Source organism: Coregonus lavaretus (assembly GCF_964263955.1).
Source record: "Coregonus lavaretus genome assembly, chromosome: 7".
Classification (NCBI taxonomy): Eukaryota; Metazoa; Chordata; class Actinopteri; order Salmoniformes; family Salmonidae; genus Coregonus; species Coregonus lavaretus.
Window position 1 is genome coordinate 45,677,663 of NC_139994.1, and position 144,179 is coordinate 45,821,841.

The window sequence follows — 144,179 nt, forward strand, 5'->3', positions numbered from 1 at the left end:
TACAAGCATACCCATAACATGATGCTGCCACCACCATGCTTAAAAATATGAAGAGTGGTACTCACTGATGTGTTGTGTTGGATTTTCCCCAATCATAACACTTTGTATTCAGGACATAAAGTTAATTTCTTTGCCACATTTTTTGCAGTTTTACTATAGTGCCTTATTGCAAACAGGATGCAGGTTATTCTGTACAGGCTTCCTTCTTTTCACTCTGTCATTTAGGTTAGTATTGTGGAGTAACTACAATGTTGTTGATCCACCCTCAGTTTTCTCCTATCACAGCCATTAAAACTCTGTAACTGTTTTCTAGTGACCATTGGCCTCATGATGAAATCCCTGAGCAGTTTCCTTCCTCTCTGGCAACTGAGTTAGGAAGGAGGCCTGTATCTTTGTAGTGACTGAGTCATTCAAAAATCATGTTAAATACTATTATTGCACACAGAGTGAGTCCATGCAATTTATGATAGAATACGAGTATATGTGTCAATCTAAGGGATGGATACAAATTTACAGAATGGTTACCTGGAGGAAAATGGGGGAGGGTCATGCTGTTTACATTTCAGTCAAGGGGAGGGTTTAGTATTTTTGTAATCTAGTCCAGGGGAGGGTCATATAATTTGTAATTGATGAAATTTCTATATTTCTCAGTGTTTTAAAATTACTTAGTAGGCTATACTTTATATATCTCTCACGTCACCCCGCTCCTCCGCACACTCCACTGGCTTCCAGTTGAAGCTCGCATTTGCTACAAGACCATGGTTCTTGCCTACGGAGCTGTGAGGGGAACGGCACCTCCTTACCTTCAGGCTCTGATCAGTCCCTACACCCAAACGAGGGCATTGCGTTCTTCCACCTCTGGCCTGCTGGTCCCCCTACCTCTGAAGAAGCACAGTTCCCGCTCAGCCCAGTCAAAACTGTTCGCTGCTCTGGCACCCCAATGGTGGAACAAGCTCCCTCACGACGCCAGGACAGCGGAGTCACTGACCACCTTCCAGAGACACTTGAAACCCTACCTCTTTAAGGAATACCTGGGATAGTATAAAAGTAATCCTTCTACCCCCCCGCCCCTACCCCACCCCCACAAAAAATAATTACAAAAAAATATTTACAAAAACTTTCTAAAACAATTTAAAAAATAAAATATAAAAAATAAGATTAAATAAATAGAGATTTTTTTTATATAATAAAAGATAGAAAAGGGGAAATAAAAATTACAAAAGCAAAAGGTAAAAAGAAAAATATTTTTTATGAAAAATTATTTAAAACATAGTAAAATTATAGATACAAAACAAATGAAAATTAGAAATATACTCTAAAAATTAAGAATTAAAAAATTAGTAAAATATAAAAAAATAAATTGTAAAGTGGTTGTCCCACTGGTTATCATAAGGTGAATGCACCAATTTGTAAGTCGCTCTGGATAAGAGCGTCTGCTAAATGACGTAAATGTAAAACGTAAATACATATCGATGTGTGCCCGATGCCGCCCCTCATCTATGATTCTCCGCTGGGAGTTCAATATCAAGTGCGCCTATAGGCTATTTAGTGTGGCCTCAATCAAATGGTCCATAGCGTATAGGCTCGTATAGGCTATAGGTCCATAGCGTATGCTCTGAGAAACACAGAGCAAAGTTATATTTCTAAGATAGCTGCTGGGATGGTGTAAATACAACTAGGCTGCAGTACACAATGCAATGGATATTCCAACCCTGAGCCCCTGTCTTCTTCCGATTTTGTTGTTGTTGATTAGGCCTAGTAAAAAAATCACTATCTTGCTCGCAGACTAGCCTATAGCCTATGTTCTGTTCAGTTTGAGAAGGAGAGCGCAAAGATGAGAAGGAGGACTGGAGGTCAACTTTGAAAGCTTGCTACTACTATAACTGATTTGATTAAAAACAATATTTTATTGCCCATTATGTATTTACAGTGGCTTCGGAAAGTATTCAGACCCCTTTACTTTTTCCACATTTTGTTAGGTTACAGCCTTATTCTAAAATTTATCAAATTGTTTTTTTTACCCTCATCAATCTACACACAATACCCCCATAATGACAAAGCAAAAACAGTTTTTTTGACATTTCTGCTAATTTATGAAAAATAAACAACTGAATAGTTCCCTGGTCCTTTGACATCACCACACGTGACCCCCTCCAGTTGGTCTCTCCCTATTCTCAGGTCAACAATGTTTTCTTGGGAAAGAACCACGATGCTAAAACACCTACAATGGCTCCTGGATTGTGTATTATGGGCTGGCATACTAGTGCTCTTGTGTTGTGCTTGTGGCTTTTGGTACTTCCAAAGATCAAGGGATCAAGGTTAAGCAGCTGCGGTCACATTATACTGTATGGTGTTATAAAGTAAGATCTTATAAACCATATATTTATGGGATATTTCCATAAGTACTGTTGAGAATGTTGTCATCATACATGCACAAAGGATGATCAATCTCAAATATGCTGCACTGTACTTTCAATGTTGTCTGAATGTAAGTAGCTCTGGATAAGAGCCTGCTAAATGACTAAAATGTTAGATGTACTTTTCAGTAAGGACAAAACAATACCACAATGGTAGTTACAGTGTATTAAGTTATTGGCAGTATTACATCCTTTTAGCTCATCCATTGGACTGTGTAAATATGTATGCATTCATGATGTAGTTCAACCTCTCTCACACATTTGCAGATGGAAAGGCCCCTCCACTGACAAAGATGACTCCACTGCCAGGTGCCGCTCAACCATGGTTGAGACGCCTGTTGACACTCCTCAACAGTCCCCACAGCTCATGGCCCATTGCTCCCTGAGACAGAGACGCATCAACGAACAGAGATCAAGTCCCCTGATCAGACAGCGATCCAGTCCCCTCGACACACAGACCCAGTCTCCTCCACAGCTAGAGAGTCTCGTCAGCCTCATACTCCTCAACAACACTACACCACCACATAACCTCTATCACTCCACTATCACTGCACATTGTAAATATGGTATTGGAACTGACCCTGTATACAGCTTACTTATTTCTCGTGTTCTTCTTATTTTTATTTATTGTGTGTTTTTGTTCTACCTTATGTTATTTTTAGGACTACATTGATATTGATTACTGCATTGTTGAGATTAGAGCTAGCAAGAAAGGCATTTCACTGTACGTGTGCACGTGACATTAAAACTTGAAATCTGTACAGTCCACACAACAGCCATTGGCCCCTGAGACAGAGATGGTTCAACAGCCAGACCCAGTCTCCTTTACAGCCAATGAGCCCTTGACAACCAGATACTCCTCATCAACACTACACCACCACACAGTTGTATGTATAAATACATTTTCCAAATACATTTTCTATAAATGTGAGGTCGCCTGTTCACCTGCCTTTACACCAGGAAGAATTAGCCTATAGAAAATCTCACTGCAGGATTCTAGGAGTAAGGATATGTGTTGGGCCGGGAGTCTCAGGTGCCAAAGGGGGGGGGGGGGGGGTGCACGGAGGGGTCTGCAGAAGAAGGATCCATGCAGTAAGTCCATCTCTATTAAAAGGGTTTAGATTATTCAATTATTCAAGATACTTCACAATTCTACCGTCTGCTAATCAGAATTATACACTATATGACCAGAAGTATGTGGACACCTGCTCGTCGAACATCTCATTCCAAAATCATGGGCATTAATATGAAGTTGGTCCCCCTTTGCTGCTATAACAGCATCCACTCTTCTGGGAAGGCTTTCCACTAGATGTAGGAACATTGCTGCGGGGACTTGCTTCCATTCAGCCACAAGAGCATTAGTGAGGTCGGGTACTGATGTTGGGCAATTAGGCCTGGCTCGCAGTCTGCGTTCCAATTCACCCTAAAGGTGTTCGATGGGGTTGAGGTCAGGGCTCTGTGCAGGCCAGCCAAGTTCTTCCACACTGATCTAAACAAACCATTTCTGTATGGATCTCGCTTTGTGCACTGGGGCATTGTCATGCTTAAACAGGAAAGGGCCTTCCCCAAACTGTTGCCACAAAGTTGTCATTGTATGCTGTAGCGTTAAGAATTCCCTTCACTGGAACTAAGGGGCCTAGCCCAAACCATGAAAAACAGCCCCAGACCATTATTCCTCCTCCACGAAACTTTACAGTTGGCACTATGCATTCGGGCAGATAGCGTTCTCCTGGCATCCGCCAAACCCAGATTTGTCTGTCGGACTGCCAGATGGTGAAGCGTGATTCATCACTCCAGAGAACGTGTTTCCACTGCTCCAGAGTCCAATGGCGGCGAGCTTTACACCACTCCACCCGACGCTTGGAATTGCGCATGGTGATCTTAGGCTTGTGTACGGCTGCTCGGCCATGGAAACCCATTTCATGAAGATCCTGACGAACAGTTCTTGTGCTGACGTTGCTTCCAGAGGCAGTTTGGAATTCGGTAGTGAGTGTTGCTACCGAGGACAGCACTTCAGCACTCAGCGTTGCCGTTCTGTGAGCTTGTGTGGCTTACCACTTCGTGGCTGAGCCGTTGATGCTCCTAGACATTTCCACTTCACAATAACAGCACTTACAGTTGACCGGGGCAGCTTTGATGCACATGTACTGTCTCTGCCTTCTAGACGGTAGTGGGGTGAGCAGGCTGTTGGTTGGGTGGCTAAGGTCCTCTTCTTGGCTTTCCTGTGACACTGGGTGCTGTAGACGTCCTGGAGGGCAGGCAGTGTGTCCCCAATGGTGCGTTGGGCTGACCGCACCACCCTCTGGAGAACCTTGCGGTTGCGGACGGTGCAATTGCCATACCAGGCGGGGATACAGCCTGACAAGATGCTCTCAATGGTGCATTTGTAGAAGTTCGTGAAGGTCTTAGGGGCCAAGCCACATTTGTTCAGCCTCCTGAGGTTGAAGAGGCGCTGTTGCGCCTTCTTCACCACACTGTCGGTGTGAAGGGACCATTTCAGGTCCTCAGTGATGTGGATGCCGAGGAACTTAAAGGATTTGACCCTCTCCACTGCGACGCCGTCGATGTGGATGGGGGTGTGCTCTCTCTGCTGTCTCCTGTAGTTCACGATCAGCTCCTTCGCTGTGTTGACATTGAGGGAGAGGTTATTTTCCTGACACCACCAAGACATTCACCTCCTCCCTGTAGGCTGTTTCGTTGTTGTTGGTAGTCAGGCCAACTACTGTTGTGTTGTCAGCAAACTTGATGATTGAGTTAGAGTGGCCACACAGTCATTGGTGAACAGGGAGTACAGGAGGAGGCTGAGCACGCACCCATGTAGGGCGTCTGTGTTGAGGACCAGGGTGGCGGAGGTGTTGTTGCCTACCTTCACCACCTGGGGTCGGCCCGTCAGGAAGTCCAGGACCCAGTTGCACAGGGAGGGGTTCAGACCCAGGGCCCTGCGCTTAGTGATGAGCTTGGACGGCACTATGGTGTTGAAGGCTGAGCTGTAGTCAGCCTTCTTACATTTACATTTACATTTTAGTAATTTAGCAGATGCTCTTATCCAGAGCGACTTACAGTTAGTGAGTGCATACATTATTTTTGTAAAAAAAAAAATATATATATACATTTTTTACATAGGTATTCCAGTTGTACATGTGAAAATGCAGATCAGGAGACAGTCCTCTGGTAATAATTATATTTCTGATAGTATCATATTAAGAATGATGCTATCAGGTTTATTACAGTGTAATTATCAGGTTTAAGTTCCCTACCTTATTCTTATTTACCATTGCAGCTGTTGATGCATCTGTGTAGACCACAATAAGTCAGTCAACAGGTAATAATTATTATATTCTGAGTCTGCTAATATGATAATGGGAAGACATGTTAGTTACTGTGTATTCCGTTATTAGCTTTAAGTCCCACAACTTTTTCTTATTCACAATTGCAATTGTCTACCTTTTCTAGTCATTATTTATTTATTTATCCTTTATTTAACCAGGGAAGTCACATTGAGACTGACATCTCTTTTTCAAGTGAGCCCTGCTTAGCTATGAGTATAATAATGTATTCTGATTGAAAATCCCATATTGTTTCCATAGTCAACTTACACACAGCTCTGACACACACACTTACCCCACCATACATGCCACCAGGGGTCTTTTCACAGTCCCCAAATCCAGAACAAATTCAAGAAAGCGTACAGTATTATATAGAGCAATTATTGCATGGAACTCTGCCCCATCTCATATTGCTCAAATGAATAGCAAACCTGGTTTCAAAAAACAGATAAAGGAAAACCTCATGGCACAACGCCTCTCCCCTATTTGACCTAGATAGTTTGAGTGTACATTTACATGTTTTACATTTACGTCATTTAGCAGACGCTCTTATCCAGAGCGACTTACAAATTGGTGCATTCACCTTAGCCAGTAGGATAACCACTTTACAATATGTTTTATTAAATTTTTTCTCTTTGGGGTGGGGTAAGGGGGGGTAGAAGGATTACTTTATCCTATCCCAGGTATTCCTTAAAGAGGTGGGGTTTCAAGTGTCTCCGGAAGGTGGTGAGTGACTCCGCTGTCCTGGTGTCGTGAGGGAGCTTGTTCCACCATTGGGGTGCCTGGATTAGGACCTGTGCCACTTCCTGTGTAAGGCATGGTCGTACTCTCAGAATGCTGTAGAGCATGAACCTACAGGATCGGGTCAACGCCTTGATGTTAGCGGAGAACGACAGGGTGTTGTCCAGGGTCACGCCAAGGCTCTTCGCACTCTGGGAGGAGGACACAACAGAGTTGTCAACCGTGATGGCGAGATCATGGAACGGGCAGTCCTTCCCCGGGAGGAAGAGCAGCTCCGTCTTGCCGAGGTTCAGCTTGAGGTGGTGATCCATCATCCACACTGATATGTCTGCCAGACATGCAGAGATGCGATTCACCACCTGGTTATCAAAAGGGGGAAAGGAGAAGATTAGTTGTGTGTCGTCTGCGTAGCAATGATAGGAGAGGCCATGTGAGGATATGACAGAGCCAAGTGACTTGGTGTATAGCGAGAATAGGAGAGGGCATAGTACAGTCTTGAAACCTGACTGGTTTGGATCAAGAAGGTCATTCTGAGAGAGATAGCAAGAGAGTTGGCTAAAGACGGCACGCTCAAGAGTTTTGGAGAGAAAAGAAAGAAGGGATACTGGTCTGTAGTTGTTGACATCAGAGGGATCGAGTGTTGGTTTTTTGAGAAGGGGTGCAACTCTCGCTCTCTTGAAGACGGAAGGGACATAGCCAGCAGTCAAGGATGAGTTGATGAGCGAGGTGAGGTAAGGGAGAAGGTCACCGGAGATGGTCTGGAGAAGAGAGGAGGGGATAGGGTCAAGTGGGCAGGTTGTTGGGCGGCCGGCCGTCACAAGTCGCAAGATTTCATCTGGAGAGAGAGGGGAGAAAGAAGTCAAAGCATAGGGTAGGGCAGTGTGAGCAGGACCAGCAGTGTCATTTGACTTAACAAACGAGGATCGGATGTTGTCAACCTTCTTTTCAAAATGGTTGACGAAGTCATCCACAGAAAGGGAGGAGGGGGGGAGGGGGAGGAGGATTCAGCAGGGAGGAGAAGGTGGCAAATAGCTTCCTAGGGTTAGAGGCAGATGCTTGGAATTTAGAGTGGTAGAAAGTGGCTTTAGCAGCAGAAACAGATGAAGAAAATGTAGAGAGGAGGGAGTGAAATGATGCCAGGTCCGCAGGGAGTCTAGTTTTCCTCCATTTCCGCTCGGCTGCCCAGAGCCCTGTTCTGTGAGCTAGCAATGAGTCGTCAAGCCACGGAGCAGGAGGGGAGGACCGAGCCGGCCGGGAGGATAGGGGACTTAGAGAGTCAAAGGATGCAGAAAGGGAGGAGAGGAGGGTTGAGGATGCAGAATCAGGAGATTGGAGGGAGAAGGATTGAGCAGAGGGAAGAGATGATAGGATGGAAGAGGAGAGAGTAGCGGGAGATTAGTAGAAGAACAGCATCTAGTAAAGATGAGGTCAAGCGTATTGCCTGCCTTGTGAGTAGGGGGGGACGGTGAGAGGGTGAGGTCAAAACAGGAGAGGAGTGGAAAGAAGGAGGCAGAGAGAAATGAGTCAAAGTTAGACGTAGGGAGGTTGAAGTCACCCAGAACTGTGAGGGGTGAGCCATCCTCAGGCAAGGAACTTATCAAGGCGTCAAGCTCGTTGATGAACTCTCCAAGGGAACCTGGAGGGCGATAAATGACAAGGATGTTAAGCTTGAAAGGGCTAGTGACTGTGACAGCATGGAATTCAAATGAGGAGATAGACAGATGGGTCAGGGGAAAAAGAGAGAATGTCCACTTGGGAGAGATGAGGATTCCTGTGCCACCACCCCGCTGACCAGATGCTCTCAGGGTATGCGAGAACACATGGTCAGACGAGGAGAGAGCAGTAGGAGTAGCAGTGTTTTCAGTGGTAATCCATGTTTCCGTCAGCGCCAAGAAGTCGAGGGACTGGAGGGTAGCATAGGCTGAGATGAACTCTGCCTTGTTGGCCGCAGAACGGCAGTTCCAGAGGCTGCCGGAGACCTGGAACTCCACGTGGGTCGTGCGTGCAGGGACCACCAGGTTAGAGAGGCAGCAACCACGCCGTGTGAGGCGTTTGTATAGCCTGTGCGGAGAGGAGAGAACAGGGATAGACAGAGGCATAGTTGACAGGCTACAGAAAATGGCTACAATAATGCAAAGGAGATCGGAATGAAATGAACTAAACATCTGGGAAAGCGAGAGAGCGGGGCCTCCCTCACTTACTTTTCACTGAAACACCCAAATATAACTCTCCCAACTTCCACCTCAGAAACTATAATTGTTGTAAACTACAGCGGTTCAATGTTTTCTAGGAATAGACTAACTTAGTTTATTCAGCTAGCAAACTTGGTACAGTATTCTTCCGTGCAAACCGTCCAGGGCACCTGGTCATATGACACCACAGCCAACTAGCATGCCGGACTGTGTATGTATTGATATGTAGGCTACGTGTGCCTTTTTAAAATTTATGTAGTTCTGTCCTTGAGCTGTTCTTGTCTATTAAAGTTCTGTATTATGTCATGTTTCATGTTTTGTGTGGACACCAGGAAGAGTAGCTATTGCTTTTGCAACAGCTAATGGGGATCCTAATAAAATACCTTTTGAAGTTGATGCATAAGTTGATACATGGAACAATCAACCGGTAGCTAATTATTACATTTATATAGTCTACTAATCAGAACGGTAATACAATTAAAATGTTTGACTTTGTATAACTCTTTCAATGTGTTCCTAATTGCAATATAATTTTACAGATATAAACCTGAAACGCTCACCTGAAGGTAATATACTAATGTATCTAATCAGCATCTGATGTTGTCTTTACAGATCATATTTAGCTAACCTTATTCTGATTTACCATTGCAGTAATATATGCAACAGTGCAGTCCAGCAGACAGTCATCTGGACATGATTCTATTTTCAATAGAACAAAATAATACTGAATTCAATATTTACATTTATATTTTAGTCATTTAGCAGACGCTCTTATCCAGAGCGACTTACAGTAAGTGAGTGCATACATTTTTCATACTATGACACTTTGTACTACTTTTCTCTTTGTTCACTTGTCTAATTTCATTCTGATAGTAGTAAGCTATCGCTTTTAGTAAATTCTTAACATATTATGCCTACATGTCTTCAGCAAAATGTCATTTCTTCAAAAATAATGACTATTGACTAAATTATTGTTGTTGTCACATCTCCTCCCGTTGCTACCCTCCGGCGCTCTGATTCGCTGGTCTACTGAGCCACCGGTCTGAGCGCACCACCTCTGCAACACCGTAATGGAAACCCAACGTACCCTAATCACATCCAGCGCACCTGCACCTCATCATCTCATCACCACCCCTATTTAGCCCTGGACTATTCTGGAATGTTGTGTGTGATTGTTTAGCTTCGTGTCATTTACTCTATCTTTGTTATGTCTCTTTGTCATTGTTAAGTAAACCTTGACCTTGTTAATTCCTGCGTCTGCTTCCTGCCTCTTCGTGTACTCAGTACGCGTTACAGTTGTGTAATGACCATTTTACCAAGTAATTTCTAAATACATGTCTGGCCATTTCTGTAAACTGAATTGCTATGGAAAAAAAAGTATTATTCAACTGTGTGTAACTTTTGTTATCCTCAGTGGATTTTACTCTGGATTTATAGACATCTGATCATAACCTGCAGATATCAGAGGATGGGAAAGTGCTGGATAAAGGAAATACCACAAAGACTGATTGACTGTGGGAAACAAGATGATGAAGACCCCTACTGTATGTGTTGGGCATTATGGGCAGTGCTTGGAGGACCTACTGGGAGGTTCATGTGGAGAATAAGGATGACTGAGTAACTTGGTGTTACCAGGGCAACTGCTAACAGGAAGGGACAATTGGTTCTCAGCTCTGCCAATGGTTAACCGGGCTGTCCAATGGACAATAATCTTGACAAAGATATTCCAGACAAAGTTGGCATATACAGTGGGGTGAAAAAATATTTGCCAGATCTTTAACCAAAACCTAATATTAGGTAAAGGGAACCTTTATACTTATTTTATTTATTTAATTAACAAAGTTATGCAACACCCAATTCCCCTCTGTGAAAAAGTAATTGCCCCCTTACTCTCAATAACTGGTTGTGCCACCTTTAGCTGCAATGACTGCAACCAAATGCTTCCTGTGGTTGTTGATCGGTCTCTCACATCGCTGTGGAGGAATTTTGGTCCACTCTTGCATGCAGAACTGCTTTTACTCAGCTACATTTGTGGGTTTTCAAGCATGAACTGCTCACTTCAAGTCCTGCGACAACATCTCAATTGGGATTAGGTCTGGACTTTGACTAGGCCATTCCAAAACTTCAAATGTGTTGCTTTTTAGCCATTTTCATGTAGACTTGATTGTGTGTTTTGGATCATTGTATTGATGCATGACCCAGCTGCGCTTCAGTTTCAGCTCACAGACAGATGGTCTGACATTCTCCTGTAGAATTCTCTGATACAGAGCAGAATTCATGATTCCTTCTATTAAGGCATGTCGTCCAGGTCCTGAGGCAGCAAAGCATCCCCAAACCATCACAGTACCACCACCATGCTTGACCGTTGGTATGAGGTTCTTACTGTGGAATGCAGAGTTTGGTTTTTGCCAGGCATAATGGTACCCATGTCGTCCAAAAAGTTGACTCAAGTTTGACAAAAAGCACCCGGAAGCACCTGGATGATCATCAAGACTTGGAAGAATATTCCATGAACAGATTATTCAAAAGTATAACTTTTTGGACGACACACATTCATGCTACACACACATCACAACTGCTGCTACCAGACTCTTATTATGATTGCTAAATACTGCACAATTTAAACACTTGCCCCCCAATCCCCCCTTCCCCGAAACACGTGTAAATATTGGACTATAAATTGTGCCTTCCTGTATTATACTGATGCTAACATATTTATTCTATTCTACTGAGCCATTTACTTTATGTTCGTATTCTAATATTGTATTATTTGTTATTGTTACTGTCACGGTTTCGGCCGAGGCGGCTCCTCCTCCTTGTTCGGGCAGGTTTCGCCGGTCGTCGTCTCCGGAGTTCTAGCTGCCACCGCTCGATGTTTCTTGTTTGTTTGGTTTTGTCTGTTAGTCACACCTGTTTTGTGTTAGGTCTCAATTAGCACCCTATTTAGTTTCCGTGTTGTTAGGTTTGTGTTGTGTGTGATTGTTCGTGTCGTGGTTGCGCTACCCGTTTCGGTACGCTTATTTTCATGAGCTTCCTCCTTGTTGTGTGAGGAGAATTTACGCACCTGTGTGTGCGCTTGTTTATACGCCTGTGTGCGTCTTTTGCCTCCGGGCTGTTTTGGATTACTTTTTGTGCTCAGTAAAGTCTTGTTGGATTTACCCTCTGCTGCCTGCGCCTGATTCCACACCACACCCATTCACAGCACCGTGACAGAATCACACACCACTAGATGGAATCAGCAGGAGCACCCGTCGACCCCATGGAGGAGCGTCTCCTTGGACACGAGCACCGGATCAACCGTATCGGCCACGCCTTGGAGGGCGTCATGGACACCCTTCGTCGATGGGAGACCAGCGGGGTTCCCATAGCCCCACCTATCGCACCATCACCTTCACCACCGGATTACCAGCCCGTCCATCGACCGGAACCCAGTGGGATTCGGCTCTCGCTCCCGAGGGCGTACGACGGCACCGCTGCCGGGTGTCAGGGTTTCCTCCTACAAGTGGAGCTCTACATTGCCACCATACACCCGGCGCCCTCGGGATACGAGAGCGTTTCCGCCCTCGTCTCCTGTCTCACCGGCAAGGCGTTGGAGTGGGCCAACGCCGAGTGGAGGGGAATAGACGCCGCCACCGTCACCTATGCGGAGTTCTCCCGTCGCTTCCGTGCGGTCTTCGACCATCCACCAGAGGGGAGAGCGGCGGGGGAACGTCTATTCCACCTCCGACAGGAGATGAGGAGCGCTCAGGCATTCGCGCTGGAGTTCCGGACTCTAGCGGCTGATGCGGGGTGGAATGAGAGGGCCCTCATAGACCACTTTCGATGTAGCCTTCGGGAGGACGTCCGCAGGGAGTTGGCCTGCAGGGACAGTACACTAACATTTGACCAGCTGGTGGACATGGCCATTCGACTGGACAACCTGCTGGCGACCCGCGGACGTCCCAGGTGGGGGCCTCCCATTCCACCCTCCAGCGCCTCCGAGCAGTGTCCGATGGAGCTTGGAGGTGCTGGCGCTAGAGGGAGAAGAGGTAGGAGCCCGAGGGGGGCAGTCTCCTGCACCAAGTGTGGGCGCGGAGGGCACACCGCGGCTAGGTGCTGGGGAGGGTCCCCTGGTGAGGGAGAGAGCAGGTCATACAGTGGGGAGCCCACCCAGGTGAGTAGGCGCCCTACTTACCCAGAGCTTTCTGTCGTTCACATTACCTTACCTGTTTGTTTCCCACAGGTTGCACCTCGGTCCCAGCATAAGGCGCTAGTCGATTCAGGCGCAGCTGGGAATTTTGTAGACCGGAGATTCTGTGTTAAGTTAGGGATTCCCCTTCTTCCAGTCGAAAAACCCTTTCCTGTACATGCCCTAGATAGTCGTCCGTTAGGATCTGGGTTGATTGGGGAGGTCACAGCGCCACTTAGGATGATGACGCAGGGGGGTCATGAGGAGACGATACAACTCTATCTTATCGACTCTCCTGCGTATCCGGTGGTACTGGGGCTTCCCTGGTTGATGACCCATGATCCTACTATTCCGTGGCGAGAGAAAGCTCTTAAAGGGTGGTCTGCTCAGTGTGAGGGGTTATGTCTGGGTGTTTCCGTAGGGGCGACCTCGGTGGAGAGTCCGAACCAGATGCCAGCACTGCACATTCCTCCTGAGTATGAGGATTTGGCGCTCGTGTTCAGTAAGACCAGAGCGGCACAGTTGCCACCTCATAGACAGGGGGATTGTGCGATAGACCTCCAGACAGGAGCAGCGCTTCCGCGGAGCCATGTGTATCCTTTGTCACAGGAGGAGAAAAGGGCAATGGAGACTTACATTGCCGAGTCTCTGGGACAGGGATACATACGGGCCTCCACTTCTCCCGCGTCCTCGAGCTTCTTTTTTGTGAAGAAAAAGGATGGAGGGTTGCGTCCGTGTATTGATTACCGCGGTCTCAATCAGGTGACGGTGAAGTACAGCTATCCACTTCCTCTGATTGGGACCATGACGGAGTCCTTACACGGGGCAAGGTTCTTCACAAAATTGGATCTCAGGAGCGCATATAACTTGGTGCGCATTAGGGAGGGCGATGAGTGGAAGACAGCATTTAGTACTACATCCGGCCATTACGAGTATCTCGTCATGCCATATGGGTTAATGAATGCTCCATCAGTCTTCCAATCGTTTGTAGACAAACTTTTCCGGGACATGCAGGCGCAGGGAGTAGTGGTGTACATAGATGATATTCTTGTGTACAGTGCTACTCGGGCCGAGCATGTAGCCCTGGTGCGCAGGGTATTGAGGAGACTGTTGGAGCATGACCTGTATGTCAAAGCTGAGAAATGTCTGTTCTTCCAGGAGTCAGTTTCCTTTTTGGGTTACCAGTTGTCTGCGTCAGGGGTGAGAATGGAGGTGGACCGAGTGTCCGCCGTGCGTAATTGGCAAACCCCAACTACGGTTAAAGAGGTGCAGCGGTTCTTGGGTTTTGCGAATTACTACCGGAGATTTATCCGGGGTTTTGGACAGGTGGCAGCTCCCATAACGTCTCTTCTGAAGGGGGGTCCGGTGCGCTTGCAGTGGTCAGCTGAGGCGGACAGGGCCTTTGGGAGACTGAAGGACCTGTTTACCTCGGCCCCGGTGTTGGCGCACCCGGATCCCACTTTAGCCTTCCAAGTTGAGGTGGACGCGTCTGAGGCCGGTATCGGGGCAGTTCTTTCTCAACGATCCGGTACACCATCTAAGCTCCGCCCCTGTGCTTTTCATTCTAAGAAGCTCAGTCCGGCGGAGCGGAATTATGACGTAGGGGACAGGGAGCTGTTAGCCGTAGTACAGGCCCTAAAGGTGTGGAGGCATTGGCTTGAGGGGGCTCAGCACCCTTTCCTCATTCTGACCGACCATCGTAACCTGGAGTACATTCGGGCAGCTAGGAGACTGAATCCTCGCCAGGCTCGATGGACTATGTTTCTCGCCCGGTTTGTGTTCAAGATCACGTACATCCCTGGGTCCCAGAACGGGAAGGCAGATGCTCTGTCCCGTCGGTATGACACGGAGGAGAGGTGCGTGGAGTCCATTCCCATACTACCGGAGTCTTGTCTGGTGGCACCGGTGGTGTGGGAGGTCGATGCGGAGATCGAGCGGGCGTTACGCACCGAGCCTAGTCCTCCACAGTGTCCGGTGGGTCGGGTGTACGTCCCGCTCGAGGTCCGGGATCGGCTGATTTATTGGGCTCACACGTCCCCCTCCTCTGGACATCCGGGTATTGGCCGGACGGTGCACTGCCTTAGTACGAAGTACTGGTGGCCAACGTTAGCCAGGGATGTGAGGGTTTATGTCTCCTCCTGCTCAGTATGTGCCCAGTGTAAGGCGCCCAGACACTTGCCCAGGGGTAAATTACAGCCCCTGCCCGTTCCACAACGACCCTGGTCTCACCTCTCGGTGGATTTTGTTACCGATCTTCCCTCCTCCCAGGGGAATACCACCATCCTGGTCGTTGTGGATCGGTTCTCGAAGGCCTGTCGTCTCCTTCCCATGCCGGGTCTTCCTACGGCCCTACAGACCGCTGAGGCTCTATTTACTCACGTCTTCCGGCATTACGGGGTGCCCGAGGATATAGTGTCCGATCGAGGCCCCCAGTTTACCTCTAGAGTCTGGAGAGCATTTATGGAACGTTTGGGGGTCTCGGTGAGCCTTACCTCGGGTTACCACCCGGAGAGTAATGGGCAGGTTGAACGAGTCAACCAGGATGTGGGTAGGTTTCTGAGGTCATATTGTCAGGGCCGGCCGGAGGAGTGGGCGAGATATGTGCCCTGGGCCGAGATGGCACAGAACTCTCTCCGCCACTCCTCCACCCAACTAACCCCTTTTCAGTGTGTATTAGGGTACCAGCCGGTTCTGGCACCATGGCATGAGAGCCAGATCGAGGCCCCCGCTGTGGATGAGTGGGTGCGGCGCTCGGAGGAGACGTGGGACGCTGCACACGTCCATCTGCAGCATGCCATACGTCGACAGAAGACGAGCGCCGACCTACATCGCAGTGAGGGGCCAGTGTACGCACCTGGAGATCGAGTCTGGCTCTCAACCAGAAACCTGCCCCTCCGCCTGCCCTGCCGGAAGCTGGGTCGGCGGTTTGTGGGGCCTTTTAAAGTCCTGAGGAGATTGAACGAGGTGAGTTACAGGTTAGAACTACCTATTGATTACAAGAAGATTAACCCCTCGTTCCATGTGTCTCTCCTCAGGCCGGTGGTAGCTGGTCCACTCCAGGACTTTGAGATTGAGGAGACTCCTCCGCCCCCGTTGGACATCGAGGGGGCTCCGGCGTACACGGTTCGGACCATCCTGGATTCGAGACGCCGGATGGGGGGTCTCCAATATCTCGTGGAGTGGGAGGGGTACGGTCCGGAGGAGCGGTGCTGGGTGCCAAGGAGGGACATTCTGGATCCGTCCCTGATGACCGAATTCCATCGTGGTCATCCTGCACGCCCTGCGCCGCGTCCCCCTGGTCGTCCCCGAGGCCGGAGGCGGCGCGCGGCTGGATCCGCGCGTCAAGGGGGGGGTACTGTCACGGTTTCGGCCGAGGCGGCTCCTCCTCCTTGTTCGGGCAGGTTTCGCCGGTCGTCGTCTCCGGAGTTCTAGCTGCCACCGCTCGATGTTTCTTGTTTGTTTGGTTTTGTCTGTTAGTCACACCTGTTTTGTGTTAGGTCTCAATTAGCACCCTATTTAGTTTCCGTGTTGTTAGGTTTGTGTTGTGTGTGATTGTTCGTGTCGTGGTTGCGCTACCCGTTTCGGTACGCTTATTTTCATGAGCTTCCTCCTTGTTGTGTGAGGAGAATTTACGCACCTGTGTGTGCGCTTGTTTATACGCCTGTGTGCGTCTTTTGCCTCCGGGCTGTTTTGGATTACTTTTCGTGCTCAGTAAAGTCTTGTTGGATTTACCCTCTGCTGCCTGCGCCTGATTCCACACCACACCCATTCACAGCACCGTGACAGTTGTTGCATTGTTGAGAAGAAACCTGCAAGCAGGGACGGCTTGTTCAATAGGGCGATATGGGCGACGCACTGCCAAACGGGAAAAGGAAGGGATTTTTTTTCTAATCAATTATATCACGGCAACAGCAGTTATCAGTGTTCACGTCTGATCTGCCAGCCACTAAATGTCAAATCAGGCTAAAGTCGTGCTTCAAATGGCCCCGCCCGTTTTTTGGGCGATTTCAGTCAGGTTGAAAATCGCCCAGAAGTCTCTCATAGCCTGTCATGTAAAATCAATTTTTTTCACATTTCAAAGCTTTCAATACATTCTCTATGGGTGTCTGTGGGCTTGCACTTACGCGCTTTCGTCATACGTGACGTAACGTTGAACGTAACTAAGACAATGGCGGCTAGCAGCGTCTCTATTGCGACCTGCAGTGTGGCGTTATTTTATGTTTTTAATTTGTAGACTTAATTTACAAACATTCTGCAAACATTCTGCTTTGGACTGATCTTCGGTTTTGGACTGATCTTGTTGATCGTGTACATACCCGCTACGAACGGACTAAATAATGAAAACGCTGCTGGCAGCTGAATCCCAATACAGCTGGGAGACTTGGCTGGATGACAGAGTCCCGGACAGAGAAGTGGAGCCGGCCACCTTCACCCTGGTCAGAGCGGACCGCGATCCTGGTAAGAGAGCGACTCTGTACCCCGACATTGAACTGCTTTCTGTGTCATTGAACCTTACTATTGTTGATAAAACAAGTTTACTGGAGAACGGAGACCAAGTAGAGACTTTTGGACAAGGTGGATAATTGTATAATATAAGGCAGTTTATTCAGAGGTAAAGATATCTGGAATCGCGTGCACGGACCCGTTCGTCAAACTCGTAGGGAGTTTATCAGAAGAGCCCCTAAACATTGTGTGCTGACATTTTATACAATAAAATGAAGTAGGTTGAATCTAGTAGTTCTGATCTTCTGATTGGTCCTGATGAGTTGGGCGAGGTCACCTCCAGGCTAGTGTCACTGTTGCATTGGCTCTGAGTCGGGTTCTCTGTCTTCAGATGTTCAGCCTAAGAGAAGAGGATTTGTGTGTGTGTGTGTGTGTTTGTTATCAGTGTGTGTGTGTGTGTGTGTGTGTGTGTGTGTGTGTTTGTTATCAGTGATGATGTGTGTGTGTGTGTGTGTGTGTTTATCAGTGATGATGTGTGTGTGTGTGTGTGTGTGTGTGTGTGTGTGTGGGTGTGTGTGTGTGTGTCCTCAGGGCAAGAACTCGTGAGTTGGAAGAACTGAGAGACCTATGGCGTGGGTGTTATCCTTAGCCACCTGCTGACAAGGCTGACAAGATAGGACTCTTGTTCATTGTATTGAATACAAAGGCCCAACACAAAATGGGTCATGCACAAGATTTTAGTCAGACCAAGCTATAACATTATATATTTACTACGACAGTACATTCAACCAAAAGCTAATATAACAAAGGCATCAGAGATTATTTATAATCTGTCACAGAAACTGGAATCCATCTCCCCAGATGAGTCAATAAATGCTTCTGGTATTGACTTATATGCTGCCCCTGTCTTCATGTTGTTGCTGGACATATCTTTTTAAAAATGTGTGTAGGTCACCTAAATCATCAGAAAAATTGCCCCTCCTGAGAATTTTTTCAGGAGCCGCCACTGCCTGCAAGTAAGCGTTTTGTTGGACGGTTTGTACCATGTGTATCCTGTACATACGACTAATAAAACTTGAAACTTGATAGTATGTGACTTGAAATATAAAGGAATTGAATCTACTGAACGGTACACATGATGTAATAGATAATAAAATGTTTATGATCAATTACTGATATTTACAGAATATTTCTCAAGTATTTATATTAAATATTAATTTACATAAACTAGTATCCTTGTCATTGTCTAAGTCAACTAATTCACACATACTGGAGATACAGCTGTCATATTACGATGAACAGTTGGTATTTTATTGAACAAAAATATAATTTGTGTTAAAAACAGTCAAATGTATCATTGTTACAATTATAGTGTTGTTCAAGATTAAATTAGCATTAGCTAGCTGATATAGCATTAGCATCTACCTTGGAACACATAGAAACGTGAACCATAATATCCACTGAGTCTAGTCTCCAGATCTTTCACAGTCAACGTTTGCACTTTGCCATTGTTATCAGGACCAACATACCCTGCAGACACTGTAGTGTAACTCCCCCTAACACAACAGTATGCGCTCCAGTAGTACTTAGCCACTTTCACACCATCACCTATCTGGGTGTCACCAGGCACTACACCCGTGACCACATAGGCTTTGGAGCAGGCGTTATTCAGTAATTTAACCAGGTCCTCTTCATGTAGCCTCCACTGGCCCCGGTTGAAGCCTGGGTCTTGGGGAGCGGCGTTGGTCAGTGTGGATGTGGCTTGCATGGAGGAATGGGTGGAGGTGTGGTGGACGGGGTAGAGATGGCCCTTGTCGTAGCCAGACCTCTCGTAGTCTCGGTTCAAGGCCTGGTGGTCACCCCTATTGTTGGATGGGATTTGGTTCAGTCCGCTCATGCAGAGGTGACTACCACCATCGAGCTGTGAGAGTCAAGGAAAGTCATTGATTACAGGCAACACATTTTCTTATCAGTCTTATCAGTCTGTGGAAATTCATGAAGCAATTTGCGTGACATGCACGTAAAACTTAAAATACTAAATGTATACCATTGTTCTGTCTGTGTAGCTTGTTGGTGAATGCACAAAATACTGTATGTTTGAAAATATATATATATATAGACATTAATATATAGACATTTAGGTTACACTTTACTTGAAGGGGGTACACTCAAGACATTAACACCTTTATAGGTATTGCATCATCATTCATAATACCCTTCATAAAACATTTATTCAACATCATTCATAAGGAGTTTTCAAAAATAATTGTCCCTTCAAGTAGATCTTTATGTATCCATTGTACAACAGACATTGTTATTTTTATAACCCAATATACCATAAAAACACGTTTTTGGCTTATCTAGACAGAGAACATGCTGTATGCCTGGTGCTTCAGAACTCGCTCTAGACCAGGTACTCTGTTTACTTCAGATCCGCCTTCTCGCGGATATCGTCTAAGAAAAGTACAGAATTGAATATGATAATTCATGATGATTTTCTAAGGAATGTTTACCCAGTGGCATTCTGCCAAATTGAGAGATCATCAGAGAGGATGTACAACAGTCACTGACAGCTAACCCTGTTCTAACCCTGTGCTAACCCTGTGCTAACCCTGTGCTGCTCCCAGCCTGTTAAGCATGTTGACATTTATTGTAATGAATCTTGCCCTGGAGGCAGAATCGAGCGATTTTCACTAGATGGGTCAGCTGCAAAGCCAGAATTGTCTATATTGTAAAAATTAATGAAAGGTTAAGGTTAGGCATTAGGTTTAGCATTGTGGTTAAGGTTAGGTTTAAGGTTAGGGTTAGGTTTAAAATCAGATTTTATGACTTTGTGGCTGTGCCAGCTAGTGCCCACTCTGCAAAGCTGCCTCCAGTGCATGAGTCATCCCAATAAATGACAACCTGCGCCTGCTACATTATTTTGTGTCAGAGGGTTTGGTACTGTGGCAGTAAAAAAAAACAATGTACATTGTAAAATTGATAAATAAAGATCTAGTTTGAAAACTCCTTTTGAATGATATTGAATAAATGTGTATTGAAGGTTGTTATGGAAAATACTGCAACACTCATAATGGCCTTCTGAATGCCTAATGTACTGTATACCCACTTCAAGCAAACTGTTACAAAAATGTTAAGGTGTGAAAACAAATGCTATACATGTCAGTAAATACAATTCTATGCCTACCTGAGGTTCGATATACCAATAGTCCTTTCGTTCAATGTCTGCACTTTGAAGCTCGTAGGCAGAATACACAGGAATCTTATTCTTGGTGTCGTAGAGTGTGGCATAGAAGTATTGCAGTTTATTATTATTGTCCAGGAGACACTGGCATATTTGCTGGTAGCGATTATTGTTCGTAGGATCACTGAGAACCGTAGGAGGAACAAGGTTCACAAAGAACTTTCTGCATTTTGTGAAGGAGGTCACTTCCCCCTGGGAAAGTAGAGGAAACAACAGCAAAACAAAAACGCCACACCGGAGCCCCATGGTGAATAACGGTCGGTCAGCACTCGTGGAGATAAAATTGTGACTGGGCGGAGGTTCTCTGGTGAGAAGGACCACAGGCTCTCCACTTACACTATATATACAAAAGTATATGCAAAACCCTTCAAATGAGTGGATTCAGCTACTTCAGCCACACCCGTTTCTGACAGGTGTATAAAATCGAGCACACAGCAATGCAATTTCAACGTGACACCGTCATAGGATGCCAACTTTCCAACAAGTCAGTTCATCAAATTTCGGCCCTGCTAGAGCTGCCCCGGTCAACTATAAGTGCTGTTATTGTGAAGTGGAAATGTCTAGGAGCAACAACGGCTCAGCCGCGAAGTGGTAGGCCACACAAGCTCACAGAACGGGACCGCTGAGTGCTGAAGCGTGTAAAAATAATCTGTCACTCACTACCGAGTTCCAAACTGCCTCTGGAAGCAACGTCAGCACAATAACTGTTCGTCGGGAGCTTCATGAAATGGGTTTCCAAGGCCAAGCAGCCGCACACTAGCCTAAGATCACCATGCGCAATGCCAAGTGTCGCCTGGAGTGGTGTAAAGCTTGCCGCCATTGGACTCTGGAGCAGTGGAAACGCGTTCTCTAGAGTGAGGAATCACGCTTCACCATCTGTCAGTCCAACGGCCGAATCTAGGTTTGGCGTTGGCCAGGAGAACGCTACCTGCCCGAATGCATTGTGCCAACTGTAAAGTTTGGTGGAGGAGGAATAACGGTCTGGGTCAGTTTTTCATGGTTCGGGCTAGGCCTCTTAGTTCCAGTTAACACTACAAGCATTCAATTACATTCTAGACAATTCTGTGCTACCAAATTTCTGGCAACAGTTTGGGGAAGGCCCTTTCCTGTTTAAGCATGACAATGCCCCCGTGCACAAAGCGAGGTCCATACAGAGATGGTTTGTCGAGATCGGTGTGGACGAACTTGACTGGCCTACACAGAGCCCTGACCTCAACCCCATCGAACACCTTTAGGATGAATTGGAACGCCTTTTGCGAGCCAGGACTAATCGCTCAATATCAGTGCTCTTGTGGCTGAATGGAAGCAAGTCCCCACAGCAATGTTCCAACATCTAGTGGGAAGCGTTTCAAGAAGAGTGGAGGCTGTTATAGCAGCAAAGGGGGGACCAACTCCATATTAATGTCCATGATTTTGGAATGAGATGTCCACATACTTTTGGTCATCTAGTGCATGTTTTCCCGCACGTCCTAATACTGTCAAGCCTGGAAGTCTCCCAGGGTCAACATTATGGTTAAGTTCGACTACCAGTGGTGTAGTGGTGCCTGGAGATACTCTAATTTTGCCAAACATTTTCCAAAGGCACCCTGTATAAAACAGTATATGAGAAACAGTGACATACACTCAGAATGATGCTATCAGGTTTATTACAGTGTAATTATCAGGTATAAGTCCCCTACCTTATTCTTATTTACCATTGCAGCTGTTGATGCATCTGTGTAGACCACAATAAGTCAGTCAACAGGTAATAATTATTATATTCTGAGTCTGCTAATATGATCATGGGAAGACGTGTTAGTTACTGTGTATTCCGTTATTAGCTTTAAGTCCCACAACTTTTTCTTATTCACAATTGCAATTGTCTACCTTTTCTAGTCATTATTTATTTATTTATCCTTTATTTAACCAGGGAAGTCACATTGAGACTGACATCTCTTTTTCAAGTGAGCCCTGCTTAGCTATGAGTATAATAATGTATTCTGATTGAAAATCCCATATTGTTTCCATAGTCAACTTACACACAGCTCTGACACACACACTTACCCCACCATACATGCCACCAGGGGTCTTTTCACAGTCCCCAAATCCAGAACAAATTCAAGAAAGTGTACAGTATTATATAGAGCAATTATTGCATGGAACTCTGCCCCATCTCATATTGCTCAAATGAATAGCAAACCTGGTTTAAAAAAACAGATAAAGGAAAACCTCATGGCACAACGCCTCTCCCCTATTTGACCTAGATAGTTTGAGTGTACATTTACATTTTTTACATTTACGTCATTTAGCAGACGCTCTTATCCAGAGCGACTTACACATTTTGTGCATTCACCTTATAGCCAGTAGGATAACCACTTTACAATATGTTTTATTAATTTTTTTCTCTTTGGGGTGGGGTAAGGGGGGGTAGAAGGATTACTTTATCCTATCCCAGGTATTCCTTAAAGAGGTGGGGTTTCAAGTGTCTCCGGAAGGTGGTGAGTGACTCCGCTGTCCTGACGTCGTGAGGGAGCTTGTTCCACCATTGGGGTGCCTGGATTAGGACCTGTGCCACTTCCTGTGTAAGGCAGGGTCGTACTCTCAGAATGCTGTAGAGCATGAACCTACAGGATCGGGTCACCGCCTTGATGTTAGCGGAGAACGACAGGGTGTTGTCCAGGGTCACGCCAAGGCTCTTCGCACTCTGGGAGGAGGACACAACAGAGTTGTCAACCGTGATGGCGAGATCATGGAACGGGCAGTCCTTCCCCGGGAGGAAGAGCAGCTCCGTCTTGCCGAGGTTCAGCTTGAGGTGGTGATCCGTCATCCACACTGATATGTCTGCCAGACATGCAGAGATGCGATTCGCCACCTGGTTATCAAAAGGGGGAAAGGAGAAGATTAGTTGTGTGTCGTCAGCGTAGCAATGATAGGAGAGGCCATGTGAGGATATGACAGAGCCAAGTGACTTGGTGTATAGCGAGAATAGGAGAGGGCCTAGTACTGAGCCCTGGGGACACCAGTGGTGAGAGCACGTGGTGCGGAAACAGATTCTCTCCACGCCACTTGGTAGGAGCGACTGGTCAGGTAGGACACAATCCAAGAGTGAGCCGCGCCGGAGATGCCCAACTCGGAGAGGGTGGAGAGGAGGATCTGATGGTTCACAGTATCAAAGGCAGCATACAGGTCTAGAAGGACAAGAGCAGAGGAGAGAGAGTTAGCTTTAGCAGTGCGGAGAGCCTCAGCGACACAGAGAAGAGCAGTCTCATTTGAATGACCAGTCTTGAAACCTGACTGGTTTGGATCAAGAAGGTCATTCTGAGAGAGATAGCAAGAGAGTTGGCTAAAGACGGCACGCTCAAGAGTTTTGGAGAGAAAAGAAAGAAGGGATACTGGTCTGTAGTTGTTGACATCAGAGGGATCGAGTGTTGGTTTTTTGAGAAGGGGTGCAACTCTCGCTCTCTTGAAGACGGAAGGGACATAGCCAGCGGTCAAGGATGAGTTGATGAACGAGGTGAGGTAAGGGAGAAGGTCACCGGAGATGGTCTGGAGAAGAGAGGAGGGGATAGGGTCAAGTGGGCAGGTTGTTGGGCGGCCGGCCGTCACAAGTCGCAAGATTTCATCTGGAGAGAGAGGGGAGAAAGAAGTCAAAGCATAGGGTAGGGCAGTGTGAGCAGGACCAGCAGTGTCATTTGACTTAACAAACGAGGATCGGATGTTGTCAACCTTCTTTTCAAAATGGTTGACGAAGTCATCCACAGAAAGGGAGGAGGGGGGGAGGGGGAGGAGGATTCAGCAGGGAGGAGAAGGTGGCAAATAGCTTCCTAGGGTTAGAGGCAGATGCTTGGAATTTAGAGTGGTAGAAAGTGGCTTTAGCAGCAGAAACAGATGAAGAAAATGTAGAGAGGAGGGAGTGAAATTATGCCAGGTCCGCAGGGAGTCTAGTTTTCCTTCATTTCCGCTCGGCTGCCCGGAGCCCTGTTCTGTGAGCTCGCAATGAGTCGTCAAGCCACGGAGCAGGAGGGGAGGACCGAGCCGGCCGGGAGGATAGGGGACTTAGAGAGTCAAAGGATGCAGAAAGGGAGGAGAGGAGGGTTGAGGAGGCAGAATCAGGAGATTGGAGGGAGAAGGATTGAGCAGAGGGAAGAGATGATAGGATGGAAGAGGAGAGAGTAGCGGGAGATTAGTAGAAGAACAGCATCTAGTAAAGATGAGGTCAAGCGTATTGCCTGCCTTGTGAGTAGGGGGGGACGGTGAGAGGGTGAGGTCAAAACAGGAGAGGAGTGGAAAGAAGGAGGCAGAGAGAAATGAGTCAAAGTTAGACGTAGGGAGGTTGAAGTCACCCAGAACTGTGAGGGGTGAGCCATCCTCAGGAAAGGAACTTATCAAGGCGTCAAGCTCGTTGATGAACTCTCCAAGGGAACCTGGAGGGCGATAAATGACAAGGATGTTAAGCTTGAAAGGGCTAGTGACTGTGACAGCATGGAATTCAAATGAGGAGATAGACAGATGGGTCAGGGGAAAAAGAGAGAATGTCCACTTGGGAGAGATGAGGATTCCTGTGCCACCACCCCGCTGACCAGATGCTCTCAGGGTATGCGAGAACACATGGTCAGACGAGGAGAGAGCAGTAGGAGTAGCAGTGTTTTCAGTGGTAATCCATGTTTCCGTCAGCGCCAAGAAGTCGAGAGACTGGAGGGTAGCATAGGCTGAGATGAACTCTGCCTTGTTGGCCGCAGAACGGCAGTTCCAGAGGCTGCCGGAGACCTGGAACTCCACGTGGGTCGTGCGTGCAGGGACCACCAGGTTAGAGAGGCAGCAACCGCGCCGTGTGAGGCGTTTGTATAGCCTGTGCGGAGAGGAGAGAACAGGGATAGACAGAGGCATAGTTGCAGGCTACAGAAAATGGCTACAATAATGCAAAGGAGATCGGAATGAAATGAACTAAACATCTGGGAAAGCGAGAGAGCGGGGCCTCCCTCACTTACGTTTCACTGAAACACCCAAATATAACTCTCCCAACTTCCACCTCAGAAACTATAATTGTTGTAAACTACAGCGGTTCAATGTTTTCTAGGAATAGACTAACTTAGTTTATTCAGCTAGCTAACTTGGTACAGTATTCTTCCGTGCAAACCGTCCAGGGCACCTGGTCATATGACACCACAGCCAACTAGCATGCCGGACTGTGTATGTATTGATATGTAGGCTACGTGTGCCTTTTTAAAATTGATGTAGTTCTGTCCTTGAGCTGTTCTTGTCTATTAAAGTTCTGTATTATGTCATGTTTCATGTTTTGTGTGGACACCAGGAAGAGTAGCTACTGCTTTTGCAACAGCTAATGGGGATCCTAATAAAATACCTTTTGAAGTTGATGCATAAGTTGATGCATGGAACAATCAACCGGTAGCTAATTATAACATTTATATAGTCTACTAATCAGAACGCTAATACAATTAAAATGTGGGACTTTGTATAACTCTTTCAATGTGTTCCTAATTGCAACATAATTTTACAGATATAAACCTGAAACGCTCACCTGAAGGTAATATACTAATGTATCTAATCAGCATCTGATGTTGTCTTTACAGATCATATTTAGCTAACCTTATTCTGATTTACCATTGCAGTAATAGATGCAACAGTGCAGACCAGCAGACAGTCATCTGGACATGATTCAATTTTCAATAGAACAAAATAATACTGAATTCAATATTTACATTTATATTTTAGTCATTTAGCAGACGCTCTTATCCAGAGCGACTTACAGTAAGTGAGTGCATACATTTTTCATACTATGACACTTTGTACTACTTTTCTCTTTGTTCACTTGTCTAATTTCATTCTGATAGTAGTAAGCTATCGCTTTTAGTAAATTCTTAACATATTATGCCTACATGTCTTCAGCAAAATGTCAATTCTTCAAAAATAATGACTATTGACTAAATTATTGTTGTTGTCACATCTCCTCCCGTTGCTCCCCTCCGGCGCTCTGATTCGCCGGTCTACTGAGCCACCGGTCTGAGCGTACCACCTCTGCAACACCGGAATGGAAACCCAACGCACCCTAATCACATCCAGCGCACCTGCACCTCATCATCTCATCACCACCCCTATTTAGCCCTGGACTATTCTGGAATGTTGTGTGTGATTGTTTAGCGTCGTGTCGTTTACTCTATCTTTGTTATGTCTCTTTGTCATTGTTAAGTAAACCTTGACCTTGTTAATTCCTGCGTCTGCGTCCTGCCTCTTCGTATACTCAGTACGCGTCACAGTTGTGTAATGACAATTTTACCAAGTAATTTCTAAATACTGTCTGGCCATTTCTGTAAACTGAATTGCTATGGAAAAAAAGTATTATTCAACTGTGTGTAACTTTTGTTATCCTCAGTGGATTTTACTCTGGATTTATAGACATCTGATCATAACCTGCAGATATCAGAGGATGGGAAAGTGCTGGATAAAGGAAATACCACAGAGACTGATTGACTGTGAGAAACAAGATGATGAAGACCCCTACTGTATGTGTTGGGCATTATGGGCAGTGCTTGGAGGACCTACTGGGAGGTTCATGTGGAGAATAAGGATGACTGAGTAACTTGGTGTTACCAGGGCAACTGCTAACAGGAAGGGACAATTGGTTCTCAGCTCTGCCAATGGTTAACCGGGCTGTCCAATGGACAATAATCTTGACAAAGATATTCCAGACAAAGTTGGCATATACAGTGGCGTGAAAAAATATTTGCCAGATCTTTAACCAAAACCTAATATTAGGTAAAGGGAACCTTTATACTTATTTTATTTATTTAATTAACAAAGTTATGCAACACCCAATTCCCGTCTGTGAAAAAGTAATTGCCCCCTTACTCTCAATAACTGGTTGTGCCACCTTTAGCTGCAATGACTGCAACCAAATGCTTCATGTGGTTGTTGATCAGTCTCTCACATCGCTGTGGAGGAATTTTGGTCCACTCTTGCATGCAGAACTGCTTTTACTCAGCTACATTTGTGGGTTTTCAAGCATGAACTGCCACAACATCTCAATTGGGATTAGGTCTGGACTTTGACTAGGCCATTCCAAAACTTCAAATGTGTTGCTTTTTAGCCAGTTTCATGTAGACTTGACTGTGTGTTTTGGATCATTGTATTGCTGCATGACCCAGCTGCGCTTCAGTTTCAGCTCACAGACAGATGGTCTGACATTCTCCTGTAGAATTCTCTGATACAGAGCAGAATTCATGATTCCTTCTATTAAGGCATGTCGTCCAGGTCCTGAGGCAGCAAAGCATCCCCAAACCATCACAGTACCACCACCATGCTTGACCGTTGGTATGAGGTTCTTACTGTGGAATGCAGAGTTTGGTTTTTGCCAGGCATAATGGTACCCATGTCGTCCAAAAAGTTGACTCAAGTTTGACAAAAAGCACCCGGAAGCACCTGGATGATCATCAAGACTTGGAAGAATGTTCTATGGACAGTATAACTTTTTGGACGACACACATTCATGCTACACACACATCACAACTGCTGCTACCAGACTCTTATTATGATTGCTAAATACTGCACAATTTAAACACTTGCCCCCCAATCCCCCCTTCCCCGAAACACGTGTAAATATTGGACTATAAATTGTGCTTTCCTGTATTACACTGATGCTAACATATTTATTCTATTCTACTGAGCCATTTACTTTATGTTCGTATTCTAATATTGTATTATTTGTTATTGTTGTTGCATTGTTGAGAAGAAACCTGCAAGTAAGCGTTTTGTTGGATGGTTTATACCATGTGTATCCTGTACATACGACTAATAAAACGTGAAACTTGATAGTATGTGACTTGAAATATAAAGGAATTGAATCTACTGAACGGTACACATGATGTAATAGATAATAAAATGTTTATGATCAATTACTGATATTTACAGAATATTTCTCAAGTATTTATATTAAATATTAATTTACATAAACTAGTATCCTTGTCATTGTCTAAGTCAACTAATTCACACATACTGGAGATACAGCTGTCATATTACGATGAACAGTTGGTATTTTATTGAACAAAAATACAATTTGTGTTAAAAACAGTCAAATGTATCATTGTTACAATTATAGTGTTGTTCAAGATTAAATTAGCATTAGCTAGCTGATATAGCATTAGCATCTACCTTGGAACACATAGAAACGTGAACCATAATATCCACTGAGTCTAGTCTCCAGATCTTTCACAGTCAACGTTTGCACTTTGCCATTGTTATCAGGACCAACATACCCTGCAGACTCTGTAGTGTCACTCTCCCTAACACAACAGTATGCGCTCCAGTAGTACTTAGCCACTTTCACACCATCACCTATCTGGGTGTCACCAGGCACTACACCCGTGACCACATAGGTTTTGGAGCAGGCGTTATTCAGTAATTTAACCAGGTCCTCTTCATGTACCCTCCACTGGCCCCGGTTGAAGCCTGGGTCTTGGGGAGCGGCGTTGGTCAGGGTGGAGGTGGCTAGCATGGAGGAATGGGTGGAGGTGTGGTGGACGGGGTAGAGATGGCCCTTGTCGTAGCCAGAGCTCTCGTAGTCTCGGTTCAAGGCCTGGTGGTCACCCCTATTGTTGGATGGGATTTGGTTCAGTCCGCTCATGCAGAGGTGACTACCACCATCGAGCTGTGAGAGTCAAGGAAAGTCATTGATTACAGGCAACACATTTTCTTATCAGTCTTATCAGTCTGTGGAAATTCATGAAGCAATTTGCGTGACATGCACGTAAAACTTAAAATACTAAATGTATACCATTGTTCTGTCTGTGTAGCTTGTTGGTGAATGCACAAAATACTGTATGTTTGAAAATATATATATAGACATTAATATATAGACATTTAGGTTACACTTTACTTGAAGGGGGTACACTCAAGACATTAACACCTTTATAGGTATTGCATCATCATTCATAATACCCTTCATAAAACATTTATTCAACATCATTCATAAGGAGTTTTCAAAAATAATTGTCCCTTCAAGTAGATCTTTATGTATCCATTGTACAACAGACATTGTTATTTTTATAACCCAATATACCATAAAAACACGTTTTTGGCTTATCTAGACAGAGAACATGCTGTATGCCTGGTGCTTCAGAACTCGCTCTAGACCAGGTACTCTGTTTACTTCAGATCCGCCTTCTCGCGGATATCGTCTAAGAAAAGTACAGAATTGAATATGATAATTCATGATGATTTTCTAAGGAATGTTTATCCAGTGGCATTCTGCCAAATTGAGAGATCATCAGAGAGGATGTACAACAGTCACTGACAGCTAACCCTGTTCTAACCCTGTGCTAACCCTGTGCTGCTCCCAGCCTGTTAAGCATGTTGACATTTATTGTAATGAATCTTGCCCTGGAGGCAGAATCGAGCGATTTTCACTAGATGGGTCAGCTGCAAAGCCAGAATTGGCTATATTGTAAAAATTAATGAAAGGTTAAGGTTAGGCATTAGGTTTAGCATTGTGGTTAAGGTTAGGTTTAAGGTTAGGGTTAGGTTTAAAATCAGATTTTATGACTTTGTGGCTGTGCCAGCTGGTGCCCACTCTGCAGAGCTGCCTCCAGTGCATGAGTCATCCCAATAAATGACAACCTGCGCCTGTTACATTATTTTGTGTCAGAGGGTTGGGTACTGTGGCAGTAAAAAAAAACAATGTACATTGTAAAATTGATAAATAAAGATCTAGTTTGAAAACTCCTTTTGAATGATATTGAATAAATGTGTATTGAAGGTTGTTATGGAAAATACTGCAACACTCATAATGGCCTTTTGAATGCCTTATGTACTGTATACCCACTTCAAGCAAACTGTTACAAAAATGTTAAGGTGTGAAAACAAATGCTATACATGTCAGTAAATACAATGATATGCCTACCTGAGGTTCGATATACCAATAGTCCTTTCGTTCAATGTCTGCACTTTGAAGCTCGTAGGCAGAATACACAGGAATCTTATTCTTGGTGTCGTAGAGTGTGGCATAGAAGTATTGCCGTTTATTATTATTGTCCAGGAGACACTGGCATATTTGCTGGTAGCGATTATTGTTCGTAGGATCACTGAGAACCGTAGGAGGAACATGGTTCACAAAGAACTGACTGCATTTTGTGAAGGAGGTCACTTCCCCCTGGGAAAGCAGAGGAAACAACAGCAAAACAAAAACGCCACACCGGAGCCCCATGGTGAATAACGGTCTGTCAGCACTAGTGGAGATAAAATTGTGACTGGGCGGAGGTTCTCTGGTGAGAAGGACCACAGGCTCTCCACTTACACTATATATACAAAAGTATGTGCAAAACCCTTCAAATGAGTGGATTCGGCTACTTCAGCCACACCCGTTTCTGACAGGTGTATAAAATCGAGCACACAGCAATGCAATTTCAACATGACACCGTCATAGGATGCCAACTGTCCAACAAGTCAGTTCGTCAAATTTCTGCCCTGCTAGAGCTGCCCCGGTCAATTGTAAGTGCTGTTATTGTGAAGTGGAAATGTCTAGGAGCAACAATGGCTCAGCCGCGAAGTGGTAGGCCACACAAGCTCACAGAACGGGACCGCTGAGTGCTGAAGCGTGTAAAAATAATCTGTCACTCACTACCGAGTTCCAAACTGCCTCTGGAAGCAACGTCAGCACAAGAACTGTTCGTCGGGAGCTTCATGAAATGGGTTTCCAAGGCCAAGCAGCGCACACTAGCCTAAGATCACCATGCGCAATGCCAAGCGTTGCCTGGAGTGGTGTAAAGCTTGCCGCCATTGGACTCTGGAGCAGTGGAAACGCGTTCTCTAGAGTGATGAATCACGCTTCACCATCTGGCAGTCCAATGGCCAAATCTAGGTTTGGCGGATGCCAGGAGAACGCTACCTGCCCGAATGCATTGTGCCAACTGTAAAGTTTGGTGGAGGAGGAATAACGGTCTGGGTCTGTTTTTCATGGTTCGGGCTAGGCCTCTTAGTTCCAGTTAACACTACAAGAATACAATTACATTCTAGACAATTCTGTGCTACCAAATTTCTGGCAACAGTTTGGGGAAGGCCCTTTCCTGTTTAAGCATGACAATGCCCCCGTGCACAAAGCGAGGTCCATACAGAGATGGTTTGTCGAGATCGGTGTGGACGAACTTGACTGACCTGCACAGAGCCCTGACATCAACCCCATCGAACACCTTTAGGATGAATTGGAACGCCTTTTGCGAGTCAGGACTAATCGCTCAATATCAGTGCCCGACCTCACTACTGCTCTTGTGGCTGAATGGAAGCAAGTCCCCACAGCAATGTTCCAACATCTAGTGGGAAGCGTTCCCAGAAGAGTGGAGGCTGTTATAGCAGCAAAGGGGGGACCAACTCCATATTAATGTCCATGATTTTGGAATGAGATGTCCACATACTTTTGGTCATCTAGTGCATTTTTTCCCGCACGTCCTAATACTGTCAAGCCTGGAAGTCTCCCAGGGTCAACATTATGGTTAAGTTCGACTACCAGTGGTGTAGTGGTGCCTGGAGATACTCTAATTTTGCTAAACATTTTCCAAAGGCACCCTGTATAAAACATTATATGAGAAACAGTGACATACACTCAGAATTACCTAAAATGATAAATCCTATATTGGTCTTTCACAGTCAGGCCAACCAAAGCTGTACTGTGCAAGTAGGCTAATAGTAGGCCTACCATTGAAACAAGATACATGAGGCTGTGAACTGAGTCAGACATTTTTTCACATTATTCTGATTTGTCCAATTATTTTCAGGTTTTCGCTCTCTAAGTCACACAGTGTTCTATGTCCACAACAATGCTTAAACCACATCCGGAGACCACTTTTGAGGTCTGGTAAAAAGTTAATAAATCTAGATTAACCTCTAATTCAAGTGTGCAGTCACCTAGCACTTTTGTTTGGTTAGCGGTGTTTGAGATGGAGTAAAGCAAAATAAATGGCCACTGGTAGGCATAGGACAGTTTGTAGCTAGTTAACATTTAATTTTGGGGAAAGCCAGAAGATGGTTAGACCTATCATTAGCATTGCTATATTTTTCCTGTTCTTTAATTGTTTGCAACGTGGACATTATGCTTCATATTATGAGGCATGTCTTACCTTGTTTGAAAGTAGCCTATAGCCAAAATCCCAACATAGAAGCATGGAAGCAATTATTTTATAAAGACTTCCTCATATGTGTTCTCCTGTTCCAGCCTATTGGTTCTCTTTCAACTTTCTTTCATTATCTAGCAGCCAAAGGCTTTATCCTAGTCTTATTAGCAAACAATGATAGTTGTTGCATCTTTAGATCTCACCTCTAAATTACTAACAGATGTTGTGTTTCCCCCGCAAATTGCATTTTGGAACATTCCCACAGTTCTGGGCCTACCGCTGTGTGCACATTGCTGCGCTGAAATTCTGAAGAAATAATCGTTTATCAACATTTTAAACAAAAACATTCTGATCTGTTCCATCAGCCATATTAATTGATATGGCGTATACCTCCACTACACTACTTTGATACGCATCGTGGGGATTAAGAAGTGAGTATGCGCAATGCCCACTGAAAAATATCTGGGTATAAGGCGTATACCTGCATATACCCTCCACTACACCACTGCCGGCTACATTGCAGACGCATGCCAGATCTCTCAACGCCTGGATAGGTGTTCAACAAATCAGCTAACCACATCATAATGGTATAGCTATTTGATGCCTGTCTGCTCAGTCGATGACGTGCACACAACCATTGGTTGATAGAATGAATGCAACGTCTGCGAAGTACTCGACCTGGAACGTGACCTATGTGTTCCCATCTGTACGAACCAGTACATGGTGTGTGTTTGCCCAGATGCTTGCACTGTATGTGGCACTGACGACAAACTGTGGGAAAGTATTTTGGTGTCCAAAAGATGCCTTTTATCTCAGAAGGTTAATGATTAACAGGGTTGCACACCAGTGTGAATTTGAACAGATTGTGTGGGAATGACACAACTGTGTCAATGTTCTGTCCTAAGAGGGTAAACCACATCTAGATCATCATTTACCTAATTGAAACTAGTTCTGAACATAAGGAAGCACACAATTTTGATATTTCTATAGGCATGTGTTTCATTTCTTCAAACTACATGGCTAGAATGAAACCTGAATAATATATATTTTATTTTACAAAAAACATCCGCAATCAGTCCAGAATAAATGTTGTAAATTTGGTTGGGTTTCTGATGTGATTGCTGTGTTGATGTTTGTATGTATTCTTGCTTAACACCAAGACAAATGACTATAACCATTATTAAAAAGCAATAAAAACGTTTTTCTTCTGATATTTTATAGCTTCATGTATTTCATTATTTGTTTACAAGAAATGTGGTCAAAGAGTGTCACGATCATCGGGAACAGAGGACCAATGCGCAGCGTTATTTGCGAACATATTTATTATAGATAATGATCACACAAACAAAACGATAACGTGACGTCCCTGGTTACATACACAAACCAACACGGAACAAGATCCCATAAATACTGTGGAAAAACAGACTGTTTAAATATGGTTCCCAATCAGAGACAACCAGCAACAGCTGACACTCGTTGCCTCTGATTGAGAACCACTCTGGCCAACATAGAAACACAATAACTAGAACACCCTAGAAACACAAAACACAAAGAACACTCACACCCTGGCTCAACATACAAGCGTCCCCAGAGCCAGGGCGTGACAAAGAGTACCTTCTAAGGAGAAGATAAACATCTTTAAGCATTATCTATATTTAATAATTGAATAGGTCTGAATGGTTTGATTTTCTTGTACGACATTCCCCCCAAAAATATTTGATTATACAATATTAATCCAGCTGCTATATTATTGTGAAGAAAAACCAACAGCAAGACAAACCAAGGTACAAATCATTATAGCACATTACAACACATAGCCTGCATCTTTGTTGAGATTTCACAAAGCTTGCCATTAGGAACAATAAAAAGGTCAAATCTACAATAAGAGTCCTTAATAACTCTGCAATATCAAATAAAATAACATTTTATTGGTCACATACACATATTTAGCAGATGTTATTGCGGGTGTAGTGAAATGCTTGTGTTCCTAGCACCAATAGTGCAGTAATATCTAACAATTCACAACAATACACACAAATCTCAAAGTAAAAGAATGGAATTAAGAATATATAAATATTAGGATGAGCAATGTCAGAGTGGCATTGACTAGAATACAGTAGAATACAATATATACAGTGCATTCAGAAAGTATTCAGACCCCTTGACTTTCTCCACATTTTGTTCCATTACAGCCTTATTCTAAAATGGATTAAATCATTTTTCCCCCTCATCAATCTACACACAATACCCCATAATGACAAAGCAAAACAGGTTTTTAGAAATGTTTGCAAATTTGAAATATCACATTTACATAAGTATACAGACCCTTTACTCAGTACTTTGTTGAAGCACCTTTGGCAGCAATTACAGCCTTGAATCTTCTTGGGTATGACACTACAAGCTTGGCACACCTGTATTTGGGGAGTTTCTCACATTTTTCTCTGCAGATCCTCTCAAGCTCTGTCAGGTTGGATGGGGAGCGTCGCTGCACAGCTATTTTCAGGTCTCTCCAGAGATGTTCGATCGGGTTCAAGTCCGGGCTCTGGCTGGGCCATTCAAGGACATTCAGAGACTTGTCCCGAAGCCACTACTGCGTTGTCTTGCCTGTGTGCTTAGGGTCGTTGTCCTGTTGGAAGGTCAACCTTCGCCCCAGTCTGAGGTTCTGAGCACTCATCAAGGATCTCTATGTACTTTGCTCCGTTCATCGTTCCCTCAAGTCTCCCAGACCTTGCAGCTGAAAAACTAGCTAGCCTAGCCTAGCTGTCTCAGTCCGAATGTTAATGTTGCACTTATTGTTACGAAACCACCTAGCATACTGCTATAGCTATACAGTACTTGTGAGGAAGTTGATTCAAGTGGTTTTGTACCACTTACATGCAAGATATAGATTTTTGTCTCTTTTCTTAAAATATGCCACATTAACATTACTTCCGTTACAAATAACAATATTTGTTGTCTTTTATCTATGAACTATGTAGTCAGTCGGGTCCTACAGTACCTTCTCCACTCGTTGTGTTGAAGGAGGACTTCATGATGTTCTTTCAGGCCAAGTCGTTATAGTAGTGTGGCGGGTCCTCTGACAGGGTCGGCGTTTGCACAGTGGCTGAGCGACGCTGCTTGTTTCGTTGTTGCGGTCATCGCTGACCTCTCCTTGAGTGATGTGAGTGATGGCCAGAAAAATAAGAATTGCAGCGAGATGGGTGAAGTTTATTCTGTCTGCTTTGACGAGAGAGAGAGAGTGAGAGGAAGAGACAGGGAGGGAGAGAGAGAAAGACAGAGAGCAGGCAAGAGAGTTAAATCAAGTTAATTAAAGCATGTTAAACGGTGATAGGCATTCATCAGGATTGTGGTCAATTTGAATTAAAGGCACTCAATTCAGGAAGTGATTTTAATTTAAGAAATAAAAAATGGAAACACTTTTGAAATAAATTGTTTCTACTTACACTGAACAAAAATACAAACACAACATGTAAAGTGTTGATCCCATGTTTCATGAGCTGAAATAAAAGATCCCAGAAATTTTCCATACACACAAAAAGCTTATTTCACTCAAATTCTGTGCACAAATTTGTTTACATCCCTGTTAGTGAGCATTACTTCTTTGCCAAGATAATCCATCCACCTGACAGGTGTGGCATATCAATAAGCTGATTGAACAGCATGATCATTACACAGGTGCACCTTGTGCTGGGGATAATAAAACGCCACTCTAAAATGTGCAGATTTGTCACACAACACAATGCCATAGATGTCTCAAGTTTTGAGGGAGAGTGCAATTGGCATGCTGACTGCAGGAATATCCACCAGAGCTGTTGCCAGAGAGTTTAATGTTCATTTCTCTACCACAAGCCGCCTCCAACATTGTTTAAGGGAATTTGGCAGTACGTCCAACTGGCTTCACAACCGCATAACACGTGTATGGCGTCTGTTAAGTTGCGTCAATTCAAATCTGGTATAGGAACAAAAAGAGGTCAATACACGTCTTCTAAAATAGACTAGTATTTTAATTAATGCAAACACTTGAATGGTAAATATGATGTTCGTATATACGGGCCCACTGAAACACCATGCAGGGAAGACAGAAAACTGAGCTATTGTTAGAAGTTCTTCTTTAAATACTCTGACAGAGATAGTTCCCGCTCCCTGCTGGGCCTGTCAGAAGAGGCTGGGTGTGGTTTAAACTTACCCAACCTATCGATGGCGCTCAGGCTGGTCCCAGGCCCTTGGCGCTTCACTGTTGCCGGGCATTAGTTGTTATCTTTACAACTAGTCTCGAGTCAGCAACCTCAGACATAGTTTGTTCTTCTTCATTGTAGCAGAACACATGTCCTTGAGCAGTTTAACAAAGAGGCAGTGTGTGTGTGTGTGAGTCTATCTCAGCCTACCCCCTAACGGTTCCTCACATTAATCAAAGCTTGTTATGTTAAACAATCTATATCAGTACAGCACAAACCTATTATGTTTAATCATTAATGTATTCTTTCTAAGCTAGGCATCACATCTAGTTGTAAGAAAATAGATCCCCATATGTCGTGTGGGCGAGCGGTTTGCTGCTGTCAACGTTGTGAACAGAGTGCCCCATGTTGGTGGTAGGGTTATGGTATGGGAAGTTATAAACTACGGACAACAAAAACAATTGCATTTTATCAATTTGAATGCACAGAAATACTTTGATGAGTTCCTGAGTCCCATTGTGAGGCCCATTTTTTTTTTAAAGGTATCTGTGACCAACAGATGCATATCTGTATTCCCAGTCATGTGAAATCCATAGATTAGGGCCTAACTAATTCATTTCAATTGACTGATATTCTCATATGAACTGTAAAGCAGTAAAATCTTTGAAGTTGTTGCATGTTGCGTTTATATTTTTGTTCAGTATAGTTTATTGAGAAGTTATTGAAAGTAGATGCCTTTAAAAAATATATACAATTGTAATTTAAGTTTACTTTCTGAATTGACTGCCTGCAATTCCAATTCCAACTGAACCCTAAACCTGGCCTACATGAAAACACATCTGAATACTGAAACGTTCTCTCATTGAGATCCTATTAAATTATTCTAATTCCTAATTCTAAACATTCTTTCCTTCCCACAAACTTTACCTGGAGTTGTTCAGTCTGATGCTGATTCTCCTCTTCTTGCTCAAAACCCATTTGACCTTGTGGAAGTACCTTCTTTATATTAGAAGGGAAGGACTGACACCATCTGGGAGTTTTCCAACACTGTTATGGGCAGATTCTAACACTGATGTGTGTATTATTGTCGACGTCATCTACACCGTTCCCAGTACTTGTATGGGCTGGGAACTCTCTGTGATAACACTTATCTACAGTACATTTACAGTACATCCTGCATTATACAAAAATGTGAACAACTGCAACTAGTAACTTTATAAAGTAAAATACTGTTACTTAGTTGCATAATACTGTACATTAGAAAAACTGTATAGGAATTAGGTCAACAAGCAGCATTGGTTTTAAATTGTATCGTTAGGTTAATTACATTTTTGGAAGCCATTTCTTTTTGCAGCACGCTGTTTTCTGAATAAAAAAAGAAGAAATGGGCAAATATTGTACAATCCAGGTGTGGAAAGCTTTTAGAGACTTACTCAGAAAGACTCACACTTGTAATCGCTGCTAAAGGTGATTCTACAAAGTATTGACTCAGGGGTGTTAATACTTACAGTTGAAGTCGGAAGTTTACATACACTTAGGTTGGAGTCATTAAAACTCGTTTTTCAACCACTCCACACATTTCTTGTTAACAAACTATAGTTTTGGCAAGTCGGTTAGAAAATCTACTTTGTGCATGACAAGTCATTTTTCCAACAATTGTTTACAGACAGATTATTTCACTTATAACTCACTGTATCACAATTCCAGTGGGTCAGAAGTTTACATACACTAAGTTGACTGTGCCTTTAAACAGCTTGGAAAATTCCAGAAAATGATGTCATGGCTTTAGAAGCTTCTGATAGGCTAATTGACATCATTTGAGTCAATTGGAGGTGTAACTGTGGATGTATTTCAAGGCCTACCTTCAAACTCAGTGCCTCTTTTGCTTGACATCATGGGAAAATGAAGAAATGCCAAGACCTCCGATGCTTTTTTTTTGTAGAACTCCACAAGTCTGGTTCATCCTTGGGAGCAATTTCCAAACGCCTGAAGGTATCACGTTCATCTGTACAAACAATAGTACGCAAGTATAAACACCATGGGACCACGCAGCCATCATACCGCTCAGGAAGGAGACGCATTCTGTCTCCAAGAGATGAATGTACTTTGGTGCGAAAAGTGCAAATCAATCCCAGAACAACAGCAAAGGACCTTGTGGAGATGCTGGAGGAAACAGGTACAAAACGATCTATATCCACAGTAAAACGAGTCCTATATCATCATAACTTGAAAGGCCGCTCAGCAAGGAAGAAGCCACTGCTCCAAAACCGCCATTAAAAAGCCAGACTACGGTTTGCAACTGCACATGGGGACAAAGATCGTACTTTTTGGAGAAATGTCCTCTGGTCTGATGAAACAAAAATAGAACTATTTGGCCATAATGACCATTGTTATGTTTGGAGGAAAAAGGGGATGGCTTGCAAGCCAAAGAACACCATCCCAACCGTGAAGCACGGGGGTGACAGCATCATGTTGTGGGGGCGCTTTGTTGCAGGAGGGACTGGTGCACTTCACAAAATAGATGGCATCATGAGGAAGGAAAATGATGTGGATATATTGAAGCAACATCTCAAGACATCAGTCAGGAAGTTGAAGCTTGGTCGCAAATGGGTCTTCCAAATGGACAATGACCTCAAGCATACTTCCAAAGTTGTGGCAAAATGGTTTAAGGACAACAAAGTCAAGGTATTGGAGTGGCCATCACAAAGCCCTGACCTCAATCCTATAGAAAATTTGTGGGCAGAACTGAAAAAGCGTGTGTGAGCAAGGAGGCCTACAAACCTGACTCTGTTACACCAGCTCTGTCAGGAGGAATGGGCCAAATTCACCCAACTTATTGTGGGAAGCTTGTGGAAGGCTACCTGAAACGTTTGACCCAAGTTAAACAATTTAAAGGCAATGCTACCAAATACTAATTGAGTGTATGTAAACTTCTGACCCACTGGGAATGTGATGAAATAAATAAAAGCTGAAATAAATCATTCTCTCTACTATTATTATTTCACATTCTTAAAATAAAGTGGTGATCCTAACTGACCTAAGACAGGTAATTTTTACTAGGATTAAATGTCAGGAATTGTGAAAAACTGAGTTTAAATGTATTTGGCTAAGGTGTATGTAAACTTCCAACTTCAACTGTATGTAAAAACACATGTTTTCACATGGCCATTATGGGTTATTGTGTGGCTGAGAAAAAAAATATTTAATCAATTTTGAATTCAGGCTGTAACATGACAAAATGTGGAATAAGTCAAGGGGTATGAAGACTTTCTGAAGGCACTGTAATTGTATGTGTGGGTTACAGAGATGGCGTAGTTATAGAAAAATAATGTTAAACACTATTATTGCACAAAGAGGGAGTTCATGTGACTTGTTAAGCACATTTTTACTCTTTAACTTATTTAGGCTTGCCATAACAAAAGTTGACTCAAGACATTTCAGCTTTTCATTTTTTATTAATTTGTAAACGTTTCGAAAAATATAATTCCACTTTGACATTATGCGGTATCGTGTGTAGGCCAGTGATAAAAAGTCTCAATTTAATTTTAAATCCGGGCTGTAACACAACAAAATGTAGAAATAGTGTGTGAATTTTCTGAAGGCACTGTATATGTATTAATAATTCAAATATTTCTATGTGTAATAAAGTTAAAAAATACAATATTTGTATCTGATCCTAACCCAACCCTAACCCTAGCTGTAGCCCTAATCCCAGCCTGAAGCAAGTCTTTCACCTTCAAGGCCAAACAATGAGTGATCAGCCTGTGTTTGTGATGACCAGTGGATCTGAGTTCTTCTTCCCATTCAGAAGATGTGGGCTGAGATATGGATACATTTCCCCAGTGAAGGAATACCCAGTGAAAGAATGTATATGAGCCTTAGCATCCACATCATAAAAAGACACCAACCCTTCCTCATAATCCACAAACACCCCCACCTTCTGAGGTTTCTCTCTCAGTGACAGGAGAAAAGGAGGATCCCCCAAGGCTCCATATTGGGCCCCATTATAATGCACTATTGCCCAGTAACCATTAGTAGGATTCACAGAGAGTTTCCCCTTCCTGTTGGCGTCTCCTCTTGCTATTCCCAGATCCCAACCCGTCTTGTTCCCGACGTCCACCTCCCAGTATGATCTCCCAGAGGTTAACATGTTGTGCCCCAGGACGCTGCCGAAGTGATCAAAGCGATCTGGACGGTCAGGGAGGTCCTGTATCTTCCCTCCGTCTCTCACCTCTTTCCCGTCCTCAGAGAGAACCAGCTGTATGTTGGCTGTGTCTGGGTCCAGGGTCACATCAACTGAATAATATCAGATATGGACGTTATTGTTATGACAAGATACAGCACAGTATTTGGGCATATACAAGGCCTATGAGTTGGCCTGAATGAGGTTCAAATGTGGCCTACTACAAAATGAATGTGGTTGAGATCAATGTACGCTAATGCAGATTGAAGTCTTTATATGCTCATGTATTTTTACCATGAAATGAAACAATACACACCTGCAAACTTTAGGATCCTCTCAAGTTCTGTGGAAGAAACACATTTTTGGGCTGTCATGGTCAATTGTAGTATGACAAAGCTAAACAAAAAACCCTGTATGCGGATTAAATATCTAAAATGTACGGTGCATTCAGAAAGTATTCAGACTCCTTGACTTCTTCCACATTTTGTTACCTTACAGCTTTATTCCCCCTCATCAATCTACACACAATACCCCATAATGAAAAAGCAAAAACAGGTTGTTAGAATTTTTTTTGCAAATGTATTAAAAAAATACAAAACTGAAATATTACGTTTACATAAGTATTCAGGCCCTTTACTCAGTACTTTGTGGAAGCACCTTTGGCAGCGATTACTGCCTCGAGTCTTCTTAGGTATGATGTTACAAGCTTGGCACACCTGTATTTGGGGAGTTTCTCCCATTCTTCTCTGCAGATCCTCTCAAGCTCTGTCAGGTTGGATGGGGAGTGTCGTTGCACAGCTATTTTCAGGTCTCTCCAGAGATGTTAGATCGGGTTCAAGTCCGGGCTCTGGCTGGGCCACTCAAGGACATTCAGAGACTTGTCCGAAGCCACTCATGCGTTATCTTGGCTGTGTGCTTAGGGTCGTTGTCCTGTTGGAAGGTGAACCTTCGCCCCAGTCTGAGGTCCTTAGTGCTCTGGAGCAAGTTTTCATCAAGGATCTCTCTGTACTTTGCGTCGTTCATCTTTCCCTCGATCCTGACTAGTCTCCCAGTCCCTGCCGCTGAAAAACTGTCAGAGGGAACATTGTATTCTTGTTCACCTCCCTGACCAAGGCCCTTCTCCCCCGATTGCTCAGTTTGGCTGGGCGGCAAGCTCTAGGAAGAGTCTTGGTGGTTCCATACTTCTTCCATTTAAGAATGACCTTCAATGCTGCAGACCTTCAATGCTGCAGACATTTTTTGGTACCCTTCCCCAGATCTGTGCCTCGACACAATCCTGTCTCGGAGCTCTATGGACAATTCATTCGACCTCATGGCTTGGTTTTTGCTCTTACATGCAGTGCCAACTGTTGGACCTTATACAGTGAGGGAAAAAAGTATTTGATCCCCTGCTGATTTTGTACGTTTGCCCACTGACAAAGAAATGATCAGTCTATAATTTTAATGGTAGGTTTATTTGAACAGTGAGAGACAGAATAACAACAAAAACATCCAGAAAAACGCATGTCAAAAATTTTATAAATTGATTTTCATTTTAATGAGGGAAATAAGTATTTCACCCCCTCTCAATCAGAAATATTTCTGGCTCCCAGGTGTCTTTTATACAGGTAACGAGCTGAGATTAGTAGCACACTCTTAAAGGGAGTGCTCCTAATCTCAGCTTGTTACCTGTATAAAAGACACCTGTCCACAGAAGCAATCAATCAATCAGATTCCAAACTCTCCACCATGGCCAAGACCAAAGAGCTCTCCAAGGATGTCAGGGACAAGATTGTAGACCTACACAAGGCTGGAATGGGCTACAAGACCATCGCCAAGTAGCTTGGTGAGAAGGTGACAACAGTTGGTGCGATTATTCGCAAATGGAAGAAACACAAAATAACTGTCAATCTCCCTCGGCCTGGGGCTCCATGCATGATCTCACCTTGTGGAGTTGCAATGATCATGAGAACGGTGAGGAATCAGACAGAACTACACGGGAGGATCTTGTCAATGATCTCAAGGCAGCTGGGACCATAGTCACAAAGAAAACAATTGGTAACACACTACGCCGTGAAGGACTGAAATCCTGCAGCGCCCGCAATGTCCCCCTGCTCAAGAAAGCACATATACAGGCCCGTCTGAAGTTTGCCAATGAACATCTGAATGATTCAGAGGAGAACTGGGTGAAAGTGTTGTGGTCAGATGAGACCAAAATCGAGCTCTTTGGCATCAACTCAACTCGCCGTGTTTGGAGGAGGAGGAATGCTGCCTATGACCCCAAGAACACCATCCCAACCGTCAAACATGGAGGTGGAAACATTATGCTTTGGGGGTGTTTTTCTGCTAAGGGGACAGTACAACTTCACCGCATCAAAGGGACGATGGACGGCGCCATGTACCGTCAAATCTTGGGTGAGAACCTCCTTCCCTCAGCCAGGGCATTGAAAATGGGTCGTGGATGAATATTCCAGCCTGACAATGACCCAAAACACATGGCCAAGGCAACAAAGGAGTGGCTCAAGTATAAGCACATTAAGGTCCTGGAGTGGCCTAGCCAGTCTCCAGACCTTAATCCCATAGAAAATCTGTGGAGGGAGCTGAAGGTTCGAGTTGCCAAACGTCAGGCTCGAAACCTTAATGACTTGGAGAAGATCTGCAAAGAGGAGTGGGACAAAATCCCTCCTGAGATGTGTGCAAACCTGGTGGCCAACTACAAGAAACGTCTGACCTCTGTGATTGCCAACAAGGGTTTTGCCACCAAGTACTAAGTAATGTTTTGCAGAGGGGTCAAATACTTATTTCCCTCATTAAAATGCAAATCAATTTATAACATTTTTGACATGCGTTTTTCTGGATTTTTCTGTTGTTATTCTGTCTCTCACTGTTCAAATAACCCTACCATTAAAATTATAGACTGATCATGTCTTTGTCAGTGGGCAAACGTACAAAATCAGCAGGGGATCAAATACTTTTTTCCCTCACTGTATAGACACGTGTGTGCCTTTCCAAATCATGTCCAATCAATTTAGCACAGGTGGACTCAAATTAAGTTGTAGAAACATCTCAAGGATGATCAATGGAAACAGGATTCACCTGAGCTCAATTTCGAGTCTCATAGCAAAGGGTCTGAATACATATGTAAATAAGGTATTTCAGTTTTTCAAAAACCCTGTTTTCACTTTGTCATTATGGGGTATTGTGTGTAGATTGATGAGGACATTTTTTTATTTAATCCATTTTAGAATAAGGCTGGAACGTAACAAAATGTGGAAAAAGTCAAGGGGTCTGAATACTTTCTGAATGCACTGTATATGTATGGTTTTCAACACTGTCTTTATCTTACCAATCGAGGAGAGCTTCTCAAGCTCCTGTTCAATTTTCTCCATCATGGCTGAACAGCTGCTTCTCATGGTGCCAAAGGAGACTTTGGTATCAAGAGAGACCTCAGTCCAGTCTCTACCATCACCCAGCCATGACAGAGATGGGAAGGTCTGGTGGAGAGACATATGGATAGAAGAGGGGAGGGGAGAGAGGGAGAGAGAGGAAAAGAGAGACAGTGTCACAGAGAAAGATGATTCAACAGCTTTATTTCATTATATCATTATAGTGTATAATTATATAATTCTAATTCAAAAACAATTTGACAGACAATAGACAACCCAGCCCAGTACAATCCATCCATTTCACACATACTGGTACACAAACACATGCATAAACCAACTTAGGAACAGCTTGCAGACTTTTCAGTCACCTAGCCCAATACAGAGTGCGAGCAGCTTGCAGACTATTCAATCATCTAGCACAAAAAAGAGTGCGAGCAGCTTGCAGACTACTCAATCATCTAGCACAAAAAAGAGTGCGAGCAGCTTGCAGACTGTTCAGTCAACTAGAGCGATACAATGCGGTGCCGGGAGGAATCATTTGTGGATGACCTATGCTCCTCATAGAGCAAAATGGTTTAAGTTCAAGTAAAGTCACTCACCTGCAGGAAGTGAATGTGATCCTCTAGGTTAGCAACGTCCTCCAGTTGATCGATGATGTCTCTCAGTTGTCTGATCTCTCTCTGCAGCTCCTGGGTGAGTTCTCCTGCCTCTCTCTCCACATCCTGCTGCCTCTCCTCCAGGGGCCTGAGAGCCTCTCGCTGGGTCTCCTCTACAGCTATCATAACCACTTCAAACACAGAGTCTATCTCCCTCCTCTCCCTATCCAGTTGGGCCTAAAGAGATAGATGGTGGACAACAACTCAGTATCACCTCAATGTCTATCTCATTCCCTCTCTGTGTTTGCCTCTCTGTCTTTCTCACTTTACCTTTATCTGTGCTTTGTCTCCAGGTCTCTTTATGTATGCATGTCTCACGCTCTGTATCTCTTGTCCCTCTCTATGAGCAACAGGTCTCTGTCTCATGTTGAACTATCTCACTGTTACAGTCCTCCATCTCTGTATCTGCATGTAGACTTGTAGTACCTTACTCTGACTCATACAGAATAATAGTGAAGACATCAAAACAATGAAATAACACATACGGAATCATGTAGTAACCAAAAAAGTGTTAAACAAATCAAAATATATTTTATACTTGAGATTCTTCAAATAGCCACCCTTTGCCTTTGTCACATTCGTTGTGTAAAGGATCGGACCAAGTTGCAGCATGGTATGCGTACATAGTCGTTTATTTTAATAAACACCGACAAAATAACAAAATCCAACAGAACTTGAAGTTCGAGAGGCTAAACATCAAACAAGCCAAACAGAAACAAGATCCCACAACTAAGGTAGGCAACATGGCTGCCTAAGTATGATCCCCAATCAGAGACAACGGCCGACAGCTGCCTCTGATTGGGAACCACACCTGGCCAACATAGAAATATATAAACTAGATTTCACACCTTGACCAACTCTATTAGAGATCTCAATGTCAGGGCGTGACAGTCCGGCCGCAGAAACCTGACTCATTAGGGGAGGGTCCGGGTGGACATCTAGCCTCGGTGGCGGCTCCGGCTCCGGCTTCGGACCTGACGTAGGCAGTAAACTCTTCTCCCATCCTGCCTCCCCTTTGCACGCCCGGTCCGGTCTGGACCCCAGCGCGATGCTCCCCCTCTCAGTCCTCCCACAATGCACCAAGCACTATCTGGACCCTGGAGAGGCGCTGACGTCTGGTCCCGGCCCAGCAGTCCTCCCGCGATGCACCAAGTCCTGTCTGGACCCTGGTGTGGGAGACCCCGACCCTGGAGAGGGGTTGACGTCTGGCTCCGGCTCGGACCCCGGTGGAGCGGATGGCTCCGGCATGGGGGAAGAATAGACGACCGGACCCGGGCTGGGCACCAGTGAAGTGGACTTCCCCGGCTCTGGTAGGGAGCAGATAACCGGAGCTGGACTGGGCACCGGTGGAGCGGACTACTCTGGCACTGGAGTGGAGCAGATAACCGGAGCTGGACTTGGCACAGGTGGAGTGGACTGCTCTGGCACTGGAGTGAAGCAACTGACCGGAGCTGGACTAAGCACCGGTGGAGCGGACTACTCTGGCACTGGAGTGGAGCAGCTGACCGGAGCTGGACTTGGCACCGGTGGAGCGGACTGCTCTGGCACTGGAGTGGAGCAGCTGACTGGAGCTGGACTAGGCTCCGGGCCATGGACCATCACAGGAGGCTACTTGCCAGGGATCATCACTGGAGGCTTCGTGCCATGGAACATCACTGGAGGCTTCGTGCCATGGATCATCACTGGAGGCTTCGTGCCATGGATCATCACTGGAGGCTTCGGGCCATGGATCATCACTGGAGGCTTCAGGCCATGGATCATCTCTGGAGGCTTCGGGCCATGGATCATCACTGGTGGCTTCGTGCCATGGATCATCACTGGCGCTGGCACATGACGCACTGGGCTGTGGACACGCACCACTGGTTTGGTGCGAGGAGCAGGCACGGGCCGTACCGTACTGGAGATACGCACCACTCGTTTGGTGCGAGGAGCGGGTATGGGGCGCACCGGGCTGGAGACACGCACCACTGGTTTGGTGCGAGGAGCAGGTATGCGGCGCACCGGGCTGGAGACAGGCACCACTGGTTTGGTGCGAGGAGCAGGCACGGGTCGTATCAGGCTGGGGACTTGCACCACTGGTTTGGTGTGAGGAGCAGGTACGGGCTGTACCGGACTGGAGACTCGCACCACTGGTTTGGTGCGAGGAGCAGGTACGGGGCGCACCGGGCTGGAGACACGCACCTCTGGTTTGATGCGAGGAGCAGGCACGGGCCGTACCAGGCTGGGGACACGCACCACTGGTTTGGTGCAAGGAGCAGGTACGGGCCATACTGGACTGGAGACACGCACCACTGGTTTGGTGCGAGGAGCAGGTACTGGGCACACCGGACTAGATACACGCACCGCTGGTTTGGTGCGAGGAGCAGGTACGGGCCATACTGGACTGGAGACACGCACCACTGGTTTGGTGCGAGGAGCAGGTACGGGGCGCACCAGACTAGATACACGCACCACTGGTTTGGTGCGAGGAGCAGGAACGGGCCGTACCAGGCTGGGGAGACGAACCACTGGTTTGGTGCGAGGAGCAGGTACGGGGCGCACCGGGCTGGAGACACGCACCACTGGTTTGGTGCGAGGAGCAGGCACAGGCCGTACCGGGCTGGAGACACGCACCACTGGTTTGGTGCGAGGAGCAGGCACGGGCCGTACCGGTCTGTGAAGGCGCACTGGTGGCACAGTGCGTAAAGCCGGCGCATAGCCTGGTGCCTGCACGGTCACACGCTCCTCAAAGCGAGTGCGGGGAGTTGGCTATGCTAAACCTGGCTCCGCCAGCCTCTGCTCTAAGGCCTGAGCTCTCTGCTGCTGGAGGGTTAACTCCTCTCTCAGCTCCTCCTGTTGCCTGGCCAGCTCCTCTCTCCGTGCATCCACTGACTCCTTCTCCCTGTGGGCCTCCTGCAGCGCCTCCTTCTGAAGGGAGAGCATCTGCTCCCTCTTAACTAACAGCTCCTGTAAGGCGGTGGTCTCCTCTCTCAGAGTACTGAGCTGCGGGTCTTGGAGGGCATCTATCATAGCGGCTTCTTCTCTCGCCATCTCCCTCTCCACAATCAGCCCTTCCAGGGCCTCCTGCTGCTCCGTCAACCACCCCGTGTGCCCCCCAATTTTTTTTTTATTGGGGCTGCCTCTCGGGCTTCCTTCGTGAGCGGGAACTTTTGAGTCGCCGTTTTTTCTCTCTTGGCTGGGCTTCTTCCTTCGCCCAGGGTCCCTTACCGGCCAATATCTCCTCCTGTGTCCAGAATGTTTTCCCCACCTGTGTCCAGCATGTCTGCTCCTCCTGGCCACGCTGCTTGGTCCATTGGTGGTGGGATCTTCTGTCACGTTCGTTGTGTAAAGGATCGGACCAAGGTGCAGAGTGGTATGCGTACATAGTCGTTTATTTTAATAAACACCGACAAAATAACAAAATCCAACAGAACTTGAAGTTCGAGAGGCTAAACATCAAACAAGCCAAACAGAAACAAGATCCCACAACTAAGGTAGGCAACATGGCTGCCTAAGTATGATCCCCAATCAGAGACAACGACCGACAGCAGCCTCTGATTGGGTACCACACCCGGCCAACATAGAAATATATAAACTAGATTTCACACCCTGACCAACTCAACTAGAGATCTCAATGTCAGGGCGTGACAGCCTTGATGACAGCTTTGCGCACTCTTGGCATTCTCTCAACCAGCTTCACCTGGAATGCTTTTCCAACAGTCTCGAAGGAGTTCCCACATATGCTGAGCACTTGTTGGCTGCTTTTCCTTCACTCTGCGGTCCGACTCATCCCAAACCATCTCAATTTGGTTGAGGTCAGGGGATTGTGGAGACCAGGTCATCTGATGCAGCACTACATCACTCTCCTTCTTGGTCAAGTAGCCCTTGTTGGGTCATTGTCCTGTTGAAAAACAAATGATAGTCCCACTAAGCCCAAACCAGATGGGATGGCGTATCGCTGCAGAATGCTGTGGTAGCCATGCTGGTTAAGTGTGCCTTGAATTCTAAATAAATCACAGACAGCAAAGAACCCTCACACCATAACACCTCCTCCATGCTTTACGGTGGGAAATACACATGCGGAGATCATCCGTTCACCCACACTGCGTCTCACAAAGACATGGCGGTTGGAACCAAAAATCTCCAATTTGGACTCCAGACCAAATGACAAATTTCCACCAGTCTAATGTCCATTACTCATGTTTCTCAGCCCAAGCAAGTCTCTTCTTATTATTGGTGTCCTTTAGTAGTGGTTTATTTGCAGCAATTCAACCATGAAGGCCTGATTCACACAGTCTCCTCTGAACGGTGCTTGTAACGCCAAGGTAGTGGGTTCGATCCCCGGGACCACCCATACACAAAAAATGTATGCACGCATGATTGTAAGTCGCTTTGGATAAAAGCGTCTGCTAAATGGCATATTATTATTATTATTATTATTATTATTATATAACAGTTGATGTTGAGATGTGTCTGTTACTTGAACTCTGAGAAGCATTTATTTGGGCTGCAATTTCTGAGGCTGTTAACTCTATTGAACTTTTCCTCTGCAGCAGAGGTAACTCTGGGTCTTCCATTCCTGTGGCGGTCCTCATGAGAGCCAGTTTCATCATAGCGCTTGATGGTTTTTGAGACTGCACTTGAAGAAACGTACAAAGTTCTTGAAATGTTCCGTATTGACTGACCTTCATGTCTTAAAGTAATGATGGACTGTCGTTTCTCTTTGCTTATTTGAGCTGTTTTTGCCATAATATGGACTTGGTCTTTTACCAAATAGGGCTATCTTCTGTATACCCCCCCTACCTTGTCACAACACAACTGATTGGCTCAAACGGATTAAGAAGGAAATCAATTCCACAAATTAACTTTTAAGAAGGCACACTTGTTAATTGAAATGCATTCCAGGTGACTACCTCATGAAGCTGGTTGAGAGAATGCCAAGAGTGTGCTAAGCTGTCATCAAGGCAAAGGGTGGCTACTTTGAAGAATCTTAAATATAAAATATATTTTCATTTGTTTAACACTTTTTTGGCTACTACATGATTCCATATGTGTTATTTCATAGTTTTGATGTCTTCACTATTATTGCTACAATGTAGAAAATATTAAAAACCCTTGAATGAGTAGGTGTTCTAAAACTTTTGACCGGTGGTGTATATACCTAATGTCTTTGTGCACGCAGCCTAGTTTTTTTTTACTATCTTTGCTCTCGCTCTCTCTCTTCTTGTAGAGCACTGTTACAGCACAGCTCTGTGTTTGCAGGTAGACATGTAGTACCTCACTCTGAATCACTCAGGACTCACCTTGCAGAGGTCCATGGATTCCCTGATCTCCTCCACCTTTCTCTCTCTCTCCAGGATCCTTTCCTGCATCTCAGCTTGGCTGCTGACCAGCTCACCCTTGGATATTCAAAAACACGGAAAGAAAAGGAAATTATATCTTAGTTTTATCATAGTTGATGTAATTTTATGTAATAATCACTCAATACACACTTTCCTTCAGACTCACCCAATACTATACACATGGAAACACAGCGAAACATTTACAGCCATCATTGAACCCTTAGGAATTATGACCTCACCTTCTTCTTGTCCCACTCCGTTTCTGTGGAGACGACTTCGTGACCCTCCTCCATGCAGAGAGCACAGACACAACGCCCCTCCGCCCTGCTGTACAGCTCCAGGGGTCGACCGTGGGTCAGACAGGCCCTCCCATCCAGGTCCTCCACGGGGGCCACCAGCCTGTGTATACATTTTTACACTTTCCAATCAAGAAAAGTAAGAATAAAAAACAAGTGTATCCAAGTGTGTGTTTTCTGATGCTATTTCGTATGATGTTCTGAGTTTCTTCAAGTTTTTGAACTGTATGAACTGTGATTAAGAATCAATAAAGTCAAAGTCAACCTGTGGCCCTTCAGCCTATCTGCAGAGGTGTGGGTTCGCAGGTGAGTCTCGCAGTATGAGGCCAGGCACACCAGGCAGGACTTATGGGCATTGAATTTCTTCTCAGTGCAGATATCACAGGCCACCTCGCCCAAGGCTCCGGAATACTCCCCTGGCTTCCTTTCCTGGGCCTTCTTCAGTTCTTGGATTAGGGTCCTGAGGATGATGTTCACCTGTGGGTAATATTGTATTGCGCTATTATGCTTTGTTTATCCGTTCATTGTTCAATCTAATACAACTTTATTTATCACCTCAGGGACAATTAAGAAAGGCAAGTCAGTTAATATGTATTTTTTTATTCCTGATTTACATCAATGACTTAGGGAAAGTTATAAAACATATTTAAAATGTATAGTTAACCTACCAAATATATAAGCAAGCAAAAAACACAAACACAAAACACATTTTTATAGAAACAACATCGAGCACAGAATCATAAGAAACACATTCTTCACCAATTCCTCCAATTTCAGCTAACTCTGTAGACCAGGGGTACTCAACTCTTACCTTACGAGGTCCGGAGCCTGCTGGTTTTCTGTTCTACCTGATAATTAATTGCACACACCTGGTGTCCCAGGTCTCAATCAGTCCCTCATTAGATGGGAACAATGAAAAAATGCAGTGGAACCTGCTTTGAGGTCCAGAGTTGAGTTTGAGGGCTATAGACCATTCCTCAAGCAAGGTGCAAAATAGCTAAAGGCAGATTTACCTAACTCTGTTGAGATCTAAGGGATCTCCAGAGTGAGCCATCCCTGAGACCGTGTCTGATAGCTTGTATTTCCGTAGGTTAACAGAGAAGTGAGGTACGGTGGATTTATAAACAAAAAGCGTGCAATGCATCTATGAGACTTCAAAGATGGCCAGCCTACTTTCTGGTACAGAGTTCAGTGATGTGTGCTGAAACTATCGCACGTAATAAAGCGTAATGCATAAACTGCATCCAGTGGTTTCAATACAGTGGTAGCTGAGTTGATATAGATGATATTGCCGTAGTCTAAGACAGGACTGAATGTCGACTGAATGATTTTCTGCTATTTAACAAAAGGCATGACATATTCCTAAAAAAGCAGCCCGTTTTAATTCTTAACTAACTCATCAACATGCTGTTTGAAGGAAGGCCTATAATCAATATAGATGACCAAATATTTATAAGCGGTGACACGATCAATGAGGGTACCATCCAATTTTGTTCACATTTTTGTCATTTAGCAGACGCTCTTATCCAGAGCGACTTACAGGAGCAATTAGGGTTAAGTGCCTTGCTCAAGGGAACATCGACAGCTTTATCACCTAGTCGGCTCAGGGATTCGAACCAGCGAACTTTCGGTTACGGGCCCAATGCATAAAACATCAGATACATTTTTGTGATTTGGAAAATAACATATACTTGGTTATGTACCAATTTCAGTTCAACAAAGGTTACAAGTTACAAGTATCATAATCAACACAACACCCTCCACATAGAAAAATATAGTACACAACAGACATCATTCCCCAATACAATACATCCCCTCAAACAACTATTTTGATTGGGAAAATGGCCAAGACAGGATGTGTTATATTTAGTTTTTCTAGCACTTAAATGTCTGGACTGACTTATTACCTGTCGGTTTCTCCAAATATGCGTCTTGAAGGAGAAGGAGAAGAAGAAGAAGAAGAAGAAGAAGAAGAAGAAGAAGAAGAAGACTAATATTTCACCTTTGGGTTCCTCTTCAGATACTCCTTGCAGAGGGGGCATATGTTGTCGTTCAATTGGAGGTTGCGGTCCAGGCAGGACTGGCAGAAGGTGTGGCCACAGGGGGTGGTGACTGGGTTTTCAAACAGGTCCAGACAAATAGAGCACTTGAGATGTTGTTCGATCAGAACAGGGGTGTCCTTGTAGACAGAGACAGAGGAGAAGGAAAAGGAGGCCATGTCTGGAGCTGGATTCCTTTAATCTGTCAATATGAAGTATTTCAGAGAGTGTTTGTTGTCTGCAATTTGATTTTTTTTTTTACGTTGAAAGAGGGGGGTGTTAAGAGATATTTATCATATGCTGGTGACTAGTGCTGGTTTTGCTGGTGACCTGTCTTCACTGTGTTTTGGGCACTGGTGACCAGCATATGCTGGTGGTGCAGTTAACCAGCATCAAAATGCTTAATTATTGAAGATAATACATTATATATAAGGCCTTAATTTGAGGGCCTAGTTTTTCCCTAATACAGCCGCCACACCAGGCCTTCAAGTCACTGTGCTGATGGGACATTTTTATCTGCATTCAGAATGACTGCCAGAGTTAGAAAGATGAATAAAATATTCTACCTAAACCATCTAAACCAACTATTTCAGTAACGGGTGCAATAAATCCAACTAACAGATTGGATTATTCGATTAGTTAAGAAACATTTATGTTATTTATCTTTGTGTAGCATAAGATGAATTAATCAATTAATCAATCAACGTACATGCAAAAACATATATTGAAACAAACAATTAAAAAAATCTAACTGCAATAGAGCATGCTGGGAAATATGATAATGATGGGAGTGGTTTTGCCAGATAGACCATGCTGGTCAGACCAGCTTGACTTAGACCATGCTGGACCAGTATAGACCAGCATACCAGCATCACCAGCCTAAACTGGTCATCAGCATACCAGCATCATCAACATACCAGCTTGATCAGCTAGTCGGCCAGCCTAACCAGCTAGATCATGCTGGTCATACTTGAACAGCACAGCAATGACCAGCATGGACCAGCTTGAAATGTAGTCTGGTCTATTCTGTTTTTTTCAGCAGGGTAAGTATTCATCATTCACTGAGAGACTAAAAGCATGTCAGAGATGTAATCTCTTTCCTATGTGGGCTCTCAAGTTCTGATGAAAGGAAGGAGTTTATGTACATTCTTGGTCTTACTTTTCACTACCCACTTCAACTACTCACAAGTCACAATTTTGGAGGTTGTGGAAGGTAGTGCACCACTGAATTACAGTGAACTACTGCCCTCTGGTGGTAGGAGTACCGTACAACCGGACCAGGGATGGGCAACTCCAGTCCTCGGGGGCCGGAGTGGTGTCACACTTTTTTTCCATCCCTAGCAAACACAGCTGATTAAACTTATAGCATTCTAAACTGAAGATCATGAAACGATTATTGGAGTCAGATGTGTTAGCTGGGGCAAAAGTCTGACACCAATCAGGCCCCCGAGGACTGGAGTTGCCATCCATGGTCTAGACTCTAGGGTGCATTGTCTATTGAGGTATTTGCCTTAGCCAAATGAGAGTGAGCAGTAAGCACACAGGCATACGGGTATGCCCACAGATGGTATGACTGGCACACCTAGGTAATGAGAAAAGCCTGAAGGCACTTGTGTACCTACAGTAACTAGCGTATCACAATAATCAGAACACAATAAAGAATAAAACAATCACAAACCGCAAACATAATAACAGTATATGATAGTAGAAGTGTCCTTTTTCTATGTTTTCACTATCTTCCAAGGAGTTATTAAATAAGGGAAATTGTTGACTGGTTTCGATACAGAAATAAAAACAACATTGTAGTAATTACTGTAATGTGTCAAAATGTACGATAAGTATATCTATAGTACACTACATTATTTCATCATCTCATTTATTACATGTATATGCATCGTACATCATTTCCTGACAGTAGCATGATGTACACTTAAAAGCCATAAAATCTGTTATATATGTAAAAAAAAGTATTGCTGGTACCTTTCAGATGATGTGATCTTCCTTTACTCTGGGCTCATATGGGGATAATTTACTTTCTCCCTTGAGTTTCGTTTCAGCCAACATAATAACCATTTCCCTTTCCTTGAAGGAGGTGTCTTCATCGGTATTAAAGTTGGTCTATGCATGCCTATGTGGAAAACCTGTCTGTGTGTGTGTGCCAGAGGAGTCTGGTGGGAGGAGCTATAGGAGGACGGGCTCATTGTAATGGCTGGAATGGAATTAAATGGAATGGTATCAAACACAAACATATGGAAACCACGTTTGACTCTATTCCATTCCAGCTATTACAATGAGCCCGTCCTCCTTTAGCTCCTTGCACCAGTCTCCTCTGGTGTGTGTGCATGCCTGTTTGTTTTGTTTGAGATTTGACAGTCAAACACCTTTCTATTACGTTAACGAAAGGCTACAGCCTATGACAAACTCTGCTAAATGCACAATCACAAATTGGGCTAACCCCACATAATACTTGATTGGTGGGTCATACGTTCTCTGGCACAGTACTAAACAATTAAAATAAATAAGATAAATGATATATAACACATTCACATTTACTCGGGTAAAAATTTAACAAGACATAAATAATCAACCATTTACACTGTAGATAGGATAGACACAATGATAATCTCTCTAGATAAGCATAAAGGATAGACATTAAAGTCACATTTTCTTTGGTAAAATGGTAACTCAAGGTTACAATAAATAAATAGTTCCTGGTTTTCTCATGGTAAAAATCTCTTGAGGACAGACAAAAATGTAAAAGCAGTAGTGATCTAAATAATCAGTCAGAAGTATGTTGAATATCTAGAGTGGTCTTGCTGAAGCAAGCACATTGGCAATCAAAATGTTCCTGAGTTTTTAGAGGAGGCTCATTGTAGTTTTCTACCATCTCTTGAGGATATTTCTAGTTTCCCCTGTAGTTCTTGGATCAGGGACTTGATGATGTGTGACCAGTCCTTGCTGTGTAGAGGAGTGGACAGTGACGGGAATCTCTATATGTAGAGGGGGGAAACCCGTCAAAAAGAGTAACAACTTGTTGTTTTGGCTTGTTTGTGTTGTGAAATTAAATCTATATAAATGTTGCCCCAAAAAAGTGATCATGTTGATTTATAAAGACAGCAAATGAGGACACTGACTTGTATAAGGTGGAGGTGGTCCTCAGTGTGTGAGAGCTGCTCTAGCGCAGTGCTTCTCCTCTGTAGCTCAGTTATTTCCTGCTCCAGCTCTTTGATGAGCCCTTCAGCCCGCCTCTCTGCTGCTTTCTGTTTCTCTTCAGTCACCTCAACAAGCTCCACTGAGTGTTGGAGGTCCTCCATCTTCTTCAGTCTCTCCTGGATCATCTGCTGAAACTTCATCATGGACTTCTTTATCTTAATCTGTGGATGAATCAGTGGAATTCAATCAGAAAAATGTACAATATCAGTCAACTCTCTAAATTGGAAAAACACTTATCTATGGACGCAGTTAAATCAAATCTGCATTTTGGCCTAATGTTTAAAAACCCCGAATCGCTTACAGTACATACTGTATGTACGGATGTATGTGGGTGATTCTTTAACTATGGTACTTTTCTTGTCCCTGGATGAAATAATAAAAACTAAAAAACATTTCTTCTTTTTTGTTTTTGTCATACTTACTCCACCCTAAGGGGAACTTATAAAAAATGTATCATGGCTCAATCATTCTTTTTATTATATAATATGAGGCCTTTTATGCATGGTTTTTACTGTTTTCCCTCTGTCCCTAAGCCAGACTTTGTATCTTCAACCTCGCTTAATTCTAAATTAAATATTTAAATAATGTAGATTTCAAGTACAAATGATAAAATACCATTTATTTCAATTCTACATATTATATATTGTGATACATATCCACATTTTCCTATATTTTTCATAAATAGAACCCTTGTCCCTTGGGGTCACTGTCATTTCCACCACACTGTACAAAATAGAATCCTGGGATCAGTGTTTTAGGTTTGTATATTTAGTAACCATAGCAACAGAAACTCCACAGTGGAACACATGGCTGGATGAAATGGTGTCCTCTACAGGGGGTAATGAAAAGAAGAAAAATCAAGGTAAATATGAGTAAAACTGAGAGTATGTTTATTGGTCGTCATTTCCAAACAGCTCATATTTCACATGGACGTAAAAATAACTGGATACATTTAATTTAATAATGTGTAATTTGTGTATATTTAATGCTAACTCTAAAACTAATATTAGCAGGCTAACATAGCATGAGATTTTAGAGGGAAAGTGGGGAAATGTCATTTCCACCACAGTCATTTCCACCACGGTGTTCATTGTGGTGGTAAAGACAGGTTGTGGTGGAAATGACATTGTTCGTGCTAAACAGCAAATTATTTGGGCTATAATACTGATACTAAATTCAAAAACAGTTTTAACAATATTACAATATTGTTGGTAAATAAGAGAACAATAGATAAGTAGGTTTGACATGATGTCTTGGCTCTTCCTTTAAGATGGCAAGCAATACCACAGCACAGAGGTCAAGATCATACAGAGAAAGAATAAAATCAGATCCACTTAAATATGCAGAGTCCCTCAAGAAGGACAGAGAAAGATACCTGAAGAAAAAGCAACAAGGTGTTGTTAAATCTGTGACAGAAATGCCGAAAAGAGAACAACGAAAAATGAGAAGACAGTGGCGAATTTCTCAACGAAACAGACGTAGGAAAAAAATATATTGCCTATTTTATCTGTTATTCAACTGGTTATATTAAGGTTATGTTAAGGTAATGATGACATAAAGGGTTTGCTCTAGTTTGTACTAGTTTGCTCTAGTTCAGCATGTAGAAAACAGTGAAGAAATGATTTGCTGATTTTTAACACAAATTCATGTTTTTTCATTTTTTGGATTGTTTTTAATTTAAAAATATTGGTGATATGTTTTTGTTCACAAATGCTGTTGCTTATTGATTTGCTCTGGTTCACCACATAGAGCAGTAGAAAAATTGTTTTTAATTGGAAGTTGCCTATCTGTCATTTCCGCCACACACTGTCTCTTCCGCCACGCCATGTCATTTCCACCACAACACATATTTTAAAGTAAAACATATAAAAAACATACAATCAAACCAACTATATTCAGTGGTGTTGATAATTGTGCAGTTATGGCTAAGATTTGTGTATACACTTTGAGAAATATATGATTTTGAGCTATGATAAGAAAATGAAATGTTCCATTGACCTAGTTTTAGGTGTTTTTTAGTGTAAACATTGTAAAATCTTTACAGTTACATTTCTGAAAAAAATAATAAATTACAAATTTGAACAGATATGTGTGTGCTATTTAATCAAATATATTTATAACAGAAGATATTTCATTATTTTCTCTTAAAAATACATGTTTTGTTATGTGATGGAAATGACCGTTTTCTTGGACTGTCAGATAAAAATGGCAAAAAATATATATTAGTAAATACAAATCATCACAGCCAACTTCAGGGAAGGTTTCCAGACAGATTGAGAAACCAACTGATACTAAAAAATTGTTTGTAGAAATGTTTTTATTTTCTGAAACTGTCTAGCTCAAAGAGTACCATAGTTGAAGAATTACCCATGTACAGATTATTACAGATACAGTACCTCTGAACGTTAGGTGTATGTTTGGTACATTTATAAAAAAGTCACTGGCTGAGGGCAGCGTTTGGTGATACACACACACACTCATCTCCCCCCTCCCTGCTCCGTTTTCAGCTACGTTAACAATGTGGGTCGATACACAAGTTAACTTAGCGATGTCAGTTCATACATTACACACATTATTCTTACCTCCCTTCAGTAACAGTTTGGTATGGTATAAAGAATACGCAGACAAGCTTTCATGTTTAATTTAAGTAACGTTTATTGTACTTATCAATGTTTTGGATGAGCGCTCTGTTTGATTCAGTTACTCTCGCTCCGTCTATGTAGCTTCCGGGTATGCTGGAATAAGGACCCGAGCTTCTTCAGTGGGGTTTATCGGCGGTTGGCATCCAACGTTATGGCGCATTACCGCCACCTACTGTACTGGAGTGTGGGCCAGAGACCGGGAGAAACTAAATCCTACCTGCCAGCCCCGTTGCTCTTAATAAAAAAGATAACAAAATATTTGATAGTATATCTAATGACGTTCTACTCAATATACTCTTTAAACTAATTTTCTGTATCCCCTTCTCCCTCATACTACATCTCAGCCTCTCTCTTTACCTTTGTTACTTCCCACACTCTAGCAATACATGCTCCAATGTCTCTGTTTCCTGGTAATAATCACACTTTCCTGTTGGATGCTTTCCTATCACATTTAAGGTATTATTCAACTGGCTGTGTCCCACCCTTAATCTTGTAAAAATAACCTCCTCTCTTCTGTCCCATATCCCCCATCTCCACCTGTAGTGCAGCCACTGGCGAGGTCCGAAACGCCCCACTACATACTCTGAGTCCTTGCCCCTGTATGACATCTAGCCTTCCAATGAGGTCCGGGCTGCCGAACCATACACTACACTTCCATAGTCTATAACAGATCGGATCAATGCAACATACATGGTCCTCAATGAGGAACGCCCAGCCCCCCACTCCTTCCCCGTCAGACAGCGCATCACTTTTAGCACCTTCTTACACTTTCTCACCCCTCTCTCTATGTGTTCTGCCCAGGTCAGTCTAGTGTCAAAGTACACCCCAAGGAACCTGAAGGCCCCCACCCTCTTCAAGTTTCTCCCATATAACCTCAAGCATACCTCATCTCCCACCTTCCTCCTGGTGAAGAACACTGTCTGAGTTTTCTCTACAGTGAACCTGAATCCCCACATTAATGCCCACCGCTCTACCTCATCAATTGCTTCCTGTACCTTCCTGATTATGTCTTCCCCTCTTCCATAAGGCCCCATCATCTCCCAATATCCGGCCGTACCTGAGAGTAAACATAATTTAGAACAAAAGAGGACTAATCACGCTCCCCTGCATTGTACCATTATCCACCAGGTAGCTGCCTGATAGAGACTTCCCCACCCACACCTGGATAGACCTTCCAAACAGGAAATATTTTATCCAGTTGTACATTCTTCCTCCTACCCTCCTGTAGCTCAGTTGGTAGAGCATGGCGCTTGCAACGCCAGGGTTGTGGGTTCGATTCCCACGGGGGGCCAGTATGAAAAATGTATGCACTAACTACAAGAGCGTCTGCTAAAAATTGTAATAATATCAAGCTTGATTAACAACCCTTCCTTCCAAATCATATCATACGCCTTCTCCACATAAAAAAATACAGCTACAACAGTCTCCTTGTTTACCTGAGCCTTCCTGACCTCTGCTTCTAAGCAGAGCACTGGGTCCATAGTTCCCCTGCCCTTCCTGAACCCACTCTGATGTGCCGTTACTAGCCCCCTGCTCTCCAGGAAGTAAGTTAGCCTCTCCGTAATCATACGTTCCATAATCTTACATACATGTAATTTTAAAGCTATTGGCCGATAGATTGTTGGCCTCGTTGGGTCCTTCCCTGGCTTCCGGATTGGTACCACTACTGCCTCCTTCCAGCTAGCTGGTAGTTTCCCCTCCTCCCACCCTCTGTTGTAAAACACCAATACCTTATCCAGTGCCTCATCACTAAGATGGATCAACATAACATAGCACACCTCATCTTTCCCAGGTGAAGTTAACCCAGCCTTACCTATTGCCCTTCTCACCTCTGCCATGGTAAATGGTGCATTCAACGCATCATTTACATCCTCCCTCCTATCCAGCACTCCAGGATGCTCCTCTCTCGTTCTCTCTCTCCCCCTCTCCCCCTCCTCTGACAAATTTGCTGAGCTATGCACTTGGACAAACGCTTTGGCCATCATCTCTGCCTTCTCCTTATCTGTTACTGCCACATCCTTCTCACTCGTCAACATTGGATAATCCCACTCCCTTCTGACCCCACTCATTCTCTTAATCATCCCCCACACCTCTCCCACAGGTGTTGCCCTTCCAATGGTGTCACAGAACCGACGTCAACATGACCTCTTTGCCTGATGGACAGTTCTCCTCACCAGGGCCTGGGCCTGCTTATACTGAATCCGATGTTGGAAGTTATGCATCCCTTTCAGTACTCTAAATGCCCTGTTCAATACCTTTGCCTAGCATCCTGTTAAGAAGTCCTTGCTTTATGAAGGTGGCACATCGCCTCCTCCCACTACATCTCTGTCCCTATGAACCACTACATATCCCTGTATGATAAACTCCAGTCGGTTTGAGCCATGTTTCTTGCACACAAATCACAGCAGGCTTAGCTGGCATATTTACAATGAACTGCTTGAACCCCTGCCCATTAGCCAACAGGCTTTGAGCATTCCATTGTAGTACTATTACCATAACTAAGATCCAGTAATACATGACTCCAGGACCCGAGCTACGGCAATCGGGCTGGCATTGTAGTGCCTGTCCTGAATTGCGCGTTCATGTGAATGGGCGTATTGGAAGACACCATGTCAGTAGTGATGGGGTTATGTAAATGTTTTATATTGTCCTTTATTGTATTATGATAAACCGATTGCAAAGGTTCAATTAAGATAATTCATGATATGTTTAGCTGAGCGGAAAATGTAGGCTTCGATGTTTGTAATGGCTTCATTAATTAATTAATGAGTTTGGTACGTTCTAATGGGAGAGGCTTCCCCTACAAAAGGAGCCTCTCTTTCAGTTCAAGGGGGGACCCTTTTCAATAAGAAGTGTTTAGCTGTCGCTATAATGTATGCTTTTGTGACAGTACTGTTTTCTTTCGGAATCACTATGTAAATAAACATCCTTGCACAGAAGTTATTTTGCGGCTCCGACATCGTTTTATTTGTTAGAGTTTAAGTTTAATATAGGCTTAAGTTTCAGTTAAGATTTTTCAGTTTAGCCTACTCTACACGACAGACTTGGTACATAAAACTGTTGAATGAATGCAATGTGAAAACTCAATAGGCTAACTATAATTTTCCACAAAAAAATGTCATGTATTTGCCTTGCCTTCGTTTTTGTTGCTTCCATGGCGATTGTGACCACCCGATGACCCCTGTGATCAGTCTGGACACACATAGCACAGATGCAGGTCTGATCGCTCCGACAAAACCTGGCCAACTGCCTCCCATGGAGTCTACAGACAGGCTCATCCAGGTTCTTCCACACAGTGACCAGTGGATGGCGCCCTAGAGCCGAGTCTCTGTAGTGAGGCTCCAGGTGGGTCTCACAGTATGAGGCCAGGCACACCAGACATGACTTCACCGCTCTACACCGCTTTTCTGGACAGACATCGCAGGGCACCTCACCTGCTCTGAGTGGAGTTTGGTTTTCCTCCCACGGGGCACCATTATGTAGGGTTGGCTTCGTTTTTAACTGTGGCCTGATGGGGGAAACGGTATAAAAAGGTTGCACACACTCTATAGCTATGAAGTTTTTTACCCATTTTATACACTTTAAATAATTGGGAGTAGAGCATTATATAAAGTGTGAAACTTTCTTTTTATTATGTGCTGTATTTAATGTACTATTTAATGTACTATTTCTTCAGTCAGCACCTATCCTACTGTTTTAGGTGTGTGTAAACTCTTGCTTTTTACCGTATGGGGAAACATGTCATACAGAGGGGACACTGGCAGGCACCATGGACTCTCCAGTACTCCCCGATGCAGCCCAGGCAGAAACGATGGCCACAGGGGATAGAGACTGGATTAGTGAAGTCATCTAGACAGATGCAGCATTGAGGCAGTGCAGACATCCCCTGAGAATAGAATACAATACATTGATTTTTCCCATGAAGGAACTTATTTTTTGGAGTGAAATTAGAAAATGGTATAGTACATGGGTATAGGAAACAATTTCCTGAATAAATTACAGTTGTTTGGAAGCATATCAGTTGCAGGATATTGGGTCAATTTTGATAGTTCTTGTACAGATAAATAAAGGAAGGCAGAATCTAGGAATTTACACGCTCATACACAGAAATGCAAGATCGCATTGTCATCATAGTGATGGTTATAAAACGTCATGGCTGAGTCCCAAATGTCACCCTATTCCCTATGTATCCCTATGGGCCCTGTTCAAATATAGTGCACTATAAAGGGAATAGGGTTCCGTTTAGGATGCAGCCCATATAAAAACAAATGTGTTCCCGGAACAGTGCGTTGTGCAACACTTTATAAATCCTCAGTGTAATCTGAACATTAGTGATAATGCTGCTTCCTCTGTGACTTGGAACAGAGATAGTTAACCCATTAGTGACTAGAGGCCATTGTACAGTAAACTGCCCATAACCATTCATACAAACAAAACATACCACAGATCCGCTGTGACTCTTGAGACCACTTTATCAGCAACACAGTAAACTTATTGGGCAGGTTTCCCGAACACAGATTAAACCTAGTCCTGGACTAAGAAGCACTTTTAATGGAGAATCTCCACAGAACATGTGTTTTAGTCCTGAACTAGGCTTAAATAAAGGCACAGCATCATCAACCACAACATAACCAAATGACCACATACACATGTTAGATGACATCTTACTTTCAGCAACTCTGCTCCTCTACCTCTGGCTCTAGATCCTAGAGAATACAACTCTACAGGCACATACAGCATGACACCACAGTGTAGAAAAACATGAAATGAAAAGTACTTTCATTTATTAATACTAGTGATATTCATATAATAATATAAATAATCCAAAACTCATTTTACCTACCAGCTCTGTACCAAGGATGAAGAATTGTCAAGTCAGGTCCTAGGCCTACAGTGGCACAAGTGTGTATGTGCTGTAAACTCGTACTCTCACAAGATGAGGGCACACCTTGTCACTGCTGGTAAAGGGGAGGAACATTTGGACTATGAACGAGCAGTATTGCAGCTTCCTTACCCCACATGTTCTTATAAACATTCCCTAAAGTGGAGTTGTTCCTTCCTTGTTCACCATGATCAGTTGTACTTTACCCTCTTGCAAATCTTACACATAAAAAAATGTAAATAAAGCATCATTTCACACACACGTGATGACAGCATAATGACAGCGTGTATTCTTTTCCCCATTGCTTGTTATGAGGAAGCCAGCCTCTGCCGAGTCCCCAACAACTGGATTTTCCGGTTCTAAGGGGATAGGTGAAATGAGAAGAGAGCCTGTGACACGACTTCCCCTTTTGGACATTAACAAGGTGACACTCCATCTTAACTCCTCCTCCACATTTAAGAGAACCTCCCCCGGCATTTTTTTTTTTAGTCCAGTCAAGACCAGTATGTAGGGGATCTAGTTTCAGGAGTTTCTCTTACGTCTGCTATGTTAGGTTATGAGGAAACACATTCTATATACACTTTAGGATTTCAATACGTCAGAGGAAGCTAGTGAGGTGTGCCAAGTCCTTTAATTTAGTGTAATATTGAGTGAACACCTAGCCTTTTATGGTTCCTGTATCTTCACTTCGCAGTACTGGATAGAGCTCTCAAACTATATTTGTACTTCTTTATCCAATCGATGTAAATGACCAGTGACTCAGACTTCTTTTTCATGCTGTAGAGTTAAAAGTAAGGGTAAAGATTACCGGCGAAGGACAGGCCAAAGAATGAGTAGATGTGTGATTTTTCCAGCACGTCATAAAAAGACACCTGTCCTTTCTCGTAATCCACATACACACGGACTGTTTGGGGTGGTAAGTCTTTTTGACCGCCTTCTTCCGGTTGACAGTCTTCTTGGAAACTCTGACTTCCCACCTCCCAGTAATTGCGTCCAGAGTTGAAGCCCTTTTCTCCCAAGACCACTGAGTAGCAGTCAAAACTCTCTGGGTTGTCAGACACAGTCTTGGATGTTTTGGCTTACTTTATTTGTGTCCCCTCTTCAGAGAGCTGTAGCCAATGATTAGCAGTGTTGGGGTCCAGAATGACTTCATCCGAGGGGCAGAAATGTGGGCCAGTATTTCAATTAGGTATGTAACATTTGCAAACGTATACCACAACGAAGGGCCAGATCATTGTTCTTAATAAACTATAATTTTGTTATAATTTTAATAACAATTTATATCACCTCTGAACTCTTGCATTCTCTTAAGTTCTGTAAGAAAATAGATAGCAAGTCAAAAGAATAGAATAATAGATTCTTTAAAATGCTTATTAAAAAAAATATTTCCTTAAGTGCTTTTATTTCTCCCATATGTTCTCATCAATTTGAGAAAAGGCTCTCCTCACAGTTCCCACACACAGATCAGTGTTAACACTAACCCTGGACCATTTCTTAGTGGATGGAGGGGTGCGAACTCTACAGCCAAGAGAATAGAAAATCATTATCTCAGGAGTTCAGCAAGTTTTCAGTTCATGCATTTATATTGATGAGATAGACCAACCCTAACCCTTTGCCTTAATGCCTGTCTGCCTGCTTTATATAGCAAGCTACGGCCACATGACTCACTGTCTGTAGGAGCAATCCATTTTCATGAACGGGGTGGTGTACCTAATGTACCTAATGTGTGTGAGAGACAGGGACACTGACCTGTAGGAAGTGGAGGTGGTCCTAAGTGTGTGAGAGCTGCTCCAGCTCAGTGCTTCTCTTCTGTAGCTCAGCGATTTCCTGTTCTAACTGTGAGCCCCTTAGCTTGCCTCTCCGCTGCATTTTGCCTCTCCTCTGTTAGCTACCTTGAGAATCTTAGTTTACCTTTTGTTATAGAATGTAACAGTGCAGTGAAATTATTTCACTGTCCACTTCTTTCTCAGTACTTTTCTAATTAAAAAATATTAAACGTAAGGTTAACTACTTCAAAAGCAGGTTATTTGGATAATACTGTACTATAAACTGATCAATTAATTGAATAATACTGATTGTTTTTATATACATTTTCCCACTGCTGGCTAAATCCACATTATGACAATCCAGTGTGGTAATCTAACATGCTTTATTTCTGTCAGGACTTACTTTGCTGAGCTCCACTGAGTGTTTGATCTCCTCCATCTTTGCATGTCTTTCCTGGATAATCTTCTGCACCTCTGCCTTGGTGAACTTAAGCTCAGCCTGTGGAAAATTCATGTAAATAATGCATGAAGGAAACTGTTGAAGGGGGGCTGATTTCCTGGTTTATCCTCGGTTTCAATTCTCCTCATTAGGAAATGTGACTGAGAACGAAATTTGGGTCTTGGAGGCATGCTTTGAGGTGGGTGTCTCTTGTGTGTGTGTGTTCGAATGTGGGAAGCGCTTGTACTTTCACTCTGCCAAAACACTTGACAGTTACAGTCACTCATCCTTCTAGATAACTTGAAACAGTTTAACCAGGTCTTGTATCTGGAAGTAGCCTAGACTAGCTAGCAAGCTAGCCAACTTCTTTCGCCAATTAGCTTCAGCCAGCTTGTGTGCAACCATGGCAAAGTTGGTTTGACTTTGGATAGCCTATCTCTGGGGCTAGTTAGGGACCGTCAATAAATTACACAATGTAAATGGGACAATATTTTCACATCTTTTAGTAGTCTCATTAAATGCTTTCAACATTTGTATATGCATTTCTACAATTTATAGTTGGTTTGTAAGTAATTGACATTTGGAGCTATTGGCATTTTAAGATATTGTCCCATATACATTGTGTAATTTACTGATGGTCCCTAATTGCCCTCATAGGGATATCTAATGTCAAACAAAATTGACCATGGGTATTACGATCAGGTCGGGTGCAGCTGCGCTCCAAATTGATGATTACTTGGGTGCTGCCAGCTGTGGGCATGTGGGCAGGATTGAAATAAACCCAACCTAAGGAAAACTGTTATGGTACCCTTCATTCCGTGACATACCATTTCTTCCTAATCATCTCGCAAATCTTCGTTTTGGATGTGACTGACTGTAATGCTGTCATGTCATAGTATTGTGTGGACCAGGGGAGAGTTAGTAGATAAGTGGTTTGCTGCCACAGAGTCTACATTCCGTTATGTCAGAGGAGATTACTGATGTTGAGCTTAGAATAATTGATGGACAGGATATAGTGACGGGGTAAAGGGTAATAACATCAAAGAATGGGAGTGCCCATGATGATTACCAGATGTTCGTGGAGAGGCTTGTAACAGAATGTATATATATATAGAGAGTGGATCTTTGTTCTGGAGTTAGGAAGATGGCAGAGGCAGGGCCATGTCCTTCGTCTGTTATAACTACCCATGGTACCAAATTAAATATATTGTATGAACTCCACATCAAGAGTGTCTAAGTACATCCTTACATTCGTAATCACTTGATACCCTAGAAACTCATCATAACACTGACTTTAAGACCAAAATAATCCTTTTTACACTTTGTAGTCAATTTTAACAATATAATAAATGTTTCTGACTAATATCGATCCTACATATGCCGTTTTTTTCTACCAGATCAATTGTTTATTGCCTTCTGTTGTTCTTTAAGGAGAGATCTAGAAAAGAATGATTTAATACATTTAATACATGTCTTATCTTTTGTTTGACTCCCTCCTCCTCAATGGGCACAGTATTGTGACACTTGTGGTCTGTCTCGGTACACAAAACATACAAGCAGTTCTGGTCACTCCTACAGAACAGCTCCAGGAGTCTCTCGTGCTTCTTACACATCATGTCCTCCAGGTTCTCCACAGGGTCAATCAGCTTGTGTCTCTTCAGAGTCACCACTCTCTGATGAGGCTCCAGGTGAGTCTCACAGTAAGAGGTCAGACACACCAGGCAGGACTACAGGGCCTTGAGCTTCATTGTAGTACAAACATCACAAACCACCTAACAGAGTTTGTGGAGACCTCAGGTTTCACATAGAAATGTTTCTTACATTTTGGACACTGGCAGATCTCACTGTCATCCCAGTGTCCACCAATCCAATACAGGCTTTGCAGAAGGTGTGGCCAGAAGGAGTGGTAACTGGATCAGTGAACACATTCAGGCAGATAGAGCACTGGAACTGCTCTTCTGACAGAAGGCTTCTATCAACATTCAATGATGACATCTCTATGGGGGGAGATTACGTTATTATTATTACATTATTCTGGGTCTTGAATCATCCATATACCTTTAGCACAGTATTGATGAGGTTGGTAAGAAATTACTACAACCCAAATACTGTAAAATACCCATGTCAAATATGTAAATATGTTAAAAAAATATATACATAAGTACAACATTTTATGCAGCTAAAGGTGAACTAGACTGCAAACAAAGACTTGTACCTGTATCATCAATAATAAGACTGGTCTCCACCCTTTTGATAATTACTTACTGTATATGCGTGTAACCCAACACCTCTAACCAAATAACCGAAACCTCAAGATAAAAACATCAGTTTCTTTCAATTTATCAAAGAGAAACACAACATAAAACATCAAGTAAAGACGTAAGTAAGATGAAAAATGTAGGCATACCTGTTTTTTATGTTTTCTTTAGCTAGATTTGTCTGGGCTCATTTTTGTCAATGCAGATGGGAATCATCACCACAAGAATGAAAACAATCAAACACACATGCTCAGAACTGGTACTGAATAATATTCCCTTTAGAAGGGAGGAGGATGAACGTTTGAGAGGTAGGAGCTGTGTCATCATTTCGCTGAAGGTGAAACTTAAAACTCTCACACAAAACATTCACAGGTGAACCCTACATTATCAGGTTTAGTATTTTCAAACCTTTTAAAATCTCACAAGACATGGACCAAAGACAAACATACATTTATTGTTGAAAATCCTTGTCCTATTTTTACAGTGTACATTTAATATGTAAATTGGCATGCAATGCTAAAGTGCAAGTCAGTGAACAATACTGTCTTCATCATAGATACAATTAAGGCATGTTACATTCTAGACCTGGGTTCAAATACTTTGAACGTTTGCTTGAGTCTGCCAGGAGTGCCAGATGGGCGGGATTTGCAATTTTGAGATTTACCTATTGGTTTATTAAGCCAGGCAAGCTCAAATAGGCACAGATAAAGAATTTGAAATGATTTTCAAGTATTTTAAACCCATGTCTGTTAGATTCATCTTCATTATGCTATTTAATCTAGATTTTAATCAACAGGATACATGCCATAAAAAACACACAAACAAAAAACAACCCAATCATCCTATCTACCAACCTATTAAGATTATATGTTAAAGGTGCAATATGCAGAAATCGCACCGCCATTTCCTGGTTACTAAAATTCTAAATCAGTTAATGCGACAAAACAATCAATGTATAGTGTAGAGAATCATTATACAATCTTAAACACTGTGAAATATATTTTCAATAACTGAAAATATCATTTTTTCAGCTGTTTGAAGCTGATGTGCAAAACTGAAAGTGAAAGATGCAAAAACTAAACTTAAGAATGGGAAGCATAGAAATAGCACACATAGAACAGATCTACTGCTTCTTAGACCTGCAATCAATGAGTGACAGACCTATAACTCAGATTTCTATGTGAATTTGGTCAGGCCACCCAAAAAGTTACATATTGCAGCTTTGAGGTAAGGGAGAGTGGGGTACGTTGAGCAAAAGGGTTAGTTGAGCCACCCCTTGTTTCTAGGAAAGCATACATAAAATGAATCAAGTGACCAAATATTTAGGAAGAGGTCATCATTTCATGGAGTCTGTGAAGGAAGAAACCACATGGAAAGAGTGGCAAGCAAGTTAGGTCCCAAAAAATGATTTTCACAAATTCAAATGCATTTATTGTTTTATAAGTTTCATGATGTTTGTATCTAAACCAAAGTAGATTATTTTACAATTGTTTTATACATCAGTTGGGGTCTAATAAATATGAGGCCCTAAACCTATCATGAAAGTGCATTCTTATAACTGTGTGGGCTAATATAGTCAAAATGTTTGCCTTGGGGTTAGTTGAGTCAATGGCCATGGGCTAAGTTGAGCCATTGGCCACCATACCCTATACAAATGATGATTACATGTTGTCAGTTTTATGCATAACATGCATAGTATTTTTGCAATGTGTCATGTGTTACAGGAGGGGGTCACAGTTCCGGAGTGACCCACTAGGTGTCGTCCTCCAAAAACCTTAGGCACCTCCTCACTCACAGTCTGGACTAATCATTATCTTATTGGTGTCACCTGTGTCTACCTGTTCACCTGTGTATTTATGCCCTCACTTCCCTGTTTTCCCTTGCTCTGTTTTCTCTGCTAGTTCTCGATGCCAAACAGTACTAATCAGTGTCTGATCGTGAGACGTATGTACAGGTACTTGAGAAGTGTTCTCCCTGTGTCATTATTGTTTTCAGTCATAGTTAGTATTTCGTATGTTTGCTGTCAGCCTGTTTTTGGAGACCAATTTGCTCCTCCTTTATTTTTTTCGGGACAAGTCCGTTATTTTGTATCCTGGTTTTGGGACCACCAGTAAAGATCCTTGTTTCACCATCTCTGCCTACTGTCTATCCTGCACTGCACCTGGGTCACACCTCACACCAACCCTTACAGTAATGCACATGAACTCAAGATAGTACATTTCTATTGTTATAGAGCAGACATCATCATGTCCCGTGTACACAAACGTAAAACAAGCAAGGGTCTAGCCCCCATGAGGTTCTTGAGAGAGCAGCAAGGGAAGTGAGAGAAGGGAAGAAGTCCATTCGAGCATCAGCAAGGGATGAAAAAATTGATTGAATCACAAAAAATAAAACAAACATTTAGCTGTGCAAAAGAGAGGCTATGATAGAGTAGCAGAGGCACATACTGTATGGTCTTATCTGATGACATGGAGTCTGAGCTTGCTAAACATATCAATAATCTTTCGGACCAGTTTCATGGGCTTAGTAGCCTCAAATGCAGAGAACTAGCCTACGAAGTGGCACATCGAAACAACATCCCTTTCCCAGACAACTGGTCAAGAAATAGAAAGTTATGGGATATTGAACAGAGAGATCTGTATGTGAATGTAGACATATTTGAGATATACAATATACCCATTCCATGAATTAAACTTTGACCTAACAGCACCGTCAACCACTGTCACAGGACACCACTACCCACTTACCCCAAGGCGGCTCAACTTACCCTGTCCCTATGCTCAACTTACCCCATACCCGGTGTAAGTTGTGCCAAGAGACCACATTATTTTGGAAAGGCTATGTTTTCAAAACTGTTATGTTTACACGAATTCTGATTATTTTCAGGGAGACACCACATCCTGAAATATATGTGGATATCTTTGTTAGAAAGAAAACTATATTTCCCTTGACGTAGTGATGCTGAATGTAAAAAATTGTTAAACATACCCTACTCTCCCCTATTTTCTACACACAGAATTGTAGTCTTTCAGAGTTGTCGTCAGAGTTGTAGTCTTTCTCAACAGGGTTTAACTGACCAGGGGCCTAGGGGGGCTGGACACCACTATAATAAATCAGCTTGTTATCACCATAACAAATATCAATATCAAGGCACTTTAAGCCACCGCTAAGAGTCAGTTTATGATTTTTACACGGTTTCCCTACCAAGATTATTTGTCAAGGTATTTTCTGCAGACAGAATTGTAGTCTTTCAGAGTTGTTGTCAGTGTGTTTCTCAGCATTGCTTGATCAAACTCTTTTCATTGATCGGACAGATCACAATGGCATCTGACTGTTTATCACAACAGTACAGATAAAAGAACGGAAACAACTTATCCTTAAAGTTGTCCTCCATGAACGTATAGATATGATTCCTCTCCTTCACGTCGTAAAACGAAACCTGGCCCTCTTCGCAATCCACATACACCCCAACCCTCTTTGGCTTGGGGTCAAGGGTCAGAGATAACGGCGGGGTCGTGGAGGCCCTATACCTCTGGCCTTTCTTCATGGCCAGCGCCCAGTAGCCCTGGGAAGAGCTGATGGCGATACGCCCCTTCCTGTTGACTGATGCCTTGGCCACGCCTAGGTACCAGTCATCCTTGTCCCCCACCTGGACCTAGATAGATAGATAGATAGATAGATAGATAGATAGATAGATAGATAGATAGATAGATAGATAGATAGATAGATAGATAGATAGATAGATAGATAGATAGATAGATAGATAGATAGATAGATAGATAGATAGATAGATAGATAGATAGATAGATAGATAGATAGATAGATAGATAGATAGATAGATAGATGGAAAGACGAACAGTTTTGGATGTTGTTTTGTTTTTGAAAGCTAGGCTACGGTACATAATCGCAATCAACAAACCTCCCAGTAGTGGCGTCCCGTGGTGAAGCCCTCGCGACCCAGGACAATGACCACCGTGTCGAAACGCTCTGGGATGTCCGGGAGGTCCTGCCAAGCCCCCAGGTGCCTCACTTGACGGCGGTCCTCCGAGAGCTGGAGCCACGGGTTGGCTGTGTCTGGGTCAAGGGTCAGGTCCGCTGGAAACAGGGAGGGAGGAGAAATGTGTTAGAGATGTTTCAATTGTAAGAGTACTAACAGAGAAATTAATGAATAAACTTGTGGGCAATTTTACCAGCTATCGATAGTTCAAGTGTGAAATGGAGGATGTGAACATATTAATATATCTACTGCTGTACATATTGTTAGTTGTTAGTATATATTTTTGGTGTATATAAATATAGATTGCATTTGGATTACTGATACAGTGTTATTTGGGTTGTTAACTGAATTCATCCTGACATTTGTGATTTCTTGTTTCTAGTTTTGATTATTATTTGTGTACTTGTTTGACATTTTTACTGCACTGTTAGGAGCTAGTAACACAAGCATTTCGCTGCACCTGCTAAAACATCTGCTAAACTGTGTACGGGACCTATAAACTTTGATTTGATTTGATTTTGATTTGAATGCCTACCTGTGTATTTAAGAATCTTCTTCAGCTCTGTGAAAATGGACACAAACCACAATTCAATGATTTCGAAACAAAACACATCACTTCTTGTTCAACAATTTGCAGAGACCAAGAGGTTTGGAAATACGGTAATAGTAAGAGAAACCACACATTTCGGTCCTTTATTGAAAAACCTACCAGTGTCCACCAGTTTGTCAATTTCCTCACTCATCGTCTCTTCCAATTTGGACATGGCTCTCCTGATGATCCCAACACACACTTCAGTATGTACATGGGTCCCAGACCAGTCCTTAGTGGCTGGAGGGGTACACAGGGCTGGGAAACTCTACAGCGAGAGATAGGAAAAACAATCAGTCAATTTAGTCAATCTATACGATATACACTGAGTGTTCAAAACATTAAGAACACATTTCTAATATTGAGTTGCACCCCCTTTTGCCCTCAGAATAGCCTCAATTCGTCGGGCATGGACGTTGAAAGCGTTCCATAGGGATGCTGGCCCATGTTGACTCCAATGCTTCCCACAGTTGTGTTAAGTTGGCTGGATGTCCTTTTGGTGGTGGACCATCCTTGATACACATGGAAAACTGTTGAGCGTGAAAACCCCAGCAGCACTGCGGTTCTTGACACAAACCGTTTTACCTGGCACCTACTACCATACTCCGTTCAAAGGCACTTAAATATTTAGTCTTGCCTATTCACCCTCTGAATGGCACACATACACAATCCTTCTCTCAATTGTCTTAAGGATTAAAAATCCTTCTTTAACCTGTCTCCTCCCCTTCATTACCCTGACTGAAGTGGATTTAACAAGTGACATCAATAAGGTATCATAGCTTTCACCTGGACTCACCTGGTCAGTCTGTCATGGAAAAAGCAGGTGTTCCTAATGTTTTGTACAATCAGCATATTTGTGTGCTATATTTCTTATTTTGTGATAAAAATTTGGGACAAAGAAAATAATGACAAGACCGAACCAAATCTGTGTGCGATATTTCTAGACTACAATGTGTACATATTCTGCTATGTGTTATTAATGAAATCGGAAATCCCTCCCACCTGTAGGAAGTGGATGTGGTCCTCTGTGCGTGAGAGGTGCTCCAAGTCTGTATTCCTCCTCTGTAATTCAGTGATCTCCTGCTCCAGCTCCGCTATCAGGTCCTGGGACCACCTTGTATTAATAGGGAGACCAGACACCATAGTGTTAGCTCCAGGAACCTTTTTAGTAGGATAAAACCGGATACAAGGTACAGAGCATGATGGGTACTGTAGTACTTCCTCTACACACCTCTCTGTCTCTCTCTGCTTCTCCTCGATAGCCAGCACCAGCTCAGCCTGGGTCCTCTGGATGGACCGAATCAGCTCCTGGAACACCTGTATGCTGTCCTCGATCTCCCTCTGGGCACTGGACTAAAGGGGGAAAGAGATTGTCATTACTTAAAGCTGGTATCCTTAATAGTGAAACTGCCACGTCCGTTTGCGATATTACAACAACAAAGAAGTTACTGCAAACAACAAACACTGTTTTTTCTCTCGGACATCACTGCATGCACGATAGAAAAGCCGCATATGTAACGCTCCTCATCTGTGCTTGTCAACAAAACAAAAACAATAACAACGGCCTTGGGGCGGACAGTGGATCTGTTTCCCACTACTTTAAGGTAAAGAAGTATTACATTTTGGGGTATAATTTTGGGGTATACAGGAGATGGTCAACATTGAATAATATGGTAATAACAGTATTGGGCTCATAAGCCTATGCATATGCATAAACTCTAATATGCATATTAGTGTTTTGAATGAATCCCTGTCAATTTCCACAACAACCATGTTTTACACTGTTTCAACCTGCTGTTGAACTTCTTTCTTCAAATTGATCATCACAGTAAATTGAGTTTTAAAAGTATGATAGGCCTACTGTTTTGATGATAAGTGTTGGATGTGATTTTCAATAGCATTTGCATTGATGTCAGAGTGGCTAGAGGGACAATAAAGCCCTGAGTACCAGGCCATTAGGATCTGATGGCCGTTAGCAAGTTGGGTACTATCAATGTCCAGAGTGCATAAGAGTAGATTACCGTGACAACGGACACATGGAAATTTACTGCGGTCAAGACTCATGACTGCCGGTGTGGTGGTAATATGGTCACCGCAACAGCCCTAATCAGAGCCCTATGCACCCTGGTCAAAACTAGTGCACTACATAGGGAATATGGTGCCATTTAGGATGCAAACTCTTTTGCCTTTATGGCTGATTAGTTCGCTTTGGATGTGCCAGGATGTTACGGGAGACCCATAACCCCTCCCACAAGGCAACCATTAGGTTGCCTAACTAGAATCAATTTAGATTTTGTTTTTCTACATCTCAATAAAGTTTGCAAGTGCTTCGAAGCAAAGATCAAATATATCCAGCAAAGATCAAATATATCCAAAATCCAACAGAAGCCATGTATTCTGGTCCCCACATTGGGCTAATGTCCAAAGCAAAATTATATTCTAGAATCCAGCAGTTTATTTAGTCAATTACATCAGATATTGACTATATGATAAAATATGTTGTGCAGTATAAATCCCAACTGTCAACATGACAAATTAGCATCTATTTTACCACTGGGTCAAAAAAGACTGTGTCCGAAATGGTACCCTATTCCCTATGTAGTGAACTATGTAGGGATTAGGGTACCATTTCGGACGCAGGCAAGAACTCACTTTATTCAGCTCCACTGAGTGCTTGATCTCCTCCCTCTTCTTCAGTCTTTCCTGGATCATCTGCTGTACATCTATCTCTGTCTTCTTTAGCTGAGCCTGTGGAGAACAGACACTTCCTTCATAAAGTATTCACACCCCTTGACTTTTTCCACATTTTGACGTGTTACAACCTGAATGAAAAATTGATTAAATTGAGATTTTGTGTCAATGGCTTATACACAATACCCCATAATGTCAAAGTGGAATTATGTTTTTAGATTTTTTAAAACTAATTAATACTTTTTCTAAAGCTGAAATGTTTTGAGTCAATAACTATTCAACCCCTTTGTTATGGCAAGCCTAAATAAGTTCAGGAGTAAAAAAAAAATGTGTTTACCAAGTCACAGAATAAGTTGCATGGACTCTGTGTACAATAATAGTGTTTAACATGATTTTTGAATGACTATCACATCTCTGCACCCCACAGATACAATTATCTGTAAGGTCCCTCTGTCGAGCAGTGAATTTCAAACAGAGATTCAACCAGAAAGACCAGGGAGGTTTTCCAATGCCTCGCAAAGAAGGGCATCTATTGGTAGATGGGTACAAATAAAAAAAAGCAGATATTGAATATCCCTTCGAGCATGGTGAAGTTATTAATTACACGTTGGATGGTGTATCAATACACCCAGTCACTACAAAGATACAGGCATCCTTCCTAACTCAGTTGCCGGAAAGGAAGGAAACTGCTCAGGGATTTCACCATGAGGCCAATGGTGACTTTAAAACAGTTACAGAGTTTAATGGCTGTGAAAAGAAAACTGAGGAAATTGCAAAGAATTTGGCAAAGAAATTAACTTTATGTCATGACTACAAAGCGTTATGTTTGGGGAAAATCCAACACATCACATCATATTTTCAAGCATGGTGGTGGCTGCATCATGTTATGGGTATGCTTGTCATCGGCAAGGACTAGGTTTTTTGGGGGATAAAAACAAATTGAATATAGCTAAGTACAGGCAAAATCCTAGAGGTAAACCTATTTCAGTCTGCTTTCCAACAGACACTGAGAGACAAATTGACCTTTCAGCAGGACAATAACCTAAAACACAAGGCCAAATCTACACTTGAGTTGCTTACGAAGACGATATTGAATGTTCTTGAGTGGCATAGTTACAGTTTGACTTAAATCGTCTTGAAAATCTATGGCAAGACTTGAAAATGGCTGTCTAGCAATGATCAACAACCAACTTGACAGAGCTTGAAGAATAATGGGCTAATGTTACACAATCCAGGTGTGGAAAGCTGTTAGAGACTTACCCAGAAATACCCACATTTTTGTCATTTAGCAGATGCTCTTATCCATAGCGACTTACAGTTCTTTTTTTAATACCCCCGTGGGAATCGAACCCACAACCCTGGCGTTGCAAACGACATGCTCTACCAACTGAGCTACATCCCTGCCGGTCATCTCCTCCCCTACCCTGATTGTGCGCCACCCATGGGTCTCCCGGTCGCGGCCAGCTACAACAGAGCCTGGATTCAAATCAGGATCTCTAGTGGCACAGCTAGCACTGCGATGCAGTGCCTTAGACCACTGCGCCACTCGGGAGGCTAACAATCACTGCCAAAGGTGATTCTAACATTTATTGACTCAGTGGTGTGAATACTTATGTAAATGACATATTTCTGTATTTCTTTTTCAATACATTTGCAAAAATGTCTAAATACATGTTTTCACTTTGTCATTATGGGGTATTGTGTGTCGATGGGTGAGAAAAAACATCTATTGAATCCATTCTGAATTCAGGCTGTAACACAACAAAAAGTGGAATAAGTCAAGGGGTGTGAATACTATCTGAAGGCACTGTAGGTGCGAGATCATTTATCTTACAGTAGGCAGTCTATAGCCTGGTCCCAGATCTTTTTACACAACATGTTGACAATGACAATGATTGACAAGGAAACATACCGGAATTCAGGCTAGGCAGCCTACTCTCTTTCAAAAAAATCTAGGGCTAGGCCTCACAAACTGTAGCGTGTTATTGGTGGATTTATGTACCAAATACACTTGTCCTCTTCTAAAATGTACTTTTACAGCCTCAATGGCAATCATTGTGTCAGTTTTATTAGTAGCTGACCATAAATGTCTGCAATCATTTGGCCATAATGTGATAAAGTTCAAATGGACTATTTTTTTTTTTTAGCTGTATTTAGCTTCTGATCGCTGCATCAGGCCTGAACGGCACAATAGTTACTGTATGTCTTTGAAAATGATAAACCAGGGGGGATTGGAGGGACGCCATGTGCGACTGACGTGTTTTCCGTTTGCTCCCGTGGTATTTTTAAAGTTTATGTGAATTTAGCAGCAAAACCGTATTTATTTTCATATATTATTTTGGTGATCCCTTCCCGTAAAAACCAAGACTACTTTACTTCCAAATATCAGCATGTCGACGAAACATAAGGCCAAAAGCATGACTTTGAGAAAACCCGGCCTACAAGACACACTCTCATCACCGCCCTCCCCTGAGCCTGACGACCCGGGGACTGATACTCTACCCGGGGGGGCGGCTTGGCCTGGCGGCGCCGAAGTGAACATTCTCGAGGCCATCAAACTACTACGCTCTGAGATAGTTGAAATGAAAACGGAGGTGGTTGCTACGATTGAGGCCCGAATAAAGGAGGTTTCTGATACTTTAAAAGCAGATCTAACCATCCTGCGGAACGAGACAGTGCCGGCAATCGCATCACTCAAAACAACAATGGAGTCGCACACTACAACGATTGCAGCACTGGAGACCTTCGCTACAAATGTCTCCGACTTAACTACATCCCTGGAGGCTGACGTGAAACGCCTAGCTGCGGACTTGAAAAAGGTGAAGGAGAGCTGTGTAAGTTTGGAGGGATTCTCTCGCCGCAATAACCTGAGACTTGTATCAGTCCCAGAGTCAGCGGAAATGCCTCGCGCCACGGATTTCGTTTCTGGGCTGCTGAAGGATGTTCTAGCCTTGGATGAGAAGCCCCTGATTGATCGTGCCCACCGGTCGCTGCGCCCAAAGCCCCGGGAGGGGGAGAGGCCCCGTGACATAATTCTTCGAGTGCACTTTTTCCATGAGAAGATGGAGATTCTCCGACGAGCCCGCAATACCACTCTGAGCTTTAAAGGACAGAGCTTCTCCATCTACCAGGACTACTCCCCCACTGTTTCCAGGCAGCGCGCAGCCTTTGGACAGGCCAAACGACTACTTCGGGACCACCCAGGTGTGAAGTACGGACTGCGATTCCCGGCCCGTTTATGGCTATCTCATGATGGTAAAGACTACACATTTGAATCTCCGGATGAGGCTCTCTCTCACATTCAACGTCACATCAAGAAGTCTTGAACTTGCTCATAGTTCAGCAATTGTTGCTAGCGAACTGTGGATAGTAAGTAACCCACCTGTGGTACAACTGTTTAGCTACAACATGCTAATTTTGTATAGTTGGGGGGTTGGCGTACCCATTCAGGCTTATTTGATGTGATCTAATGTTTTGATCATCTAGTGTGCTTGCCTTACAAGCATTCAGTCACTTTAATCTCATTGTATTGCGGTTTTACTATACTCCTGTGTTTTCCAGGCTGTCTTGCTCACCTATTCAGTTTGTTTACATAGTGTCTCAGTGACTCAAAATATTCTTGGTTATTTGCTCACTGCAGCCGTTTGCATTGACCCAGTAAACAGTAAATGCTTCCCGAGGCGACACGTTTTTTTGGGGTCTTCACTTAAATTTTAAGGCTCAGAGCGTCATTTATGCCCAGCAAGCGTTAAACGTTGCGCACACGTAGTTTTTTGGTCTTGGTTGTAAGCTGTCTCAGCATTCAACTAGACAACTATTATAATAATAATAATTATTATCATTTTTGATTGTCTTACTACGATTTCCTTACTTCAAATTAGGTTTTCGGCTGAGAGCCGTTACACATTCTATTTATTTTCTTTATTTTCTCTCTCAAATGCCTGCTATAAGACTGGGAATATAATTATATACATCTACAAGTGGTGCTTTTGTAATTTCGTCTGCACAAGGGATTCACCTTAATTTCTTTTATTTAAAAAATGATTATCTCTTTTTGCTGTTTGATCCACTAACAAAACACGACTTTAAAGAGCGGGACTGTGGGTTTAGGTTTAAGACCGCACTCTCACAGACATACTGTGCGAAGAGAACATGCTCTATTTAGGCTTGTACCTCGTTTGGGGAGGTACTGTCTGGGATGGGGGGAGGGGGTGGGGGGAGGGGTTGAATTGTTCAGTTCTAATGTTGTCATTCTGTCTTTTTTGTTTTTTTTTCGGTACTTTTTCTCAACATCTACCACCGTACATTATTACTCTGAGACAAGTTATACTGGGGTTTCTGGGCGCTCATTGCTTTTCCATTCTATGCTCTAATGACAGGGTTGTATAACGGGAATGCCCAGAGGGGCCGAAACAATGCGATCAAATACATTTCGTGGAACACCAAAGGGGTTAATAACCCAGTGAAACGTAAGAGGGTGTTGACACACTTAAAGGGTTTGAATGCAAATGTTGCATTTCTACAAGAGACTCACTTGAGGACTGGTGAGCACTTCAGGATGCGTAGGGACTGGGTTGGTCAAGTGTTCCACTCTAACTTTCATAGTAAATCAAGAGGGGCTGCCATTTTGGTTGATAAAGTCACTCCCTTTGTAGCTTCTGGGGTTATCGCTGATCCTAAGGGACGATACGTCATAGTAACCGGTAAACTGTTTTCTACCCCTCTTGTTTTGGCTAGTGTTTATGCTCCCAATTGGGATGACACAAGTTTCATTTCTTCCTTTTTGTCTGCTATACCCAATTTAGACTCTCATTTATTGATTTTAGGGGGGGATTTCAACTGCAAAATGTCCCCAGTTCTTGACAAGTCCTCACGAACAACTACAGGCCCATCTAAATGTGCCCTACTTATTCAAGCCTTTCTTCAGAAATATGCCATGTTTGAGGCCTGGCGTTTCCTACATCCTACAGATAGACAGTATTCCTTTTATTCTCATGTTCATCAAACATACTCCCGGATTGATTACTTCTTTTTGGACAAAAAACTTTTGCCTAACCTTCGGCAGTGTACTTACAAGAGTATTGTTATTTCGGACCATTCTCCATTAGTGCTTGAACTAGAGTTTCCCCAGCGACCTCCTATGTGTTATCAATGGCGTCTTAACCCCATTTTACTCTCAGATAAGGAGTTTGTCAATTTCATTTCTTCTGAAATCACCTTATTCCTAGAAACTAATTCAACACCAGGTATGTCCTGCTCTACCATATGGGAGTCTCTCAAAGCATACCTACGTGGCCAAATTATTTCTTATACAGCCAACCAAAACAGAGTTCGCTCTCAGCGACTTCGGGACCTGAGCGAATCCATAGCCACATTGGATGAGAAGTATGCCACGGTTCCTTCCTCTGATCTGCATAAAGAGCGCCAACTACTCCAATCTGAATTTGATGAGCTTTCTACCAGGCAAGCTGAACAGCTACTCTTGCGAGCTCGGTACAGAGTGTATGAACAAGGCGACAAGGCCAGTAAACTCCTTGCACATCAGATCCGTAAATCTGAGGCCTCACGTTTAATCCCACAAATAAGGACCCCGTCTGGTGCCACCACAGTTATACATAAAGAGATCAATGATCAATTCAAACAATTTTATTCTGCGCTATACACCTCTGAATCCCCTCAAGACCCTTTGCTGATTGATTCCTTCTTTAACGGCCTGAATATGCCTTCAATTGATACAGACACCCATGACTATCTAGAAGAAGAATTTACACCTGAGGAGATTGCAACAGCAGTGTCCGCAATGAAAAGCGGTAAATCACCGGGTCCGGATGGTTTTCCAACCGAATTTTACAGGACGTTTTCTGGTCTGCTTTGCCCATTCTTGTTTCGACTATTTGCAGAGTGCCTTAATACCTCAAAGCTACCGCCTAGTCTTTATCAAGCTTCAATTTCATTACTATTAAAGAAAAACAAAGACCCTCTGGAATGTGGATCCTTTCGCCCAATCTCGCTTTTAAACTGTGATTACAAAATCCTAGCCAAGCTTTTAGCCATCCGTATGGAAGGCTCGCTGCATCAAGTAATACACTCTGACCAGACTGGCTTTGTGAGAAATAGGCATTTGTTTTTCAATATTAGGCGCCTTATGAATATACTGTACTCCCCTGCGTCGGAGGACCCAGAGGTGGTGGTCTCACTTGATGCAGAAAAAGCGTTTGACCGCGTTGAGTGGGATTACCTAACAGCCACCCTTTATAGATTTGGCTTTGGCCCCAAATTCATTGCGTGGATAAAGATTCTTTATTTTTCCCCCATGGCTTCGGTACGGACTAACAACTTGTCCTCTGACTATTTTCCCTTGCACCGCGGATCCAGACAGGGCTGTCCACTCTCCCCCTTGTTGTTTGCTTTGGCAATCGAACCTCTCGCCATTGCATTACGCTCTAATGATGCCATTCAAGGAATAATCCGGACGGGCTCAGAGCAGAAAGTCTCGCTATATGCGGATGACCTCCTTTTGTTTATCTCTAACCCTGATACCTCATTGCCACGCGCCTTATCTGTTCTTAAAAAGTTTGGATCAATCTCAGGGTACAAGCTGAATCTAGGCAAGAGTGAGCTTTTTCCTGTAAACAAGGCTGCTTTAAAGTGCTCTTTTACAAGCTCTCAGTTTAGGATTGTCCGGGATCAATTCACCTACTTGGGAGTCAAAGTGACAAGGAAATATTCAAATCTGTTTCAGGAAAACTTGGTTGCTCTAGCAGACAGTTTGAAACAATCTTTTGCTTTTTGGAAAGCGCTACCTCTTTCTCTTATCGGAAGGATTAATGTCATTAAAATGAGTGTGTTGCCCAAATTTCTATATTTATTTCAATGTCTACCCATTTTTATTCCAAAATCTTTTTTTATTTCACTGGATCAAACATTCATGCATTTTATTTGGGATGGCAAGGTACCACGGATTGGTAGAAAACATTTACAGAAGCCTAAGTCATTGGGGGGTTTAGCTCTACCAAATTTTCAGACATACTATTGGGCTGCAAATTTCAGAGCCCTTCTGTACTGGCTGCAGACTGATCCTACTGGCCCTAGACCAATCTGGGTCCAGATGGAGTCTGAATCGTGTAAACCTGCTGCACTTTCTTCTGTGTTGTGCTCGTCTCTCCCAGTGTCCCTTGGCAAAAGGTGTGTCAACCCAATTGTAAAGCAGTCTCTTAAAATTTGGAATCAGTTCCGCTTAGCCTTTGGCCTCCGAGGCTTTTCTCTATCAGGCCCAATCAATCAGAACATTTTATTTCCTCCATCTTTGAATGATGGGGCTTTTGACATCTGGCACTCACTAGGCCTCTCCTCACTAGCCCAATTATTCTTTGATGATACATTTGCCTCTTTTGCTCAGCTACAGGAAAGGTTCAACCTCCCCCAATCCCACTTTTTCCGCTATCTCCAGACTAGGAACTTTGTCAGAGCTAACACACCTGAATTTCCCCATAGGCCTGTGAATACAGCTATAGAGAGCATCCTGGAGCTGAACAAGCTTCCTAGGGGCGCAATTTCAGATGTATATGCAATCATTCATGACTTACAGAACCCTTCTTTGGTGCCTTTAAAGACTCGATGGGAAAAGGATTTGGGGGAGGAACTTGGGGAAGACACCTGGGAATCTGTGCTGCGCAGGGTGCATTCGTCCTCTTTTAGCACTAGACACAGCCTCATTCAATTCAAGGTGGTTCACCGTATCCACTGGTCTGGGGCCAGACTTGGAAGAATATTCTCTGATTTTGATCCTACCTGTGTCAGATGTAAAATTGAACCGGCCACACTGTTGCATATGTTCTGGGGCTGTCATAAACTGTCAGGTTTCTGGGAATTAATATTTAAATGTTTCTCTGATATATATAACACTGTTATAGATCCCTCTCCCCTTACAGCCCTTTTTGGAGTACTGCCCATAAGCACCCCCCTGTCAAGAATCCAGTCGGACACTGTTGCTTATACAACTCTTTTAGCTAGACGGCTAATACTACAGAACTGGAAGATGGCAGCTCCCCCATCTTATAAATATTGGGTGAGAGATGTGTTGTGCTCTCTGAAACTAGAAAAAATTAAATTCAATTCACGTGGGAACCCCAAACTGTTTAATGAGGCTTGGGCTCCATTCCGGTCTTACTTTAAACAGTCCATCCTCTGATAGCATTCCTATTAAAACCAAAATAAGTCTGTATTTGACCTCCCTGTGACTTAGGGGTTGGATGAGCATTTCTCTGTGTTTTTTTTTCTGGGGTGGGGGTGGGGGGCATTAAGGTTGATGTCCTTATTGATTGTGACCTGCGGATGCCCTGTTCATCTCGCCCGGGCAGAGACTAAGGTGTGAGCTTGTTTTTCCCAGTTATTTTAATTTTTTAAATTCTGTTCACGCCTACATAAAATTATCAATATTCATTTTTTATTTTTAAAGCATTGTAACTTTTTATTTTTTTGGTCCAGTGGATGATTGGTCTGTGGCCTTGACTGTCTGTGAGTGGTTGCATTTCTCCACCCCATCCCTTAACTGTTTACAGGAACAATGGTGAGGTATTTGCTCTGTCCCTATACTATAGATTGCCCTTTAACCTTTTGTAGCCTTCTGCCTGGTGTGTTTAACTTGTCTAAAGTATGGTATCTTTAAAGTTATATATATTTTTTTTTTATATGTATTATTTGTATTTTTGTCTAGTTGAGTATATTATTTATATTGCTTTGTCTTGTCTGTGTGTGTGTAAAACTTAATAAACAGAGTTCTCAAAAAAAGAAAATGATAAACCAATTGACAACTCATTCTCGATATACAATTTACACTCATTTTATCGCAAACAAAACTAACCTGGATGAAAAAAGTTTCACCATATATAAAAAATGTCACATACACTGTAGCCTTTATACTGTAATAGCCTCTACAAATTCTTCTCACCTTCTTATCAGTCCACTCCCTCTCTACAGGCACAGTAAAGTGAGCTCTGTGGTCCGTCTCCGTACACAGCACACACACACAGATATGGTCTTTCTTACAGAACAGCTCCAGGAGCCTCTCGTGCTTGGGACACATCCTCTCTTCCAGGTTAGCCACGGGTTCGATCAGCTTGTGTTTAGTGAAGCGGGTGTTGTGGTTCTTGATGTGTTCCTCGCAGTATGAGGTCAGACACACCAGGCAGGACTTTACGGCCTTCATCCGGTCGCCCATGCAGACATCACAAGACACCTCGCCCCATGGGCTGTGGGGTGGAGATGGAGGAGCATCGGCTGGAGGTTCCTCTGGCTCTCGCTCGGGCTTCTCTTCTGGTTTTCCCTCCATCGGTTTCTCTGGTTCCAGGCTCGTCGTTCGTTGCAGCTGTGGCAGCTGTAGCTTCTGCATCTCCTGCTTCTGTCTCAGCTCCTGGAGAAGTTTCTGCTGCTTTTGAACCAGTTCCTGTTGCTCTTTCTTCTTCATTTCCTGCTCCATCTTTTTCTGCTCCTCCATCTTCTTTTTCTGCTCCTCCATCTTCTTCTGCAACTCTCGTTCCTCTTTCAGCTCCTGCTGTTGGAGACACTCGGCGTTGCTAACCCTGATGTCCTTAAATTGCTCAGCGATCTCCCTCAGGACGGTATTGATGCTAATGTCGGGCCGCTTGAAGAAGGTCTTCTTGCACATGGGGCATTGGAACAGGGCGGTGGTCTTCCAGTAGTCTAGGATGCAGCAGCGGCAGAAGTTGTGTCCACAGGGGATGGAGACAGGATTGGTGAACACGTCCAGACAGATGGAGCAGTGGACCTGCTCCTCCGTCAGATTTCCATGATTTCCTGCAAGGTAAGCCATTACTGGCAGAGAAGACCGTGCACGGTCATACTTTACATTACAGTGTTTGCTAACACTATACATTGCAGTGTTCTGTAACACTTTATATTGCAGTGTTCGGTAACACTTTACATTAGGATCGTTGTCTGACCTGTCATATCTGACCTGTGAGATCCAGGCCACAAAGCTGGCGTTATATCAGATCAGGTTTATTTTAGTGTGGATGTGTTGTAATGTGGATGTGGATGTGTGGATGTGTTATAGTGTGGATGTGTGGATGTGTAATAGTGTTCCTACTTCTCTTTGGATGTTAATTGGATGTTAACTTCTATTGCCGCCAAAATATATTTCTGGAACCCTAACAACAGATTAAAACTTAGATATTAACTTCTATTGCTTCTAGAAGGTCATATTATAACCCTAACCACGTCTAGTTGTAGTCCTGGCCACTTCTGATCACGAGCCAAGTGAGAGCTGTTGAAGAGCATGTGGGCATTCTTTACTTAAATTATCCCCCATGCTAAATATACTAAGCAAGAATTGTTTGGGTTGGAAAGCAGGCTGTCAGCAAGTTAAAGCTATGTACACCCGCGGCCCGCCTGTTTTTTAATTTGAGCAGTGAGCATTTATGAACACATGGGCTGCTTTCCAAATTGAACCCTATACCCTATGGAGTGCACTACTTTTGACCAGGTCCCCTTGGGCCCATAGGGCTCTTGTCAAAAGTAGTGCACTATATAGGGAATAGGCTACCATTTGGGACTCCCACCATGGCTAGAAGGTTGGCTATTCATAGATGTAAAAGATTAGCATCTTTCCAAAAATATCAGTCTAGTCACTCTCCAGCTCTGCTTTCTTTCTCATAAACAACAAGTGTGTCCCATTAATCTCTCCTTTCTCCTGAAGTGTGCGCTTGTTCACTTCCCTTCATGGATTTGAATGAAAAAGAATGGTATATCAATACAACGCTTTTACATTAGTGAACAAGTGCACACTTCAGGAGGAAGGAGAGATTATTGGGACATAACCAAGAACATACGTTCTGTATCTTCTCAATCCATTTAATCCTCACATAATTCCATTTCCAAATGATTTGTTTTTATATTCTTCCTCCATCCCGCCCGCAGTACGAAATCAAGATATTTCAACAGCGTAGTACAAAAAATAGAAAGTTCAGATCAAGCTTTCGTTGAAGCCTCACTATATCAATGTTATTAATCTCTTTCCTATCTGTCCTGATCAAACTTAAACAGTAAAAAAACGATTATTGCATAAAGCAAACCTTGCGTGTATTTTTACTGACGCAGTTAAAAGGTAGAGAGAAAACATGCAAAGAGAGAGAGAGAAGACATGGGGACACTCACCAGAGAGAAGCAGCTGTTGCAGAAAGCCACTGTACAGAGTGACCGCTCTGGCCCAATACTGACACATGACACTGCTGCCACCAACACCCCCACTACCCCACAGCCACTAGGCCCTAAATTATGCCCCTCTCCCTTCCCCTCCTTACCCCAGTTACCAATTTACACTTTCACCGCTCTGCTCGAAGGAGAACAGCATTAGCTCTTTATCTGACACTGTGCTCGTTTTTCTGTCTTTGCTTAAAGTCCTAGATCTTATTAACATTTGTATTCTATTTTTCACACACTCAACACAATAATGAACAATGAAACAGACACCACAAACACAGGCAATACCACACAATGTCCTATAACTAGGTCTCTCACTTTAGGTGTAAGTTAAATACCTCCAAGTCTACTCTGAATTCCTCAGAACTTTAGCTGTAGTTATTTCAGTTCCTAGAACTTTAGTTGGATATCATGTCAGAGGTCATTTAGTTATTGATAGAAAATCTTTATTTGAAAGTGCTGATTGAAGAACAGAAGTAAGCACAATTTAATATCTGTGAATTTATAGAAGTACTGTAGTTATGTTTACAGCTTTCAATTGACTTCTAGACTTATAAAATGTCTAAGGAAAGACTTATAAAAAGTAAACACAGTGTTTATTTTTATTCAAAGAACCATCCCTTTAACATATCTAGCAATACCCAACCTAAAGTATGACCAGGGAAAACTCTGGGCCGTAGTTATTCAGTATATAGGCCATCACTTGGGTCCCAGAGTTTTTCCTGTTACGATCACACAGTGAGGAACAACTCAGGCCCTATTCAAGTGACTAAACTGTGATTGGTCAACCTCTGAGCAGAAGGGGCGTGTCATGTCATGGTTGTGTCATAAATGCCCCCCTACATAGTGCACTACTTTTGACCGGAGCTCTATGGGCCCTGATCAAAAGGTAGTGCATGGGCCTCTGGTCAAAAGTAGTGCACTCCCTACATAGTGTCAAAAGTAGTGCACTATACATAGTGTCAAGAGTAGTGCACTCTTGGAATTGGGTGGCATTTGGGACGTAGCCCATGTCATGTCTCATCTCAGCTATGCTTCACAGCACTGATGATGAGCGGGGCCGCATTCTTTCCCTCCTGATTGAGACAGGGGCTAAAGATGGGGTACAAACTCTCATTAAAGGTATCCTCAAATGTGAAGAGGTGCGTGCGAGCCTTGACGTCATAGAACGACACCTGGCCGCCTTCGTAATCGAGGAAGATCCCGATCTTCTGGGGGTGAGAGGTCAGCTGTAGGGGCAGTCGAGTGGAAGCCAGAGCCTTGACCTCCCCACTTTTCAGCCACAGGCACCAGTACCTATGTGATGAAATGCGATGATATTATTATTCTTGCTAAATATTACATCCATATAATTATTGGAGCTGATCACTATATATTTCAATATTTTTAGGTAGAATTAGATAATTACTTTTAAGAACAAAGTCATGAACTCTCCTAAACTTTTCAAATTCCTTTGAATGTGAAACCCTGTATGTGTTTTGTGTATACATTTGTTGAGGGACATGTAGATGTTGGTTTTACGTTTGACCTTGTATCCTTCTAAATTCATTTCATTTAATTAAAAAAAAACATAATAAAAAGGCACCAGTACCCTCCATCGGGGCTCAGCTTGATCTCTCCCTTCCGGCGGGCCGATGCTCGCACCACGCCCACAGTCCAGGCGGTCTTGCGGCCCACCTCGACCTCCCAGTAATGGCGTCCCGAGGAGAGGCACTCGCAGGCGAGCACGAAGAGGGCGGGGTTGAAGCGGCGAGTGTCTTCTGACTGGTTGTGCTTTCGTTCCTCGTACATCACCTGGCGACCGTCCTCGGACAGGACCAGGTTCCTCTGGGCCGTTCCCGGATCCAGGAACACCTCACCTGGAGGGGAGGAGCAGAGAGAGAGAGAAGAGTGTTCAGAACAGTGCTGGTTCCATTGAGAACAGCATTGATTCTAATGAGAACAGGATACGTCTTATTTAGAAGAGTGTCGGTTCTATTGTAACCAGTCTGAGTTCATTTTAAAGCTATGTAAATCACCCTAGAGTAAACAACATATCACTTTCTTTCAACTAATACTATATGGTTTTGTATCCTTCCTAACTGTGATGATGACCCAGTGCTGCCACCATGTGGTGCAGAGTAGACAGAGCAGAAAAACTGAGGATCAACAAAGCCTCTGCTTTGTTATTGTCCTCTAAGGTTGACTAAAACACAAAGTTGTTTCCAAGAGGAGTATTTATATCCCAATCATCAAACTTGCAAGTCAAATTCCCACCACTCTTTAAAAAGAGAAAAAGGGAACTCTAACTGTACTCACTTGCATAGTTCTGCAGCTTCCTTAGCTCTGTAAAGGAGAGAGAGACACACAGTCAGAGACAGAGAGAGGGAGTCAAAGTCAGTCAAAGACAGAGAGAGAGAGAGAGAGAGAGAGACAGTTAGTCAGAGAGGGAGTCAGAGAGTCAAAGACAGCAGACACGTGTTGGGATTGGAGGCAAACAGACAGTGCTAATCCCACCGCCTCTGGGGGTATCAGTCTGACAGCCTGTTGTTGCCATCTCATTACTGACAGATGGCTGAACTTTGGCCTCTTCTGTACTTCACTATGTATCCCATCTGATGACTCACTCTCTATATAGAGGTGCCAGTCCAATGACCTAGATACCTCTGCTTGAGTCGCACCTAGACATTGATCTAAAGTCAGTTTTGTGTTTTTTTTTGCTCTATAGTTGAGGTAAGGATTTGGAGAAAGGAAGCTGATCCTAGATCAGTGCTTATGGCTACGGGTAACTTGTACCTGGAGAGATGGGATTTGGACACAGGAAGTGAGGTCACACAACAGGAAGCAAGTGACTATGTTTGTCTTTGGAATTACACCTTTGTACTGCATATTGCTCCACTTTTTAATAGCGCCTTATGCTGTAGATAGTGCACTGCTGTACATGGCAAACAAGGTAAGATTTTCTCTATGTAATAATGGCAGATTTTGCCCCAGATTTTGCCCACCTTTTCCATACAGCCTCTTGAGTTCTTCCTGGAACTTGTCGACGAGGGTGCTGACGGATGATTGGATGGTACCCAGGTACAGGTCAGTGTTCACACTCACTCCTGACCAATCAATGGGCTCCGGGAGGGGTGCCAGGGCGGGCAGGCTCTGCAGGGGAGGATGAGGAGGGGTTTAAGAGAGTGTGTGTCTCTCTCTCTCTGTGTGTTTATGTGTGTGTGTGTGTGTGTGTGTGTGTGTATCCCCTCGTTGTGTGGTAGCCTACCTGGAGGAAGATGACTTTGTCCTGGTTCTGTGCCAGGGCTTCCAACTCTTCGCTCCTCTTCCTGAGATGGCTCAGGTCACTCTCCAGACCTCGGGCCAGCTCCTGGGCATGCCTCTCAGCCTCGCGCTGCCTCGTAGCGATCAGCTCCACCAGCTCAGCCTGGCTCTGCTCCACTAGACACTGAAGTTCCGCGTACACCTGCCAGCTCTCCTCCAACTCCTTCTGAGCACTGCTCTAAAGACGTGGACATAGTAGAGGTTATAGCTAGACATACTGAGAGGTTATAGTGGCATATAATCTCTCGTAGACAGATCACGTCAACATAAATGGTACCATTGATTTGTCATGATACAACGGGATGCGTGAGATAATGAGCCGCATTAGTTCCGGTGCATTGGACAAATCAAGATTCCGCAGATGTTAGCATCTTTCGAATTTCGGAAGGGGATGGGACATTCTTGCAAAGAGAGAGGGAAGAGCTCTTCATTCTGGTTCCGATCCTCGCTCTATGTCTTCTTAATCGAGCATCTGACCAATTACGCAAGACTTTAGTTCTGGGTTAACCGAGATGAAGTGGCGTACAGAGACACACAGCTACACCTGCCAGCACTCCTCTAGCTCCTTCTGAGAACTGCTCTAAAGACACATAGAGATGGCAGAAGAGGTTATAGGGACACAGAGACATACTGCAGAGACACACAGCTACACCTGCCAGCTCTCCTCCAGTTCCTTCTGAGCACTGCTTAACAGTCAGAGATGGAATAGGTTATAGAGACATACTGCACATAAAGTAGCATACTGCAGCGTCAATATCTATGTACAGCTACAGCTGGCAGCTCTCCCCCAACTCCCTCTGGGCCCTGCTCTTAAAATGGGGAGATATGGGAGAGAGGTTGTGGAGTTAAAACACACACCAGCTTGAGGTATGTGTTTGAGTGATGTAAAGTGCATGCAGCACAACTGGCCTAACCGGTCCGACTGTCCTATCGTTCAGCCCACAGGCAAATATCTACCTGCTTGAGTTGAAGGAAACAGTACGTGTTTTGTTATGTTTCCTTTCCATCTCACACGTCACAAGTTCATGTGATAAAATATGAAAAGAGTATAATATTGCCTAGTTGTAGACATTTGAGGACATGAGGATATTGAAAGATTATGAGAGCATTGGAAATCAAAACCTATGAAAAAACTCTCTCCCTCTCTGTCTCCCTCTCTCCCTTTCTCTAAGTCAGAAAGTCACCCACCAAGATATCCACTCCCTCTGTAACCTCATCCTCATTGTATTTTTAAACACGGCTCAAGCGGACCACAGTCCCACAGGCAAATATCTACCTGCTTGAGTTGAAGGAAACAGTACGTGTTTTGTTATGTTTCCTTTCCATCTCACACGTCACAAGTTCATGTGATAAAATATGAAAAGAGTATAATATTGCCTAGTTGTAGACATTTGAGGACATGAGGATATTGAAAGATTATGATAGCATTGGAAATCAAAACCTATGAAAAAACTCTCTCCCTCTCTGTCTCCCTCTCTCCCTCTCTCTCTCTCCCTTTCTCTAAGTCAGAAAGTCACCCACCAAGATATCCACTCCCTCTGTAACCTCATCCTCATTGTATTTTTAAACACGGCTCAAGCGGACCACAGTCCCACAGGCAAATATCTACCTGCTTGAGTTGAAGGAAACAGTACGTGTTTTGTTATGTTTCCTTTCTATCTCACACGTCACATGTTCATGTGATAAAATATGAAAAGAGTATAATATTGCCTAGTTGTAGACATTTGAGGACATGAGGATATTGAAAGATTATGAGAGCATTGGAAATCAAAACCTATGAAAAAACTCTCTCCCTCTCTGTCTCCCTCTCTCCCTCTCTCTCTCTCCCTTTCTCTAAGTCAGAAAGTCACCCACCAAGATATCCACTCCCTCTGTAACCTCATCCTCATTGTATTTTTAAACACGGCTCAAGCGGACCACAGTCCCACAGGCAAATATCTACCTGCTTGAGTTGAAGGAAACAGTACATGTTTTGTTATGTTTCCTTTCTATCTCACACGTCACATGTTCATGTGATAAAATATGAAAAGAGTATAATATTGCCTAGTTGTAGACATTTGAGGACATGAGGATATTGAAAGATTATGAGAGCATTGGAAATCAAAACCTATGAAAAAAACTCTCTCCCTTTCTGTCTCCCTCTCTCCCTCTCTCTCTCTCCCTTTCTCTAAGTCAGAAAGTCACCCACCAAGATATCCACTCCCTCTGTAACCTCATCCTCATTGTATTTTTAAACACGGCTCAAGCGGACCACAGTCGCACTGCGCTCTATTTACAGTCAATATCTGACCAGGGAACTTGTTGACCAGTGTAGCTGTGAACCTAGGCTGACTTGGTAAATAACCAGGACTGCTTATGAATTTCAAAGTGGTTACATTCCTACAGCCCTATCTCTCAGCTGTTTACCTAAACAAGTGGTGGGGTGGCCATTTTGTTTTGTTTATATCCCGGATTGTCTCACACAGTAATTATATCATACTAACATCTTTAATCTGCAAAGGGAGTTTCCAGGAGGTTGTAGGTAAGGATAAAAGGGTAAAAACAGGGTGTGGGAACACAGGTAAATGTTTGCACTGGCCACACCGGTTAGTCTGCCTACGCCTAGGGGGTGGACTAGAGCCATTACAAATATGGGAGAAAAACAACCAAAGAATGATTTCTATGGCAAACTACTGTAGGGACACTGTGTTATATGGGGACACTGTATTGTATGGGACACTATGGAGTGATGGGACTATGTAACTTATTCATCCATATGTTCGATCAACATCAATATTTATTTTACAGAAGTAAAAAACAAAAAGCCAGGGTCAAGAGGCAGTATGACAATCAACCATAGCCTACTGTAAAACAGAGGTCAGCAACAGTGTGATACATGTTTTATTTTAATGTTTTTAGTTTTAGGTGAAAAAACGACAAAAAATCTGCAGGAAATCCGCATTTTTCATTTATTTTTTTGGGAAATCTGTTCCCAAGTATTCCCACTGATAAAAAAAAGAAAGACGTGATAATATACAGTGGGGAGAACAAGTATTTGATACAGTGCCGATTTTGCAGGTTTTCCTACTTACAAAGCATGTAGAGGTCTGTAATTTTTATCATAGGTACACTTCAACTGTGAGAGACGGAATCTAAAACAAAAATCCAGAAAATCACATTGTATGATTTTTAAGTAATTAATTTGCATTTTATTGCATGACATAAGTATTTGATACATCAGAAAAGCAGAACTTAATATTTGGTACAGAAACCTTTGTTTGCAATTACAGAGATCATACGTTTCCTGTAAGTCTTGACCAGGTTTGCACACACTGCAGCAGGGATTTTGGCCCACTCCTCCATACAAACCTTCTCCAGATCCTTCAGGTTTCAGGGCTGTCGCTGGGCAACACAGACTTTCAGCTCCCTCCAAAGATTTTCTATTGGGTTCAGGTCTGGAGACTGGCTAGGCCACTCCAGGACCTTGAGATGCTTCTTACGGAGCCACTCCTTAGTTGCCCTGGCTGTGTGTTTCGGGTTGTTATGCTGGAAGACCCAGCCACGACCCATCTTCAATGCTCTTACTGAGGGAAGGAGGTTGTTGGCCAAGATCTCGCGATACATGGCCCCATCCATCCTCCCCTCAATACGGTGCAGTCGTCCTGTCCCCTTTGCAGAAAAGCATCCCCAAAGAATGAATTTTCCACCTCCATGCTTCACGGTTGGGATGGTGTTCTTGGGGTTGTACTCATCCTTCTTCTTCCTCCAAACACGGCGAGTGGAGTTTAGACCAAAAAGCTCTATTTTTGTCTCATCAGACCACATGACCTTCTCCCATTCCTCCTCTGGATCATCCAGATGGTCATTGGCAAACTTCAGACGGGCCTGGACATGCGCTGGCTTGAGCAGGGGGACCTTGCGTGCGCTGCAGGAGTTTAATCCATGACGGCATAGTGTGTTACTAATGGTTTTCATTGAGACTGTGGTCCCAGCTCTCTTCAGGTCATTGACCAGGTCCTGCCGTGTAGTTATGGGCCGATCCCTCACCTTCCTCATGATCATTGATGCCCCACGAGGTGAGATCTTGCATGGAGCCCCAGACCGAGGTTGATTGACCGTCATCTTGAACTTCTTCCATTTTCAAATAATTGCGCCAACAGTTGTTGCCTTCTCACCAAACTGCTTGCCTATTGTCCTGTAGCCCATCCCAGCCTTGTGCAGGTCTACAATTGTATCCCTGATGTCGTTACACAGCTCTCTGGTCTTGGCCATTGTGGAGAGGTTGGAGTCTGTTTGATTGAGTGTGTGGACAGGTGTCTTTTATACAGGTAACAAGTTCAAACAGGTGCAGTTAATACAGGTAATGAGTGGAGAACAGGAGGGCTTCTTAAAGAAAAACTAACAGGTCTGTGAGAGCCGGAATTCTTACTGGTTGGTAGGTGATCAAATACTTATGTCATGCAATAAAATGCAAATTAATTACTTAAAAATCATACAATGTGATTTTCTGGATTTTTGTTTTAGATTCCGTCTCTCACAGTTGAAGTGTACCTATGATAAATTACAGACCTCTACATGCTTTGTAAGTAGGAAAACCTGCAAAATCGGCACTGTATCAAATACTTGTTCTCCCCACTGTAATCAAGGTATGCAATTATTGTTATTTTCAAATTCAATCTCTTTTTGGGCTTAGTTGTGGTAAATTTGCAGTGTACAAATTATTATAATTATGTTTTGGCCACCGACCATTCGCTCTGACAAAAATCGGCCTGCGGCTGAATCTAGAGGCCTGCCCCTGCTGTACAATGTACTATTGTTGTTTTGCTATGCTTTGCCCTAATGAACACAACCCAGCTCACACTCACTTAACCAAACAACAAAAAATACAAAGTTGACGCATTTTGATGACAACACCATTTATACAAGGGACTCACTTTGATGACCCGTATGGACTGTTTGATCTCCTCCAGCTTCTTGGCCCGCTCCTTGATCAGGTGTTTCAGCTCCGACCTCCTCTTGCCCAAATAATTCTGTGTGAGGGCAGGGTTCATATTCATAAAGCATCTCATGGTAGCTAATCTGGGGTCAGTTTTGTCTATTAAATCATAAGATTGCATCGACCCTAGATCAGCACCCAGATCCAAGAGATACTGTTTAATACTCTACATTATACACATAAGGCAGGTTTACTGGACTTAATTTCCCAATTTTTACCAAAAAAAGATTCACATGTAAAGATGTAAGCTGGTATGGAGTAGTCTATGGGCTATAAACAGTTGTATAATTAAGCAATAAGGCACGAGGGGGGTTGGTATATGGCCAATATACCATGGCTAAGGGCTGTTCTTAAGCACGACGCAACGCAGAGTGCCTGGATACAGCTCTTAGCAGTGGTATATTGGCCATATACCACAAATCCCGAGGTGCCTTATTGCTATTATAAACTGGTTACCAATGTAATTAGAGCAGTAAAAATAAATGTTTTGTCATACCCATGGTATACGGTCTGATATACCACGGCTGTCAGCCAATCAGCATTCAGGGCTTGAACGTCCCAGTTTATAATATAACTTTTACTTTGGGCATTACTCTATCAATGCAATTTTGACCCACGATGGTCTCCAGAGCACCATAAGACTGCGAGAGAAACAATCTCATCAGCTAAAATGTAAGCCCGCTGAGCTAAAGCCTGCCTTTCTATCTGCCTACTGTCCCCATCCGCCCTACCACCCTGTTCTCCCCTGGACTCACCATCTTTTTCTTCCACTCGCGGTCGACAGAGACGATCTCGTGAGTCTTGTGGGTGGCCTCGGCACAGGTGATACAGACACAGCCGTGGTCGTTGCGGCAGTAGACCTCCAGCAGGCGCTCATGCTTCTTACAGATCTTCTCCTCCAGGTGATGCACAGGCTCCACGAGGCGGTGAGACATCAGAGACTTCACCTTCCTGTGTTTAGGTTAAGTTTAGGTTAGGTGTGCTGGCGGTACCAAAGGAATCATGTGCTTTTCTGGGCATAGTCATGTAGTCCTTGGTATTCCAAACAAAGAAAGGTGACTCCCATAAATTACTGCTGCAAGTTTTTTTTATCACCTTTCCTTTTTTGGAATTCCAAGGACTCCAGAGGTAAGAAACACAACACGGGATGTTTATCTAAACCTCACAGTTAGATTTACATAAAACGTGAAAGGAAAGAGAAGAAGTAAAAGATTTGTGTAATTTCTCACTTATGATGTCGGAGATGCGCCTCACAGAATGACCCAGGACAGTTGAGACACGACTTCAGGGCCCTCATCTTCCTCCCGATGCACGCATCGCACGGCACCTCGCCTGCCCGGGCAAACTCTCCACCCTCCGCCGCAGCTGCTGGTGACTCTCCGTGAACCCTGTGACCCGCCACCGGACTCCCAGCCACCGCACCCCCCTTTGTGTTCGGTGAAACCACACCTATTTCGAGGCCCTGGAAGTGGGCAGCGATTTCGGCTAGTACCCGGTTGATGCTAAGTTCCGGCCTCCGGCTATAGCTCTTCTTACACATGGGGCACAGGAACTTCTTGCTGTGGTCCCAGTAGCCCTGAGGAGAAAGAGCAGCAGAAGAAGAAGGTTATTGATCTATTTTCCTTACAGTCCATGAAACAAACACATCCACCCACGAGGGGTTGGAATCACAGCATCAGTTTTAGCCATCCCTCAGAGCCGGGTTCCTCTCTAGAGCTCTAGTTTTTCCTAGCCACTCAACTTTTGCTTCTGCTTTTCCTGCTCTTTGGGGTCTAGACCAGGTAACTGCAAAGTACTTTGTGACAATTGCTGATGTAAAATGGGCTTTATAAAGTAAATGTGATACCTGCAGACAGGCCTTGCAGAAGCTGTGTCCGCAGGGGGTAGAGACGGGCTCCACGAATACCTCCAGGCAGATAGAACACTGGAACGACTCCTCCGACAGGGTGCCCCCCCTCCCTGGCGAACTCACACCTGACGGGGGGAGAGGGAGAGATAGAGCGAGAGAGAGAGAGAGAGAGCGAGAGTGTGGGTGAGACAGAGACGGCGTGTGTGGGTGAGTGAGTGAGTGTGTAAGAGAGACAGAGAGAGAGAAAGAGAGAAAGAGAGAAAGAGAGAGAGAGGCGCGAGAGAGAGAGAGAGTGATAATGGCTGGTTAACAAAAAAGCCAGGAAATTCAAAAGAGCTCTACAGCTGTAACTTCATCCATGCACCACCTCTGATTTTAAACACAAATACAAACACCAAGACAAGGCTCGCTCACTCCCATCAGGAAACGGGTTGTGAAAGAGATTGATTCATACGCTTCAGCTGTAAACCATCCCTGGAATGTAGAAATGCAGGCTGTACCTCTACCATGCACCAGCTCGAGGTTTAAAGAACAACAAATCATCCTGGATGGTACCACACATTTTGGCTGTGTCTCAAATGGCACCGTATTGCCTATTTAGCGCACTCTGGTCAAAGGTAGTCAGTGCAATGTGCCTACATAAACTGAAATGACACCAGCCATGTTTCGATAAATGCCTTTTCAGCTTCAAATAACGATACTCTTTTAGCAAAACTTCAGCTCTTCAAATACAGTAAGTTTGAAGTTGGCAGAATCACCAATGTCAATTATCATCAAATAACCACAAAAAATACATTAATAATTCACATTGACTTTCAAACACAATGTGGGACCTTGATCATTTATTTTGTACGTTATGTTCCATACTACATCAATATTTATTTAAACAGACTGATGAAAACAATTCAACCATATGCTGTGAAAAAACTCCCATGTCCCAAAAAGTTTACAATCATTATTGGTAACCAATTCGAGGATAACCTATGAGATTGCGATTATATAACAGGTCTATGAAAGGGATCAAAGGTCATTACAAATAAAGGTATATAACTTACTCTGCATGCTGATTAAGTTCTCCTGATTCTCTTGTATGAGTCCACACAGTGCCGTGTATCTGTACAGTCCTCTGGGTACTGGAGCCCCACACCACTGTATTGTATTATACAGGCCGTCTGTCTATGCAAATCCACAACAGGTTTTGGCCCTGTGAAAACTAACTCACTACAGTGCCCCACCCGCTCTCTCTCAACATCACATGCCCTGCAGTATCTCTCTATCCTCCTCTTCCTTTGTTCTGAGTAGTACGCACTCTGTGGGTGTGTCCAAACTTCACCTGGGCCTGTATTTACAAAGCAGGAGTGCTGATCTAGGATCAGGCCCCTTTGTCCACATAATCAGATTCATTATGGTTCAAATGCAAAGCTGATGCTAGATCAGCAATCCTACTCAGATGCTTTATGACTACAGTACGTTGTAGAAAATGAGTGCCTCCCTCGTCTCCACCCTTTCTCACACCCTCCTCTCCCCAATAGCCAGACATCACAATGGGCATGTTTGACATAGCAACCGACTTTAAAGGCGAGTCGAGACTGACTGATCTATAAATCACCTTCCATCATAAATAACTACTCAATATTATTTGTAGATCAGTCTGTCACAATTTACCCAAGATACATCACGGTTTTGATGCTTTCGAACATGGCCAAGCACTTCAGAATTAATTGGTATATACAGCCTGAAACTAATGGCTGCAAAATCGTGTAAATGTTCATTGCAAGCCAGAATGTTGAATAAAATTAAATTTAAACTTACTCTACTGGTTGTCTGTGCAGGTAGGTTTTTCCTTCAGCTGCTTGAAATTTGATACAAAATATCCACAGGAAAGTATTGTTTACCCGACTTTTTAGAGCCTGTAGATATATGGTTCAATAGGTATATGGTTCAATTCAGCACTGAGGTAAAGTTAGTTTTATATTGGATACTTGGTTTTCTCTCGTCAATAGCTATTGAACCAAGCATGCCATGGCAATGAAAATGATGTATTCTGAATCAGGGAAGAATGGAGAACAATCCACCCTTTTTTAAAACAAGGGACCTCTGGCTTTCTCATACAATGGTTTTTTAGACGGAGACGAGGAGAGAGGATAGAGGACGCAATGAGTATGCAAATAAGACTCTCCCTTTTAATCTGTTCAGGTTGCTCATTTAGAGAGAGGCGGGTGTGACATGTTGACCCAGGGCTCTTAACTCAGCTGTGAGGAAATATTGACAATTTGTCTTGAAAAGTAGGCAAGGAGAGCGGACACAATTTAATCAAGTAAATACAATTGAAAATCACCCTAAAAACTCTTGGAGGTTGTGCCCAAACTTCATCTGGTAGGGTACATGCCTTCCTCACAAATACCATGACATTACAAGTACACTAGATGGAGCTATACACAGACACATCCATGCTCCTAATTCCTTTCAATGGACACAGAGTGTGGGCCTGGAGGCATGGAGGTCGGGGACGCCCATGCAGTGAGCTGCAGTCTCAGTCCGAGTGAGAGATGGTTTGAGCGGACACGGAGTGTGGGCCTGGAGGCATGGAGGTCGGGGACGCCCATGCAGTGAGCTGCAGTCTCAGTCCGAGTGAGAGATGGTTTGAGCGGACACGGAGTGTGGGCCTGGAGGCATGGAGGTCGGGGACGCCCATGCAGTGAGCTGCAGTCTCAGTCCGAGTGAGAGATGGTTTGAGCGGACACGGAGTGTGGGCCTGGAGGCATGGAGGTCGGGGACGCCCATGCAGTGAGCTGCAGTCTCAGTCCGAGTGAGAGATGGTTTGAGCGGACACGGAGTGTGGGCCTGGATCTTCTGGGAATGCTTTCCACTAGTTGTTGGAACATTGCTGCAGGGACTTGCTTCCATTCAGACACAAGAGCATTGGTGAGGTCGGGCACTGATGTTGGGAGATTAGGCCTGGCTCGCAGTCGGCGTTCCAATTCATCCCAAATGTGTTCGATAGGGTTGAGGTCAGGGCTCTGTGCAGGCCAATCAAGTTCTTCCACACCGATCTCGGCAAACCATTTCTGTATGGACCTCGCTTTGTGCACAGGGGCATTTGTCATGTTGAAACAAGGAAAGGGCCTTCCCCAAACTGTTGGCACAAAGTTGGAAGCACATAATCGTCTAGAATGTAATTGTATGCTGTAGCGTTAAGATTTCCCTTCCCTGGAACTAAGGGGCCTAGCCCGAACCATAAAAAACAGCACCAGACCATTATTCCTCCTCCACCAAACAATTGGCACTATGCATTGGAGTAGGTAATGTTCTCCTGCCATCAGACAAACCCAGATCCGTCCGTCAGACTGCCAGAGAACGCGATTCCACTGCTCCAGAGTCCAATGGCGGCAAGCTTTACACCACTCCAGCTGACGCTTGGCATTGCACATGGTGATCTTTTGTGCAGCTGCTAGGCCATTTCATGAAGCTCCCGACTAACAATCCTTGTGCTGACGTTGCTTCCAGAGGCAGTTTGGAACTCGGTAGTGTGTGTTGCAACCAAGGACAGACGATTTTTAAGCGCTACCCGCTTCAGCACTCGGCGGTCCCGTTACATGAGCTTGTGTGGCCTACCACTTTGCGGCTGAGCCGATGTTGCTCCTAGAGTTTCCACTTCACAATAACAGCACTTACAGTTAACCGGGGCAGCTCTATAATTTTTTTAATTTTTTTTATTTTATTTTTATTTCACCTTTATTTAACCAGGTAAGCCAGTTGAGAACAGGTTCTCATTTACAACTGCGACCTGGCCAAGATAAAGCAAAGTAGTGCAATAAAAACAACACAGAGTTACATATGGGGTAAAAAACATAAAGTCAGAAATACAACAGAAAATATATATACAGTGTGTGCAAATGTAGCAAGTTATGGAGGTAAGGCAGTAAATAGGCTATAGTGCAGAATAATTACAATAGTATTAACACTGGAATGCTAGATGTGCAAGAGATTATGTGCAAATAGAGATACTGGGGTGCAAAAGAGCAAAATAAATAACAATATAGGGATGAGGTAGTTGGGTGGGCTAATTTCAGATGGGCTGTGTACAGGTGCAGTGATCGGTAAGGTGCTCTGACAACTGATGCTTAAAGTTATTGAGGGAGATAAGAGTCTCCAGCTTCAGAGATTTTTGCAATTCGTTCCAGTCATTGGCAGCAGAGAACTGGAAGGAATGGCGGCCAAAGGAGGTGTTGGCTTTGGGAATGACCAGTGAGATATACCTGCTGGAGCGCAGACTACGGGTGGGTGCTGCTATGGTGACCAATGAGCTAAGATAAGGCGGGGATTTGCCTAGCAGTGATTTATAGATGGCCTGGAGCCAGTGGGTTTGACGACGAACATGTAGTGAGGACCAGCCAACAAGAGCGTACAGGTCACAGTGGTGGGTAGTGTATGGGGCTTTGGAGACAAAACGGATGGCACTGTGATAGACTACATCCAATTTGCTGAGTAGAGTGTTGGAGGCTATTTTGTAAATGACATCGCCGAAGTCAAGGATCGGTAGGATAGTCAGTTTTACGAGGGCATGTTTGGCAGCATGAGTGAAGGAGGCTTTGTTGCGAAATAGGAAGCCGATTCTAGATTTAACTTTGGATTGGAGATTCTTTATGTGAGTCTGGAAGTTGAGTTTACAGTCTAACCAGACACCTAGGTATTTGTAGTTGTCCACATACTCTAGGTCAGACCCGTCGAGAGTGGTGATTCTAGTCGGGTGGGCGGGTGCCAGCAGCGTTCGATTGAAAAGCATGCATTTAGTTTTACTAGTGTTTAAGAGCAGTTGGAGGCTACTGAAGGATTGTTGTATGGCATTGAAGCTCGTTTGGAGGTTTGTTAACACAGTGTCCAATGAAGGGCCAGATGTATACAAAATGGTGTCGTCTGCGTAGAGGTGGATCTGAGAGTCACCAGCAGCAAGAGCGACATCATTGATATACACAGAGAAAAGTGTCGGCCCAAGAATTGAACCCTGTGGCACCCCCATAGAGACTGCCATAGGTCCAGACAACAGGCCCTCCGATTTGACACACTGAACTCTATCTGAGAAGTAGTTGGTGAACCAGGCGAGGCAGTCATTTGAGAAACTAAGGCTATTTAGTCTGCCAATAAGAATGCGGTGGTTGACAGAGTCGAAAGCCTTGGCCAGGTCGATGAAGACGGCTGCACAGTACTGTCTATTATCAATCGCGGTTATAATATCGTTTAGGACCTTGAGCGTGGCTGAAGTGCACCCGTGACCAGCTCGGAAACCGGATTGCATAGCGGAGAAGGTACGGTGGTATTCGAAATGGTCGATGATCTGTTTGTTAACTTGGCTTTCGAATACTTTCGAAGGGCAGGATGGATATAGGTCTGTAGCAGTTTGGATCTAGAGTGTCACCCCCTTTGAAGAGGGGGATGACCGCGGCAGCTTTCCAATCTCTGGGGATCTCAGACGTTATGAAAGAGAGGTTGAACAGACTAGTAATAGGGGTTGCGACAATTTCGGCGGCTAGTTTTAGAAAGAAAGGGTCCAGATTGTCTAGCCCAGCTGATTTGTAGGGGTCCAGATTTTGCAGCGCTTTCAAAACATCAGCTGTCTGAATTTGTGTGAAGGAGAAGCGGGGGGGGGCATGGGCAAGTTGCAGCAGAGGGTGCAGAGTTGGTGGCCGGGTTAGTGGTAGCCAGATGGAAAGCATGGCCAGCTGTAGCAAAATGCTTGTTGAAATTCTCGATTATTGTAGATTTATCGGTGGTGATAGTGTTTCCTAGCCTCAGTGCAGTGGGCAGCTGGGAGGAAGTGCTCTTATTCTCCATGGACTTTACAGTGTCCCAAAACATTTTGGAGTTAGTGCTACAGGATGCAAATTTCTGTTTGAAAAAGTTAGCCTTTGCTTTCCTGACTGCTTGTGTATATTGGTTCCTAACTTCCCTGAAAAGTTGCATATCGCGGGGGCTATTTGATGCTAATGCTGTACGCCACAGGATGTTTTTGTGCTGGTCAAGGGCAGTCAAGTCTGAGGAGAACCAGGGGCTATATCGGTTCTTAGTTCTGTATTTTTTGAATGGGGCATGTTTATTTAAGATTGAGAGGAAATTACTTTTAAGGAACAACCAGGCATCCTCTACTGACGGAATGAGATCTATATCCATCCAGGATACCTGGGCCAGGTCAATTAGGAAGGCCTCCTCGCTAAAGTGTTTTAGGGAGCGTTTGACAGTGATGAGGGGTGGTCGTTTGACCGCGGACCCGTTACGGACGCAGGCAATAAGGCAGTGATCGCTGAGATCCTGGTTGAAGACAGCTGAGGTGTATTTAGAGGGTATGTTAGTCAGGATGATATCTATGAGGGTACCCATGTTTACGGATTTAGGGTTGTACCTGGTAGGTTCGTTGATCATTTGCGTGAGGTTGAGGGCATCTAGCTTGGATTGTAGGATGGCTGGGGTATTAAGCATATCCCAATTTAGGTCACCAAGCAGTACAAACTCTGAGGATAAATGGGGGGCAATCAATTCACATATGGTGTCCAGGGCACAGCTGGGGGCTGAGGGGGGTCTGTAGCAAGCGGCAACAGTGAGAGACTTATTTCTGGAAAGGTGGATGTTTAGAAGTAGAAGCTCAAACTGTTTGGGCACAGACCTGGATAGTATGATAGAGCTCTGCAGGCTATCTCTACAGTAGATTGCAACTCCACCCCCTTTGGCAGTTCTATCTAGACGGAAAATGTTATAGTTGGGGATGGAAATTTCAGAATTTTTGGTGGCCTTCCTGAGCCAGGATTCAGACACTGCTAGAACATCAGGGTTGGCAGAGTGTGCTAACGGAGTGAATAACTCAAACTTAGGAAGTAGACTTCTGATATTTATGTGCAAGAAACCAAGACTTTTGCGATTACAGAAGTCATCAAATGATAGCGCCTGGGGAGTAGGAGTGATACTGAGGGCTGCAGGGCCTGGGTTAGCCTCTACATCACCAGAGGAACAGAGGAGGACTAGAATAAGGATACGGCTAAAGGCTTTAAGAACTGGTCTTCTAGTGCGTTGGGTACATAGAATAAAGGGGGCAGATTTCCGGGTGTTATAGAAAAGATTCAGGGCATTATGTACAGACAAGGATATGGAAGGATATGAGTAAAGTGGAGGTAAACCTAAGCGTTGGGTAACAATGAAAGAGATAGCATCGCTGGAGGCCTCAATTGAGTCGGTCTCCGCGTGTATAGGGGGAGGGGCAAAGGAGCTATCTAAGGCAGGTTTAGCTAGGCTGGGGGGTCTACAGTGATATGGTACAATTAGAAATAACCGAAACAACAATAAACTAACCATGTTTGGGCTGAGGCTAAACATAAACAGGATGTAGTACCGTAAAAAGGAACAGTCCAGCAGATATCAGCTGTATAGCTGAGTTATCATAAGGTCCGGTGGTGAAGTACTAGTGAGTAAGAGGCCACGGCTAGCGTGTGCTAGCGGGCCAGGGCTAGCAGATGGATGGAATCTTTGTGGTTAACGTCGTAACCACATCAGACGATTTCGTCGGCAGACCAGTCGTGTAGGATCGGCGGGGCTCCGTGTCAACACTAGGTGGTCCCGTCCGGTTGACAGAGAGGTAGATAGCCGGGAGATGGGCCTAGCTCAGGATGATTAGCCAGACCACAGCGTCCGTTTTGTTGTAGCTAGCTGGTAGCGATGAATCCGGAGTTAAAGGTCCAGCGATTCAGTGATTCCGGCGGAAAAACTGATATGTTCTGGGTCGATAACGCGCTGTGCTGACTGGCCGAATATCCGGTGATCAATGTCCAGTGATTAAAATTAATCCCGCAGAAAAAAAATCCAATGTTCTGGGTGAAACACCGCTAGCTGTGGCTAATAGCAAGTAGCTAGTTAGCTGGCTAGCTAGTTTCAACTGGAGATTCTAGATTCTAGATAAAGGTAAGTCAATAATAGAATCCGTTCCACATTGAGTGAGGCGGGTTGCAGGAAAGTATATCTTGTAGAAGGATGAAAAGTCTGATAGGGAAATATGTACGAAAAATAGGGTATTTACAGGCTATTTACAGACATACGATGAAAACACAACTGCACTACTACGCCATCTTGGAAACATATGAAGGGCAGAAAGTTGATGAACTGACTTGTTGGAAAGGTGGCATCCTATGACGGTGCCACGTTGAAAGTCACTGAGCTCTTCAGTAATGCCATTCTACTGCCAATGTTTGTCTATGGAGATTGGATACTGTAGATGTGTGCTCGATTTTATACACCTATCAGCAATGGGTGTGGCTGAAATAGCCGAATCCACTAATTTGAAGGGGTGTCCACATACCTTTGTATATATACAGTACGTTTATATTTTTGTACAGTGTAGTACTTCTTTTATATATACACTACCAGTCAAAGGTTTGGACACACCTACTCATTCAAGGGTTTTTCTTTATTTTTACTATTTTCTACATTGTAGAATAATAGTGAAGACATCAAAACTATGAAATAACACATATGGAATCATGTAGTAACCAAAAAAGTGTTAAACAAATAAAAATATATTTTATATTTGAGAGTCTTCAAATAGCCCCCGTTTGCCTTGATGACAGCTTTGCACACTCTTGGCATTCTCTCAACCAGCTTCATGAGGTAGTCACCTAGAATGCATTTCAATTAACAGGTGTGCCTTCTTAAAAGTTAATTTGTGGAATTTATTTCTCTCTTAATGCGTTTGAGCCAATCAGTTGTGTTGTGACAAGGTAGGGGGGGTATACAGAAAATAGCCCTATTTGGTAAAAGACCAAGTCCATATTATGTCAAGAACAGCTCAAATAATCAAATAGAAACGACAGTCCATCATTACTTTAAGACATGAAGGTCAGTTAATACGGAACATTTCAAGAACTTGGAAAGTTTCTTCAAGTGCAGTTGCAAAAAACATCAAGCGCTCTGATGAAACTGTCTCTCTTGAATACCACCACAGGAATGGAAGACCCAGAGTTACCTCTGCTGCAGAGGATAAGTCCATTAGAGTTACTAGCCTCAGAAATTGCAGCCGAAATAAATGCTTCACAGAGATCAAGTAACAGACACATGTCAACATCAATTGTTCAGAGGGGACTGTGTGAATCAGGCCTTCATGGTCGAATTGCTGCAAAGAAACGATTACTAAAGGACACCAATAGGAAGAAGAGACCTGCTTGGGCCAAGAAACACGAGCAATGGACATTAGACCGGTGGAAATGTGTCCTTTGGTCTGGAGTCCAAATTGGAGATTTTTGGTTCCAACCGCGGTCTCACCCAACCGCCGTGTCTTTGTGAGACGCGGTGTGGGTGAACTGATGATCTCTGCATGTGTATTTCCCACCGTAAAGCATGGAGGAGGAGGTGTTATGGTGAGGGGGTGCTTTGCTGGTGACACTGTCTGTGATTTATTTAGAATTCAAGGAACACTTAACCAGCATGGATACCACAGCATTCTACAGCGATACACGATCCCATCTGGTTTGGGCTTAGTGGGACTATAATTTGTTTTTCAACAGAACAATGACTAAAACACACCTCCAGGTTGTGTAAGGGCTATTTTACCTAGAAGGAGAGGGATGGAGTGCTGCATCAGATGACCTGGCCTCCACAATCACCTGACCTCAACCCAATTGAGATGGTTTGGGATGAGTCGGACTGCAGAGTGAAGGAAAAGCAGCCAACAAGTGCTCAGCATATGTGGGAACTCATTCAAGACAGTTGGAAAAGCATTCCAGGTGAAGCTGTTTGAGAGAATGCCAAGAGTGTGCAAAGCTTTCATCAAGGCAAAGGGTGGCTATTTGAAGAATCTCAAATATAAAATATATATTTTTAGTTGTTTAACACTTTTTTGGTTACTACATGATTCCATATGTGTTATTTCATAGTTTTGATGTCTTCACTATTATTCTACATTGTAGAAAATAGTAAAAATAAAGAAAAACCCTTGAATCAGTAGGTGTGTCCAAACCTTTGACTGGTAGTGTATATATAAAAGAAGTACTACACTGTACAAAAATATAAACGCAACATGTAAAGTGTTGGTCCCATGTTTCATGACCTGAATGAAAAGATTCCCGAAATGTTCAATACGCACAAAAAACGAATTTCTCTAAAATGCACATATTTGTTTACATCCCTGTTAGTGAGCATTTCTCCTTTGTTAAGATAATCCATCCACCTGACAGGTGTTGCATATCAAGAAGCTGATTAAACAGTATGATCATAACACAGGTGTACCTTGTGTTGGGGACAATAAATGGCTACTCTAAAATGTGCAGTTTTGTCACACAACACAATGCCACAGATGTCTGAGGTTTTGAGGGAGTGTGAAATTGGCATGCTGACTGCAGGAAAGTCCACCAGAGCTGTTGCCAGAGAATTGAATGTTCATGTCTCTACCATAAGCCGTCCTCCAACATCGTTTTAGAGAATTTAGCAGTATTTTCAACCGGCCTCACAACCACAGATCACATATAACTACGCCAGCCCAGGACCTCCACATACAGCTTCTTCACCTGATGCTATGGACTGGCCCGCCCGTTCCCCAGACCTGAATCCAATTGAGCACATCTGGGACATCATGTCTCGCTCCATCCACCAATGCCACGTTGCACCACAGACTGTCCAGGAGTTGGCAGTCGCAGGAGACCATCCGCCACCTCATCAGGAGCATGCCTAGGCGTTGTAGGGAGGTCATACAGGCACGTGGAGGCCACACACACTACTGAGCCTCATTTTGACTTGTTTTAAGGACATTACATCAAAGTTGGATCAGCCTGTAGTGTGGTTTTCCACTTTAATTTTGAGGGTGACTCCAAATCCAGACCTCCATGGGTTGATCAATTTGATTTCCATTGATAATTTTTGTGTGATTTTTTTGTCAGCACATTCAACTATGTAAAGAAAAAAGTATTTAATAAGATTATTTCATTCATTCAGATCTGGGATGTGTTGTTTAAGTGTTCCCTTTATTTTTTTGAGCAGTGTATTTTTGTATCAATCAAAGTCCATACCTGTGGTTGTATGTCTCTTCAGTATAGTTTTACCTCTGAACAGGGACAAAGCATTAAAACGTTTTCAATCTGTGTCCTGTATGGCTAAACCAATGGTTGTTGAGCAGAGATGTGGGTACGGGAATTATAATGAACATTTCCATTGATTTATAGCTTCAAGAAAGATGGCAGAGTTTACCAGTCTTCCAAAATCCCCCTGAAACCAATGAAGGAAATGTATCAGATTGTGATGTTTTCCCCCTGAAGAGGAAGATAAGTATTTCCTTGTGAGTGTTGTGCTGGATAGAGGTGAGTTTTAATGAATGGAATACTTTTGACATTTTGTCAAACGTGAACTCTGTTGCACCATCCCCATGTTGAAGTCACAAGGCCATTTTTACTCTTGTCCCAAAACCGACTTTATTAACGTTGCACTTTAAATTATTCGTAATCTAATGCCTGCCTCAGACCATTGATGCCTCAGACCAACAGCTAAGTGTGTTAGTAGATCGCCGAAAGCCCTCTCGCGTCACTTTATACACAGAACATCTCTGCTAAACATAGAATGAAGATGTTTATCTGTCTCCCTGTGACTGTCGAAAACATCATAGTTAAATATAAATAGCCTAAAAGTTTGCAATGTTCTAAACAAGCAAAGCAAGGATACAAAAAAAAAGAACAGAGATAACCGAAATATATACTTTACATATATAATAGCTCGATTTTTAGGCTAAATATTGACATCACTTTCAAGTATGTGCAATCGATAGACCTACCTAGTATTAAGCCATTAGGCTACATCTGAGCCGCTTCAATGTTCGTATCCATTAGGCCTATAGGCTACTATTATCTAAAAGCTCACACATTTCACTGTAGCCTAACCAATAATCTAAAGGTCAACATATTAGGTCTATGGCAATGTATCTTAACTTGCTACTTCATGGTTAATTATTTAAATTGTTTAATTGCAGAATATCTGTAGGCCTACTTGAAGCTCAATTACTGCTTGCCATTAGGCTACAATGATTTGTTGAGCGATTGCGAAAACCATTGTCACCATATCCTATTTTTAGGTCACGTTGATATTTTCTATAGCGAACTGTCACGATCGTCGAAGGAGGAGGACCAAGGCGCAGCGTGAGGAGCGAACATACTTTATTATCAATAGTGATAACAAGAACAAAACAACAAAACGATAATGACACGTGAAGTCCTTGGCTACAAAATAAACCAACACGGAACAAGATCCCACAACTACTGTGGGAAAACAGCCTGTTTAAATGTGGTTCCCAATCAGAGACAACCAGCAACAGCTGACACTCGTTGCCTCTGATTGAGAACCACTCTGGCCAACATAGAAATACAAAACTAGATACTACAACACAGAACACAAACACATATAATCTACACACCCTGGCTCAACATATAGAGTCCCCAGAGCCAGGGTGTGACACGAACGAGCAACTTTGGCTTTATTTCCTGTAACGACACAGTAAGTCTCACTTTGTAATGGTGTTTTGGGAAACTGGTGAGACATCTTCGGCCATTATTTGTACGGTGCATGCCTAAATTCCATCGCTACCGGGAAACCAGGCCCAGTTCTGTCTGTGTAAGCGCAGCCAAAGAGTCAGATTATTGATGCAGAGGTCCTAGATCATTACTTATACTGTGACGGAATACGGGCCCAGATGTACCAACCTCATACAACCATCCGGAAGTCTCTCGAGCGTACATACTGTTTCGCTACACGTATTCCAATGGTAATCAATCTGATAATTACAAGCTTACAGATGTACAACATTTTACATTATTTTGCAGTTATACATTTTCTAAATTTTGTTTGACCTATTCTGTTTATTCCTCAGAGCTTCCCATGGTTAAAGAGTTCACTGGTGAACTTAGGTGAAGTCCTGACTCCTGAGAGTCTGCCTCCCATGTTGTGTTTTACATTGTGTATGTGAACAGCCAGCAGATTTTGAATGGTTCCAGATGGTGGCTTGATAACCCTATGTATGCTTCACTTTGACCTTAACCCTTACTGAACTTGTGGATATACCGTCTATAATTGGGGGGAAATGAATCCAACAATTAATCGTAAAGTTTTCTTACCTATCCCCCCTCCCAACCTTAACCCTTATCTAACCTTTGGCTCTGCCAGATAAATATCTATCCCTACCTATCCCCTCTCGTCTCCTCCTCTCAGTTGAGGTGACCCCAGCACAGCCCACCCATTGCTCCTGTTCAGGCAGGCGTCCCGTGAGATCCAGGTGGGCACCCCATCTGCCCAGCACTTCACCCAGGTGCCGTGAGTCATCGCCACCCAGGGGTTCACCAGCCACAGAGCCTACTGGGAAGTGGAGGTGAGGGACTGGAACTGGAACTGGATCTGGTGTGTGGTGTGTGGGTGGAGCAACTGAGTCCTCCATGACCATGACATCACGATGGGCGAATCTCACCCCGAGAAGGGGTTCTGGGTCTTTGAACACCGCTGTGGGGATGCTTTTGGCCACAACCACCACCTGTAGCCCAAAGTGCTCTAGTCTAGTACATCTCTATGGTAGAACATGATATAGAAGGTGTTAAGGTTAGATTCTTATTAACTTTATTTATTCAGGGGTGCCCTGAGGACATAAAAGAAAAGAGAGAACTACAAGATACAAGATGGAATAACAAGATAGAATAACAAGTACATTACATAGAACATCCCAAACATCACAGCCATCATGAACAGGTTATTAAGGTCAATCAATTCAAACAATTGCACACCACGGTGAACCCATTTATCATCAGGATTTTAAACTGCCCTAGTGGCACCAGGGAATCCAAATGTAATGAAGTGATTCCAAAAATCTGGAGCGTTAAAACTAAAAGCGGATTTACCTAGTTCGGTGCAGACCCCAAGAACCTGTAGAGTTAACCAACCCTGCTTCAACAACGAAGTTATGTAAGTCGGAAGTTTGTGTAGTAGAGCTTTGTAAACACAAATGGAATAGTGAAGTGATCTACGGGACTTTAATGATGACCAACCAACCTTTTTATGTAGTGATGCGTATTAAGACTGTCATCTGTGACAAAGCGAAGGGTGCTATGGTAGATAGCATCCAAAGGTTAAGAGTAGTGGCCGCTACATTCTGATAAAGGGTGTCACCATAGTCAAGAATTGGCAGGAAAACTGACTGTACAATCTGCTTCCTGCTGTTTAGCGAGAGACATGATCTATTTCTATAAAATAAGCCGACTTTAAATCTCAGCTTCTTTAGCTCATCCGTATGTTTTTTAAATGTCAAATTGTCAATTTGCCTATTTATAGGCGGGAACCTGCTTGATGAAAGAACCATCCAATGCATAAATGTGTAAGCCATCTGAAATAATTCAACTAGAATTAGAAAACATATATTGAGTTTTTCCCGCATTAAGTACCCACTTTAAATCAACAAGGACTTTCTGCAAGGCAACAAATCAGATTGCAGCTCCAACATAGCCTAGTCAGCTACAATGAAATAAATACAATACCTTAAATGTCTCCTCGCCAGGAGAGGGTGTAATCACACTGTGGGAAACTTGACTTAAGGAAATGTTTCATTTTTGGGGGTTCATGCATGTTTTGGGGTTGTCTTTGGAGCCAGCCTTTGAAGTATCATGATTAGTATGCGAAGATACAAGTTGGATATTTAACATTTATTGTCGGAGAGAAGTTGTTTGGCTCATCATATCCTCTCCTTTCTATTCAAGCCCTTTCATCCCTGAGGGGCAATTTGTCAATTACAATTTGTATTTACTTTACAGGTACAAACTTTACAGGTACATGTGAATGTCAGGTCGTCAACTCTACGCATACAACCACATGCCCACCAAGGAAAGCCTCTTCCCATTCTTCAGCCCTGATTTCTTCAGCCCTGGAGACCCCACCAACCACATCATGACTTTTACAACCCTCACTGCCACAAACCACCTTCGTGGATGACGATGCTCAGTGCCTGCCAAAGCCTTTTGGTGGCAAGTTTTGGTTAGGTTCACTTGACAGTTTGTGTCAAATATTTTCCTATCCAGTTAAAAATATATATATATATAAATCTCATTGGAGGTTGTCAGAAGAAGGGACCATGGATCCTCTCTCTCCAATGCACTTTAAGGAATTGAGGAGACCAGGATGATGAAGCAAGGGTTGACGGCTAAAAACGTTTTTCAGACACGGCCATGATTTAGACACATGCAGTGCTTGACTTGGGTAGGAGCTCACAGGAACTGGGTACCGGTGTGGTGATACTGATGGTCACTGATGTTTTCTCAGAACTGATGGCTTCTACGGTTGTGGCTAGATGGAGTACAGCATTTTAGCTAAGCCTAACCCTTTTCCTAACCATAACCTAACTTGCAACGTTAATTATCCCAACCTGTTACTTTAATTCTCCATCTAGCCACATCCATAGAAACCTGCCGTTCCGAGAAACCATCAGTGTTACCACACTGCACGAGTTCCTGCACCTCTTATAGAATATTAGCTCAAATAGTTTGTAGAGTTCTTGCACCTAAATATCAACAGTAACTGTCACGCCCTGGCTCTGGGGACTCTTATATGTTGAGCCAGGGTGTTAGTTTCTACAGTGGGGAAAAAAAGTATTTAGTCAGCCACCAATTGTGCAAGTTCTCCCACTTAAAAAGATGAGAGAGGCCTGTAATTTTCATCATAGGTACACGTCAACTATGACAGACAAAATGAGGGGAAAAAATCAAGAAAATCACATTGTAGGATTTTTAATGAATTTATTTGCAAATTATGGTGGAAAATAAGTATTTGGTCAATAACAAAAGTTTCTCAATACTTTGTTATATACCCTTTGTTGGCAATGACACAGGTCAAACGTTTTCTGTAAGTCTTCACAAGGTTTTCACACACTGTTGCTAGGGTATTTTGGCCCATTCCTCCATGCAGATCTCCTCTAGAGCAGTGATGTTTTGGGGCTGTCGCTGGGCAACACGGACTTTCAACTCCCTCCAAAGATGTTCTATGGGGTTGAGATCTGGAGACTGGCTAGCCCACTCCAGGACCTTGAAATGCTTCTTACGAAGCCACTCCTTCGTTGCCCGGGCGGTGTGTTTGGGATCATTGTCATGCTGAAAGACCCAGCCACGTTTCATCTTCAATGCCCTTGCTGATGGAAGGAGGTTTTCACTCAAAATCTCACGATACATGGCCCCATTCATTCTTTCCTTTACACGGATCAGTCGTCCTGGTCCCTTTGCAGAAAAGCAGCCCCAAAGCATAATGTTTCCACACCCATGCTTCACAGTAGGTATGGTGTTCTTTGGATGCAACTCAGCATTCTTTGTCCTCCAAACACGACAAGTTGAGTTTTTACCAAAAAGTTCTATTTTGGTTTCATCTGACCATATGACATTCTCCCAATCCTCTTCTGGATCATCCAAATGCACTCTAGCAAACTTCAGACGGGCCTGGACATGTACTGGCTTAAGCAGGGGGACACGTCTGGCACTGCAGGATTTGAGTCCCTGGCGGCGTAGTGTGTTACTGATGGTAGGCTTTGTTACTTTGGTCCCAGCTCTCTGCAGGTCATTCACTAGGTCCCCCCGTGTGGTTCTGGGATTTTTGCTCACCGTTCTTGTGATCATTTTGACCCCACGGGGTGAGATCTTGCGTGGAGCCCCAGATCGAGGGAGATTATCAGTGGTCTTGTATGTCTTCCATTTCCTAATAATTGCTCCCACAGTTGATTTCTTCAAACCAAGCTGCTTACCTATTGCAGATTCAGTCTTCCCAGCCTGGTGCAGGTCTACAATTTTGTTTCTGGTGTCCTTTGACAGCTCTTTGGTCTTGGCCATAGTGGAGTTTGGAGTGTGACTGTTTGAGGTTGTGGACAGGTGTCTTTTATACTGATAACAAGTTCAAACAGGTGCCATTAATACAGGTAACGAGTGGAGGACAGAGGAGCCTCTTAAATAAGAAGTTACAGGTCTGTGAGAGCCAGTAATCTTGCTTGTTTGTAGGTGACCAAATACTTATTTTCCACCATAATTTGCAAATAAATTCATAAAAAATCCTACAATGTGATTTTCTGGATTTTTTTCCCTCAATTTGTCTGTCATAGTTGACGTGTACCTATGATGAAAATTACAGGCCTCTCTCATCTTTTTAAGTGGGAGAACTTGCACAATTGGTGGCTGACTAAATACTTTTTTTCCCCACTGTATGTTTAGTGTTCTAGTTTATGTGTTTCTATGTTGGCCGGGGTGGTTCCCAATCAGAGGCAGCTGTGGCTTGTTGTCTCTGATTGGGAACCATACTTAGGCAGCCTGTTTTGCACTTGTCATTTGTGGGATCTTGTTCCGGAGAGGTTTGTGTTTTGTTAACCTTAGGACTTCACGTATCGTTTATCGTTTTGTTGTTTTTTGTATATTTGTAAAGTACTCATTAAAAGATGTACGCATATCACGCTGCGCCTTGGTCCGTTGCTTACGACGATCGTGACAGAAGATCCCACAAAATAAGGACCAAGCAGCGTGTCCAGGAGCAAACGCCGGAGGTAACGCTAGTGGATGTCCTCCTCGGTTGGGGGAAGATCACCGAGGAGGAAGCCGTCCGCTACCGGAGGGCGATGAGGGAGGATGTCCAGGCAGGAGAGGAGAAGCGGCGCCAACCGGGCCGTCGTCGGACAGGCGAGAGGCAACCCCAATAAATGTTTTGGGGGGGGCACACGGCATGGACGACGGGGCTGTTGGAGGCAGCTACAGGGCGAGTTTGTGGACTAGGAGAGGAGGCCACCAGGTTACGGGGGCCATTGGTCAGGAGGGAGAAGGAGAGTGTAGAGGCACGGCGAGAGGAACTGAGTAGGCAGCAGAGGGAGCGGAGGTTTATGAGGAAACCCAGTCCCGCTCCTCGCACCAAGCAAGTGGTGTGTGTCACCAGTCCGGTCCGGCCCGTTCCTGATTCCCGCACAAGGCCAGTGGTGTGTGTTCCCAGTACGGTCAGCCCCGTTCCTGCTCCCCGCACTAAGTTAGTGGTGCGTGTTCCCAGTACGGCCCAACCCATTCCTGCTCCCCGCACTAAGTTAGTGGTGCGTGTTCCCAGTCCGGCCCGACCCGTTCCCGCTCCCCGCACTAAGTTAGTGGTGCGTGTTCCCAGCCCGGCCCAACCCGTTCCTGCTTCCCGCACTAAGTTAGTGGTGCGTGTTCCCAGTACGGCCCATCCCGTTCCTGCTCCCCGCACTAAGTTAGTGGTGCGTGTTCCCTGTCCGGCCCGACCCGTTCCCGCTCCCCGCACTAAGTTAGTGGTGCGTCTTCCCAGTCCGGCCCGACCCGTTCCTGCTCCCCGCACTAAGTTAGTGGTGCTTGTTCCCAGTACGGCCCAACCCGTTCCTGCTCCCCGCACTAAGTTAGTGGTGCGTGTTCCCAGTCCGGCCCGGCCTGTTCCTGCCCCTCGCACCAAACCAGTGGTGCGCGTCACCAGCCCAGTCCGGCCTGTTCCTGCCCCTCGCACCAAGCCTGTGGTGCGCGTCGCCAGCCCGGCCCGGCCTGTTCCTGCCCCTCGCACCAAGCCTGTGGTGCGCGTCGCCAGCCCGGTCCGGCCGGTACCTGCTCCCCGCACCAAGCCAGTGGTGCGCATCGTCAGTCCGGCACAGCCCGTGCCTGTTCCACCGGTGCCTGGTCAGGTACCGGTCAGCTGCTCCACACCGGAGCCTAAGCAATCCGCTCCACCGATGTCCAGTCCAGCTCCAGCCAGCGGGACCAGACCAGGGGCGCTACGGGGGGGTAGCTAGAGAGTGGTGGTCACGCCCGGAGCCGGATCCGCCTCCGAGGCGGAATGCCCACCCGGCCCCTCCCCTGTTGGGTTTAGTTGGCGCGGTCGCAGTCCGCGCCTTTGGGGGGGGGGGTACTGTCACGCCCTGGCTCTGGGGAGTCTTATATGTTGAGCCAGGGTGTTAGTTTCTATGTTTAGTGTTCCATTGTTCATGTTCTAGTTTATGTGTTTCTATGTTGGCCGGGGTGGTTCCCAATCAGAGGCAGCTGTGGCTTGTTGTCTCTGATTGGGAACCATACTTAGGCAGCCTGTTTTGCACTTGTCATTTGTGGGATCTTGTTCCGGAGAGGTTTGTGTTTTGTTAACCTTAGGACTTCACGTATCGTTTATCATTTTGTTGTTTTTTGTATATTTGTAAAGTACTCATTAAAAGATGTACGCATATCACGCTGCGCCTTGGTCCGTTGCTTACGACGATCGTGACAGTAATGGCACTCAAAATGAGTACTGGCATCTATTTCAGTCCAAGTCTACTATAGACACTTGCCAGTCTTTTCAAAATCACTCCAAATTCATTGGGGTGATCCGTTCAGAATGTTGCAGATAGTAAGACAAAGTGCCTTCGGAAAGTATTCAGACCCCTTGACTTTTTCCACATTTTGTTAGGTTACAGACTTATTCTAAAATTGATTAAATTGTTTTTTTCTCCCCTCATCAATCTACACATAATACCCCATAATGACGAAGCAAAAACTGGTGTTTATATTTTTTTGCTAATTTATAAAAAACAGTTATTACATTTACATAAGTATTCAGACTCTTTACTCAGTACTTTGTTGAAGTACCTTTGGCAACAATTAAAGCCTTGAATCTTCTTGGATATGATGCTACAAGCTTGGCACACCTGTATTTGAGGAGTTTCTCCAATTCTTCTCTGCAGATGCTTTCAAACTCTGACAGGTTGGATGGGGAGCGTTGCTGCACAGCTATTGTCAGGTCTCTCCAAAGATGTTAGATCGGGTTCAAGTCTGGGCTCTGGCGGGCCACTCAAGGACATTCAGAGACTTGTCCCGAAGCCACTCCTGCGTTGTCTTGGCTGTGTGCTTAGGGTTGTTGTCTGTTGGAAGGTGAACCTTCGCCGCAGTCCGAGGTCCTGAGTGCTCTGGAGCAGGTTTTCATCAAGGATCTCTCTGTACTTTGCTCCGTTCATCTCTGCCTCGATCCTGTCTAGTCTCCCAGTCCCTGCCACTGAAAAACACCCCCACAGCATGATGCTGCCACCACCATGCTTCACCGTAGGCATGGTGCAAGGTTTCCTCCAGACGTGACGCTTGGCATTCAGACCAAAGAGTTGAATCTTGGTTTCATCAGACCAGAGAATCTTGTTTCTCATGGTCTGAGAGTCCTTTAGGTGCCTTTTGGCAAAGTCCAAGCGGGCTGTCATGTGCCTTTTACTGAGGAGTGGCTTCCGTCTGGCACTCTACCATAAAGGCCTGATTGGTGGAGTGCTGCAGAGATGGCTGTCCTTCTGGAAGTTTCTCCCATCTCCACAGATGAACTCTAGAGCTCTGTCAGAGTGACCATCGAGTTCTTGGTCACCTCCCTGACCAAGGCCCTTCTCCCCCGGTTGCTCAGTTTGGTCGGGCGGCCAGCTCTAGAAAGAGTCTTGGTGGTTCCAAACTTCTTCCATTTAAGAATGATGGAGGCCACTGTGTTCTTGGGGACCTTCAATGCAGCAGCACTGTCAACTGTGGGACCTTATATAGACAGGTGTGCCTTTCCAAATCATGTCCAATCAATTGAATTTACCACAGGTGGACTCCAATCAAGTTGTAGAAACATCTCAAGGATGATCAATGGAAACAGGATGCACCTGAGCTCAATTTCGAGTCTCATAGAAAAACCTGTCTTCGCTTTGTCATTATGGGGTATTGCGCATAGATTGCTGAGGATTTTTATTTATTGAATCAATTGTAGAATAAGGCAGGTAGCTTAGTGGTTAAGAGCGTTGTGCCAGTAACCGAAAGGTCGCTGGTTCTAATCCCAGAGCCGACTAGGTGAAAAATCTGTCAATGTGCCCTTGAGCAAGGCACTTAACCCTAATTGCTCCTGTAAATCGCTCTGGATAAGAGCGTCTGCTAAATGACTAAAAATGTTAACGTAACAAAATGTGGAAAAAAATCAAGGTGTCTGAATGCTCTCTTACTACAGTGCCTTTGTAAAGTAATGTTTTTTTTAAAATTCATCCCACTTCTCCACATCTCTCCGAAATTATGCACTTGCACACTATCTCATGAATTTAAAAGCTTCGTATTGGTGTTGGCATTGGCTGGAGAGTTTCCACCATTGTTAAATCCATAACTGGGAGCGTGCAAGTGCACACTTCGGGAGAAAGGAGTGATTATTGGGATGCAACCCATGACTGGGAGTATGCAAGTGCAAGCTTCAGGAGAAGGGTGTGGAATGGCAATGCAGCCTAGGATTATATTCTTTCAACAACACTTCAACTTTCCTCCATTTTCCTCATCTGTAGAATGTTGATTATAAACACTTATACACTTTGTTTGGTGTATAGATTAGGGCCAACTTCTATCTAGACTAAAAAAGCTATGTGTATAGCTGAACAAACAGGGAATGTTAGATGATCAGGTAGCCTACCGCAGGTGGGGGAGCATTACCTAAGGCCTATTTGCAACTACAGTAATGTTGAATCTCACTGATGCTATTTGAAGCCATTTGTGTGCGCAATGCCCATGTAATATTCAAGATCAAAATCAAATAATATTTTATTGGTCGCGTACACATATTTTGCATATGTTATCGTGGGTGTAGCGAAATACTTACACTACCAGTCAAAAGTTTGGACACACCTACTCATTCAAGGGTTTTTCTTAATAAAAAAATAAAAAAAATACATTGTAGAATAATAGTGAAGACATCAAAACTATGAAATAACACATATGGAATCATGTAGTAACCAAAAAACAAATAAAAATATATTTCATATTTGAGATTCTTCAAATAGCCACCCTTTGCCTTGATGACAGCTTTGCACACTCTTGGCATTCTCTCAACCAGCTTCATGAGGTGGTCACCTGGAATGCACTTCAATTAACAGGTGTGCCTTCTTAAAAGTTAATTTGTGGAATTTCTTTCCTTCTTAATGCATTTGAGCCAATCAGTTGTGTTGTGACAAGGTAAGGGGGGTATACAGAAGATAACCCTATTTGGTAAAAGACCAAGTCCATATTATGGCAAGAACAGCTCAAATAAGCAAAGAGAAATTACAGTCCATCATTACTTTAACACATGAAGGTCAGTCAATCCGGAAAATGTCAAGAATTTGAAAGTATTTTAAATTGCAGTCGCAAAAACCATCAAGCGCTATGATGAAACTGGCTCTCATGAGGACCGCCACAGGAAATGAAGACCCACAGTTACCTATGCTGCAGAGGATAAGTTCAGTAGAGTTACCAGCCTCAGATATTGCAGCCCAAATAAATGCTTCACTGTCACGCCCTGACCTACAGAACTCTAGTTAGTTTGGTCAGTGTGTGCATGTTGAGTTCGATGTTGTGGTAGATCTATGTTTAGATCTAGGTTTTCGATTTCTACGTTTGGCCGGGTGTGATTCCCAATCAGAGGCCGCTGTCGCTCGTTGTCTCTGATTGGGGATCATACTTAGGCAGCCAGTGTTCCTACCTGGGTTGTGGGATCTTGTTTGTGCTCGGTGAGTTTGGCTTGTTAGTGTATAGCCTTCTGACGTCACGTTTCGTTGCCTTTTGTTGTTTCTGTATGTTTATTCAGTTTAACATGTATGCATTTCACGCTGCGCCTTGGTCTGACCCGTCTCTCAACGACCGTGACAGAAGATCCCACCAAAAATGGACCAAGCAGCGTGCCCAGGAGCAGACACCCTGGACACAGGTGGGGAAGTCATTTTGGACTTGGGAGGAGATATTGGCTGGTGGAGGACCCTGGGCGAAGGAGGAAGCCCAGACAGGAAAGGAACACAGAAGGCGCCGGCCGAGGAGGAAGCCCGAGAGACAGCCCCAATAACATTTTTGGGGGGGTGCTAAAAAGGGTGGTCGGGGATCGATAAAGAAGAGCCCCGACCACTGCACTCGTGGGGGCTCAGGGAGGATTCCTCACTGGAGGAGGACTGGGCGCGGAGAGTAAAAGACTGGTACAGTCGGAGATCTCTAACGTCAGTTCCCAGTCCGGTACACCTCATGCCTGCGTCTCACACCAAGCTAGTGGTGCGTGTTCCCAGTCCGGTCCGGCCCGTTCCTGCTCCTCGCACCAGACCTGTGGTGCGTGTTTCCAGTCCGGCACGGCCCGTGCCCGTTCCACCGGTGCCTGGTCCAGCACCGGTCAGCTGCTCCACTCCGGCGTCAGAGCAGTCTGCTCCACTGGTGCCCAGTCCAGCTCCGGTCAGCGGCTCCACTCCGGAGCCAGAGCATTCCGCTCCACCGGGGTCCAGTCCAGCTCCGGTCAGCGACTCCACTCCGGAGTCAGAGTAGTCCGCTCCACCGGTACCCAGTCCAGCTCCGGTCAGCGGCTCCACTCCGGAGCCAGAGCAGTCCGCTCCACCGGTGTCCAGTTCAGCTCCGGTCAGCGGCTCCACTCCGGGTCCAGACGTCAGCCCCTCTCTAGGTTCTGAGTCTCCCACACCAGGGTCCAGACAGGGATCGGTACATCGTGGGAGGACTGAGAGGGGAAGCTCCACGTTGAGGTCCAGACCAGTCCAGGGGTGCAACGCGGAGTCAGTAAGGGAGGAGACGTCATGCCCGGAGCCGGAGCCGCCACCGAGGCTGGAAGCCTACCCGGACCCTCCCCTGTTAAGTCAGGTTTGTGCGGCCGGAGTCCGCACCTTTGGGGGGGGGGGGGGGGGGGGGTACTGTCACGCCCTGACCTACAGAGCTCTGGTTAGTTTGGTCAGGGTGTGCATGTTGAGTTCGATGTTGTGGTAGATCTATGTTTAGATCTATGTTTTCGATTTCTACGTTTGGCCGGGTGTGATTCCCAATCAGAGGCAGCTGTCGCTCGTTGTCTCTGATTGGGGATCATACTTAGGCAGCCAGTGTTCCTGCCTGGGTTGTGGGATCTTGTTTGTGCTCGGTGAGTTTGGCTTGTTAGTGTATAGCCTTCCGACGTCATGTTTCGTTGCCTTTTGTTGTTTTTGTATGTTTATTCAGTTTAATAAATATGTATGCATTTCACGCTGCGCCTTGGTCTGACCCGTCTCTCAACGACTGTGACATTCACAGAGTTCAAGTCACAGACACATCTCAACATCAACTGTTCAGAGGGGACTGTGTGAATCAGGCCTTCATGGTCGAATTGCTGCAAAGAAACCACTACTAAAGGACACCAATAAGTAGAAGATACCTGCTTGGGCCAAGAAACACGAGCAATGGACATTAGACAGGTGGAAATTTGTCCTTTGGTCTGGAGTCCAAATTGGAGATTTTTGGTTCCAACCGCCGTGTCTTTGTGAGATGCGGAGGAGGTGTTATGGTGTGGGGGTGCTTTTCTGGTGACACTGTCTGTGATTTATTTAGAATTCAAGGCACACTTAACCAGCATGGCTACCACACCATTCTGCAGCAATACGCAATCCCATCTGGTTTGGGCTTAGTGAGACTATCATTTGTTTTTCAACAGGACAATGACCCAACACACCCCCAGGCTGTGTAAGGGCTATTTTACCAAGAAGGAGAGTGATGGAGTGCTGCATCAGATGACCTGGCCTCCACAATCCCCCGACCTCAACCCAATTGAGATGGTTTCGGATGAGTCGGACGGAAGAGTGAAGGAAAAGCAGCCAACAAGTGCTCAGCATATGTGGGAACTCCTTCAAGACTGTTGAAAAAGCATTCCAGGTGAAGCTGGTTGAGAGAATGCCAAGAGTGTGCAAAGCTGTCATCAAGGCAAAGGGTGGCTATTTGAAGAATCTCAAATATAAAATTCCATATGTTTTATTTCATAGTTTTGATGTCTTCACTATTAGTCTACAATTTAGAAACTTGAATGAGTAGATGTGTCCAAACTTTTAACTGGTACTGTATGTTCCTAGCTCCAACAGTGCAGTAATACATAACAGTACACACAAATCCGAAAAAGAAAGGAGAATTAAGAAATATAGAAATATTAGAACGAGCAATGTTAGAGTCTGGAATATAAATATATTTGTATATGATAGTGTGTATAGACATTATGGACAGTATATGAATAGAAAAGTGGTGTACAGAAGTAGTTACTGTACATATGAAGTGGGTTAAACAGTATGTAAACATTATTAAAGTGACCAGTGTTCAATGACTATGTACATAGGGCAGCAGCCTCTATGGTGCAGGGTAGAGTACCGGGTGGTAGCTGGCTAGTACAGTGACTAAAGTTCTGGGCAGGGTACTGGGCGAAGGCCGGCTAGTGGTGACTATTTAACAGTCTGATGACCTGGAGATAGAAGCTGTTTTTCAGTCTCTCGGTCCCAGCTTTGATGCACCTGTACTGTCTCTGCCTTCTAGATGGTAGCAGGGTGAACAGGCTGTGGCTCGGCTGGCTGAGGTGCTTGATGATCGTCTTGGGCTGACTGCACCACCCTCTGGAGAGCCCTGGGGTTGCGGATGGTGCAGTTGCTGTACCAGGCGGTGATACAGCCCAACAAGATGCTCTCAATGGTGCATCTGTAGAAGTTTGTGAAGGTCTTAGGGGCCAAGCTGAATTTCTTCAGCCTCCTGAAGTTGAAGAAGCGCTGTTGTGCCTTCTTCACCACACTGTCTGTATGGATGGACCATTTCAGGTTGTCAGTGATGTGCATGCAGAGGAACTTAAAGCTATTAACCCTCCACTGCGGCCCCATCGATGTTGATGGGGGCGTGCTCCCTCTGCTGTCTCCTGAAGTCCACGGTCAGCTCCATCATTTTGTTGATATTGACGGAGAGGTAATTTTTCTGGCACCAGAGCCCTCACCTCCTCCCTGTAGGCTGTCTCGTCGTTGTTGGTAATCAGGCCTACCACTGTTGTGTCGTCTGCAAACATGATGATTGAGTGGGAGACGTGGGTGGCCACGCAGTCATGGGAGAACAGGGAGTACAGAAGGGGGCTTGAGCACGCACACTTGTGGGGCCCCCGTGTTGAGGATCAGGGTGGCAGAGGTGTCGTTGCCTACCTTCACCACCTGGGGTCAGCCCGTCAGGAAGTCTAGGACCCAGTTGCACAGGGCCGGGTTCAGACCTAGGGTCCCGAGTTTAGTGATGAGCTTGGAGGGCACTATGGTGTTGAAGGCTGAGCTGTAGTCGATGGACAGCATTCTTATACTGAACAAAAACATAAATGCAACACGTAAAGTGTTGGTCCCATGTTTCATGAGCTGAAATAAAAGATCCCAGAAATGTTCCATATGCACAAAAAGCTTATTTTTCTCAAATTCTGTGCACACATTTGTCTACATCCCTGTTAGTGAGCATTTCTCCTTTGCCAAGATAATCCATCCAACTGACAGGTGTGGCATATCAAGAAGCTGATTAAACAACATGATCATTACACAGGTGTACCTTGTGCTGGGGAAAATAAAAGGCCACAGTTTTGTCACACAACACAATGCCACAGATGTCTCAAGATTTGAGGGAGCGTGAAATTGACATGCTGACTGCAGGAATGTCCACCAAAGCTGTTCCCATAGAATTTAATGTTCATTTCTCTACCATAAGCCGCCTCCAAGGTCATTTTAGAGAATTTGGCAGTACGTCCAACCGGCCTCATAACCGCAGACCACATGTAACCACGCCAGCACAGGACCTCCACATCCGGCTTCTTTACCTGCGGGATTGTCTGAGACCAGCCTCCGGACAGCTGATGAAAGTGTGGGTTTGCACAACTGAAGAATTTCTGCACAAACTGTCAGAAACTGTATCAGGGAAGCTCATCTGTGTGCTCGTCGCCCTCACCAGGGTCTTGACCTGACTGCAATTCGGCGTCGTAACTGACTTCAGTGGGCAGATGCTCACCTTAGATAACCACTAGCACGCTGGAGAAGTGTGCTCTTCATGGATGAATCCCGGTTTCAACTGTACCGGGCAGATGGCAGACAGCATGTATGGCTTTGTGTGGGTGAGCGGTTTGCTGATGTCAGTGTTGTGAACAGAGTGCCCCATGGTGGCGGTGGGGTTATGGTATGGGCAGGCATAAGCTATGGACAATGAACACAATTGCATTTTATTGATGGCAATTTGAATGTACAGAGATACCATTACAAGATCCTGAGGCCCATTGTCGTGCCATTCATTTTTCTTTGCATGATAATGGACGGACTCATGTCACAAGGACCTGTAAACAATTCCTGGAATCTGAAAATGTCCCAGGTCCTCCATGGCCTGCATACTCACCAGACATGTCACCCATTGAGCATGTTTGGGAGGCTTTGGATCGACGTGTATGACACCGTGTTCCAGTTCCCGCCAATATCCAGCAACGTAGCCATTGAAGAGCATTTGTGAGGTCAGGCACTGATGTTGGGCGATTAAGCCTGGCTTGCAGTCGGCGTTCCAATTCATCCCAAAGGTGTTTGATGGGGTTGAGGTCAGGGCTCTGTGCAGGCCAGTCAAGTTCTTCCACACCGATCTCAACAAACCATTTCTGTATGGACCTCGCTTTATGCATGGGGTCATTGTCATGCTGAAATAGGAAAGGGCCTTCCCCAAACGGTTGCCACAAAGTTTTGATAATAATGGCGCTGGAGGAGATGGCTGCCGTTTTACGGGCGCCTAACCAATTGTGCTATTATGTTTGTTTCTTCGCCTTATTTTATTGTTTTATTAGTTTTATTTTTTATATTATTTTCATCATTGTTTATTTCTTTTTTTTTCTTTTTTTTTTTTTTCTTTGGGGGGGTAGACCAGCTTTAATATTGCAGATAGATTGTAACTTCCATCAATGTAATTGTCTGCATCACTTCAAATCCCCCATATGTTTTTCTTTCCAGGACCTTAATGTGCTTCTTCTTGAGCCACTCCTTTGTTGCCTTGGCCGTGTGTTTTGGGTCATTGTCATGCTGGAATACCCATCCACGACCCATTTTCAATGCCCTGGCTGAGGGAAGGAGGTTCTCACCCAAGATTTGACGGTACATGGCTCCGTCCATCATCCCTTTGATTCGGTGAAGTTGTCCTGTCCCCTTAGCAGAAAAACACCCCCAAAGCATATTGTTTCCACCTCCATGTTTGACGGTGGGGATGGTGTTCTTGGGGTCACAGGCAGCATTCCTCCTCCTCCAAACACGGCGAGTTGAGTTGATGCCAAAGAGCTCGATTTTGTTCTCATCTGACCACAACACTTTCACCCAGTTCTCCTCTGAATCATTCAGATGTTCATTGGCAAACTTCAGACGGCCCTGTATATGTGCTTTCTTGAGCATGGGGACCTTGCGGGCGCTGCAGGATTTCAGTCCTTCACGGCATAGTGTGTTACCAATTGTTTTCTTGGTGACTATGGTCCCAGCTGCCTTGAGATCATTGACAAGATCCTCCCGTGTAGTTCTGGGCTGATTCCTCACCGTTCTCATGATCATTGCAACTCCACGAGATGAGATCTTACATGGAGCCCCAGGCCGAGGGAGATTGACAGTTATTTTGTGTTTCTTCCATTTGCGAATAATTGCACCAACTGTTGTCACCTTCTCACCAAGCTGCTTGGTGATGGTCTTGTAGCCCATTCCAGCCTTGTGTAGGTCTACAATCTTGTCCCTGACATCCTTGGAGAGCTCTTTTGTCTTGGCCATGGTGGAGTTTGGATTCTGATTGATTGATTGCTTCTGTGGACAGGTGTCTTTTATACAGGTAACAAGCTGAGATTAGGAGCACTCCCTTTAAGAGTGTGCTCCTAATCTCAGCTCGTTACCTGTATAAAAGACACCTGGGAGCCAGAAAGCTTTCTGATTGAGAGGGGGTGAAATACTTATTTCCCTCATTAAAATGCAAATCAATTTATAACATTTTTGACATGCGTTTTTCTGATTTCTTGTTGTTGTTATTCTGTCTCTCACTGTTCAAATAAACCTACCATTAAAATTATAGACTGATCATTTCTTTGTCGGTGGGCAAATGTACAAAATCAACAGGGGATCAAATACTTTTTTCCCTCACTGTATACATACATATACTTTTTAAAAATATTTCACTTTATTACTTTCCAACACCACCACCCCTTCCCTAATTGGAGTAAACTAGTGAACAACAACGCTTAGGCCTCTACTTCCAGTTTATACATACTATCTACATTTTATGAACACAGTCAATTTTACAATAATTCTATTTTGTTTGTTTTTACTTCTGAACTTCCTCTACCCTCAACCTCTCCGATCATTTTCATGATGTCCATCCGGTTTGCTTCTATATGCCAAATCTTTCTAACTGTGCTCATTCACAAAAGCTCTCAACCCATAACCTATATACTTCATATGGACACAGAATGCTTTACATTAGTTATCTTGTTGTTATTAGTTGTTGTTAGTTGTTATTAGTCCCATCCTTCAGCTCCATTCAACTCCTCCCATCTATCTCTTAACACCGTTCATATTGGATTTCTATTTGCCATATATTTTTCAAATGTACTGAGATGTTTCACTAAAGTTCTGAACCCTTCTATTCTCATTGTTTTTACAGATTGAAAATTGAAAATATTTTTTTATGCTAAAAGTATTATTATATTATTGATCGACTGACTATGACTTTTCAGATCACCCAGTAGTGCTATCTGCAGAGTTAGCGCCAGGTAAATATTGCAATCCTTCATCCATTCCTGGACCTGTGACCAAAAACAAGCTACAAATGGACAGATTGTATCCCCCATATAAATAACATTGTATTGGTAGCAAGAATTTTGTATAATAATTTAAATTGAAAAATGCATAAACACTATGCCATGGAATCGGTACGTCATAAATCTCTTCCCAACAATTTTGCAATCTAAATGGGACGGCTGTCAATCCTTTGGTCCTTAAATTAAACTGGTATACTTTTTTATTATCACAATTTTCTTTAACCAATTATGTTCTTTAATGCAGGGCCGACAGACAAGTTCCTTACTTTTACCCCCTTCCACTTTCCTCTTCCATTTTTGCGGTAATGCTGCAATTATTTGGTTATAATTTTGGGTAGAGCAGACATTTCCATATGTTTTTGTTAGCTGCTTGTGCGACATAACTCCACAGTCCTACCTATGATATCATTTACGAAGATTATACCTTTTTTAAACATTTTCAAAAAATATAGTATATAGTTGAAGTCAGAAGTTTACATACACTTAGGTTGGAGTCATTCAAACTTGTTTTCCAACCACTCCACACATTTCTTGTTAACAAACTATAGGTTTGGCAAGTTGCAAATCTACTTTGTGCATGACACAAGTAATTTTTCCAACAATTGTTTACAGACAGATTATTTAGCTTATAATTCACTGTATCACAATTCCAGTGGCTCAGAAGTTTACGTACACTAAGTTGACTGTGCCTTTGAACAGCTTGGAAAATTACAGAAAATGATGTCATGGCTTTAGAATTTTCTGATAGGCTAATTGACATCATTTGAGTCAATTGGAGGTGTACCTGTGGATGTATTTCAAGGCCTACCTTCAAACTCAGTGCCTCTTTGCTTGACATCATGGGAAAATCAAAAGAAATCAGCCAAGACCTCAGAAAAAAATGTGTAGACCTCCACAAGTCTGGTTCATCCTTGGGAGCAATTTCCAAATGCCTGAAGGTACCACGTTCATCTGTACAAACAATAGTACGCAGGTATAAACACCATGGGACCACAGAGCCGTCATACCTCTCAGGAACGAGATGTGTTCTGGCCATAATGACCATCGTTATGTTTGGAGGAAAAAGGGGTATCTTGCAAGCCGAAGAACACATTTACATTTACATTTAAGTCATTTAGCAGACGCTCTTATCCAGAGCGACTTACCAATTGTGCATTCAACTTATGATAGCCAGTGTGACAACCACCCCAATTTTTTGTTATTATTTTTTATTTTTTATGGGGGGATGGGGGAGGGGGGGGGTTGAAGGATTACTGTTATACTATTCCAGGTATTCCTTAAAGAGGTAGGGTTTCAAGTGTCTCCGGAAGGTGGTCAGAGACTCCACTGTCCTGGCGTCATGGGGGAGCTTGTTCCACCATTGGGGTGCCAGAGCAGCGAATAGCTTTGACTGGGCTGAGCGGGAACTGTGCTTCCGTAGAGGTAGGGGGGCTAGCAGGACAGAGGTGGATGAACGTAGTGCCCTCGTTTGGGTGTAGGGTCTGATCAGAGCCTGATGGTAAGGAGGTGCAGTTCCCCTCACAGCTCCGTAGGCAAGCACCATGGTTTTGTAGTAGATGCGAGCTTCAACTGGAAGCCAGTGGAGTGTGCAGAGGAGCGGGGTGACATGAGAGAACTTGGGAAGGTTGAACACCAGATGGGCTGCAGCGTTCTGGATAAGTTGTAGGGGTTTAATGGCACAGGCAGGGAGCCCAGCCAACAGCGAGTTGCAGTAATCCAGACGGAGATGACAAGTGCCTGGATTAGGACCTGTGCCGCTTTCTGTGTAAGGTAGGGTCGTACTCTGCGAATGATGTAGAGCATGAACCTGCAGGATCGGGTCACCGCTTTGATGTTAGCGGAGAACGACAGGGTGTTGTCCAGGGTCACGCCAAGGTTCTTTGCAATCTGGGAGGAGGATACAATGGAGTTGTCAACCGTGATGACGAGATCATGGAGCGGTCAGTCCTTCCCCGGGAGGAAGAGCAGCTCCGTCTTGCCGAGGTTCAGCTTGAGGTGGTGATCCGACATCCACACTGATATGTCTGCCAGACATGCAGAGATGCGATTCGCCACCTGGTTATCAGAAGGGGGAAAGGAGAAAATTAATTGTGTGTCGTCTGCGTAGCAATGATAGGAGAGCCCATGTGAGGATATGACAGAGCCAAGTAACTTGGTGTATAGAGAGAATAGGAGAGGGCCTAGAACTGAGCCCTGGGGAACACCAGTGGTGAGAGCATGTGGTGCGGAGACAGACTCTCGCCACGCCACCTGGTAGGAGCGACCTGTCAGGTACGATGCAATCCAAGAGTGAGCAGCGCCGGAGATGCCCAACTCGGAGAGGGTGGAGAGTATCAAAAGACAGTATCAAAGGTCTAGAAGGATAAGAGCAGAGGAGAGAGAGTTAGCTTTAGCAGTGCGGAGAACCTCCGTGACACAGAGAAGAGCAGTGTCAGTTGAATGACCAGTCTTGAAAACTGAAGCACGGGGGTGGCAGCGTCATGCTGTGGGGGTGCTTTGCTGCAGGAGGTACTGCTGCACTTCACAAAATAGATGGCATCATGAGGAAGGAAAATTATGTGGATATATTGAAGCAACATCTGAAGACATCAGTCAGGAAGTTAAAGCTTGGTCGCAAATGGGTCTTCCAAATGGACAATGACCCCAAGCATACTTCCAAAGTTGTGGCAAAATGGCTTAAGGACAACAAAGTCAAGGTATTGGAGTGGCCATCACAAAGCCATGACCTCAATCCTATAGAAAATGTGTGGGCAGAACTGAAAAAGTGTGTGCGAGCAAGGAGGCCTACAAACCTGATTCAGTTACACCAGCTCTGTCAGGAGGAATGGGCCAAAATTCACCCAACTTATTGTGGGAAGCTTGTGGAAGGCTACCCTAAATGTTTGACCCAAGTTAAACAACTTAAAGGCAATACTACCAAATACTAATTGAGTGTATGTAAACTTCTGACCCACTGGGAATGTGATGAAATAAATAAAAGCTGAAATAAATCATTCTCTCTACTATTATTCTGACATTTCACATTCTTAAAATAAAGTGTTGATCCTAACTGACCTAAGACACGGAATTGTTACTAGGATTAAATGTCAGGAATTGTGAAAAACTGAGTTTAAATGTATTTGGTTAAGGTGTATGTAAACTTCCGTCTTCAACTGTATTTGAGTTTAACCACAATATTTGTTGCATTATTTGTTCTGTCGTTTCTGGAGGATTAAATTGAAATTGCAACCAACTTTCTATGGCTTGTTTTAGAAATAGTGATATTTGGGAGATGATTTCCTTTTCAAATAACTGAAAGTGAATGGTTGTAATCTGAATAAAGAGAAAAAGGCCATTCTTGAACATGGGGTGAGACAATCTTACTAATTTGCTAGAGAACCAGTTCGGATTTAAGTATAACTTTTGTATGACTGAAGCTTTTAGTGATAGGTCTAATGCTTTAATATTTAATAATTTCTGTCCTCCGAATTAATATTCATTATATAAATAGGCCCATTTAATTTTGTGTGGCTTGCCGTTCCAAATAAAATGGAATATTGTTTTCTCATTTAATTTAAAAAACTGTTCGCTAGGCGTAGGCAAGACCATAAGCAAATAGGTAAACTGGGATAATACTAAAGAGTTAATCAGGGTGATTTTTCCACAAATAGACAGGTATTTAACTTTCCATGGTTGCAAGATCTTCTCTATTTTTGCTAACTTTCTATTACATTTATTGGAGTGAGATCATTTATTTCATTTGGAATATGTATTCTGAGTATATTCACATCACCATCAGACCATTTTATTGCTAAACTACATGGTAATGTAAAAATTGTATTTTTTAGTGATCCAATACGTATATAATTAGTACATTTATCATAATTTGGTTGTAATCCAGATGTTAGAAAATTTATCTAGATCCTCTATGAGGCTGTGGAGGGATTCAAGTTGTGGATTTAAAAGAAAACATGAATCATCAGTGAATGACACCTTTGTTTTTAAGCCCTGGATTTCTAGTACCTTGATATTATTGTTGGATCTGATTTTAATAGCTGACATTTCGATGGTCATAATAAATAGATATGCTGATAGTGGACAACCTTGTTTTACTCCTCTTGACAGTTTAAAACTTTCTGAGAAATAGTCATTATTTACTATTTTACACCTAGGGTTACTATACATGATTTTAACCCATTTTATAAGAGATTCTCCAAAATTGAAATGCTCCAGGCATTTATATATAAACTCCAGTCGAACTTTATCAAATGCCTTTTCAAAGTCTGCTATGAATAGCAGGCCTGGTTTCCCAGATTTTTCATAGTGTTCTTTTGTTTCCAGTACTTGCCTTATATTTGTCACGATCGTCTAGTAGCGAAGTAGACCAAGGCGCAGCGTGTGAAAGAAACATGACTTTATTATATCGAAGTTTCTTATAAACAAACAAAACACGACTCGTGAAGTCCAAACGGTTAACTAACCGAACACGGAACAAAAACCCACAAACACAAGGTGAAGACACACAGTTTAAATATGGCTCCCAATCAGAGATAACGAGCCGACAGCTGACACTCGTTACCTCCGATTGGGAGTCACTCAATACAAACATAGACATCGACAACCTAGAACACCCAACATAGAACATGAACACATAGAATGCACACACCCTGGCTCAACATAATGAGTCCCAGAGCCAGGGTGTGACAGTACCCCCCCCTAAAGGCGCGGACTGCGACCGCGCCTCAAAAACCCCAAACAGGGGAGGGCTGGGCGGGCATACCTCCTCGGTGGCGGTTCTGGCTCCGGCCTTGACCACCACCCTACAATACACCCCCCAATGCGCCCCTGGTCCAGTCTGTCGACTCGCACCCCTGGCCTGGTGCGTGGAGGAGGAACGGGCCTTACCAGGCTGACGACGCGCACCCCTGGCCTGGTGCGTGGAGGAGGAATGGGCCTTACCAGGCTGACGACTCGCACCCCTGGCTTGGTGCGTGGAAGAGAGACGGGCCGGACCGGGCTGGCGACGCGCACCGTAGGTTTGGTGCGAGTGGCAGGAACAGGCCGGGTCGGGCTGGCGACGCGCACCGTAGACTTGGTGCGGGTGGCAGGAACAGGCCGGACCGGGCTGGCGACGCGCACCGTAGGTTTGGTGCGAGTGGCAGGAACAGGCCGGGTCGGGCTGGCGACGCGCACCGTAGACTTGGTGCGGGTGGCAGGAACAGGCCGGACCGGGCTGGCGACACGCACCGTAGGTTTGGTGCGAGTGGCAGGAACAGGCCGAGTCGGGCTGGCGACGCGCACCGTAGACTTGGTGCGGGTGGCAGGAACAGGCCGGACCGGGCTGGCGACGCGCACCGTAGGTTTGGTGCGAGTGGCAGGAACAGGCCGAGTCGGGCTGGCGACGCGCACCGTAGACTTGGTGCGGGTGGCAGGAACAGGCCGGACCGGGCTGGCGACGCGCACCGTAGGTTTGGTGCGAGGAGCAGGGACAGGCCGAACCGGGCTGTGGAGACGGATAGGAGGCCTGGAGTGAAGAGCGGCCACCACCCGTCCTGGCTGAATGCCTGCCCTCACACACTCTGTGTGAGGCATCTGCACAGGACGTACAGGGCGGTGTACCCCTGGCCTGGTGGCCTCCTGGATTCGCCCCATCTTTGCCTCCGTCAGCCCCGTCGTCCATGCCGTGTGCCCCCCCCCTAAAAATTTCTTGGGGTTGCCTCTCGACCCTCCGACGCTGCTCCCACGTCCAGGTTGCCTGTTCCTGGACACGCTGCTTGGTCCTGGTATGGTGGGTTTTTCTGTCACGATCGTCTAGTAGCGAAGTAGACCAAGGCGCAGCGTGTGAAAGAAACATGACTTTATTATATCGAAGTTTCTTATAAACAAACAAAACACGACTCGTGAAGTCCAAACGGTTAACTAACCGAACACGGAACAAAAACCCACAAACACAAGGTGAAGACACACAGTTTAAATATGGCTCCCAATCAGAGATAACGAGCCGACAGCTGACACTCGTTACCTCCGATTGGGAGTCACTCAATACAAACATAGACATCGACAACCTAGAACACCCAACATAGAACATGAACACATAGAATGCACACACCCTGGCTCAACATAATGAGTCCCAGAGCCAGGGTGTGACAATATTATCTCCAATGTATCGTCCATGTAAAAAACCTGTCTGATTAGAATGTAATTGTATGCTGTAGCATTAAGATTTCCCTTCCCTGGAACTAAGGGGCCTAGCCCGAACAATCAAACACAGCCCCATGCCATTATTCCTCCTCTACCAAACTTTACAGTTGGCACGATGCATTCGGGTAGGTAGCGTTCTACTGGCATCCGCCAAACCCAGATTCATCCGTCGGACTGCCAGATGGTGAAGCGTGATTCATCACTCCAGAGAATGCGTTTCCTCTGCTCCTGAGTCCAATGGCGGCGAGCTTTAAACCACTCCAGCCGACGCTTGGCATTGCGCATGGTGATCTTAGGCTTGTGTGCGGCTGCTCGGCAATGGAAACCCATTTCATGAAGCTCCCGACAAACAGTTCTTGTGCTGACGTTGCTTCCAGAGGCAGTTTGGAACTAGGTAGTGAGTGTTGCAACGAGGACAGAAGATTTTTTACGCTCTACTCGCTTCAGCAATCTTTAGTCCCGTTCTGTGAGGTTGTGTGGCCTACCACTTCTCGGCTAAGCCATTGTTGCTTCTAGACGTTTCCACTTCAAAATAACAGTACTTAAGTTGACTGGGGCAGCTCTAGCAGGGCAGAAGTTTGACGAACTGACTTGTTGGAATGGTGGCATCCTATGACGGTGACTCGTTGAACGTCACTAAGCTTTTCAGTAATGCCATTGTACTGCCAGTGTTTAACTATGGAGATTGCATGGCTGTGTGCTCGGTTTTATACACCTGTCAGCAACGGGTGTGGCTGAAATAGCCGAATCCACTAATTTGAAGGGGTGTCCATATACTTTTATATACAGTGGGGGAAAAAAGTATTTAGTCAGCCACCAATTGTGCAAGTTCTCCCACTAAAAAATATGAGAGAGGCCTGTAATTTTCATCATAGGTACACGTCAACTATGACAGACAAAATTAGATTTTTTTCCCAGAAAATCACATTGTAGGATGTTTTATGAATTTATTTGCAAATTATGGTGGAAAATAAGTATTTGGTCACCTACAAACAAGCAAGATTTCTGGCTCTCACAGACCTGTAACTTCTTCTTTAAGAGGCTCCTCTGTCCTGTATTAACCTGTATTAATGGCACCTGTTTGAACTTGTTATCAGTATAAAAAACACCTGTCCACAACCTCAAACAGTCACACTCCAAACTCCACTATGGCCAAGACCAAAGAGCTGTCAAAGGACACCAGAAACAAAATTGTAGACCTGCACCAGGCTGGGAAGACTGAATCTGCAATAGGTAAGCAGCTTGGTTTGAAGAAATCAACTGTGGGAGCAATTATTAGGAAATGGAAGACATACAAGACCACTGATAATCTCCCTCGATCTGGGGCTCCACGCAAGATCTCACCACGTGGGGTCAAAATGATCACAAGAACGATGAGCAAAAATCCCAGAACCACACGGGGGGACCTAGTGAATGACCTGCAGAGAGCTGGGACCAAAGTAAAGCCTACCATCAGTAACACACTACGCCGCCAGGGACTCAAATCCTGCAGTGCCAGACGTGTCCCCCTGCTTAAGCCAGTACATGTCCAGGCCCGTCTGAAGTTTGCTAGAGTGCATTTGGATGATCCAGAAGAGGATTGGGAGAATGTCATACGGTCAGATGAAACCAAAATAGAACTTTTTGGTAAAAACTCAACTCGTCGTGTTTGGAGGACAAAGAATGCTGAGTTGCATCCAAAGAACACCATACCAACTGTGAAGCATGGGGGTGGAAACATCATGCTTTGGGGCTGTTTTTCTGCAAAGGGACCAGGACGACTGATCCGTGTAAAGGAAATAATGAATGGGGCCATGTATCGTGAGATTTTGAGTGAAAACCTCCTTCCATCAGCAAGGGCATTGAAGATGAAACGTGGCTGGGTCTTTCAGCATGACAATGATCCCAAACACACCACCCGGGCAACGAAGGAGTGGCTTCGTAAGAAGCATTTCAAGGTCCTGGAGTGGCCTAGCCAGTCTCCAGATCTCAACCCCATACAAAATCTTTGGAGGGAGTTGAAAGTCCGTGTTGCCCAGCGACAGCCCCAAAACATCACTGCTCTAGAGGAGATCTGCATGGAGGAATGGGCCAAAATACCAGCAACAGTGTGTGAAAACCTTGTGAAGACTTACAGAAGACGTTTGACCTGTGTCATTGCCAACAAAGGGTATATAACAACGTATTGAGAAACTTTTGTTATTGACCAAATACTTATTTTCCACCATAATTTGCAAATAAATTCATAAAAAATCCTACAATGTGATTTTCTGGATTTTTTTTCTAATTTTGTCTGTCATAGTTGACGTGTACCTATGATGAAAATTACAGGCCTCTCTCATCTTTTTAAGTGGGAGAACTTGCACAATTGGTGGCTGACTAAATACTTTTTTCCCCCACTGTATATAGTGTATCTGTGACCAACAGATGCATATCTGTATTCACGGTCATGTGAAATCCATAGATTAGGGCCTAATGAATTTATTTCAGTTGACTGATTTCCTTGCATGTACTGTAACTTAGATACATCTTTGAAATTGTTGCATATTGCGTTCATGTTTTTGTTCAGTAGGTATTCATTAGGTATTCATAGGTATTCATTTTGTCCAGATGACGATTAAATCATCCATTGATCTGTTGGAGCAGTATGCAAATTGTAGTGGGTCTAGGGTGTCGGGTAAGGTGGAGGTGATATGATCTGTAACTAGCCTCTCAAAGTACTTCATGATGACAGTATACCCACTGCAGTAACCCCCACCTCACCTCTCCTCTCCAACCCCCCCACCCTCCCACACACACAAACATCTCTTTCCCCTTTCTCCTCTCTCTCTCTCTCTCTCTCTCTCTCTCTCTCTCTCTCTCTCTCTCTCTCTCTCTCTCTCTCTCTCATTCACTCACTCACACACACACACACACTTCCAGCATAACCACTGCAGTGAGCTGGGAGGAGAATTCCACAGCTGCATTGGTGCTGCTAGTAGATTCATGGAATCATGAGATGTTTCTTCTCTCCCTCACATGTTGTCTTACTGTCGCAGTGTCAGTCAAGGTAGCAGTATTTCTCTCTCTTGCTCTCTGTCTGTGGAGCTCAACCATTTCCCTCTCCCCCCTCTCTCGCTCTCTCTCTCTCTTTCTCTCTCTCTGGACCTACCCCCTTCTCCCCCCTCTCTCGCTCTCTCTCTCTCTTTCGATCTCTCTGGACCTCCCCCCCCCCCCCCCTCTCTCTCTCTCTGGACCTACCCCCTTCCCCCCTCGCTCTCTCTCTCTGGACCTAAACCCTCTCCCTGTCTCTGTCTTACTCTCTAGCTCTCTTTCACACACACCCCTCCCGCCTCTTCGTTCTGATGTCACATAATTTTTTTTTTTGCAGCATTTAATCTTGTCATCCTCCATCTCTTCTATGTCCCATGTTCTCTCTCTCTCTCTCTCTCTCTCTCTCTCTCTCTCTCTCTCTCTCTCTCTCTCTCTCTCTCTCTCTCTCTCTCTCTCTCTCTCTCTCTCCCCTTCTCTCTCTTTCTTTCTCTCTTTCCCTTCCTGTTCTTTTCTCCTCCCCCGCACTCTAGCACTTAGCACAGCTGCGGGAAGCACTGCCGCACTGTGTTTTTCCTGTCTTGATCCCCCTCTCTCTCTGTCCTCCCTCTTTCTGTCTCTTGATCCCTCGCTCTAGTCTTCCCCCTTCTCTCTATCTCTCCTCAATCTCTCCCCCTTTCTTCTCTCTCACACACATACTCTGCTGAGCTCTGCTTTCCCATGACAATGGCGGATTCCCCAAACACCCACACACACACACACACCGGCAGAGACGATATTGTTTCTCTTAGAAGAATGTACCTGAACACAGCAGGTAGGCACCCTCTTCACAGTTCCCTATCTGTTCCTCACAGCTCTGTGTAGCCTCTGTCTGCATTCAGTCAGGTGTGTGGGTCTCTCCCCATACTAACACACCCAGGCACACACTACGTCTGCATGCTATGGGTCCCCCTCCATCCACTCAGTTGGGAGATCAGTGCTTTGTTGAGCCCTTGAGCTAGTCAGGCTTGCCATAGATATTGATGATGGTAACCATAGATTGTGTGTACCCACCCTTTACGTTACTGATAACCTATAAGCTGGGCCTACAGTTACAACACTATGGGACTTCAGATGACAGTGCTAAGCGGCTTGAGAATGGAGCGCATCTGTGATGCACCAAACATATCTCTAGCACTAGTCATTTGTAAGAAAGTGTATTCTGACTCTTTTAATAAGTGCACATTGGTTAAGTTCATACTCCGTTTAAGTTCACATTGGATAAGTGCATATGAAACCGACCTCAGTGTGCTAGCTTAGCAGTATAGCATCCTCCCTCACTACAACTCATGGTAAACTGTCCATACCACGGCTCTAACCTGGGGCCTTCTGTCTCGCTAACACAACATGCAAAAGGATCCAATTCGCTAGCACCATTGGCAACATTTCAAGCTAGGTGTGGAGTGAGTTTACAGCACGTTCTTATATCCGTTACACATACTCTGTTTAACACTAGTAGAGCCGAGTGAGTCATTTTGACACAATATTACTGTCAAATTCTAATATCTCTGCCATTTTTAAAGTAATACCCCTTCGTCCTTGACTTTTTAAGACTTTCGATATCACAAACAGAATTTGTGTTATAAACAGTTTTAAGTGGACAGCTGCCATTCGTTTCATAGGCTACTTGACTGCATAACAACGTGTGTGTGTGTGTGTGTGGACTGCATATCCCCCTGTCACACAAAATCATGTTTATCACGTCCAATCTCTCCAGTCATCGCCCAATTAATTCCTATGCTTCTGTTTCCAGTGTGTGTGTCTCTGTGTGTGTGTCTTGCCTTTAGATTATGTTTTATGTCCTGGGAGTTTTTCTTTTCTCTCTCGCTGTGTGTGTGTGTGCACGTGCGAATGTGTGTGTGTGGCTGCAGCTGCTGAAGAGCGTTGGCCCCTAGGGGACAGTAGGGACTGACTGGGACACTAATGAAGCGTCTCTCTCTCTCTCTTCATTTTCACTCTCTCTCAATGTTCTCTCTCTCTCTCTCTCTCTCTCTCTCTCTCTCTCTCTCTCTCTCTCTCTCTTCCCCTCTCTCTTCTCATTAAGAGGCTTATTTAATAGAGCAGCATCCAAAGGGGATCTAGATAAAAACTATCACCCTGGGGGGACCGACCACAGTTAAACCAGGAGGGAGACCCCAAGGAGACTGCAATGAACCATGAGACTAGAGAGGGACCGCAATGGAACCACAAGCCCTAGAAAAGGACCGCAATGGAACCATGAGACTAGAGAAGTACCGCAATGGAACCACAAGCCCTAGAGAGGGACTGCAATGGAACCATGAGACTAGAGAGGGACCGCAATGGAACCACAAGCCCTAGAGAGGGACCGCAAATGGAACCATGAGACTAGAGAGGGACCGCAATGGAACCATGAGACTAGAGAGGGACCGCAATGGAACCATGAGATGACAGAGGGACCGCAATGGAACCATGAGATGAGAGAGGGCGAGCAATTGGAACCATGAGATGAGAGAGGGACCGCAATGGAACCATGAGACTAGAGAGGGGCCGCAATGGAACCATGAGATGAGAGAGGGACCGCAATGGAACCATGAGATGAGAGAGGGACCGCAATGGAACCATGAGAATAGAGAGGGACCGCAATGGAACCATGAGATGAGAGAGGGAGCGCAATGGAACCATGAGATGAGAGAGGGACTGCAATGGAACCATGAGACTAGAGAAGGACCGCAATGGAACCATGAGACGAGAGAGGGACCGCAATGGAACCATGAGACTAGAGAGGGACCGCAATGGAACCATGAGATGAGAGAGGGACCGCAATGGAACCATGAGATGAGAGAGGGAGCGCAATGGAACCATGAGACTAGAGAGGGACCGCAATGGAACCATGAGACTAGAGAGGGACCGCAATGGAACCATGAGACTAGAGAGGGACCGCAATGGAACCATGAGACGAGAGAGGGACCGCAATGGAACCATGAGACTAGAGAGGGACCGCAATGGAACCATGAGACTAGAGAGGGACCGCAATCAAACCATGACCCTAGAGATGGAGCGCAATGGAACCATGAGACTAGAGAAGGACCGCAATGGTACCATGAGATGAGAGAGGGACCGCAATGGAACCATGAGATGAGAGAGGGAGCGCAATGGAACCATGAGATGAGAGAGGGAGCGCAATGGAACCATGAGACTAGAGCGGGACCGCAATGGAACCATGAGACTAGAGAGGGACCGCAATGGAACCATTAGACTAGAGAGGGACCGCAATGGAACCACAAGCCCTAGAGAGGGACCGCAATGGAACCATGAGACTAGAGAGGGACCGCAATCAAACCATGACCCTAGAGACGGAGCGCAATGGAACCATGAGACTAGAGAAGGACCGCAATGGTACCATGAGATGAGAGAGGGACCGCAATGGAACCATGAGATGAGAGAGGGAGCGCAATGGAACCATGAGATGAGAGAGGGACCGCAATGGAACCATGAGACTAGAGAGAGACCGCAATTGAACAATGAGACTAGAAAGGGACTGCAATGGAACCATGAGACTAGAGAGGAACCGCAATGGAACCATGAGACTAGAGAGGGACCGCGATGGAACCACAAGCCCTAGAGAGGGACCGCAATGGAACCATGAGACTAGAGAGGGACCGCAATCAAACCATGACCCTAGAGACGGAGCGCAATGGAACCATGAGACTAGAGAGGGACCGCAATGGAACCATGAGACGAGAGAGGGACCGCAATGGAACCATGAGATGAGAGAGGGACTGCAATGGAACCATGAGACTAGAGAAGAACCGCAATGGAACCATGAGACGAGAGAGGGATCGCAATGGAACCATGAGACTAGAGAGGGACCATAATGGAACCATGAGATGAGAGAGGGACCACAATGGCACCATGAGATGAGAGAGGGAGCGCAATGGAACCATGAGATGAGAGAGGGACCGCAATGGAACCATGAGTCTAGAGAGGGGCCGCAATCGAACCATGACCCTAGAGATGGACCGCAATGGAACCATGAGACTAGAGAGGGACCGCAATGGAAACATGAGACGAGAGAGGGACCGCAATGGAACCATGAGACGAGAGAGGGACCGCATTTGAGGCAAGAGCCAGAAGAGGACTGAACTGAGTTTACATTAGGACCAAGAAGCTGAGACAGTATGGAGACCCAGAGTGGGACTGTATGTGTGGTGTGTGCCTCAATGTATACATGAATGGACACGTGACACCATTCATTCCTATGTGAAGACTAGCGCATTGAATCCAAATAACGTTGGTTAAGACGGCATCTCATGGAGACATAACATGCGCAATTGGAGCTTCTCCGTGAAGTGACGTTGCAGACTAGCTCAGTGCTGCCCCCTCTCATTGAGTAACTCAGACATAATTAAAACATCATCAATAAATAACACATTGATAATCAATTAATTAAATAATTAAATATAGCTGGGCAATATAATTATTGGTTGATTGATTGATTCTAACTGAGTTCACTTGGGGTGGGTTCTATGGGGCTTCCTGATTGAGGGCCAATCCCAAATGACACCCTATTCCCTAGAATAGTGCACTACTTTTGACCAGAACCTCTATGTATTGTAGTGCACTGTCCAGTGAATGGGGTGTCATTTGAGACGCAGATTCCCTGAAATGACTGGTGAGCTCTCTGTGTTTGTGGGGTCAACTTACTTGGTTAGTCTACTATTGCTTATACGTTTATAAATTGCCTGGCTGGGCTGATGAGACAGTGGATTGCACAGTCAGATGGAACAGAGTAAATAGGCATTTTAACGTCATAGATTTAGCTGGTGGTAACTTGTGGAATAGACACCAGCTGGAATGCGGTTTTAACCAATCAGCATTCAGGATTAGACCCACCAGTTGTATATATGATGATGTATAGACTACTAGAACATGTGACTTACAGTCATATAGGGGTTGGATGAACAGTATTCGGTGGTTGATGTTTGAGTCTAATGTTAATTTCAAGTTGTATATCTATGTATATCCAAATGTCCATGTCGCCAGCAAACTTCTACTGCTACCTCCTTAGTATAGTAGGTAAACCTTGACCGAGCCAGAACAGCCCATAGGGCTATCTCCTATTTCTGTAGCGTGAGACATCTTGATGTACAAGGACACTAATAGTCCTTAGTATGAAGTATAATAATATATTTGCAAAGCATACTCAACAGTATGCTAGTATGAATATTGGGACACACTTGTTTACGGGATGTGCTCTTGTCAGGAATGACGTCAATAGGGTTTTTAAGGAGGAGAGCAGAATTGTTTACTGAAGACATTTCGTACCCTTCTCTATATGCCCCTTTTAGAATCCATTATGCATTCCATTGCATTCAGAACCACAATAACCAAGACAGGCTTTCATCACATCATCCATTCAGTCACTGTAGCACTATGTTCTTGAAATCATCCTACATTTGGTTGCCTTTAAAGGGAGATGTGGAATGGGGTCAGGTTAACAAAGAACTAAAAAAACAACTATAGCCCAGACTTTAAATGGGGCCCTCTCTGATTGGATACAACTAGCTAACTAGCTCTGGACCCGTAGTTAGCAAGCGTATAAGAGTAGGAGTGCTGATCTAGGATCAGGTCCTCACCACGTCCATAATGATAGGGTTCATTATGACCTAAAAGGCTTAGCTGATCCCAGATCCACATTCCTACTCTGAGTGAGCTCAGACTGACAAGGGGCTCTTAAAAAAAGTCTTAAATTAAAAATCCATATATAAGAACTAGTCAAAGATGAGCGTAAATTAGAAAATAATTAGGAGGAGGGGGAGGGGTATTTAAGGTGTGGATGATAGAAAGAGGGAGGATCTCAACCCCCCCCCCCCCCCCCCAACTCCCAAAGCGCATCCCACCTCTATTACTTCAATTTAAGGGCTGGATAGTTGAATGCTGGGAAGGGGGTGGGTGGAATGACTTTGCATGTGTTAGTTGTGCCATAATTTGTAACGGCTCTGTCCTTGAAATAGTAGATTCATGGAATCATGAGATGTTTCTTCTCTCCCTCACATGTTGTCTTACTGTCGCAGTGTCAGTCAAGGTAGCAGTATTTCTCTCTCTTGCTCTCTCTCTGTGGAGCTGAACCATTTCCCTCTCCCCCCCCCTCTCTCTTTCTCTCTCTCTGGACCTACCCCCTTCTCCCCCTCTCTCTCTCTTTCTCTCTCTCTGGACCTACCCCCTTCTCCCCCCTCTCTCGCTCTCTCTCTCTTTCTCTTTCACTCTCTCTGGACACACCCCCTTCTCCACCCCCACCCCTCCCTCTCTCTCTCTCTGGACCTACCCCCTTCTTCCCCCCCCCCCTCCCCCTCTCTCTCTGGACCTACCCCTCTCCCTGTCTATTTCACACACACCTCTCCCGCCTCTTCGTTCTGATGTCACATAATTTTTTCCAGTCCCACTATTATTTGTGCATAATTTAATCTTGTCATCCTCCATCTCTTCTATGTCCCATGTTCTCTCTCTCTCTCTCTCTCTCTCTCTCTCTCTCTCTCTCTGTTCTATTCCATAACCCTACCTTAGTGTTCCCTGTCAGATTTATAAATAGCTGCTATACCCCACCTTCCTCCCTTGCTCTCTGCCTCCCTTTTTCCCTCTCTCTCTCTCCCTCTCTCTCTCTTTCTTTCTCTCTTTCCCTTCCTGTTCTTTTCTCCTCCCCCGCACTCTAGCACTTAGCACAGCTGCGGGAAGCACTGCCGCACTGTGTTTTTCCTGTCTTGATCCCCCCCTCTCTCTGTCCTCCCTCTTTCTGTCTCTTGATCCCTCGCTCTAGTCTTCCCCCTTCTCTCTATCTCTCCTCACTCTCTCCCCCTTTCTTCTCTCTCACACACATACTCTGCTGAGCTCTGCTTTCCCATGACAATGGCGGATTCCCCAAACACCCACACACACACCGGCAGAGACGATATTGTTTCTCTTAGAAGAATGTACCTGAACACAGCAGGTAGGCACCCTCTTCACAGTTCCCTGTCTGTTCCTCACAGCTCTGTGTAGCCTCTGTCTGCATTCAGTCAGGTGTGTGGGTCTCTCCCCATACTAACACACCCAGGCACACACTACGTCTGCATGCTATGGGTCCCCCTCCATCCACTCAGTTGGGAGATCAGTGCTTTGTTGAGCCCTTGAGCTAGTCAGGCTTGCCATAGATATTGATGATGGTAACCATAGATTGTGTGTACCCACCCTTTATGTTACTGATAACCTATAAGCTGGGCCTACAGTTACAACACTATGGGACTTCAGATGACAGTGCTAAGCGGCTTGAGAATGGAGCACATCTGTGATGCACCAAACATATCTCTAGCACTAGTCATTTGTAAGAAAGTGTATTCTGACTCTTTTAATAAGTACCACATTGGTTAAGTTCATACTCCGTTTAAGTTCACATTGGATAAGTGCATATGAAACTGACCTCAGTGTGCTAGCTTAGCAGTATAGCATCCTCCCTCACTACAACTCATGGTAAACTGTCCATACCACGGCTCTAACCTGGGGCCTTCTGTCTCGCTAACACAACATGCAAAAGGATCCAATTCGCTAGCACCATTGGCAACATTTCAAGCTAGGTGTGGAGTGAGTTTACAGCACGTTCTTATATCCGTTACACATACTCTGTTTAACACTAGTAGAGCCGAGTGAGTCATTTTGACACAATATTACTGTCAAATTCTAATATCTCTGCCATTTCTAAAGTAATGCCCCCCTTCGTCCTTGACTTTTTAAGACTTTCGATATCACAAACAGAATTAGTGTTATAAACAGTTTTAAGTGGACAGCTGCCATTCGTTTCATAGGCTACATGACTGCATAACCACGTGTGTGTGTGTGTGTGTGGACTGCATATCCCCCTGTCACACAAAATCATGTTTATCACGTCCAATCTCTCCAGTCATTGCCCAATGAATTCCTTTGCTTCTGTTTCCAGTGTGTGTGTCTCTGTGTGTGTGTCTTGCCTTTAGATTATGTTTTATGTCATACGCCTTTTCCTGGGAGTTTTTCTTTCTAATTATGCCAAGTTCTCTGTGGAGCTCCCCTCTCTCGCTGTGTGTGTGTGTGCGCGTGCGCATGTGTGTGTGTGGCTGCAGCTGCTGAATAGCGGTGGCCCCTAGGGGACAGTAGGGACTGACTGGGACACTAATGAAGCGTCTCTCTCTCTCTCTTCATTTTCACTCTCTCTCAATGTTCTCTCTCTCTCTCTCTCTCTCTCTCTCTCTCTCTCTCTCTCTCTCTCTCTCTCTCTCTTCCCCTCTCTCTTCTCATTAAGAGGCTTATTTAATAGAGCAGCATCCAAAGGGGATCTAGATAAAAACTATCACCCTGGGGGGACCGACCACAGTTAAACCAGGAGGGAGACCCCAAGGAGACTGCAATGAACCATGAGACTATAGAGGGACTGCAATCGAACCATGAGACTAGAGAGGGACCGCAATGGAACTATGAGACTAGAGAGGGACCGCAATGGAACTATGAGACTAGAGAGGGACCGCAATGGAACCATGAGACTAGAGAGGGACCGCAATGGAACTATGAGACGAGAGAGGGACCGCAATGGAACCATGAGACTAGAGAGAGACCGCAATGGAACCACAAGCCATAGAGAGGGACCTCAATGGAACCATGAGACTAGAGAGGGACCGCAATCAAACCATGACCCTAGAGACGGACCGCAGTGGAACCATGAGACTAGAGAAGGACCGCAATGGAACCATGAGACTAGAGCGGGACTGCAATGGAACCATGAGACTAGAGAGGGACCGCAATGGAACCATGAGACTAGAGAGGGACCGCAATGGAACCATGAGACTAGAGAGGGACCACAATGGAACCACAAGCCCTAGAGAGGGACCGCAATGGAACCATGAGGCTAGAGAG

The 144,179-nt window shown here is 44.3% G+C and overlaps 3 protein-coding genes and 1 pseudogene across 7 annotated transcripts; all 4 read right to left on the reverse strand.

Annotated features, from left to right (window-relative positions):
* Positions 1–28,535: 28,535 nt before the first annotated feature.
* Positions 28,536–30,780, reverse strand: LOC311132932 (endonuclease domain-containing 1 protein). The gene is made up of 2 exons (XM_084166322.1): positions 30,424–30,780; positions 28,536–29,172 (listed from the first exon to the last, which is right to left on the reverse strand). The coding sequence occupies exons 1-2, from the start codon at positions 30,724–30,726 to the stop codon at positions 28,666–28,668; spliced, it is 810 nt and encodes a 269-aa protein (XP_084022448.1). The 5' UTR covers positions 30,727–30,780; the 3' UTR covers positions 28,536–28,665.
* Positions 30,781–40,239: 9,459 nt separating this feature from the next.
* On the reverse strand, positions 40,240–54,785 carry LOC311132925 (E3 ubiquitin-protein ligase TRIM21-like). 2 transcript variants are annotated; one of them, XM_084166312.1, is made up of 9 exons: positions 54,642–54,785; positions 52,625–52,863; positions 50,888–51,099; positions 50,566–50,725; positions 50,288–50,383; positions 44,949–45,182; positions 44,310–44,457; positions 41,301–41,327; positions 40,240–41,097 (listed from the first exon to the last, which is right to left on the reverse strand). In XM_084166312.1, the coding sequence occupies exons 2-9, from the start codon at positions 52,838–52,840 to the stop codon at positions 40,559–40,561; spliced, it is 1,632 nt and encodes a 543-aa protein (XP_084022438.1). In that variant the 5' UTR covers positions 52,841–52,863; positions 54,642–54,785; the 3' UTR covers positions 40,240–40,558. The 2 variants fall into 2 exon arrangements, with proteins under 2 accessions (XP_084022438.1, XP_084022439.1); XM_084166313.1 differs by having other exon boundaries at positions 52,625–52,842; positions 54,642–54,783.
* A 410-nt stretch (positions 54,786–55,195) lies between these two features.
* On the reverse strand, positions 55,196–65,657 carry LOC311132931 (E3 ubiquitin-protein ligase TRIM47-like). Of its 3 annotated transcripts, XM_084166320.1 has the most exons (6): positions 65,568–65,657; positions 63,360–63,474; positions 62,242–62,402; positions 61,652–62,024; positions 55,796–56,035; positions 55,200–55,651 (listed from the first exon to the last, which is right to left on the reverse strand). In XM_084166320.1, the coding sequence occupies exons 3-6, from the start codon at positions 62,397–62,399 to the stop codon at positions 55,529–55,531; spliced, it is 894 nt and encodes a 297-aa protein (XP_084022446.1). In that variant the 5' UTR covers positions 62,400–62,402; positions 63,360–63,474; positions 65,568–65,657; the 3' UTR covers positions 55,200–55,528. The 3 variants fall into 3 exon arrangements, with proteins under 3 accessions (XP_084022445.1, XP_084022447.1, XP_084022446.1); XM_084166319.1 differs by lacking the exon at positions 65,568–65,657 and having other exon boundaries at positions 55,196–55,651; positions 63,360–63,735; XM_084166321.1 differs by lacking the exon at positions 65,568–65,657 and having other exon boundaries at positions 55,196–55,651; positions 61,951–62,024; positions 63,360–63,734.
* Positions 65,658–71,135: 5,478 nt separating this feature from the next.
* On the reverse strand, positions 71,136–97,781 carry LOC311132538 (annotated as a pseudogene). The gene is made up of 19 exons: positions 97,541–97,781; positions 96,483–96,610; positions 95,866–96,212; positions 95,392–95,587; positions 94,575–94,670; positions 89,606–89,839; positions 89,343–89,490; positions 88,657–88,683; positions 87,950–88,217; positions 87,389–87,654; positions 84,703–84,972; positions 84,089–84,453; positions 75,100–75,195; positions 73,679–73,800; positions 73,450–73,561; positions 72,568–72,715; positions 72,394–72,420; positions 71,781–71,956; positions 71,136–71,516 (listed from the first exon to the last, which is right to left on the reverse strand). The product of its transcript is annotated as an uncharacterized misc_RNA (transcript).
* Between the last annotated feature and the right edge of the window lie 46,398 nt (positions 97,782–144,179).

Bases quoted from the DNA above. Each gene is read 5' to 3' on its own strand.
- LOC311132925 (XM_084166312.1), bottom strand. From the start codon at position 52,840: ATGGCCTCCTTTTCCTTCTCCTCTGTCTCTGTCTACAAGGACACCCCT. The intron at 51,100-52,624 runs GTGAAATATTAG...TATTACCCACAG, and splicing joins ATCTGAAGAGGAACCCAAAG to GTGAACATCATCCTCAGGAC. The intron at 45,183-50,287 runs GTGAGTCCTGAG...CTATCTCTTTAG, and splicing joins AATCCATGGACCTCTGCAAG to GCCCAACTGGATAGGGAGAG.
- LOC311132932 (XM_084166322.1), bottom strand. From the start codon at position 30,726: ATGGGGCTCCGGTGTGGCGTTTTTGTTTTGCTGTTGTTTCCTCTGCTT. The intron at 29,173-30,423 runs GTAGGCATATCA...TGACTCTCACAG, and splicing joins ATTGGTATATCGAACCTCAG to CTCGATGGTGGTAGTCACCT.
- LOC311132931 (XM_084166319.1), bottom strand. From the start codon at position 62,399: ATGTCTGCACTGCCTCAATGCTGCATCTGTCTAGATGACTTCACTAAT. The intron at 62,025-62,241 runs GTAAAAAGCAAG...TTCCCCCATCAG, and splicing joins ATGACATGTTTCCCCATACG to GCCACAGTTAAAAACGAAGC. The intron at 56,036-61,651 runs GCAAGGCAAATA...ATTCATCCACAG, and splicing joins TGGAAGCAACAAAAACGAAG to ATTAAGATAAAGAAGTCCAT.